The sequence below is a fragment of the Nerophis ophidion genome, linkage group LG10, assembly GCF_033978795.1.
Source record: "Nerophis ophidion isolate RoL-2023_Sa linkage group LG10, RoL_Noph_v1.0, whole genome shotgun sequence".
Classification (NCBI taxonomy): Eukaryota; Metazoa; Chordata; class Actinopteri; order Syngnathiformes; family Syngnathidae; genus Nerophis; species Nerophis ophidion.
The window spans coordinates 26071170-26189004 of record NC_084620.1 but is presented as its reverse complement, the minus strand read 5'-3'; the positions used below and the strand labels follow the sequence as shown (position 1 = coordinate 26189004).

General features: G+C 40.2%; 5 protein-coding genes and 2 long non-coding RNA genes across 15 annotated transcripts; 5 read left to right on the top strand and 2 right to left on the bottom strand.

Moving 5' to 3' along the window:
- The first annotated feature begins 9184 nt into the window (after positions 1-9184).
- LOC133560560 (beta-2-microglobulin-like) lies at positions 9185-16920 on the top strand. The gene is made up of 3 exons (XM_061913203.1): positions 9185-9350; positions 9640-9915; positions 16183-16920. The coding sequence occupies exons 1-3, from the start codon at positions 9287-9289 to the stop codon at positions 16194-16196; spliced, it is 354 nt and encodes a 117-aa protein (XP_061769187.1). The 5' UTR covers positions 9185-9286; the 3' UTR covers positions 16197-16920.
- Positions 16921-34811: 17891 nt separating this feature from the next.
- LOC133560571 (beta-2-microglobulin-like) lies at positions 34812-40786 on the top strand. Of its 2 annotated transcripts, none has more exons than XM_061913227.1 (3): positions 34812-34943; positions 35591-35866; positions 39758-40786. In XM_061913227.1, exons 1-3 carry the CDS (start codon positions 34934-34936, stop codon positions 39769-39771), a joined length of 300 nt encoding a protein of 99 aa, XP_061769211.1. In that variant the 5' UTR covers positions 34812-34933; the 3' UTR covers positions 39772-40786. The 2 variants fall into 2 exon arrangements, with proteins under 2 accessions (XP_061769211.1, XP_061769210.1); XM_061913226.1 differs by lacking the exon at positions 34812-34943 and adding an exon at positions 35132-35294.
- A 666-nt stretch (positions 40787-41452) lies between these two features.
- On the top strand, positions 41453-60450 carry LOC133560568 (uncharacterized). 2 transcript variants are annotated; one of them, XM_061913220.1, is made up of 5 exons: positions 41453-41552; positions 41663-41692; positions 49866-49903; positions 51809-51916; positions 52828-60450. In XM_061913220.1, exon 5 carries the CDS (start codon positions 57521-57523, stop codon positions 58205-58207), a length of 687 nt encoding a protein of 228 aa, XP_061769204.1. In that variant the 5' UTR covers positions 41453-41552; positions 41663-41692; positions 49866-49903; positions 51809-51916; positions 52828-57520; the 3' UTR covers positions 58208-60450. The 2 variants fall into 2 exon arrangements, with proteins under 2 accessions (XP_061769204.1, XP_061769205.1); XM_061913221.1 differs by lacking the exon at positions 51809-51916.
- A 149-nt stretch (positions 60451-60599) lies between these two features.
- irak3 (interleukin-1 receptor-associated kinase 3) lies at positions 60600-98922 on the top strand. 6 transcript variants are annotated; one of them, XM_061913216.1, is made up of 13 exons: positions 60606-61199; positions 64193-64288; positions 67486-67683; positions 71593-71642; positions 75070-75118; positions 75197-75345; positions 76453-76517; positions 76604-76718; positions 79448-79566; positions 79637-79835; positions 90554-90601; positions 94497-94661; positions 97449-98922. In XM_061913216.1, the coding sequence occupies exons 3-13, from the start codon at positions 67533-67535 to the stop codon at positions 97800-97802; spliced, it is 1464 nt and encodes a 487-aa protein (XP_061769200.1). In that variant the 5' UTR covers positions 60606-61199; positions 64193-64288; positions 67486-67532; the 3' UTR covers positions 97803-98922. The 6 variants fall into 6 exon arrangements, 5 of the variants coding, with proteins under 5 accessions (XP_061769201.1, XP_061769199.1, XP_061769200.1 ...); XR_009808487.1 differs by lacking the exon at positions 64193-64288 and having other exon boundaries at positions 60600-61199; positions 94519-94661; positions 97449-97590; XM_061913214.1 differs by lacking the exon at positions 64193-64288.
- Positions 88989-90023, bottom strand: LOC133560572 (uncharacterized). The gene is made up of 2 exons (XR_009808488.1): positions 89399-90023; positions 88989-89299 (listed from the first exon to the last, which is right to left on the bottom strand). It is a non-coding gene; the product is annotated as an uncharacterized LOC133560572 (long non-coding RNA).
- A 5342-nt stretch (positions 98923-104264) lies between the features above and the next one.
- ccdc107 (coiled-coil domain containing 107) lies at positions 104265-113927 on the top strand. 2 transcript variants are annotated; one of them, XM_061913202.1, is made up of 6 exons: positions 104265-104649; positions 110560-110771; positions 110830-110899; positions 110997-111087; positions 111281-111384; positions 112885-113927. In XM_061913202.1, the coding sequence occupies exons 1-6, from the start codon at positions 104556-104558 to the stop codon at positions 113262-113264; spliced, it is 951 nt and encodes a 316-aa protein (XP_061769186.1). In that variant the 5' UTR covers positions 104265-104555; the 3' UTR covers positions 113265-113927. The 2 variants fall into 2 exon arrangements, with proteins under 2 accessions (XP_061769186.1, XP_061769185.1); XM_061913201.1 differs by having other exon boundaries at positions 104291-104697.
- On the bottom strand, positions 110805-116819 carry LOC133560559 (uncharacterized). The gene is made up of 2 exons (XR_009808485.1): positions 116764-116819; positions 110805-111443 (listed from the first exon to the last, which is right to left on the bottom strand). It is a non-coding gene; the product is annotated as an uncharacterized LOC133560559 (long non-coding RNA).
- Between the last annotated feature and the right edge of the window lie 1016 nt (positions 116820-117835).

Genomic DNA, 117835 nt, shown 5'->3' with positions numbered 1-117835 from the left:
CTACAAAACCACGCTGATGTAACACGTGGCTTGGCATTGTCTTGCTGAAATAAGCAGGGGCGTCCATGATAACGTTGCTTGGATGACAACATATGTTGCTCCAAAACCTGTATGGACCATTCAGCATTAATGATGCCTTCATAGATGTGTAAGTTACCCATGCCTTGGCCACTAATGCACCCCCATACCATCACAGATGCTGGCTTTTGAACTTTGCGCCTATAAAAATCCGGATGTTTATTTTCCTCTTTGTTCCGGGGGACACCATGTCCACAGTTTCCAAATATAATTTGAAATGTGGACTCGTCAGACCACAGAACACTTTTCCACTTTGCATCAGTCCATCTTAGATGAGCTCGGGCCCAGCGAAGCCGGCGGCGTTGCTTGGTGTTGTTGATAAATGGGTTTTGCTTTGCATAGTAGAGTTTTAACTTGCACTTACAGATGTAGCGACCAACTGTAGTCACTGACAGTGGTTTTATGAAGTGTTCCTGAGCCCATGTGGTGGGATCCTGTACACACTGATGTCAGTTTTTTGTGCAATACCGCCTGAGGGATCAAAGGTCCGTAATATCATCGCTTAAATGCAGTGATTACTCCAGATTCTCTGAACCTTTTGATGATTTTACAGACCATAGATGGTAAAATCCCTAAATTACTTGCAATAGCTTGGTGAGAAATGATGTTCTAAAACTGTTTGACAATTTGCTTACAAATGGTGACCCTCGCGTCATCCTTGTTTGCTAATTAATTAGCATTTCATGGAAGCGGTGCCTGGGGAACCTGTAGTGGACTCTCCTATTTCTGGGGCTGAGGTCGCTGAGGTAGTTAAAAAGCTCCTCGGCGGCAAGGCCCCGGGGGTGGATGAGATCCGCCCGGAGTTCCTTAAGGCTCTGGATGCTGTGGGGCTGTCTTGGTTGACAAGACTCTGCAGCATCGCGTGGACATCGGGGGCGGTACCTCTGGATTGGCAGACCGGGGTGGTGGTCCCTCTCTTTAAGAAGGGGGACCGGAGGGTGTGTTCCAACTATCGTGGGATCACACTCCTCAGCCTTCCCGGTAAGGTTTATTCAGGTGTACTGGAGAGGAGGCTTCGCCGGATAGTCGAACCTCGGATTCAGGAGGAACAGTGTGGTTTTCGTCCTGGTCGTGGAACTGTGGACCAGCTCTATACTCTCGGCAGGGTTCTTGAGGGTGCATGGGAGTTTGCCCAACCAGTCTACATGTGCTTTGTGGACTTGGAGAAGGCATTCGACCGTGTCCCTCGGGAAGTCCTGTGGGGAGTGCTCAGAGAGTATGGGGTATCGGAATGTCTTATTGTGGCAGTCCGCTCCCTGTATGATCAGTGTCAGAGCTTGGTCCGCATTGCTGGCAGTAAGTCGGACACGTTTCCAGTGAAGGTTGGACTCCGCCAAGGCTGTCCTTTGTCACCGATTCTGTTCATAACTTTTATGGACAGAATTTCTAGGCGCAGCCAAGGCGTTGAGGGGTTCCGGTTTGGTGGCCACGGGATTAGGTCTCTGCTTTTTGCAGATGATGTAGTCCTGATGGCTTCATCTGGCCGGGATCTTCAGCTCTCACTGGATCGGTTCGCAGCCGAGTGTGAAGCGACCGGAATGAGAATCAGCACCTCCAAGTCCGAGTCCATGGTTCTCGCCCGGAAAAGGGTGGAGTGCCATCTCCGGGTTGGGGAGGAGACCCTGCCCCAAGTGGAGGAGTTCAAGTACCTAGGAGTCTTGTTCACGAGTGGGGGAAGAGTGGATCGTGAGATCGACAGGCGGATCGGTGCGGCGTCTTCAGTAATGCGGACGTTGTATCGATCCGTTGTGGTGAAGAAGGAGCTGAGCCGGAAGGCAAAGCTCTCAATTTACCGGTCGATCTACGTTCCCATCCTCACCTATGGTCATGAGCTTTGGGTCATGACCGAAAGGATAAGATCACGGGTACAAGCGGCCGAAATGAGTTTCCTCCGCCGGGTGGCGGGGCTCTCCCTTAGAGATAGGGTGAGAAGCTCTGCCGTCCGGGAGGAGCTCAACGTAAAGCCGCTGCTCCTCCACATCGAGAGGAGCCAGATGAGGTGGTTCGGGCATCTGGTCAGGATGCCACCCGAACGCCTCCCTAGGGATGTGTTTAGGGCACGTCCAGCTGGTAGGAGGCCACGGGGAAGACCCAGGACACGTTGGAAAGACTATGTCTCCCGGCTGGCCTGGGAACGCCTCGGGATCCCCCGGGAAGAGCTAGACGAAGTGGCTGGAGATAGGGAAGTCTGGGCTTCCCTGCTTAGGCTGCTGCCCCCGCGACCCGACCTCGGATAAGCGGAAGATGATGGATGGATGGATGGATGGAAGCTCCTTTTATACCCAATCATGGCACCAACCTGTTCCCGATTATCCTGCTCACATGTGGGATGTTCCAAATAAGTGTTTGATGAGCATTTCTCAACTTTATCAGTATTTATTGCCACCTTTTCCAACTTCTTTGTCACGTGTTGCTGGCATCAAATTCTAAAGTTAATGATTATTTGCAACAACAAAAAAATATTTATCAGTTTGAACATCAAATATGTTGTCTTTGTAGCATATTCAACTGAATATGGGTTGAAAATGATTTGCAAATCATTGTATTCCGTTTATATTTACATCTAACACTATATATATATATATATATATATATATATATATATATATATATATATATATATATATATATTTGTATATATATGTGTGTGTGTATATATATATGTATATATATATATACACACATATATATATATACACACATATATATATATATATATATATATATATATATATATATATGTATATAATAGAATAGAAAAGAATAGTGTTTTACTGTCATTATTGCAGTGATATATATATATATATATATACAAAAATAAAATAGAGTTATATATTGCATTCTACTTTAGTTGCTTTATTGAATTTAAAACCCTCAGGTGCTGTATTGTACTGTTTTTTTTTTACTGTTTGTGTACATATTTTGATTATTATAGTTCATATTCTTGTTGGTAAATATTTATGAATAAAAACAAAAAACAACAAAAAAAACACTCAACTATTATTTTGAAATTCCTTGCATTAAATTTTTCGGGACATATATTTCGTTCTGATAATCTTAAGGAAAATAATTACAATATTGTATGATTTTTTTTTCCACTAAGACAATTATGTCCACACACCACTGTAGCATTTAAAAATATATAGATATAGTATAACCATCAGTGATCACAAATTATGTATTTGATTTTTGTGACAAGCAAATAGATGCATTTTAACCGTGACGTCATTTTCAAGGGACGCAGGGGATCTCCTCACTTGTAACAACAAAAAGCGTCGGGCGAGCGGTCGGTGGAAGCTTCCGGAAGGAGAGACGCGGAACTACCAAACATTTGGAGTGAATTTGGCGGCGGCGAGAGTGTCTAAATCTGTTTTGTGACTGGATCGAGATGGAAGGGGATAGTGACGGGATGTATGAGGATAGTATGGAAATGGATAGGACTAGAGGGGAGAGAGGAAAGAAGGGGAGAGGAGGGAGTGAAGGAAAGTCGAGTGCTAAAAGAGTGCATGAAGACGATGAAGAGGTTGATAAGAGGAAAAGGGTTATGGTGGATGAATATAAGATAATTTATACATTTAAATCAAACCAAGATATGAATGACATTAGTTTGATGACACTGGTTAAGGGATTAAAGAAGGACATTGGAGAGGTGGAGATAGCGAAGGTGCTCAGGGACGGACGGCTGTTGATTAAATGCACAAATGGAGAGCAAAAGAACAAAGCAATGCGATTGCAAAAACTGTGCAACAAAATAATAAAGGAAAAAATCGAAGTGGGAGAACGAAAGGGGGCAAGAGGAGTCGTGACAGGAATCCCAAGAGGAGAAAATTTAGATGATCTGAAAAGAGAAATAAAAGGAGGAACTGTCACTATGATGAAAAGAATGATGGAGTTTAGGAACGGTGAAAAGACTGAGAGCGAATCCATGCTAGTGCAATTTGCAGAGGAGGTCCTACCAGAGAGAATCATGATTGGATATTTAAGCTTCTATGTTAGAGCTTACGTGCCACCCCCAGTACGTTGTTTCAAGTGCCAACGCTATGGGCACATAGCTAGTGTGTGTCATGCTAAGATGAGATGTGGAAGGTGTGGAGGGGAGCATGAATATGGACAATGTGGGGAAAATGAACAGGTCAAGTGCTGTAATTGTGGCGGGAATCACACAGCAGCGTATGGGGGCTGCATCATAAGAAAACAGGCAACAGAAGTACAGCAAATCAGAGTTGAAAGAAATATTACATACGCAGAGGCAGTTAAAACAAGAAATCAAGAAAGTGCAGAACAGGACAGAAGTGAAAATAGTTCAAGAAATAAAAAACAAGAGGCAGCAAATATAGGAATTTCCATGGACAAACTAGTTGTATTCCTGGCTTACGTAATAAATTGTACAGAACAGGCTAGAAACAAGACTGAGAAAATCAAAATAATTGTCAAAGCAGCAGCAAAGTTTTTAAATTTCAAAGAACTATCCTGGGAACAGGTGCAAGGTGAACTACAGAGAGTAGACGAGACCGAGTCATGTTGCCACAATCCAACGCCATGTTGATTGTTCAGTGGAATGCCAGAAGTTTGATAGCAAATGGACAGGAATTAAAGGGATATATTTATAATATGAAAAATAAACCACATATAATATGTATTCAAGAAACATGGCTGAATCCAAAATTAAACTTTATAATAAAAGGATATATAACGATAAGTAAAGATAGAAATGATGGGCAAGGAGGAGGATGTGCCATATTTATTAAGGAAGATATGCATTATTCAATATTAAAAGTAAAACAAGAACTAGAGATAGTAGGAGTAGAAGTATGGAATAATAAAGAAAGATACAAAGTACTAAACTTCTATAATCCATGCAAGAAATTAGAAATTTACCAACTAGAAACAATAATCGAGCACTGGAGTGGCAATATTATTTGGTGTGGTGACTTTAATGCACATAGCACAATGTGGGGTGAAAGGGATGACTGGAATGGGGATACATTGGAAGCACTTTTGGAGGAAAAAGAACTGGTGTGTGTGAATGATGGGTCGGGAACAAGGTTAGATGTCGTCACGGGTAAAGAAACCAATAGATTTAACACTAGTGTCACAAGGGTTAGCAGGAAAGGTGGAGTGGGAAGTAAATAAATACAGCACAATGGGAAGTGATCACTATCCAATCTTCATTCACATAAACATAAATCATAGGACAGAAAGCTCTAGGATAGAAGGAACATGGAAGTATAATCATGGTGACTGGGGGAAATTTAGGGAAATTACCGACATAACTTTAAAGGAAGTAGATATAAAACAAGATATTAAACAATTAAATACAGATATTACAAAGTGCATAATAGAAGCAGCCGAACAGAGCATACCAAGGAATAGTATAGGGAGAAGAAGGAAGATAGTGCCGTGGTGGACGCAAGAGTGCACAGATGCAATACAAGAACGGAATAGAGCATTTAGAATATTGAGAAGAACACATAATTTCCAAGACATGATCCAATATAAAAGGAATCAAGCTAGAGTAAGGTATGTTATTAAAAAAACAAGAAAACACCATTGGAGAACTTTTTGTGAAACACTAAATAGAACTACTCCTTTAAGCCAAGTGTGGGGAATGATCAAGAGAATGTCAGGGGTCAGAAAAGAACATAAAACTCATGTGATGAAAGATGGAACGCGGAGTGTGGTAGGAAATAAAGAAAAAGCAGAACTTTTAGCAAAAACCTTTGTTAAAGTGCACAGTAATGATAATTTGAGAAATGTAGAAAAACAAAAGAGAGAAGAAACAATTAGTTTAAATATTAAGGAAATGAAGGAAGACAACGATAATAGTTTTACCAACACTATGGATATGACATTTTCTTGGGATGAAATGGTTCGAATTTTAAAAAAAGTTAAAAATACGACGCCAGGGAAAGACCTGGTGAGTTATCAAATGATCAAAAATTTAGGTAACATCGGCAAAGAAGTGGTCTTGAAATTATATAATAGGATATATGAAGAAGGAAAATGACCAGATGAGTGGAAAACAGCTGTAATAATTCCAATATGCAAGCCAGGGAAAGATCCGGAAGAGGCAGGAAATTATGGGCCGATAGCATTGACCTCAAATTTGGGCAAAGTAATGGAAAAAATGATTAATGAAAGATTAATATATTATTTAGAGTCAAAAGAAATTATAAAAAACTACCAAAGTGGTTTTTGCAAAGCAAGAAGCACAAATGACCCAGCAGTGCAGCTGGAAGAGGAAATTAGAAAGGGACAAATAAATAAAGAAAGTATAATTGCGGTATTTTTTGACATAGAGAAAGCGTATGATATGTTGTGGAAACGGGGGTTGCTGATGAAACTAAATAAGATTGGGATTAGAGGAAGAATGTACAGATGGATAAAAGACTTTTTAACAAGTAGAACATTATTAGTAAAAATAGAGAATGAATATAGCAGAGAATACGAAGTGGAAAATGGGACCCCACAATGGAGTATAATAAGTCCAGTACTATTTTCCATCATGATAAATGAAGTTTTTAGTGAAGTGGAAGGGTTAGTGGAGGTGGCATTGTTTGCTGATGATGGAGTGATGTGGAAGAGAGGTAGAAATACAAATCATATAGAAAAGAAGATTCAAAAAGCGGTAAATAATGTTCAAGACTGGGGGACGGCTTGGGGTTTAAGATTCTCTGTTGGAAAGACAAAAGTCATAAATTTTACGAAGAGGAAAGTACAAAACAAGCTCCAAATAAAACTCTATGGCGAAAACATAGAAGAGGTACAAGTATTTAAATATTTAGGAATATGGTTTGATAAAAATATTAACTGGTCAACCCACAGTGGAGAAAAGTAAAAAGGTGTTAAATATAATGAGGGCTTTGAGGGGTAAAGATTGGGGGGCTGATAGGTTGACATTGAAAACAATATATATCACTTTAATTCGATCTGTTATCGACTACGGATGCATTATTTATCAATCTGCTTCAAAAACTCTACTTGAAAAAATAGACCGGATCCAGTCGCAGGCTTTAAGATTATGTTGTGGAGCTACTAAATCTACTCCAGTGGCAGCATTACAAGTAGAAATGAATGAAAAACCTTTGGACATGAGGAGAGATCAACTCTCAGCAGTTTATTGGGCAAACTTAAAAGGATCCAAGCAAGGACATCCAACCCGTCAAGTGCTAATAAACTGCCAAGAAAAAGGGAAGAAAAAAATTAATAGTTTTGGGTGGATAATAGGAGATATATGTAAAAAAACACAAATTGGCAATATTAAAGTTAGCCCTACAGTACCAATTCCTGCAATACCACCGTGGATGTATGAAAACCCAAAGGTAGACATGCAGTTCCTGAAGAATAGACATTTAAGTAGTTACCAAATAGAACAATGGATTGAGGAAATGTTTTTTGATAACATTATGATATTCACAGATGCATCAAAAACTATAAATAGTAAAGTAGGAGCTGCTGCAGTTATCCCACAGAGAAATATAGTGTTAAATAAAAGAATTAGTGATAAACTATCTGTTTTTACGGGGGAATTGGTAGCAATTTATATGGCAGTTAACTGGATAGAGGAAAACAAAGCAAGGAAAGTAGTTGTGTGCTCGGACTCCAGCAGTGCATTGACGAGCATAAAAACATAACATCAGAAACAAGACAAGATATAGTTTATGAAATAATTCAGGCAATCTACAGGGTAAATAAAGCGGGAGGTGTGGTAACATTTCTCTGGGTTCCTGCTCATGTAGGAGTTGAGGGAAATGAGTTAGCTGATAGGTACGCAAAACAAGCAACCACTAAAACAGAAGTAAACATGGAGATTAAGCACAGTAAAGAAGAAGTGAAGAGCATAATTAAGATAGAACACAATAAAAAGTGGCAGGATAATTGGAATAAGGAAACAAAAGGTAGAGAGTTTTACAAAGTCCAGAGGAAAGTAGGTGTAATGAGAGGAGGGGGTAGAAATAGGAAAGAAGAAGACATTATTACTAGAATGAGATTAGGACATACATATCTAAATAGTTCAGTAAAATTGATAGGCAAACATACTACAGGGCTGTGTGATTTTTGCCACCAGATAGAAAAAATGTTGACCATGTCTTAATACAATGTAGGAAATATAATAGAGAAAGAGAAATACTGGAAAATAAGTTAGCAAAAGAAAATATTAGGTTAGAAGTGGGAAGTATATTAGGATTGCATTCAGAAAACATAGGGTATAAAGCAATATACACATATTTAAAAAACCCTGGCTTAAGTAAAAGAATATAGAGCAGGGATCCACCTCGGTCCACACTCCATTACAGTAGGTGGCGGTAATGCACACCAGAAGGTTGCTTGCCAACTGCCATAAAAACAACAAAAGAAGAAGAAGAAGAAGGGACGCAGGGCGCTCTGGATTTTGTATTTTAACTCGTTGGTTGTTGTATGGGCAGCACGGTGATAGAGGGGTTATTGAGTCTGCCTCACAATACGAAGGTCCTGAGTAGTCAGGGTTCAATCCCGGGTTCGGGATCTTTGTGGAGTTTGCATGTCCTCCCCGTTCCCTCCGTCTTCCTTCCACTTCCAAAGACATGCACCTGGAGATAGGTTGATTGGCAACACTAAATTGGCCCTAGTGTGAGAATGTGAGTGTGAATGTTGTGTCTATCTGCGTTGCCCCTGCGACTAGGTGACGACTTGTCCAGGATGTACGCCGCCCTCCGCCCGATTGTAGCTGAGATAGGCACCAGCGACCCCAAGAGGGAATAAGCGGTAGTAAATGGATGGATGGATTGATTGATTGATTGATTGATTGATACTTTTATCAGTAGATTGCACAGTACAGTACATATTCCGTACAATTGACCACTAAATGGTAACACCCGAATAAGTTTTTCAACTTGTTTAAGTCGGGGTCCACGTTAATCAATTCATGGTAGATGGATGGTTGTAGTAAGCAGTAAAACACCATTTACGTGTGTTTTAAAAGACGATACGCAAAGAATGTGAGTTTTTGAAAATATCCGCGTTAGTGTGGATACATGTTGTCTTTGTTATGTGGCGTGAATCTCTAAGTTAAACTAAGCAAACTCCTTTACCCAGCAACAACAAAAGCTAATAAATGATTGGCCCTTACAGGGTCAGTGGGCGGTCAATTGCGCATATCTGTTTCTCAACTGCTCCGAAATACTTTCGTTTTAGTTTAGCGCGTTAAGCTAAGTCGAGCGGCGTAAACATGAGGCTTCTCGCATTTTTGCTAACCCTGGCTGCTGTTTGCTTGGAAGTGGGCTCCAAGTTCAGTAAGTATTCGTATAACATTGTGCTTTGTAAGAAACGAACATGAAATTGCTGTCGAGTTAGTTAGGTTTCGATTTCCTGGAAAAACTCCACCCTGCAAAACCTCGTAAACTGCACACTGAATACCAATGTATAACTAAATAATGTTTTTTATTCTAATAATAAGCAATATGATGTATATTGTATATAACCAAAGGTCACTTGGCAGCATTCTTCTCTTTGTTTATCATGATGTGTCCTCCATTTTGAGCCCATGTTATGTTTGTAACACCACTTCCTTCTCTTTGTTAGGTCAGCCAAAAGTTCAGGTCTACACCTACAACCCAGCAAAGTTTGGGGAGCAAAACACAGTGATCTGTCACGTGAGCGAATTCCACCCCCCTGACATCCACATTAAGTTGTTCAAGAATGGAGAGGAGATCGACGAGGCCGTTCTGACAGATCTGAGCTTCAAGAAGAACTGGCACTTCCACCTGACCAAGCACGTTGAGACTACGCTTGTGCGAGGAGACAAGTTCATGTGTAAAGTTCTTCACGCCACATATTCTGGAAAAGACTTTGACTGGGGTGAGTTACAATAATAAAGTCAGTTAGAATTTCTGAGTGGGATTTCTGGGAAATAAAAAAATACCTGTAGACCTACTATACATTTAAACCAAAAGGAATACAATTCAACTAATAGAAGGCCTTCCGTATCAGGAATTTCCTGCTTTTTAGAAGTGCATAGCTGTCGTATAAGTGTATAAATAACTAACATCTGTACTCAAAATGTAAGTGTGGATTTGTGCAAATTAAAGTACAGAATAGAAAGCATTGTCTAAACAGCAGTGTAAGTATGAAAGTCAATCAATGTTTATTTATATAACCCTTAATCACAAGTGTCTCAAAGGGCTACACAAACCACAACAACATCCTTGGTACAGTGCTCACATAAGGGCAAGGAAAAACTCACACCCAGTGGGACGTCAGTGACAGTGACAATGATGTAGGCAACCCAGGGGACCGAAAGCAATGGATGTCAAGCGGGCCTAACATGATATTATGAATGTCCAATCCATAGTGGATCCAACATAACGGTGAGAGTCCAGTCCAAAGTGGATCCAATATAGTAGCGAGAGTCCCGTCCATAGTGGAGCCAGCAGGAAACCATCACAAGCGGAGGCGGATCACCAGTGCAGAGATGTCCCCAACCGATACACAGGCGAGCGGTCCATCCTGGGTCCCGACTCTGGACAGCCAGTACTTCATCCATGGCCACCGGACCTGTGTCCCCCCGCCCCCCCTTCCACAAGGGAGAGGGGGGCAAAGGAGAAAAAGAAAAGAAACGGCAGATCAACTGGTCTAAAAAGGGGGTCTATTTAAAGGCTAGAGTATACAAATGAGTTTTTAGGTGAGACTTAAATGCTTCTATTGAGGTAGCATCTCGAACTGTTACCGGGAGGGCTTTCCAGAGTACTGGAGCCCGAATGGAAAACGCTCTATAGCCCGCAGACTTTTTTTGGGCTCTGGGAATCACTAAGAAGCCGGAGTCCTTTGAACGCAGATTTCTTGCCGGTACATATGGTACAATACAATAGGCAAGATAGGCTGGAGCTAGACCGTGTAGTATTTTATACGTAAGTAGTAAAACCTTAAAGTCACATCTTAAGTGCACAGGAAGCCAGTGCAGGTGAGCCAGTACAGGCGTAATATGATCAAACTTTCTTGTTCTTGTCAAAAGTCTAGCAGCCGCATTTTGTACCAACTGTAATCATTTAATGCTAGACATGGGGAGACCCGAAAATAATATGTTACACTAATCGAGACGAGACGTAACAAACGCATGGATAATGATCTCAGCGTCGCTAGTGGACAAAATGGAACGAACTTTAGCGATATTACGGAGATGAAAGAAGGCCATTTTGGTTACGCTCTTAATGTGTGACTCAAACAAGAGAGTCGGGTCGAAGATAATACCCAGATTCTTTACCGAGTCCCCTTGTTTAATTGTTTGGTTGTCAAATGTTAAAGTTGTATTATTAAATAGAGGTCGTGTCTAGCAGGAAGAATAATCAGCATTTTAGTTTTCTTGGCGTTGAGTTGCAAAAAGTTAGCGGACATCCATTGTTTAATTTCATTAAGACACGCCTCCAGCTCACTACAATCCGGCGTGTTGGTCAGCTTCAGGGGCATGTAGAGTTGGGTGTCATCAGCATAACAGTGAAAGCTAACACCGTACTTGTGTATGATATCACCTAGCGGCAGCATGTAGATGCTGAAGAGTGCAGGGCCAAGAACCGAAACCTGGGGAACTCCACACGTTAGTCCGAGGTCACATTGTTATGGGAGACTCACTGCATCCTGTCAGTAAGATAAGAGTTCAACCAAGACAGGACTAAGTCTGACATACCAATTCGTGTTTTGATACGCTCTAATTAAATATTATGATCGACGGTATAGAAAGCAGCGCTAAAATCGAGGAGCATCAACATAGATGACGCATCAGAATCCATCGTTAGCAATAGATCATTAGTCATTTTTGCGAGGGCTGTCTCAGTAGAGTGATTTGCCCTGAAACCGGATTGAAAGGTTTCACATAGATTGTTAGACGCTAAGTGTTCATTTAACTGCTCTGCAACAATTTTTTCGAGGATTTTCGAAATGAAGGGAAGGTGTGACACCGGTCGGTAAATTACCATGAGGTCAGGATCGAGGTTAAGTCTTTTAAGGAGAGAATGAATAACCACTTTTTTTTAATGCTAGGGAAACAGTGCCAGAGGAAAGTGATAAGTTTATAATATTTAACACTGATGGACCTAATAATACAAACCCGTTTCCATAAGAGTTGGGAAGTTGTGTTCGATGTAAATATAAACGGAATACAATGATTTGCAAATCATTTTAAACCCATATTCAATTGAATGCACTACTAGAGAATTGATGTTCAAACTCATAAACTTTTAGTTTTTTTTGCAAATAATTAACTTAGAATTTCATGGCTGCAACACGTGCCAAAGTAGTTGGGAAAGGGCATGTTCACCACTGTGTTACATCACATTTTCTTATAACACCACTCAATAAACGTTTGGGAACCGAGGAAACTATTTTTTGAAGCTTTGAAAGTGGAACTCTTTACCATTCTTGCTTGATATACAGCTTAAGTTGTAAAACAGTCTGGGGTCCTGTTGTCGTATTTTACGCTCATAATGCGCCACTCATTTTCGATGGGAGACATGTCTCTACTGCAGGCGGGCCAGAAAAGTACCCACACTCTTTTACTACGAAGCCACGCTGTTGTAACACGTGGCTTGGCATTGTTTTGCTGAAATAAGCAGGGGCGTCCATGATAACGTTGCTTGGATGACAACATATTTTGCTCCAAAACCTGTATGGACCATTCAGCATTAATGGTGCCTTCACAGATGTGTCAGTTACCCATGCCTTGGGCACTAATACACCCCCATACCATCACAGATGCTGGCTTTTGAAATTTGCGCCTATAGCAATCCGGATGGTTATTTTCCTCTCTGTTCCGGAGGACACCATGTCCACAGTTTCCAAATATAATTTGAAATGTGGACTCGTCAGACCACAGAACACTTTTCCACTTTGCATCAGTCCGTCTTAGATGAGCTCGGGCCCAGCGAAGCCGGCGGCGTTCCTTTGTGTTGTTGATAAATGGCTTTCGCTTTGCATAGTAGATTTTTAATTTGCATTTACAGATGTAGCGACCAACTGTAGTTACTGACAGTGGTTTTATGAAGTGTACCTGAGCCCCTATGGTGATATCCTTTACACACTGATGTCGGTTTTTGATGCAGTAACACTGAAGGATCAAAGGTCCATACTATCATTGCTCACATGCAGTGATTTCTCCAGACTCTCTGAACCTTTTGATGATTTTACGGACCATAGATGGTAAAATCCCTAAATTCCTAGCAATAGCTCGTTGAGAAATGATGTTTCTAAAACTGTTCGACAATTTGCTTAAAAAGTGGTGACCCTGTGAATGACTTAGCATTTCATGGAAGCTTTTTTTATACCCAATCATGGCACCCACCTGTTCCGAATTAGCCTGCACACCTGTGGGATGTTCCAATTAAGTGTTTGATGAGCATTCCTAAACTTTATCAGAATTTATTGCCACCTTTCCCAACTTCTTTGTCACGTGTTGCTGGCATCAAATTCTAAAGTTAATGATTATTTGCAAAAAATTTTTTTTATCAGTTTTAACATCAAATAGGTTGTCTTTGTAGCATATTCAACTGAATATGGGTTGAAAATGATTTGCAAATCATTGTATTCCGTTTATATTTACATCTAACACAATTTCTCAACTCATATGGAAACAGGGTTTGTACAAAGAACTCCTTGATAAGTTTCCCAGGAAGTGGGTCAAGTAAACATGTTTGTTTTATTCCATTTACACATTGTAACAATTCTTCTATTGTTATTTCATCATAAAGAGAGAAATTATTTTGGAGGGCAGTATCCGCCGTATATACAGTCGTATCTGTGTTAATAGAACCCAGTTGTTGAAAGTGTGTCTCAAAATGCGTAATTTGCTGTATCTCAGTTTCAGTACTTTAATACATTACACTTAGAATTTTGATGGTGTAAGTGTGTTTACTCATGCATTGTAATCAATGTAGCTTTCAAAGACAACTTCAATACCCTCCAACGTTTTATATGCAGTATAAGCTGCACATGTATGCATATATATATATATATATATATATATGTATATATATATATAATGTGTGTGTGTATGTATATATGTGTGTGTGTATATATATGTGTGTGTATGTATATATATATATATATATATATATATATATATATATATATATATATATATGTGTATGTGTATGTATGTGTATATATATATATATATATGTATGTGTATATATATGTATGTGTATGTATGTGTATATATATATATATATATGTATGTGTATATATATATATATATATATGTATGTGTATATATATATATATATGTATGTGTATATATATATATATATGTATGTGTATATATATATATATGTATGTGTATATATATATATATATGTATGTGTATATATATATATATATATGTATGTGTATATATATATATATATATATATATATGTGTATATATATATATATATATATATATATGTGTATATATATGTGTGTGTATATATATATATGTGTGTATATACATATATATATTTATGTGTGTGTGTGTATATGTGTGTACATATGTGTGTGTATAAACTCCAATAAGGCCAAGACCAAAGAGCTGTCAAAGGACACCAGGAAAAGAATTGTAGACCTGCACCAGACTGGGAAGAGTGAATCTACAATAGGCAACCAGCTTGATGTGAAAAAATCAACTGTGGGAGCAATTATCAGAAAATGGAAGACATACAAGACCACTGATAATCTCCCTCCATCTGGGGCTCCACGCTAGATCTCATCCCGTGGGGTCAAAATGATGATGAGACAGTGAGCAAAAATCCCAGAACCACACGGGGGGACCTGATGAATGACCTGCAGAGAGCTGGGACCAAAGTAACAAAGCTTACCATCAGTAACACACTACGGAGACAGGAAATCAAATCCCGCAGTGCCAGACGTGTCCCCCTGCTTAAGCCAGGACATGTCCAGGCCCGTCTGAAGTTTGCCAGAGAGCACATGGATGATACAGCAGAGGATTGGGAGAATTTCATGTGGTCAGATGAACCCAAAATAGAACTTTTTGGTATAAACTCAACTCGTCGTGTTTTTAGGAAGAAGAATATTGAGTAGCATCCCAAAAACACAAACCTAGTGTGAAGCATGGAGGTGTAAACATCATGCTTTTGGGCTGTTTTTCTGCTAAGGGGACAGGACGATTGATCCGTGTCAAGGAAAGAATGAATGGGGCCATGTATCGTGAGGTTTTGAGCCAAAACCTCCTTCCATCAGTGAGAGCTTTGAATGGTTGACCAAATACTTATTTTCCACCATAATTTACCATTAAATTCTTTAAAATTCCTACAATGTGAATTTCTGGATTTTTTTTTGCATTCCATCTTTCACAGTTAAAGTGTACCTATGACTAAAATTACAGACCTCTGCCATCATTTTAAGTGAGAGAACTTGCACAATCGGGGACTGACTAAATACTTTTTTGCCCCACATATATATGTATATATACATATATACACACATTTATATGTAAATACATACATATATATATATATATATATATATATATATATATATATATATATATATAAATATACACACACACACACATTTATACACACATATATATATATACATATGTGTATGTATGTATATATATATATGTATATATATATATATATACATATGCGTGCATATATATATATATATATATATATATATATATATATATATATATATTTATAAATATGCATTCTCATAGTACAGAGTTCACGCACTTTTAGTAGATCACACGCCCTAGTACACCCTATTTTATTGTTTGGACACGCTGTTTAGCGAGATATATTCAGATCTGAGTTAATCAAGTCCTTAGTGTAGGTATTGAAGCCTGTCTCAATATGCACTTCCATACATACACTTAGCATTTGTTAATGCACACAGCTTTGTAAATGGAAGTATGGAACTGCGCCAATTCAGACACATCTCCATACTATAATTCCATACTTCGATATAGTATTTTAAGTGAGGTTAATGCGCTTAAAATATAAAATTACAGAAGTGTGCAAATAAGGTGGTCAAATAAAATTGCGGGATGTTTTTTTTTCTGAAAATGTTAGTAAAAATCCCAAGTGTATGGTTTTAAAACATCGTGTTTAATTGGAATGTTGTGTTTTTTTTCAGAGGCTAACATGTAAGAGGATGTCCAGTGATCAGAGAAGGAAGAGAGATGCATCATCCAGATGAAATAACACAGGGATTTTACCTTTTAGTTGTACACATATTCTATGACTCGGTGACTGTAGTAGGACCTATAATGGTCTTTACTTGTTTGTCTTCCACTATTTAAATCACACCTTTGATTATTTTTAGGTAACTATCACTTTTTCTCTGTAAAAAAAGTTCTGGGTCTAATAGTACGTTCCATTAGCCTTTAAAGTTGGAGGTCGGAGCTCGGAATGACGGCACAACCAAGTTAGAAACGTTCCACTGCAACCACGAGTGATGTGCCGTTGATACTGAAATATCAATACCAATATCGATCCTAAAATGTAAATATCAATACTTTAAAAGTTTGACAGCATGTATTTAATTTACAGAAAAAAAATGTAAGGAAACTAAATCATTGAAATGTTCACTAAATGAAACGCAATTGGTGGGAAATACTTTTTTTCCCGCCAGCTGCACACTGTACTGTATGAGTTTGAGTTTATTTCGAACATGCAAGCATACAACATGATACATCACATTTTCCAGTTTCTCTTTTCAACATGTTCGAAAAGGAGTAAGAAGAAGCAGAGCTTATTTAATCCTACCCCTTTTCTTTTACATAACAGTTGCTAAAGCTTTTGTTCACTTCCTGTTCTCAATGTATTCACTCCATAAGTAATAAGTAATCACAATAAAAATAAATAAATAATTGGTGAAGTAAGTTTTATTTCATACGATGAGTTAAGTAAGATTATTTTGAGAATGAATGGGTGAATAAAATCAGAATGTTTATCATGGTTCTTCTTTTTTGTACTTTATTAACACTTCCAGTTTGAAGAGTTTCTTGAAGTGGATCATATTAGTACATTGTTTGATTGCTTTTCTTAATCAATTCCATAATTTAATTCCACATACTGATATACTGAAGGTCTTAAGTGTTGTACGTGCATACAAATGTTTTAAATGACATTTTTCTCTAAGATTATATTTCTCTTCTTTTGTTGAGAAGAATTGTTGTATATTCTTGGGAAGCAGGTTATAGTTTGCTTTGTGTATAATTTTAGCTGTTTGCAATTTCACTATGTTGTGGAATTTCAGTATCTTTGATTTAATAAATAAAGGGTTTGTATGTTCTCTATATCCAACATTATGTATTATTCTAACTGATCTTTTTTGTAACACCGTTAGTGAATGAAGTGTACTTTTGTAATTATGTCCCCATATTTCTACACAGTAACTCAGATATGGTAACACTAGTGAGCAGTAGAGAATATAAAGTGATTTTTGGTCGAGACCATATTTGGCTTTATTCATTATTGACGTATTTTTTGATACTTTATGTTGTATATTTTTTACATGAGATTTCCAGTTCAATTTATCATCAATCATTATATCTAGAAATTTGGTTTCATTTACTCTTTCAATTTCTATTCGTATTTGTGTTTGACTTTCTTTTCTACTGTTACCAAATAGCATTATTTTAGTTTTACTGAGATTCAATGATAATCTGTTTTTGTCAAACCATCCATCCATCCATCCATTTTCTACCGCTTATTCCCTTTCGGGGTCGCGGGGGGCGCTGGTGCCTATCTCAGCTACAATCGGGCGGAAGGCGGGGTACACCCTGGACAAGTTGCCACCTCATCGCAGGGCCAACACAGATAGACAGACAACATTCACACTCACATTCACACACTAGGGCCAATTTAGTGTTGCCAATCAACCTATCCCCAGGTGCATGTCTTTGGAAGTGGGAGGAAGCCGGAGTACCCGGAGGGAACCCACGCATTCACGGGGAGAACATGCAAACTCCACACAGAAAGATCCCAAGCCTGGATTTGAACCCAGGACTGCAGGAACTTCTTATTGTGAGGCAGACGCACTAACCCCTCTGCCACCATTCTTTTAATTTGTTCATTTCTTCTGTTATTATTTGTATTATCTTCTGTGTGTTCTCTCCTGAATAAAACACTGTTGTATCATCCGCAAATAATACTAACTTTAAATCTCTTGTAACTTTACAAATGTCATTTATATAGGGATTGAATAATTTAGGTCCTAGTATTGATCCCTGAAGTACACCACAGGATATATTTAGCATTGTAGAAGTGTGTTCGCCTAGCTTCACGTATTGTTTCCTGTTCGTTAGATAAATGATAAATAAATGATAAATGGGTTGTACTTGTATAGCGCTTTTCTACCTTCAAGGTACTCAAAGCGCTTTGACATTACTTCCACATTTACCCATTCACACACACATTCACACACTGATGGAGGGAGCTGCCATGCAAGGCGCCAACCAGCACCCATCAGGAGCAAGGGTGAAGTGTCTTGCTCAGGACACAACGGACGTGACGAGGTTGGTACTAGGTGGGATTTGAACCAGCGACCCTCGGGTTGCGCACGGCCACTCTCCCACTGCGCCATGCATTGGATAACTTCTTATCCAATTTAAGACTAACCCTCTGATGCCATATCGTTCTAGTTTTTTTTATAAAATATTGTGATTAATTGTGTCAAATGCTTTAGTTAGATCCATAAACACTGCTGCCGCACATTTTTTACTATCTATTGCATTGGTAATTTCTTCTGTGATTTCAAATAAAGCCATTGAAGTTAAAACATTAGCTCTGTATCCTATCCATATTGGTTCTCTTCGAGTAGTCTATATTTATTTATGACATTTTCTAATCTGTTGTTGAACAGTTTTTCAATGATTTTAGAAAATTGTGGAAGTAAAGAAACAGGTCCATAATTAGTAAATAGATGTTTATCTCCAGTCTTATAAATTGGTGCAACTTTAGCTATTTTCATTGTGTCTGGAAATGTGCCTGTTTGAAATGATAGGTTACTAATATACATTAATGGTCCTGAGATCTTATCAATAACCTTTTTTATCGTATCCATATGAATTCCGTTACAATCAGTTGAAGTCTTTGATTTTCATTTTTTCACAATTTTAACTATTTCAATGCTGAAAGGTGAAAAAAGGAAACATTGGATAATTCAAGTACATTATTTAAATGTTGAGTTTATTTTACAAATCAAGATATTTAGAACAGCGCAAAAGTGCAAAAACAAACTGACAATGTGTGTTACTTGTTTTCCAAACTGATTATGTTGGCTAACATTTAACTCTTTCCATATGGTTCGTCATTGTTTCCTTATGTGCGCAGTCATTCAGTCCGTCATTTTTTTATTTAGGAAAATTGATTACAATTAAAATTAGTTACTATGTATTATAAAACAGCAGAGATATGTATCCTTTTTCGTGGAAGGCTATTTGGTGACAAAACATACAGAGTTCAATAGAAATAAGTTATCCATCATTTGTTTTTTGCATGTGATTTTATGTCGTTTGATGATGACTCCCGAGGAGCAGCATACTTCTTGTAAAATTTTACCAGACGTAGTAGTAGGTATATTCACGCAAAGTATCGGTATTGAATCAGTATCGCAAATACCAGCCTGAATTTTACTTGGTATCGGATTGGAAAGAAAATCACTGGTATTGAACATCACTAGCAACCACATAATTTCCCCATTTTGGGATGAATAAAAGTCTATCCTATCCCAGAAACAATTTACGGAAAAATATGCACGCCTTTAGCAATCGTCAAACATGGCGGATGAAGAGGAAACACGGACACCATTGATAGCAATTTAGAACGTGTAAAACACATGGAAAAAATGTAATTTACACTACAGTAATATTACCATATATACTGTACATGTCCAATAATAAATTGGACATGTACTGATTTACTGTAACAAAAAATACTCAGAAGTACTAATAATGGATATTACAGAAGCTTTCAATTGTTTGGAATCGGAGCAACCATCTTTAAAGCCAACACGGTTGGCGAGGACTCTCCGACTTTCTGAGTAGAATATTAGGACCTCAAAATTCAGACTTTCCAGTACAAATGGAACGAACCATAAGGAAACAGTTAAATGTTAGCCAACATAATCAGTTTGGAAAACAAGTAACACACATTGTCAGTTTGTTTTTGCACTTTTGCGCTGTTCTAAATATCTTGATTTGTAAAATAAACTCAACATTTAAATAATGTACTTGAATTTTCCAATTTTTCCTTTTTTCACCTTTCAGCATTGTTCAATATACATATACAGTGTATACAAATATATATATATATATATATATGTATATATACATATATATATATATATATATATATATATGTATATATACATATATATATATATATATATACGTATATATATACATATATATGTATATACATATATATGTATATATATACACATATATATGTATACACATACATATTATTGTAAGTGCAAGTTAAAACTCTACTATGCAAAACAAAACCCATTTATCAAAAACACCCAGAAACGCCGCCGGCTTCGCTGGGCCCAAGCTCATCTAAGATGGACTGATGCAAAGTGGGAAAGTGTTCTGTGGTCTGACATTTCAAATTATATTTTGAAACTGTGGACGTGGTGTCCTCCGGAACAAAGAGGAAAGTAACCATCCAGATTGTTATAGGCGCAAAGTTCAAAAGCCAGCATCTGTGATGGTAGGGGGTGTATCTTCCGGCTGGCCTGGGAACGCCTCGGGATCCCACTGGAAGAGCTAGACGAAGTGGCTGGGGAGAGGGAAGTCTGGGCTTCCCTGGTTAGGCTGCTGCCCCCGCGACCCGACCTCGGATAAGCCAAAGAAGATGGATGGATGGATGGATGGAAGGGACTGATTTAAATCCTCAACCTAAGTTTGTCCCTAATTTTAAGGGGTCCTACGAGCTGTTTGAAATTTGCACAACTGACATGTTTCCAACTTGTGACGTCAGCGGATAACTCCCTATATGGTAAAGTTTTACCCCAAAAGCTTTGAGCAAGTTTGGCATTGTAGTCCGACGCTCTATTCAATAAGTTCCTTTTTTTCTCCTCTTGATGTGAGGCAGACTGGCTCGTACATGCACATGCATGGGTGTAGGAACGGGTTCAACATGGGGGCGACACACACACACTCACAAATGTATTGTAAATCTACAGTTTTCCCCAGACAGTGCATATTGTCTGCTTGTTGACTTGCCAAAGCACTGGACAACTGTGCATATATACTGTAGGGTGACTTTCGTGTGCAGTCACAGGGGCACCATGTCAATGTGTATGACTTTTTTCATCTGCATTCAATTTTTCAATACATTTTTTCTCATTTCTAAATCCAGAAATGATAAAGGTAGACTCTGATTTTACAGAAAAAAGTGTTTGTCCTGATTAATGGTCTTGCAATAAAACACAAAGCTCTCTACTGTCATGCTGTAAGAAGTGCTGTAATGAAGCCAAGGAAAGTCACCGTACCACTTTTTTGTAAACTTTGTTTCGTTTCACAGAACTTGAGTCTGAATAAAATTTGGGTGTGGCTGGTATGGCTCTGTCTATTTGCTTCAGACTTTCGCTGCTGTCTGGCCCTACACTCAACGTCCTAAAATGAGCAGTCACAATGTCACACACTGGGCGAGGGACTATAATGAGATGACTTTACTGATGACTTTACTGAAAATACATGGTTTGTAAATATGAATGTAAACAAACGGCAAGACGTTTTAAACAAGTAATATTCATGGACATTGTTCTCAACAGACAGCCTGCGAGTGTTACAATCGGACTTCGGCCTGATCTCTCTTCCCCGCCCCCACACTCAGAGCTGTTTAAATAAAATCACGTGAGGCTGTGTTGCGTTTTTTTCGAGAAAAAACCTGTATTCTTCCGCAGTGTATCTTTTTAAAGGGATAAATGCATCTTTCTCCAGTATTGGGAGCGACATGTACCCGAGAGGGACAAGCGGTAGAAAATGGATGGATGACCCTGTGCACATGCATCATCCGCTGTTGCCATTTCTAATACAAAGTAGCATAGTCCTAACATATCTGTCAGTAGTGTTACAGTTTTAGGACAGGAGCTAATGTTACAAGATGACCCTGGAAGCACTAAAAAGTACAACATGACTGACGGGGAGAATACGCCGTTTACGTGCCATCCATCCATCTTCCGCTTATCTGAGTTTGGGTTGCAGGGTCAGCAGCCTAAGCAGAGAAGCCCAGACTTCCCCAGCCACTTTGTGCCGCCTTGGACTGATGCCCAACTCACTTGCTGTCGAAGTGGAGGCGCGTAAATAAGACCGGTCACAAACACGACTCTACCTGAAGAGGCGTTCAGAAAGCGTCTTGACCACGGTCTGTAAAACATAATCTATGCAAAATGTTGACCAAAGAACCACTATTAGGTGCTATGTGGACCACAAGGAAGTGTTTGTTGAAAACAAAATCCTAACTTGACCCCTTTGAGTGGCTGCAATTCGCCACTAAAAAGGAAAAAAACTAAATAAATTGGGCCAAAATAGTCTAAGTTAGGGATTAATCCAAGTGGACTTTCCACTCGGTTTCCATTTCGGCGATGTTTTTTGATTGATTGATTGATTGAGAAGTTTATAGACATCTTAAAGAATTGAATCCATGTAATAATGCTTTAAAAAGGCAAATGGATGGCATAAAAAGCCAAAAGGCTTGATTCCATTGTGGTCCATTAAATATTTGTCACATTTCATACATTCAATAATAAAAGATATATAACCTGTAAAATTAATATAAACAATTCCGTTAAAAAAATTTATGTATTATGTACATATACACAGTATACATGTCAGGTGATTTGAAAAACAATAAACACAAAAAAGGGGGCTTTTAGTAAGTGTCCAGTACTGCACACTTACTTGTTCCGTTGTTTTTTAAGTGTAATTTATGTACTCCAAAAGGCTGTAGTGTAAATATGGAAGAGAGCGAAAAGCTTGTTGACATCAGAGAGCCATTGTTCAAACAAAACCAGAATTTCAAGGTGTGAATCACACCCACATTAATTGTTGGACAGAGTTTACATAACAAAATACACCCAAGCAGCACAACAAGTGTGCACATAGTAATACTATTTTTTTTTTTTTTTAAATCATACAAAATACATATTGGTTAATGTATACATTCAATATTTATACATTCAACACACATTTATGTTTGGAATGTTCTCTATTATGGCCAATGTTTTATTTATCCTAGTATGATTAAATCGTAATATTGTTAATGCTACCTCTTCCCTTCTATTTGTGTCCTTTTTTTAAACATTTTGTTTATTGGATTTTTGACATACACACACCAGAAATATAATTAAACATGTGTCAAGTGTTCTTGTTTCCCTTTATATTTGTTCTCTTAATCTTCTGTGTATTGATAGATTACCATTTCTGTATATTACAATTATTTTTTTCCCACTGTTTATATTATCCCACTTAAGTTGCCATTTCTTCATCATTTCTTTTTTTATGTTATAATTATATTTTATATTTAGCCCAGAGAGTATCAATTATTTTCTGTCATGCCACCCTCCCCCTTTGGGTACATATTTTTTCCCCCCAGCTCTCAAAGTGGATTTTGGAAAGGAAAAAAAACAACTGACCCATCTGTGTATTTGGAAGGGGAAAGTAATTTTTAGATTATTAATTTTTATTAATTAAAAAAAAATCAGAATTGCAGTATGTTCTATATAGAATACGCTTATCAGATGTTATGGAAACAATGATTGCAGATTAAATTAAATCAAATTGGGATTAAAGGAAGAATATATACATGGATAAAAGACTTCTTAACAAGTCAAAATTGTTTTGTAAAACTAGAGAATGAATACAGTGGAAAATATGAAGTGGAAAATGGAACCCACAGGGGAGTAGTTATTTTTAATCATGATGAATGAATCGTTTAGTGAAGTGGAAGGTTTAGTGGGTGTGGCGCTTTTTGCTGATGATAGAGTGATGCGAAAGAAAGGTAGAAATACAAATTATTAAAAAAAAAAAGAAGATTCATAAAGCTGTAGAATACAAGAATGTGGAACATCTTGGGGTTTAAGATTTGCAGTTGGGAAAACTAAAGTCATTCATTTTATAAAAAAGAATGTTCAAAACAAGCTTCACATTAAAATATAAGGTGAAAATATAGAAGAGGTACAAGTTTTGAAATATTTAGGAATATGCTTTAAAATAATAAACCAATTGCCTGATCAATCTGTATGAATAAATCTGTGGAGATAGCTAAAAATGTGTTTAATATTATGAGAGCTTTGAGGGGCAAAGATTGGGGGACTGATAGACCGGCACTGAAAGCAATATATATCAGTTTAGTTAGATCTGCAATTGATACAACATTTATCCATCCATCCATCCATCCATCTTCCTCCGCTTATCAGAGGTCGGGTCGCGGGGGCAGCAGCCTAAGCAGGGAAGCCCAGACTTCCCTCTAACCCAGCTACTTTGTCTAGCTCTTCCCGGGGGATCCCGAGGCGTTCCCAGGCCAGGAGGGGAAAGATATAGTCTTCCCAACGTGTCCTGGGTCTTCCCTGTGGCCTCCTACCGGTTGGACGTGCCCTAAACACCTCCCTAGGGAGGCGTTCAGGTGGCATCCTGACCAGATGCCCGAGCCACCTCATCTGGCTCCCCTCAATGTGGAGGAGCAGCGACTTTACTTTGAGTTCCTCCCGGGTGGTCGAGCTTCTCACCCTATCTCTAAGGGAGAGACCCGCCACCCAGCAGAGAAAACTCATTTCGGCCGCTTGTACCCGTGATCTTATCCTTTCGGTCATGACCCAAAGCTCATGACCATAGGTGAGGATGGGAAGGTAGATCGACCGGTAAATTAAGAGCTTTGCCTTCCGGCTCAGCTCCTTCTTCACCACAACGGATCGGTACAACGTCCGCATTACTGAAGACGCCGCACCGATCCATCTGCATCAAAAAACATTACTTAGGAATTGATTGATTGATTGATTGAGACTTGTATTAGTAGATTGCACAGTACATATTCTGTACAATTGACCACTAAATTGTAACACCCGAATAAGTTTTTCAACTTGTCTAGGTCAGGGTCCACGTTAATCAATTCATGGTACATAGATAGAATCTAATCACAGGCATTCAAGTTATGTTGTGGAGCAACAAAATCCACCCCAAATCCAGCAAGTACAATACATTAAAAAACAAACAAACATTGAGAACTTGTTAAATTAGGTCCTGACGTTGAGCAACTCAAACCTAACGTTGAAACACAATGGTTTTTGATTACGTTTAATCAAGGTTGGGTTCTGATGTTGATTTGACCATTGAATTTTGATCCAATCCAACCAATATTCCACAACACAAATACAAGGTTGAAACAACATGCTTTTTGACTTTAATTTAATGTTAGGTTGTGACGTTGATTTGACCATTGAAATTTGGTCATTTCCCTACCAACGACTTGGATCCAACGTTAGATATCAATGCTGTCTCAATTTACAAATACAACTATTTTGAAATTTTCTTTCAAAGTCAGTTTTAAAGGACTTGTATGTATCATCAACGTTGTATGGATGTCTTGTGCCTGCTGGGGTGGCAGCGTTAGAAATAGAAAATAATGAAAAACCTTTACAAATGAGGAGAACTCAACTGTCAGCAGTTTATTGGGCAACTTAAAAGGGTCAAGGTAGGGTTGTATGGTATACAAGTACTTATAAAGTACCGCGGTATAACTGATGTAAAATGTACGATACCGCCTTTAAAAATTCAGGTACTTTTTTTTTTTCATGTGCCGGGTTACGTACTGTGTTGACACTGCTGGTAATATAAGCCGATGCGTATGTGAGTGAAAACATGCTCAGAGCACTTACAAGCAGAAACAGTGTGTACACAGAAGAGGGAGGATGGACATATATTTTTAAACGAACGATAATGCCCCCTCTACAGTGTTTTAGCTGCTTCTGAATCACTACCGGCATGGCTCGGTTGGTAGAGTGGCCGTGCCAGCAACTTGAGGGTTGCAGGTTCGATTCCCGCTCGTGCCATCCTAGTCACTGCCGTTGTGTCCTTGGGCAAGACACTTTTCCCACCTGCTCCCAGTGCCACCCACACTGGTTTAAATGTAACTTAGATATTGGGTGTCACTATGTAAAGCGCTTTGAGTCACTTGAGAAAAGCGCTATATAAATATAATTCACTTCACTTCACTAATCCTCCCCGCCATGGCCACAAATGAACTATGTCAAGTATCACCCCTGCATGATGAATAGCTAATCTTGTTTTTCCCTGCACACTGTAGGAAGATACAATAGCTAACCGCTGACAGTAAGCTAGCACTCCTAAATGTAAATAAATGGGTGAAACTCTCGAAATATCGATTGGAACAATACCAAGTACAACGGCTGTATATAGTCGGTACTACAATGATTACATCAATATTTTTTATCATTACAAAATCTTTTGTCATTTTTGTTATTGTTCATAAATGTGTTATTGTTCATAAAGAAGGACCTTAAGTATGATCAACCCTGTAACTACTTGGTATTGGATCGATACCCAAATATATAGTATCACCCAAAATGTGTATAACATCCAAACAACAGAAAAATAAGTGCTTATTACACTTTAACAGATTGTGTAGATAGAACTTATTGAAACAGAAAGTAACTAAATATTAACAATAAATGAACAAGTAGATTAAAATTCCATCCATTCATTTTCTACCGCTTGTCCCCCATAATTTTGACAGAATAATAGAATGGGTGTCTATCTGTGTTGGGCCTGCGATGGGGTGGCGACTTGTCCAGGGTGTAGGCCACCTTCCGCCCAATTGCAGCTGAGATAGGCACCAGCGCCCCCCGCGACCCCAAAGGGAATAAGTGGTAGAAAAATGGATGGATGGATGGAAATTACGCAACATGTTACTGCATATGTCAGAAGCCAAATTGGGAGCCTTTGTCACATACTATGTTATTTAATATCATGCTATTTCACTGTTCTAAATTTGTTTTTTAAGTGCTTTAAAAAATGTATGTTTAATGTGTCATGAGATTTTAATGATGACATGTTTTGGGCTCCCCTTTATTTTGAAAATAATCGAACATATTCAACATACATTTTAGTACCGATAGACAACACTCGGCAAGGACTTCCAACTCACCAACAAAGAACAGGTAAAGATATAGTGGTTCGGATGGATATTAGAAGATAAATGTAATAAAGTTCCATTTATCCATTCACCCATTTTCTACCCCTTGTCCCTTTCAGGGTCATGGGGGGTGCCGGAGCTTATCTCAGCTGCTTTTGGGCAAAAAGGCGGGGTACACCCCAGACAAGTCACCACCTCATCGCAGGGCCAACACAGTTCCAATTGATAATATTATAGTTAGTCCAACAATTGCAAATCCTGACATACCGCAGTGGATGTATGACATTCCAAATGTGGATATGCAGTTATTAAACAATATAGGTTTTAATCATTATCAGATAGGAAAGGTTATTAAAGAAAAAATATTCACATTTTGTCATAACATATACAGATCCACTCAATACTATAAATAATTAAGCCAGAAAACATAACTTTAAATAAATTTAAAAATTGTGACAAATTATTGTTTTTTTACGGGGGAATTAATAGCAATTTACATGGCATTTAATTGGACGGAGCAGTGTTGTATTCATTGGAATAAAAAAAACATAGCTTCAGAAACAAAACAGGATTCACTAAATGAAATACCGTATTTTTCGGAGTATAAGTCGCTCCGGAGTATAAGTCGCACCTGCGAAAATGCATAATTAAAGAAGGAAAAAAAACATATATAAGTCGCACTGGAGTGAGTATAAGTCGCATTTTTGGGGGAAATTTATTTGATAAAACCCAACACCAAGAATAGACATTTGAAAGGCAATTTAAAAGAATTGAAGAATAGTGAACAACAGGCTGAATAAGTGTACGTTATATGACGCATGAATAACCAACTGAGAAGGTGCCTGGTATGTTAACATAACATATTACGGTAAGAGTCATTCAAATAACTATAACATATAGAACATGCTATACGTTTACCAAACAATCTGTCACTCCTAATCGATAAATCCCATGAAATCTTATACGTCTAGTCTCTTACGTGAATGAGCTAAATATAATATTATTTGATTTTTTTACGGTAATGTGTTAAAAATTTCACACATAAGTCGCTCCTGAGTATAAGTCGCACCCCCGGCAAAACTATGAAAAAAACTGCGACTTATAGTCAATAAATGGGTTGTACTTGTATAGCGCTTTTCTACCTTCAAGGTACTCAAAGCGCTTTGACACTACTTCCACATTTACCCATTCACACACACATTCACACACTGATGGAGGGAGCTGCCATGCAAGGCGCCAACCAGCACACATCAGGAGCAAGGGTGAAGTGTCTTGCTCAGGACACAACGGACGTGACGAGGTTGGTACTAGGTGGGAATTGAACCAGGGACGCTCGGGTTGCGCACGGCCACTCTCCCCACTGCGCCACGCCGTCCCAAAAAATAGTCCAAAAAATACGGTAGTTAAGAAAAAAACTAAACCAGAAATAAACATGGAAATGAATCACAGTAAAGCAGAAGAAGTTAACATAGAAGAATAATGGCGAGATAGATGGAATGAAGATTAAAAAATGGAGGCAATATTTACAATGTCCAGAGAAGTACAGTATGGGCTAGTTTTTGCCTCATCCCTCACTAGTAAAAAATGTGTAAAGAATGCACTTCCCACCTAACAAGACCCGATAAATCCGATATAGAAAGAGATGATGTAGTATTTTATGCTCACAGATGCAACCTGGTGGTTGTTTGAGCACATTGAATCTAGTCCTGGATAGTCCCACTCTTTAATGCTTCAGTCATGTGCAGGATTCTCACAGGAATAAGGCAATCATACGGCCTTACCTACTCTATATGTGTACCAGAGAGGAGGACATAAAACTAGCCATGAATTGATTTGGGTGGATCCCGACTTAAACAAGTTGAAAAACCTATTCGGCTATTACCATTTAGCGGTCAATTGTACGGGGAGGAAAAAAAAAAAAAAAAAACTATTCGGCTATTACCATTTAGTGGTCAATTGTACGGAATACTCCTCTCTGAGCTGCTACCTTACCGTGGTGGAGGAGTTTGCGTGTCCCAATGATCCTAGGAGCTATGTTGTCTGGGGGCTTTCATGCCCCCTGGTAGGGTCTCCCAAGACAAACAGGTCCTAGGTGAGTGATCAGACAAAGAGCAGCTCAAAGACTTCTATGGAATTACAACAAAATTGACTCAGATTTCCCTTGCCTGGACGCGGGTCACCGGGGCCCCGCTCTGGAGCCAGGCCCGGATTTGGGGCACGATGGCGAGCGCCTGTTGGCCGGGCCTGTCCCCATGGGGCCCGGCCGGGCACAGCCCGAAGAGGAAACGTGGGTCATCCCTCCAATGGGCTCACCACTCATAGGAGGGGCCATAGAGGTCGGGTGCATTGTGAGCTGGGCGCCAGCCGAAGGCAGGGCACTTGGCGATCCGATCCTCGGCTACAGAAGCTAGCTCTTGGGACGTGAAACGTCACCTCACTGGGGGGGAAGGAGCCTGAGCTAGTGCACGAGGTAAAGAAGTTCCGGCTGGATATAGTCGGACTCACCTCGACGCACAGCAAGGGCTCTGGAACCAGTTTTCTCGAGAGGGACTGGACTCTCTTCCACTCCGGCGTTGTCGGCAGTGAGAGGCGACGGGCTGGGGTGGCAATTCTCGTTGCCCCCTGGCTCAAAGCCTGCACGTTGGAGTTCAACCCAGTGGATGAGAGGGTAGCTTCCCTCCGCCTTCGGGTGGGGGGACGGGTCCTGACTGTTGTTTGTGCTTACGCACCAAACAGCAGTTCAGAGTACCCACCCTTTTTGGGTACACTGGAGGGAGTACTGGAAAGTGCTCCCCCGGGTGATTCCCTTGTCCTACTGGGGGACTTCAACGCTCATGTTGGCAACGACAGTGAAACCTGGAGAGGCGTGATTGGGAAGAATGGCCGCCCGGATCTAAACCCGAGTGGTGTTTTATTATTGGACTTTTGTGCTCGTCACGGATTGTCCATAACAAACACCATGTTCAAACATAAGGGTGTCCATATGTGCACTTGGCACTAGGACACCCTAGGCCGCAGTTCCATGATCGACTTTATAGTTGTGTCATCGGATTTGCGACCTCATGTTTTAGACACTCGGGTGGAGAGAGGGGCGGAGCTTTCTTCTGATCACCACCTGGTGGTGAGTTGGCTGCGATGGTGGGGGACGATGCCGGACAGACCTGGCAGGCCCAAGTGCATTGTGAGGGTCTGCTGGGAACGTCTGGCAGAGTCTCCTGTTAGAGAGAGTTTCAATTCCCACCTCCGGAAGAACTTTGAACATGTCACGAGGTAGGTGCGGGACTTGAGTCCGAGTGGACCATGTTCCGAACCTCTATTGTCGAGGCGGCTGATTGGAGCTGTGGCCGCAAGGTTGTTGGTGCCTGTCGTGGCGGTAATCCCAGAACCCGTTGGTGGACACCAGTAGTGAGGGATGCCGTCAAGCTGAAGAAGGAGTCCTATCGGGTTGTTTTGGCTCATAGGACTCCGGAGGCAGTGGACCGTTATCGACGGGCCAAGCGGTGTGCAGCTTTAGCGGTCGCGGAGGCAAAAACTCGGACATGGGAAAAGTTCGGGGAAGCCATGGAAAACGACTTCCGGACGGCTTCGAAGCGATTCTGGACCACCATACGCCGCCTCAGGAAGGGGAAGCAGTGCACTATCAACACCGTGTATGGTGCGGATGGTGTTCTGCTGACTTCGACTGCGGATGTTGTGGATCGGTGGAGGGAATACTTCGAAGACCTCCTCAATCCCACCAAAACGTCTTCCTTTGAGGAAGCGGTGCCTGGGGAATCTGTGTTGGGCTCTCCTATTTCTGGGGCTGAGGTTGCTGAGGTAGTTAAAAAACTCCTCGGCGGCAAGGCCCCAGGGGTAGATGAGACCCGCCCGGAGTTCCTTAAGGCTCTGGATGCTGTGGGGCTGTCTTGGTTGACAAGACTCTGCATCATCGCGTGGACATCGGGGGCGGTACCTCTGGATTGGCAGACCGGGGTGGTGGTCCCTCTCTTTAAGAAGGGGGACCGGAGGGTGTGTTTCAACTACTGTGGGATCACATTCCTCAGCCTTCCCGGAAAGGTTTATTCAGGTGTACTGGAGAGGAAGCTACGCCGGATAGTCGAACCTCGGATTCAGGAGGAACAGTGTGGTTTTCGTCCTGGTCGTGGAACTGTGGACCAGCTCTATACTCTCGGCAGGGTTCTTGAGGGTGCATGGGAGTTTGCCCAACCAGTCTACATGTGCTTTGTGGACTTGGAGAAGGTATTCGACCGTGTCCCTCGGGAAGTCCTGTGGGGAGTGCTCAGAGAGTATGGGGTAACCGACTGTCTTATTGTGGCGGTCCGTTTCCTGTATGATCAGTGTCAGAGCTTGGTCCGCATTGCCGGCAGTAAGTCGGACACGTTTCCAGTGAGGGTTGGACTCCGCCAAGGCTGTCCTTTGTCACCGATTCTGTTCATAACTTTTATGGACAGAATTTCTAGGCGCAGTCAAGGCGTTGAGGGGTTCCGGTTTGGTGGCCGCGGGATTAGGTCTCTGCTTTTTGCAGAAGATGTGGTCCTGATGGCTTCATCTGGCCGGGATCTTCAGCTCTCACTGGATCGGTTCGCAGCCGAGTGTGAAGCGACCGGAATGAGAATCAGCGCCTCCAAGTCCGAGTCCATGGTTCCCGCCCGGAAAAGGGTGGAGTGCCATCTCCGGGTTGGGGAGGAGACCCTGCCCCAAGTGGAGGAGTTCAAGTACCTAGGAGTCTTGTTCACGAGTGGGGGAAAAGTGGATTGTGAGATTGACAGGCGGATCAGTGCGGCGTCTTCAGTAATGCGGACGTTGTATCGATCCGTTGTGAGCCGAAAGGCAAAGCTCTCAATTTACCGGTCGATCTACGTTCCCATCCTCACCTATGGTCATGAGCTTTGGGTCATGACCGAAAGGATAAGATCACGGGTACAAGCGGCCGAAATGAGTTTCCTCCGCTGGGTGGCGGGGCTCTTTTTTAGAGATAGGGTGAGAAGCTCTGTCATCCGGGAGGAACTCAAAGTAAAGCCGCTGCTCCTCCACATCGAGAGGAACAGATGAGGTGGTTCGGGCATCTGGTCAGGATGCCACCCGAACGCCTCCCGAGGGAGGTGTTTAGGGCACGTCCAACCGGTAGGAGGCCACGGGGAAGACCCAGGACACGTTGGGAAGACTATGTCTCCCGACTGGCCTGGGAACGCCTCGGGATCCCCCGGGAAGAGCTAGACGAAGTGGCTGGGGAGAGGGAAGTCTGGGCTTCCCTGCTTAGGCTGATACCCCCGTGACCCGACCTCGGATAAGCGGAAGAAGATGGATGGATGGATGGATTGTACGGAATATATACTGAACTGTGCAATCTACTAATAAAAGTTTCAATCAATCAATCAATCAAGAAGATATCATTACTGGAATGAGGTTAAGTCATACATATAATATATATCACTGAAATTAATAGGACAACATAAACCAGAGCTTTGTGATTACTGTAATAGAATATAACATGTCAAGCATGTATTAATACAGTTCAAAAAGAAGTAAGTGAAAGAGAAGATTAGTATAATAATTGAGGATATTTTAAGTTTGGGTTCGGAAACCAAACATTTTTTTTTAACATACATTTGCAGCTGAGATAGGTGACCCCGAGAGGGACACGCAGTAGGAAATGGATTGACGTTTAAATAAATCAATTTAGAGTAAGAAATTCTCTAGATTTGTTATATATTTTATACTGTATATTATAAAAAATATAACATAATAATATATCAGTATATCCATCCAGTATATATTATATACAGTATATCCATCCATCCATTTTCTACCGCTTGTCCCTCCGGCGCTGGAGCCTATCTCAGCTGCATTCGGGGGGAAGGCAGGTTACACCCCGGACAAGTCGCCACCTCATCGCAGGGCCAACACAGATAGACAGAAAACATTCACACTCAGTGGCCTAGTGGTTAGAGCAGGGGTCGGGAACCTTTTTGGCTGAGAGAGCCATGAAAGCCAAATATTTCAAAATGTATTTCCGTGAGAGCCATATAATATTTTTTAACACTGAATACAACTAAATGCGTGCATTTTTAAGTAAGACCAACATTTTTAGAGTATAGTAAGTTTGTTATTCTTTTTAATAAAATTGTTATTCTAAAAGTTAACCAATAATAAGTATAATACTTCTTACCATTAATGCGACATCTTGAAAAGGTGCGATAGAAAACGGATGGTTGGATTAAAATGCATGAGAATGTTTTATAATTTGAATGTTATTTGTAACACTGTGATTGCCAGCTGAATTATTAATTACTTATCGTGTTAAGCAATGTCAGCTAAGATTTATCTGAGAGCCAGATGCAGTCATAAAAAGAGCCGCATCTGGCTCTCGAGCCATAGGTTCCCTACCCCTGGGTTAGAGTGTCCGCCCTGAGATCGGTAGGTTTTGAGTTCAAACCCCGGCCGAGTCATACCAAAGACTATAAAAAAATGGAACCCATTGCCTCTCGGGTTGGCACTCAGCATCAAGGGTTGGAATTAGGGGTTAAATCACCATAAATGATTCCCGGGCACGGCACCGCTGCTGCCCACTGCTCCCCTCACTTCCCAGGGGGTGATCAAGGGGATGGGTCAAATGCAGAGGACAAATTTCACCACACCTAGTGCGTGTGTGACAATCATTGGTACTTTAACTTTAACTTCACACACTAGGGCCATTTAGTGTTGCCATTCAACCTATCTCCAGGTGCATGTCTTTGGAGATGGGAGGAAGCCGGAGTACCCGGAGGGAACCCACGCAGTCACGGGTAGAAAATGCAAACTCTACACAGAAAGATCCCGAGCCTGGGATTGAACCAAACACTGCTCAGGACCTTCGTATTGTGAGGCAGATGCACTAACCCCTCTCCCACCGTGCTGCCTATATACAGTACCTGTATATGTAATATTGTAAAAATTACATGTTATATTGCTACTTTGGTACATTTTTAAAATGATACTAATGGATTAGATTTTATATCGCACATATCTATTATTAGATACTCAAAGCGCTCACAGAGAAGTGGGAACCCATCATTCATTCACACATGGTGGTGGTAAGCTACATTTGTAGCCACAGCTGCCCTGGGGTAGACTGACGGAAGCGAGGCTACCAGTTTGCGCCTACGGCCCCCCCGACCGCCACCTTTCATTCATTCATCATTCATTCACCAGTGTGAGCGGCACCGGGGAAAAGGGTGAAAGTGTCCTGCCCAAGGACACAACGGCAGCGATTGATTGATTTACTGAAACTTTTATGCGTCGATTGCACAGTTCAGTACACATTCCGTACAATTGACCACTAAATGGTAACACCCGAATACGTTTTTCAACGTAAATCAATTCATGGTATTTGGATGTCAAGAGGCAGGGAGCGAACCTGCAACCCTGAAAATTTTTAGTCTACTTTATGCTTGAGTTATCCTTTCCATCCTTACCCTTTCCATTCTTTGTAACTGAGCTTCTGTGTGGAACGATTTCCCTTGTGGATCATTAAAGTTTGTCTAAGATTCACACCCCATTCAGAAGATGGCGGTAGTGCACACCACTAGGTTGCTTGCCAACCGTCACTAAACAAACTAAGAGGAAAGCTTTTATTTGGGAGGTGATGGAGATGGCGACATGTCTAGGGTGTACCACACCTACCTCCTTTAACACAGCTGAGACCCCGAAAGGAACAAGCGGTAGAAAATGGATGGAAGGGGATGGGTTGTAGTAAGTACAGTAAAACACCATTTATTTGTTTAAAATGCCAATACGCAAATGATGCTACTTTTTAAAAAATGGCCCCGTTTGTGTGGATACATGTTGTCTTCGTTATCTGGCGTGAATCTTTAATGTGAGCCAACACCTTTACCCGCCCTCTAACAGCAAATCAAATAAATGGTCGGTCTTGATTATGTCAGTGGGCGGACAATAACGTTGGTACTTGTTTATCCAGGTCGACATAATACTTTCGTTTTAGTTTAGTGCGCTAAACAAGGCGAGCGGTCGTCATAAACATGAAGGTTCCAGCATTTTTGCTTGTCCTGGCTGCCGTTTACTGGGTAGTGGACTCCAAATTCAGTAAGTATTTGTATAACTTTGATGTGCTTTTTAAAAAAAAAACCATGAAATTGCCGTAGTGTTAGTTAGGTTTCGATTTCCTGGAACTGTTGCGACTGCACCCGGCAGTACCTGGTGCATAGTGCAAATATATTACAACATAATGTGTTTTTCTTCTAATACGGAGCGATAAGAGGTCTATTCTACATAACTGTAGGTACTACGGAAGAATAATCTCATTATTGATCATGACCTGTGCTTTATTTTGAACCCATGTTACAATATGTTTTGTAACACAACTTCCTTCTTGGCGTCAGGTCCACCAAAAGTTCATGTTTACAGCGCCAACCCAGCAATGTTTGGGGAGCAAAACATGGTGATCTGTCACGTGAGCGAATTCCATCCCCCTGACATCCACATCAAGCTGTTCAAGAATGGAAAGGAGATCAAGGAGGCCGTCCTGACCGATCTGAGCTTCAAGAAGAACTGGCACTTCCATCTGACCAAGCACGTTGAGACTACACTTGTGCAAGGAGACAAGTTCATGTGTGAAGTCATTCATGGAACAAGTGCCTCAAAATACTTTGACTGGGGTGAGTTATGATAATAAAGTCCTTTAAAATCTCTGGGGTTGATTCCTGGAATTAAAAAAAAAATCATGTATTACCTGTAGACCTACTACACATTTAAAACACGGAATAAAACTAAACTATTTGAAGGACATCCGGTATAGGGAATGTCCTGCTTTTTAGAATGCATAGCTGTCATATAAGTTCAAATATAACTAACTTCTGCATTCAAAGTGTAAGTGTGCAAATTAAGGCACGGATAAAAGTGTCTGAACAATGCCTTGTGTGTGTTGAGGTGCTCAAAATGCTCAGTGTAAGTATGAAAGTGTGTCTCAATTTGCGTACTTCGCTGTATCTCTCTCAGTCCAAGTACTTTGATACGTCACACTTACCATATTGACCGTGTAAGTGCGTTTACTCATGCATTTTAGTGCAGAAATGTGGTCACTTATGCAGCCACTACCTCCCTTCCACATTTACACTTAGCATTTTTAGTGAATGCACTAAAAAGACGAAGGACCTGATTTACTAAAGGTTTGCGTGTACTAAAACATGTGTGAGCTTGATAGCGCATGCAAAGCTGATCTACTAATTATGTGCAAAGTGGATTGCGTCTGTTAAGTGAGCAGAATATGGCCTACAATACATTTTGCGTCTGTCTTCATTAATATGCAATATATATGCTGATCATCAAAACACCCACAATACTAGGAGGAGAAAATGCACATGTAATTATTTAGCACACGCAATGTTTATCAACACTCATCATTTGCGAGCACTATTTTGTGTTTTATTTAACGCGTGTCACGGAAGACGGGCAAACTGACAGTTTCACAGCTGCAGGGTCAGTGCTTGCGCTGCACAGACAGATGATGTACGGATGAGAATCCTCTGTCCTTAAAAGATATTGGACATATCGTCTATTCGGAAATTACCTTTTATAATTTCATTGCTGCTAGATGACTTAAAGAGAAACTGCACTTTTTTTTGGAATTGTTTCTATCGTTCACAATTATTATGAGAGAAGAGAACACACATGTCATTTTTGGGGGGGATGTTGTCTGTCTATCTGTGTTGGCCCTGCAGTGAGGTGGCGACTTGTCCAGGGTGTACCCCGCCTTCCGCCCGATTGTAGCTGAGATAGGCACCAGCGCCCCCCTCGACCCCAAAGGGAATAAGCGGTAGAAAATGAATGGATGGATGGATTTTAAAGATGATAAAAAAACGCTTGGAAAATGCGGCATATGGGAGTCACTGTTGTAGCCTTCAAAGCCCTCTAAAACAACTTCAAAACCCTCCATCAACATTTTGTATACATACTGCAAGTCTGTATATAATGTAGTAACAGACACGTGCATAACAGTATGTAATATGAGCAATATTTACATTATTTTGATCATTTTAATCAAGGTTTCCATGGCAGCACACGTCCGATGATGTGTGTTCCTACTTCCGGATACGATGCGCTTGTGTGTGTTCTAATCATGGCAGACTTGGTAACAAACAACAAAGACGAATATTTTTTGACAAATAAAAATGCGCAAGCTTATCTTTTTGAATCTGAATTTATAAAGAAGGAACTACTGCTTTGAGAAGCGAGCACGAAGGAAGAGTGAGACGTTGGAGCAGACGTAAGCCGAGAGAGTGAGGTGAAAGTGAATCGAACCTGCAAAATGTGTAATTTGAAGCCAAGCTATTTCGACATAAATGGCGTGCTTAGGCATAATTAACCATTTAAAAAACGTCCCTGGTCAGCTGAAACAACCAGACAAATTGAGTCACTGTAATATCGATCATTAAACACGCAGCACGTCATGCGTGTTACTACGACTACAGTACATATGCTGTCTGGTTAGCTGTGTACAAACAAAACATGACGTGGGCTAATGCTTTAAAGATAATGTAATATGATTGTTCATGTTTTTCAGTCACTACAGATTGTTGTCTTATCGCATTGTGTTGTGCATTACAAACTCAAACACGTTTCGTGTTGATGTAGAAGCCAGCTTATCTCTTTCCGTAGTTAGCTTCTATGGCTAATACACGCGTAGCACGCCAATGTGTTACTACGCTAGAAAAAGAGTTCTTCAGGGTTTGTTCTTACAATAACAAAGTTGCGACAGTTTGGTTTTTATACAGATCACGGAAAGTAAATGAAGTATTGCTCCCATTAGCTGCACAGCTAGCCACCTGGAACAAGACATTTTTTATATGTTAGAAAGCGGAAAAAAACCCCACTTATCTTCTTGTCTTTCATAATGATTGTGAACAATGGGCAAGATTCCCTAAAAAGTGCAGTTCCCCTTTAAGCGGCTAACTAAAACAAATTCAATTGTTTCGTTTGGGTGTTTGATGGCTTATTTTTCGGGGGGATGTCATACCTTTTTTTTATTTAGGAAATATATTACAATAATATAGGCTCGAGCACCCCCGCGATCCCGAACGGGACAAGCGGGAGAAAATGGATGGATGGATGGATTACAATAATATAAGCTCCAGCACCCCCACAACCCCGAAAGGGATAAGCGGTAGAAAATGGATGGATGGATCTCCCACATGAAAATATATCTTTCATTGTGCATATTTTTTTGCGTTTCAGTCATTCCAGACGCACAAATTCGCTGGTGATACAATCCACAACCTCACGCACAGAATGTGTCAGTGCGACTATTTTTCTGTTGTTTGGATTGCTACTCAAGAAAGATGTTACAGATTATAGGCGTGTGCTGCTGGTTCAACACATCGCACACATGTGGTAACATGAATTTACAGAAAATGATCGTTTATGTCAGGCCTGGGCAATTATTTTGACTCGGGGGCCACATTTAGAGAAACAAATGTGTCTGGGCGGTTGGTATATCTATTTTTATGAACACTAATACAATACCTCACAATAATGTCTGATTGAATGCTAAAAACGTTATGACAGACCGCCTAAAAAACATAATGGAATTTTTATTTTTTCTATGAAGGATAAAACACTGAATATTGACAAAATATGAACATCACACCCCATTTCGAGCGAGACATTTTACAATCAAGTGAAACTCAACAAAAATGCTGCAAACAGTGAAACATGAACGCGAAGGGTACAAAATAAACCCACCTACATTCTGATATATCTGATATATCACTAAGCTTTAGATCTTTGTTGCGAAAATCTCTTTCCGCGTCTGTGGAAATGCTTACCGCCCACACTGCTTGGTGCTTCGTCTGAGCTGCTGTGACATAGATGACCATAGCAACTTAGTAGATGAGCATAGTAACTAATTAGATGACCATAGTAACTGGTATATCATCCATAAGCGCATATTCCAACCATTGAAGACTTAGTATAGTTGAAGACTTACGGTCATTAGAAAACATGAGTGCAAACCATAATGGCAGCTACACTTTCATCTTAAAGATCTAAAAAAAATAATTGGGAATGTCCGGCGGGCCAGATTGAAAATCTTAACGGGCCGCATGTGGCCCCCAGGGCTTAATTTGCCCAGGTCTCGTCTATGTAGACAAAACCCTACACCCTCATTTAAATAAGGCGGACTACTGTTTTTCAATTGCACACGCCGTGTAAGTAGATCACACGCAACACGTCCACTGGCAGTACACGCAATTTTATTTTTTGGACACACTGTCTACTGTGTTGTTTTTAGATCTTACCAAATCAGGCCCTATGGAAGTCTGTCTCAATGTTTACTTGGATACATATACTTCGCATTTGGTGTTTGTTTATGCACACAGAATGAATGCTAAGTGAAAGTAAGGAACTGCGAAAATTGAGACACACTTCCCGCTTAAATATAGTATTCTGACTGAGTGAAATTAACGCATTTTAAAATGCTAAATTACTAAAAATCCTCATTGTATGGCTTTACAAAAAATGTTTTTATAATAATGTTTTTTTTTTTTTTCCAGAGGTCAACATGTAAGAAGAGGTCCAGTGATCTGTGACACCTAAGAAATGCACTAGCCAGCAAAAATAACGCAAGAATTTCACCTTTCATTCCGTCACATCCTCCATTGATCTGTGACTGTAAAGCAATGGTTCTCAAACTTTTTTCAGTGATGTACCCCTTGTGAACATTGTTTTGATTCAAGTACCCCCTAATCAGAGCAAAACATTTTTGGTTGAAAAAAGAGATGAAGAAGTAAAATACAGCACTATGTCATCAGTTTCTGATTTCTTAAATTGTATTACAGTGCAAAATATTGCTCATTTGTAGTGGTCTTTCTTGAACTATTTGGAAAAAAAAGATATAAGAAAAAAACAAAAAACTTGTTGAAAAATAAACAAGTGATTCAATTATAAATAAAGATTTCTACACATAGAAGTAATCATCAACTTAAAGTGCCCTCTTTGGGGATTGTAATAAAGATCCATCTGGATTCATGAACAATTAGGGTTAGGGTTAGGGTTCTAAAAATTTTTTCACAAAAAAATAAATCTTTAACATCAATATTTATGGAACATGTCCACAAAAAACATATCTGTCAACAATAAATATTGCATTGTTGTATTTTTTTCACAGTTTATGAACTTACATTTATATTTTGTTGAAGTAATATTCAATAAAAATATTTATAAAGGATTTTTGAAATGTTGCTATTTTTAGAATATTCCAAAAAATTCTCAAGTACCCCTTAGCATACCTTCAAGTACTCCCAGGGGTACGCGTACCCCCATTTGAGAACCACTGCTGTAGAGGGACATCGGGATTGGGGGGTTTTTTATTTGCTGTCTTCAATCAATCATATCACACTTTTAATTATTTTAAGGCACTATCAAGTTTTTGCTCATGGCAACTTTTTTGCAATGAAATAGGGTCAAAGGAAATGTTTGATTAAATGTTAGCCAATATAATCAGTTTGGAAAATAAATCTTGGAAAAATGGAAAAATGGAAAAAAAATGTCACAAACTTTCCTAATAAAAAATGTTCCATCTCTCTGCGCTGTCCAAATTTGTTCATATGTTCATATTTGTGTTCACAAAAAATGCTGAAACCAGCCCAATGTTGGTCAAGATATACAGTCCTAAGCAAGTATTGTTGACTATTTTCAGAGCTGACTACATTTTTATTAATACAGTTCCTAATTACAAAAATATAACAAGTCATACTTTTCCCCCCTGCTACTGTTTTTTGGCATAGTCAATTATAACATTGATGGATTACTTTTTTTTGTCATTACAATAAATTTTTTTTAACATGCCACTAGTCAATAAAACAAGCTGGAAAAAAGATTCTAGTCGCACTTTAGATATATTTATTAGAGATTTAGGCCTCATCATATAAGCAAGTTAAAATATACTTCATAAAGTTTAATGTGTTGAAAGTGGGTCGGATAAAACTTGTCGTAGGTCAACTGTCTAGTGACAAAACAAAACGGGTGAACATGATATCAAACAAAGCTTTGATTACATTGCATATAGTAAAATAGTTAAAGTAAACAATAATTGAACTGCGTAATATAAAATGGCGCCGTTTTTACTTCCGCGTAGGTCAAGTGGTGAGCTCTGTTGTCATGACCCAGACACGCCCAAATGGGCGGAGTCGTTGTCACGTGTCACGGACCATGCCTTTGACTTTCGTTTAACATAAGTTCTATCTTACCTGTGTGTCGGTTTCAGTCCATTTAAAATCATGAATACACCTCTCCGTATTGTTTGCTTCGTCTTTTTAGGTCTCCCGAGCTCCTCAGCGACTAAAGAAAGTAAGTAAACATTCAGTAAATGTATTAATGGTGTACAGGTGTAGTAATATGTTTCAGTCCATTTAAAATCATGAATACACCTCTCCGCATTGTTTGCTTCGTCTTTTTAGGTCTCCTGAGCTCTTCAGCGACTAAAGAAAGTAAGTAAATATTCAGTAAATGTATTATGGTGTACAGGTGTAGTAATATGTGAACAGGCGTTTTGTCCTAAAACACGGAAGTATAAGACAAGTTCATTTGGTAAACACAACTCGGTTGTTCAAACGCAAACGTGGTATAGAAATGTTTAGGTTAAAGTTATGCCCTTACACGGATTTAACGTGGCTGTAATTTCAACCATTCGTTTGTTGAATTGATTAACGTGGACCCCGACTTAAACAAGTTGAACAACTTATTCGGGTGTTACCATTTAGTGGTCAATTGTACGTAATATGTACTGTACTGAGCGACTTGTCCAGGGTGTACACCGCCTTCCGCCCGATTGTAGCTGAGATAGACACCAGTGCCCCCCGCAACCTCAAAGGGAATAAGCGGTAGGAAAGGATGGACGGATCTACTGTACTGTGCAACCTACTAATAAAAGTTTCAACCAATCAATCAATCAATGTTGACTTTGGTATTTCTGGTGCGTGTAAATATTAAGTCGAAGTCGACTACCGGCCGTCTTACGACAATCAAAGACTGTTTAAAAGACATGTATTCGGAGAATTATGTAAATGGTGCTGTTATATTTGCCATTTATTTAACTATATGTGCGAGTTATTTTCTTTGCTACACCACTGTTTTGGTGTTCAAAAATTGAGTGCATACATGTGATTTATGTTGAAGTGTGTTTATTATCTTATCATTATGTATATTTGTTATATAATTTTTAGGGCATTCAAATGCATGTTTTTGTACTCATGAATAATCCCATTAATCACTTGCATAAAGTTAATGTACCCTCTGCATTTGACCCATCCCTATGTTCACCCCATGGGAGGTGAGGGGAGCAGTGAGCAGCAGCGGGGGCCGCGCCCGGGAATAATTCTGGTGTTTAACCTCCAATTCCAACCCTAGAATAGAACAGAATAGAAAGTGCTTTATTGATCCTTGGGGGAAATCAGCACCACAGTTCGCTCCCAATAGACAATAAACACTTAGGTATTTTTTACATACGAATAATATAAATACAGTCTATTGTACAGCATTATTCACAAGTGAATGATATAAATAGTCTATTATACAGCATTATTCACATGTGAATATTATAAATATAGTCATTATACAGCCTTATTCACATGTGACTAATATCAATGCAGTCTATTACACAGCATTATTCACATGTGAATAATATAAATACATTCTATTATACATTTAAGTTCAGTCAAAAGGAACATATGCATTATACAGTCTGATGGCTGTCTGTATGAAGGACTTCCTGTGTCGTTCCGTGTTGCATTTTGGGAGTCTGAGCCTTGATGCTGAGTGCCAAGCAGGTAGGTAATTGGTCCCATTTTTATAGTCTTTGGTTTGACCCAGTGTTTGAAATCATGACCTACCGATCTCAGGGCGGACACTCTAACCACAAGGCCACTGAGCAGGCTTATGATTCAAATTAATCACATTTTGGAACCTTGATTTAACGTGATTAATCACAGCTGATTACTGGCTTGTACAATGGAAATGATCTTAAGGAAATACCTTAACATTTGTACACTAATGCAATTTTACTGTCAGAATGTCATGTAGGAACATTTTTAAACTTTTTACTTAAATGCATTTATTCTGCACACAACTTTTAGGGTGTATTTTGGTGTGAAATTTACCAGCATACACACTAGTCAGGAGTCTACATATACATTTTTTTACTGACATACAGTATGCATTGATCTGATTACAGACCGTATAGCGGTTAAAGTAAACGAGTTTGTCTGGTCAAAATAAATTGCATGGCTAATCTTAGGGGTGTAACGATTAATCGATATATTGGCTAGATTCAACTACTTCAATCTGTGCTCGGCAAGTTGGCCTTCCGGAATATATGTATCGATCCAAAATCGATTTAAAGGCAATATATCGATACTAAAAAAACAACTACGTGTATATGAAGTTCAACACTTTTAATGGTAAGGACGTTAAAGGCTACTCAAGTCTGAAGGAGATGGAATAGGGGCTTGCTCTGTCCACTCCACGCATCGACCTGGTATTGCAGTACCTCCAGGAAAGAGTCATACGAAAGACTATCAAAATAGGACCCATTTCCTCACTGCTTGGCACTCAGCAGCAAGGGTTGGAATTGGGGGATAAACCACCAAAATTATTCCAGAGTATGGCCACCGCTGCTGCTCACTGCTCCCCTCCACCTCCCAGGGGGTGGAACAGGGGGGTGGGTCAAATGCAGAGGTTAATTTCACCAGACCTAGGGTGTGTGTGACTATCAGTGGTACTTTAACTTAACTGTCTGCCAGACTTTATCAGTCATCAAAACAAATGGTGGATACTTACGGTGGCCGAGAGATGTCACAACAAATGCAAATGCTACAAGACAATCATAAAGCAACAACACAACAATTTCAGCTACAGCACAATTGCAAGAGCCACAATAAATACAAATGCAACAAAACAATAATACAAAGCCGAAACACGACTTTAAAACACAAAGTAAGTGACAGACACAACGGATGTGACAGCAGAGCAAGTTTTGCAAGTGAACCAAACTGAGGTGGAAGGTTAAAACCAGTACAATTAACATAGTATAGTAGTATTATTGAGAAAGTTAAAAAAGTTATTCATGATTGGAAAAAGTGGTCACTCCTCACTTACTTTTCTGACTTTTTTTCATTACACCCTTTTCAAATTTCCACCTCGGCCATCATGGTCTTTTGCCAAAACGTGTCCACTGTTTATGTTGTCGTGTTTTGGCTTATCATTTTTATGTTGTGCCGTTTGTATTTGTTGTGACTTTTGCAATCGTGCTATAGCTGAAAGTTGTTGTGCTGGAGCTTCATGATGTTGCGACTGTTCTCTGCTTCAGCTGTTTATTAAAGTGATAGTAGCATTTTGAACCATTGCTCATTTAATATAAAAAGATGTGCATGTACTTATTTCTCAGGTAAACCTAGTGTTCATTCAACCTGTCGAGATGTTGGTAGCATTTTATTTTTTATATTAATATTGCATTATTTTTATGCTGAAGAAAAACAGCAAAAGTAGCAGGTAACTCTACTGCTAAAATGTTGGTTCCTGTAGTTTTATTAAAACTGTTTTGAATGTGAAAAATGAGAGGAGAAAAATGCCTACTGAAACCCACTACTACCCACCACGCAGTCTGATAGTTTACACATCAATGATGAAATATTAATATTGCAACACATGCCAATACGGCTTTTTTAGTTTACTAAATTACAATATTAAATTTCCCGGGAGTTTTGTCTTGAAAACATCGTGTAATGATGACGTGTACGCGTGACGTCACAGGGTTTTAGGAAGTGTGAGCGCTACGCACACACACAGGTAAAAGTCGTCCGCTTTACCGGCATAATTACACAGTATTTTGGACATCTGTGTTGCTGAATCTTTTGCAATTTGTTCAATTAATATTGGAGAAGTCACAGTAAAAAGATGTAGTTGGGAAGCTTTAGCCTTTAGCCACACAAACACACGGTGATTACTTGTTTAAAATTCCTGGATTACTATAGATCACAGCGCGGTCAAGCGAACATGGATCCAGACCAAATGTCAACCTGCACGTTTCGGTGAGAAAATTGTGGTTAAAAAGTCAGTTCTTACTGGATAAAAGCTGAGCTTGTGCCGTCCATAGCTACCGTCGACTCCCCTGAGACACTGCGCGTCAACACCCGGCAGTGTAGACACCCCTTCTGACTATCAGGTAATATTAAACTCACTAAAACACTAGCAACACAATAGAAAGATAAGGGATTTCCCAGAATTATCCTAGTAAATGTGTTTAAAAACATCGGAATACGTCCCAATGCTATGGCGTTTTGTTTTTTTTAACTCGTTTTTATGTTTGTTTTTTTTCCTAGTCCGTCACTATCAATATCCTCAAACAGGAATCTTTCATCCTCGCTCAAATTAATGGGGAAATTGTTGTTTTCTCGGTCCGAATAACTGTTTTTGTTGGAGACTCCCATTAAAATCAATGTGAATATATGAGGAGCCATCAACATGTGACGTCATCGTCTGCGACTTCCGGTAAAGGCAAGGCTTTTTCAGGAAGTACCAAAAGTGGCGAACTTTATCGTCGATTTTCTCTACTAAATCCTTTCAGCAAAAATATGGCAATATCGCGAAATGATCAAGTATGACACATGGAATGGACCTGCTATTCCCGTTTGAATATGAAAATCTCATTTCAGTAGGCCTTTAAGTGAACATAAAGTGTTCAAATATGATATGAATGCATTGGCCATTAATTGTTGTTTACTTGCTTGTTTGTAATAATCATTCATTTATACATAATTCTCTTACAAGAAATAACAGGAATACAGGAAACTTCACCTGCAGTGTGGAGTATCCACTATTTATTTCACAGCCGCACTCGTTAATTCATTTTTTGGGGCAAAAAAGTTACTGAATCAATTTCAACTCACTGAATCATTTCAGGTCGTATCGTTCTAAATCAGGGGTCGGCAACCTTTACCACTCAAAGAGCCCCTTTGACCCGTTTCACAAAATAAAGAAAAAAATGGAAGCCACAAAACTCTTGAAATTCAAATCGGAATAACACTGCGTACAAAGTTTTTTTTTTCTTTGTGCTATGTATAAACCAGGGGTCTCAGACACTCGTCCCTCAACTTAATATGAAAATTTAATGTTAGTGCTGCCCGCGAGTTTTATGTGAATGCCGCTTGACAACATCACATTTGCCAACCCTCCCAATTTTCCCGGAAGGCACCTGAAATTCGATGCAACTATTCTCTCGAATGTTTATTAATATTCAATCAAACAACAATAATAAGGGCATGCTTTGATGGTACCGCATTAAGTGCCCTCTACAACCCTGACATACAGCTTTCCAGCACAGTCACATGTTGTATGTGGCTACTGCAAACATAAGTACGTGACTGCAAGGCATACTTCGTCAACAGCCATACATGTCACACTGAGGGTGCCCGTTTAAACAACTTTAACACTCTTACTAATATGCGCCACACTGTGAACCCACACCAAACAAGAATGACAAATACATTTTGTGAGAACATCCGCACTGTAACACAACATAAACACAACAGAACGAATACCCAGAATTCCATGCATCCCTAACCCTTCCGGGCTACATTATACACCCCGGCTACCACCAAACCCGGCCCCCCCAACCCCGCCCACCTCAACCAACGCACAGAGGGGGGGAGGGGGTGTATAATGTAGACTAGAAGAGTTAGGGATGCATGGGATTCTGGGTATTTGTTCTGTTGTCTTTATGTTGTGTTACAGTGCGGGTGTTCTCCCGTAATGTGTTTGTCTATCTTGTTTGGTGTGGGTTCACAGTGTGGCACATATTAGTAAAAGGGTTAAAGTTGTTTATATCACAATCATTTCTTGACCTAATTATCTTACAATGTATTTATACATTATATTTTTATCATTTAGTGTACACATTTATTTTTATTATTATTAAGTATTACACGGAAATCCACCTGCTTTAGATAAGTGGAAATAAAACAACCCACTATGATTTGACATGCAGTGTACTGCAATTACATACATATCAATCAATCAATCAATGTTTACTTATATAGCCCTAAATCACTAGTGTCTCAAAGGGCTGCACAAACCACTACGACATCCTCGGTAGGCCCACATAAGGGCAAGGAAAACTCACACCCAGTGGGACGTCGGTGACAATGATGACTATGATAACTATGATGAACAACAGTGGCGTGAAATCCTATATTAAGTAAAATAAAAAACAACAACAAAAAGACACACACACACAAAAATAAATATATATATGCAATCTTGTAATTCCGTAAAAACTAAGCTTGTTCATTAAACTGTTGTTTTCTATAAGTCACGTGGATAAAGCTAATTTAATGTTCAGTTATTGATATCAATATTGTATATCATCTTCAATTACTACATTAAACCTTTTACATGGGCGGTTCATCTATTTCAAAAGATTTATGTATCAATTTATTTAGTGATGTGATGCATTTTATCTCATATTTGTTGCAGCACATTTAATTAGGCCAACGTCCTAACTCAGTGTTTTCCAACATTTATTGAGTCAAGACATGCAATTTACATGAGAAAACATTCACAGTACAGGGCCTTACTGTTGTAAAAAATAGTAACAGGTGGATACACAAGGTAATTATGTTCCTCTTTCTGTAAATGTCGTTATCTGACGCTGGCACTGATTAATAATAATAACACAAATAATACTACAATTAATTTCATAGTTCCTTTCAGAAAACTCAAGGTTGCTTTACAACAAAATTAAATACCGTAAAACCAAGGCAAATACTGTAAATAAACAACACAATAGAATAAAAATAGGACAAGAGTATTTGGTGAGTTAGACAGATTAGGCGGACCGGAACAGGTATGTTTTGAGTTTAGATTCGAAGGTGGGCAGAGAGTCGCAGTTACAGAGGTCAGGTGGCAGATCGTTCCAGAGCTGGGGAGTAGAGCGAATGAAGGCTCTGCACCCCATAGTGATGAGGTGGGCAGGGGGCACAGAGACGTGGATGGAGGAGGAGGATCTGATGGAACTAGTGGCGATGGTGACGTGCAGGAGATCAGACAAGTATAGAGGGGCGAGGTAGTGGGAGGCCATGAAGGTGTACAGAATAGTTTTTAATGAACCAAGCCAAATCAATAATAATTATCAGACCAATTCAATGAAATGTTAACATTTTTCACTGCACACCTTTTGATCTTGTTCGCCAGTTGAGTTGTGTGTAAAATATTTTTCTTTTCAGTCCCGCCACTAGTTCAGGTGTATAGTCGGACACAAGGAGACTTGGGAAAACCAAACATCCTCCTCTGCCATGCGAGCAACTTCTACCCACCGGTGATCAAACTCGACCTGCTGAAGGATACCGAGGTGATGCTGGAGGCTAATCAGACGGAGATGGCCTTTGAGGACAACTGGGACTACTACGTGACCAAACATGCACTCTTCACTCCGCTAAAAGGAGAGGAGTATGCCTGCCGTGTGACTCACATGGGAATGTCCAGAGTGTTTGCTTGGGGTACATTTACTTTTGAAGTTATTAGAAAATCATATCATGCAAGGCCAAGCCAAAGAGAAATAAATGATAGACATCATATCCATGAATAATAATATATTAATATACTGTAAGATAATAGCATAATTAACCACACTTTGTAATGATAAACAATAGAATCTGCTTTATTTGGTCCCGTTTATGTTCACAACTCGTGTACGTTTAGCCACTTATGAAGTCTTGGTCAACCATGTTCCTTTTACTAAAAAGTGTCCTACTTCAAATTATACATACATTGTCTACCGCTTTTGTCGACATAAAATTTTAAATCCAAAGGGATAATTTGGTTCCGTTTATGTCAACATGCTTTGTATTATTGTTAACTTCATCATGATTGCCAAGCAGTGACGTCTAGTCATTTTAAATGTTTTATTATAACACTTTATTAACACTAGCTTAATAATGAATGATGTGATGGTGACAGTGCAATACTAAATCACAAAAACAAACGTAATAAATTAATCCCTGATAGTGTAATTAGACTTTTTTTGTTTTTGTACAGGCAGAATTATATGTTATTGTAGTTCTCTGGACTGTGGTTGGTCAAATGAAGACACAAAAGATCCATCCATCCATTTTCTACCGCTTGTCCTTTTTGGGGTCGCGGGGGGTCGCTTGAGCCTATCTCAGCTGCATTCGGTGGTAGGCGGGGTACACCCTGGACAAGTCGCCGCCTCATTGCAGGGCCAACACAGATAGACAACATTCACAGTCACATTTACACACAATGGACAATTTAGTGTTGCCAATCAAACTATCCCCAGGTGCATGTCTTAAGAAAATGTTTAATTTGGTTTTAATCATTTAATTAAAACATTTTTTTAAATTATTTTGTTTCAATATTCGCCACAGCAAGTCAATTGCATAAATGATTTTGGTTTATTTTTTATGCCGGATGCAAATTGTGGTTAGATATTATTACCTTATATTGTACAACAGTTTGTGTTACTGTTATGTAGATATAATGCATTGACTTAAGTAAAACAGGCAATCAGATGTTAATGAAATACTAATGTACAAATCAAGTGAAATATTTCACATTGAAACCTCTTTTTGTTTTTGTCTCTGTCTGCAGAAGCTGATACCTAATTTCTTCGCCCTCCCTTGTTTCGGGTATGTACTGGTTTCATTATCCCTGCTTATTTAAGTAAGTAAATATACGTTTGTGCTATATCAGTATTAGTTATCGTTATATTTTCCTTAATAACATTACGTCTGCTTTGTCTCAAGAAGATTCAGGCCGAAGCCCAAATCTGCCCCTTACCCCTTGTCTTAGTCCTTGGCCCCTCGGTCGTGCATGTTCATGTCAAACAAGTGGTGTCCCTATTATCCAGAAGAGCGAAAATCATGAACACGTCGGATACTTTAAAAAAACGCCTTTTCAGTGTTAAAACGATATCCATCCACAAAAGTGGAGTTTCAAAACAGTCTTTTATCTACACGATAATGCATTCACCAGCTGTCGCGCGCAGTGTTATGAGAAGAACACTGGGCAGAAAACACATAAGTCAGTGTAAGTAATTATAAAGGTTATTGGTTTTCATAGTAATGACACGTTTTATCAGGTGTTGTAGCTAGTAAACTACAATGTCTGCCTAGAAGCTAACGGACTTCACTACAATTTATTACATTTCACAAGTGATTAGACTGCTAATCTACCTCTAAAATTCATATTATATATGTTTATAATGTTGTTGTTTTTTATTTCAAAATCGCTTGACATGATGACCATCTAACACAACACATTTACATATCGTAACTTCTGAATGCTGTGGCAATCCTTTTTTACAGCTTATTAACAGTCTCCTAATTTAAATGTAATGTAGTGCATGGTAGTGTAGAATGTTTACTAACTATGTCACAGCCATCAAGCAGCTTGAGGCGAGGATGTAGCAGCAAACTAAAACAACTAATCAAAGTAAAGTATAGCAATGACAAACCAAGAATACAAAAGTGGTCTTTGAAATCTAGGTCACATGACCAAAAAACTATTGAAAGGAAAAACCAAAACATGAGCCGAGAATAATAACAATAAACAAACAATATTAAAGTTGTTTTGACGTTACAAGTAGAATGACCAAAACACCTATTGAAAATTAAAATTGTCAAAATAAAAAAATAAAAAATCCATCAATTCTTCCATATACAACCGCATGTACCATTTGGGGTCGCGGGGGGTGCCACAGCCTATCACAGCTGCATTCAGGCGAAAGGCGGTGTACACCCTGGACAATTCGCCACTTCCTCGCAGAGCTACACCGATAGACAGACATTATTTACACTCACATTTACACACTAGGGCCAAATTTAGTGCTGTAACGATGAACAAGCAATATGAAAGTGGTTGGGGATTATAAGTAAAATGACTAAAAACCTATTGATGTTGAAAATTAATTAAAAAAAGTTAAATGAAAGATAAAAACGGAAAAAACAACTTGTGATAATATATAATAGTAATATAATAATAATGAATTAGATTTATATTCATTTCTTTCTAGTGACTGAAAGTGTGTGACACAGAGAACCCATCATTTATTCAAGCCACATTCACACAGTCTTTTATCTACACGATGTAGTGGTAGGCTAGATTTGTAGCCCACATTTGTGGCCCACAACTTGTTAGGGGGAGACTGATGGAAACATAACTGCGAATTTGCGCCAAGGGCCTCTCTAACCAGCATCAAACATTCATTCACATTCATCAGTGTGGACTGCACTGGAGACAAGTGTCCTGTCCGAGGTGATGGTAGCAGGATTTGTACTGAGCTGAGTTACAAATGTTTTGTTTTGTAGCAAACCATCAGATTAAAGTTTGACGTCATGCCAGGCCCACATCCTACGGTGTAGGCAAAATTCCCTTGCAGTAATATTATCGCTCATCCGTCTAGTGTCTGTCATTTTGATTGTGGTTCGTTTGGTTAAAGTCCCTAGGAAGATTTTGTTCGAGTATGACCCCTGTTTTTGGCCTAATAATTGCCGACCAAAACCAAGATTTTGACTTCCTGTTTATTTTCACAGGACGTGAATCTGGTGGCAGGGGCGCTAGAGTCTCAATTTTGACATTTTGTATTTGGGACCCCAAACATATCAAATTTTTCACCGGACCTTACGCGCCTGCAAAATTTAGTAAGTTTTCATGCATCTGAAGTGCCTTTAAAATGCGGTTGAATTGGACTAATAATAACAAATGAAGAAATTTCAATTGGGCCTTCGCAGCTTTTTGCTGCGAAGGCCCTGATGATTGTGTTGGCATTAGTGAGAAAAAAACACTTCCTTCTAAAAGGAGACATGAACCGGTGGAGTAGCATTATGTCTCAACCGGTTGGTTTAAGGAGCCAAAACAAAAACAAAGTGGAATGTGGTGACAAAGTGACACAGCTGACAAATGCCTACCTAAACACACCAGATTATTAGGGCTGTGAATCTTTCGGCACCACACAGATCTATTCAATTTTTGGGGGTAACGATTCAATTCAGAATTGATTCTCGATTCAAAACGATTCTTGACTCAAAATCATCCATTCATACATCAATACCTTTTAATGACATTGGGTGCCAGCTCTACAACAGACTACATTCCTCCATACAAAAACAATCTTATATTACTTAAAAGAAAACTGGTTTTGTTTAGTAAAATTCTGCCCCAAAATTTAGTAAAGTCAAATACAAATAAGGCAACAAGAGAAGTATCTCAGTCACACTCGTCTTTTCGTCAGTAAATCTTTACAGCAGAAATGGGCATCTACATCAACAATATGAGTTGCCTGAGTAGCTGGACAAGACAGATTTCAACAACACAACATTTTTTTTTTGTTTTTAATAGATTTTTGGAACCGATTAAGAATCGTTACAAATAAGAATCTCGATTCATTTTAAAATTTATTTTTTTCGACACCCCTCGATATTACATTCTGACAGGCTACATGGAGCACAACTGAAGTGCTAACCATGACACCTATACATTTACCAAAAGTACACTGTTCAGTTGTGATCTGGTCAGGAAATGGAGGTAAATAATTGCATCTTTTGTCTTGCAGTTGAAGGCACGTCATCGTTGGCAGAGTTGTGTGGCATCCACTCGCTCTGGTGGTTTTCATCATCGCCAGGAAAGGGTTGTCAATGTGCCTGTACCTGAGGCTTGGGCGTTGCCAGACCAACAAACTCCATTTATGAATTTAAAAGAACACAAAACCAAAAACAGTGGTTTATGTTCACAAAATCCACTGCCAAAACTTTAAAAGACTTAGTTTTCACTCCCTGACCATCTTTACAATCAGAAATAATATAAAATGCATTCATTTCTAGCTCAGACTGTCATACAAGTTTAATATACTGTACAGTAGTGATGCCGGTAACTCGTTACTTTAGTCTTAATATGACCACGCTTTGTGGTAACGAGTAATCTGTTTACATCTGTTTACAAACAAGTAATCAGATTAAAGTCACTGTGCATTATTATTTTTGTCATTTTAGGTTGATTGGCAACACTAAATTGGCCCTAGTGTGTGAATGTGAGTGTGAGTGTTGTCTGTCTATCTGTGTTGGCCCTGCGATGAGGTGGCGACTTGTCCAGGGTGTACCCCGCCTTCCGCCCGATTGTAGCTGAGATAGGCGCCAGCGCCCCCCGCGACCCCGAAAGGGAATAAGCGGTAGAAAATGGATGAATGGATGGATGGATGGATACTTCGCAAAATGCGACATGCGACAAGTCACGTTCTTAGCACGAGGACAACTCACGTGTAAAGCGCTGATCAGACCCAGGGTCCAACTTACGTTTAGGCAAACAGGAAGTTGCGATTGTAAGGGACCCTAATGTTATCATGACAACGATAAATAAATTTTTTTGTATTTGAAACAATTATTTTAGGGTGGTGCCGCTTAGGCGATTTTTGTGAATAAGTACATGATCGGCCATTGCAGATTAACGTCTTTTTATGCCGATCACAAACGATGATTCTCTCTGGTTGACAAGCTAGCAACTCATTGTATATCTCCATACACAGTGGGGAGCTGCTGCCCTATAAAAATCACCTCCATTACGGCACATAAACTGCATTTTTTTGTATGTTACACGTTGAGAGAAGCTATCTTGAAACAACACCAATAAAAAGTGCTTAGTAAAGCTAAAGAAGTATAGATGGAACTGCGTTACAGCAGAAAGTAAACCGTTGTTAACTGGAAACTAATAAGTATATTAATAAGAGTCTAGGTAGATTATAATTTTACAACAACTGCTGGTGCGTCAGTATTGTCTCAGTCAGAACACTATACTGTAAATTGGTGGCATCCTCACCCAAGATAGTATCAGTATGTGATCGCTACTACAGTGATCCGATTGTTCTTTTTTTCTCATAATTTTTTTGTTGCTTTGGTTAATGTTAATAATCTCAGGGAATAATTCCCTGGACACAGAAGTACTTTGAGGTTAATACCCAATGGTTGAGTGAGTAGCAGATGGTAGTTTTTGCTTTTCTTTAGTTATCGTGTACTATTGACTTTGTTTTGCTTAAACACTTTTGTGCAATAGAAGAGAATAGGAAACTCTTTTGAATATTGTGTTGACATTATTAAACTGTCAATAGAAGTTACCATAAACAGATGGAAAAATGTACAGTTAATACATGTGATCGGCATTGGTAGTGGCTGATCTCACTCATGGATGATTGGAATCGGCAGCATAAAACCTTAATGATCCTTAAATTATTCATATATTTTTTCATAATTTGTATGGTTAAAATACACCAATAATAAACCAGTCATGATGGTTTTGAAATACCCCCCTCTCTGCTCACACAATGGACCATTTCATACTATTGTTGGTGCAGTTTTGAGATTAAAAAAAAAATTGCATTATTGGAAATGAAGCGGATTTACTTAATCAGAGTGAAGAATCAGGGAAGGCAAAAAGAAAAGCATCAGTTTTCATTTAAACTACTGAAGATATCAACCTTTTCCTCAGTGACAGTGAACATATGTGAAGCAGAAGTGACGTGTTTCATCACAAATATGGTAACCCATATTTAAAACTGATTATTATTTTTGACTTGACTAATAAAGTGGGGATAGGTTGATTGGCAACACTAAATTGGCCCTGGTGTGTGATTGTTACTTTTTAAAGGAGTAATTCATTATCAAATTACTTTTTCAAAGTAACTGGCAACATTGCTGTACAGTACTACGGTATAAAGAGAAGTACATATTAAAACAAATTGAAACTATTACCCTTGCAATTAAACTTTTGGTTACTTTGTACCCAATAAAGTTTTAGTATCAACTATCAACTTAATATGACATGCTGGGTGTTTGTAAATGTTTGAAAACAACTACATGCTAAAAAAAAATGAACTGATTAGTGTCAAAGCGCTTTGAGTACTTTGAAGTAGGGCTGGGCGATCTATCGAATGTACTCGATATATCGTGGTTTTGTCTCTAAAATGACTATATTGTGATATTCGAGTATACGTTCTCACGCAGTTGCTTTTAGCTGCGGGCATTACACTACAGGCGTTTCTCACTCTATCTTGACTCTTCACAGAGACATAAAAGAAGTGCACCTTCTTACATACGTCACATACTTGTCATACGCCCTCACGGAGCAGAGACGTAGCGGAATGGGTAACATTAGCTGTGATGCTAGTGGAGCGGTGCAGGTGGTAATACGAGAAAGAAGGTGCGAATCTGGTCAAAAATGGAGGAAGAATTCACGAGAAAAAAAAGCACAGGATACATCGTCTGGCGGTGGTTTGGCTTCAAGCAGGAATATGTTGAACAGACAACCGTAATATGTTAAGTAAAAGCGTTGTTTCATAAAGTAGCATTACTGCTAATTTGTAGCATCATTTAAAATGTCACCCGCTAGAGAATGAAGAGTGCTTGAAACTCTGCATTTCAACATCTCCGGCCGGTGCCACACCCACAAAATGCCCAAGCAACCTGCACATCAACACCATTTCCACATCAACACCGTGTGAAAAAAATAGTCAACAACAGGAGGAGATGACGTCCGCAGTAACCTACCACATAGCGAAGGACATATACTATTTGATTTCCTATTATGCAGCTCATTTTTGTTTGATAGTTGTTGAAATATCATGTGGGACATCATGCACAAAAGTGCACGTTATTTGTTTTAAAATATTGTAGTGGCGTTCTGTAAAAATAGTGCACTTTATTTTAGTGTTGTTTTGATATGTCATTTAGTGACATCATGCACAAAAGTGCACTAATAGCTTGTTTTAAAATGTCTGACGATCTTGCACTTTCTGTTTTGGAAATGACAACTGTTTAATAAATACAGTTTTGGTAAATTGATTTAGTTGTGATTTCTCTCTCTGCATGAAAGGTTAAAAGTAGCATATATTAACGTAGTATCAACAAAAATGTTTTAATGTAGACACATAGAATCATCATACTGGTGTGATTATATGCATCAAGTTTTAATTCAAGGTTATGGCAAAATATTGAGATATATATCGTGTATCGTGACATGGCCTAAAAATATCGAGATATTAGAAGGCCATACCGCCCAGCCCTACTTTAAAGGTAGAAAAGCGCTATACCAGTATAACGCATTTACCATTTACTTAGACGGCCCCCAAAAAATATCTGTTTCTCAGCTCTGGTTCGTATGGGCCGCAGCGGTACACCGTTGTAATACACTTCCACCACTTGTGGCAGTAATGACAACGTGAAACAAACAAGAAATCTGGAGCTACTGTCTTAGAGAAGTTTCTTAAGCGTAACAAATTATGACTAAAGTGGTGAAACTGTATTTTCATTCGCACTTAAATTTTATTGACAGTTTAGTTAAGAAACATATTCATTTTGAAATTTGTATATTTATTTTAGCACAACATAATTGTGTGTAAATGTGTTTTTGTCAGTTGAGTCCCCTACTATGTTTATGTTTTTAATCAGCCTGACCTAGGCCTAGAGTATATGTGTTAAATAAATACCGTATTTCCTTGAATTGCCGCAGGGCATATAGTATGCGCCTGCCTTAAATTACTGCCGGGTCAAACTCGCTTCGCAAAATAATTAGCGCATGCTTAGTATTACCGCCTGGTCAAACTCGTGACGTGACGATTGACACTTCCCCTGTCATCATTTTCAAAATGGAGGAGGCTGATTTCAATACCGGTAATTTGAAATCGCATAAATGGAAGAAGATTAAGAGCTATTCAGTAGGATTTAAGGTCCAAGCTTACATCACACTCAAATTTTTACTGCATGCCTTTGGTAAGTGCCAGAGTGAGAAGAGGTTTTAAAATACTTAGCGCGTGCTTACTTTTACCACATGCCTTTGGTAAGCGCAGGAGTGAGGAGAGGTTTTAAATTAATTAGTGCCCCGGCGGTGTGACGCTTTGCTGGCATCGTGGTGTGGTTCTTGTTCGCTCGTGGAGGCAATTTAAGTAGGACACAGCGTGAAGGTAAGAATGATGATTTATTTAACTATAAAAACGAGTTAAGAACCAAAACACTTGCACGAAGGCACTTCAAACAAAACCAACAGAAAGCGTTAGCATGAACTAGGGACAAACAACAGAATAGTGTGGAAGCTAAAGTACACAAAAGTAATTACCACAATGCGGGGAGAGTGACGTCACCTGTTGAATGGAAGCAAATGAGAATCCGAGACCGAATGGCAAACAAAGGCAGGCTTAAATAAGGAGATAATCACAGAGCATGTGCGTGAGAAAAACAAACGGCAGGTGACACAAATACGTAACTATGGCAAGGGAGGAGGAAGCGCCCTGCAAGGAGGACGACCTGGGCACGGCCACATCCGTGACCGACGTGAAGGCGGATGCGCCCGGCAAGGAGGACGACCAGTACATGGCCACATCCGTGGCCGACGTGGAGTTGGATGCACCCGGCGAGGAGGACGGCCAGGGCACGGCCACGTCCGTGGCCGACGTGGAGGTGGGCGCATCGGCCGCATCGTCATGGCGGGCTTGGAAGCTGCAGACAAAGAAGGTGTGGGTACTGCACCCAATGCAGACCCGAGTGCAGCAGGCGAAGACGGTGCGGGTGCTACAGCCAAAGCAGGTGGCGTCGTCGTGGAGACAGGCGGCGTCATCGTGGAAACAGGCGCTGGAACAGCAGACGAAGCCAGCGCTGGAGCTTGGAGCGTCAGCCGAGGAGCAGGAACTGGTGCTGACGCCAGCCGAGGTGCAGGCACTGGTGCCAGCCGAGGAGCAGGGACTGGTGTCAGCCGGGGAGCAGGCACTGGTGTTAGCCGGGGTGCAGGCACTGGTACCAGCCGGGGTGCAGGTATTGGTACCAGCCGGGGTGCAGGTACTGGAGTGGAATCCAGCATTGTGTCAGGTGCTGGAGTGTGATCCAGCACAGAGTCCGGTGCTGGAGTGGAATCCAGCAAAAAGTCAGGTGCTGGAGTGGGATCCAGACCTGGACTAGGACTCTGACTAAGACTAGGACTAAGACTAAGACTTGGACTAAGACTGTGACTAAGACTGTGACTAAGACTGTGACTAAGACTATTACTAAGACTCAGACTAAGACTGTGACTAGGACTGTGACTCGGAGTCAGACTAGGAGTTAAACTGGCACTGTGACTAGGACTAGGACCAGGACTCGGACTGTGACGTGGGCCAGGACTCGGGCTAGGACTCGGGCTAGGACTCGGGCTAGGACTCGGGCTAGGACTTGGGCTTGGACTAGGGCTAGCTACAGGTGCTGCTAGCCGTGGTGCCAGTGGAGGCGGCCTAGGAGGTGGTAGAGGTTTAGCAGGCCGAAATATCGGTGGAAGAGGAAGCGCAGGAGGTTGCGGTCTGGCGGGACGAAAGACAGGTGGAGGAGGTTTTGTTGGAGGTTGAGGCTTGGCTGAGCGCAGCTGTGCTACATCCGTAGCACCGCTACCAGCACTAGCCCCCCCCTCAAAAAGCGGATGCCAGGCACGCTCCCCGCAGTCTGAAACTACCTCTAGGGGTGGGTGGAGGCAGGTACAGAAAGAGGTAGACAGGGTGGGAACAAAATTAACTGGGGGCGGGGCCAAAGTCACAGGTGGTGGGGTTTCAGAAAACAAAGACTTATATTGGAACTGAAAACAAATGTCTTTAAGAAGCGTGATGGCTTCATTTAAGTCCACTGTGGACGACTGAGGGAGTGCATGTTTTAAAAAAAAATTCCTCATCTCCACTCTCCTCGGGAGACGTCGGAGGAGTGACGTCACGACTGGAGTACCCGTGACTAACAGGCCAGTCGGAGGAGTGAAAAGAGGGACCAAAAAAAAGCATTACCAGATGTGTAGGGTGAGTTCTGGACGGGTTGGAGGTGGCTGTGTACTGGAGAGAGTGATGGCGGGGTTAGCGTGTCTTGATCACGAGGCAAAGCCTTCCTCTGCAACTTCCGCCCTCGCTGACGAGTGCGCGCAGGGCGAGAGGGTACATTGTCGTGCCAAGAGGAGTCGAGTGGAGCTTGGAGACGTCCAGGCTCCCAGATCATCTCTGGCGTGTAGCGAAATGTCCCTGCTTCCACTGCTTGGGCTATCCTCCCCGTAAGCACATCAAAGTCCTCTATCTTTGATGCGAAAGAACGTCCGTTTGCTCGGATTCTCCTGTGATGCTTGGTGGGCATCGCGGTGCGTGTTTGCGTTCTCTCGTGGATGCAAGCGGAATGGAACACAGCGTGAAGGTAAGAATGATGATTTATTTAACTATAAAAACGAGCTAAGAACCAAAACACTTGCACGAAGGCACTTCAAACAAAACCAACAGAAAGCGCTAGCATGAGTTAGGGACAAACAACAGAATAGCGTGGAAGCTAAAGTACACAAAAGTAATTACCACAATGCGAGAAGAGCGACGTCACCTGTTGCATGGAAGCAAATGAGAATCCGAGACCGAATGGCAAACAAAGGCAGGCTTAAATAAGGAGATAATCACAGAGCAGGTGCATGACAAAAACAAACGGCAGGTGACACAAATACGTAACTATGGCAACGGAAACAAAACAGGAAGTGCCACCAGGAACTAAGGAAGTCGAATACTAAACAGATGTGATACAAAATAGAACAAAAACCAGAATATGCCATGATCCGAGTGGCGGATCATGACAGGCGGCAATTCAAGGAAATACGGTAATAATCATGGTTACATATCATTTGACAGTGTTGTAAACTGTAAGAAGGTTGGTTATAATTCCATCTATCCATCCATTTTTTACCACTTGTCCCTTTTGGGGTCGCGGGGGTGCGGGAGCCTATCCCAGCTGCACTTGTAATTTTATATAAATCAAATTCAAGGGTAAGATGACTAATTCAATGTTAATATTTGAGTGTGTCCAGGCACCAGCTGTGTAGTGTAAAAGTTGGGCCTCGTGGACAAAAAGATTAAGAACCCCTTCCCTGCACTAATGAACATTAATAAAAAACACCAAGAGTTGTAGCAAATATTATGTTCCCCTTTGTAAATAATATAATAATGTCTACAGAAAAAATACCATGATATCTAATCCACAACTGAATTTTATTTATGTAAACACATTTGAAGCATACGTTCTTCTGGAGTGAACTATTTGACTGTTTTTTTCATGCTGCTGGCATAATTGTGATATGTTGGGCGACGTGACTCTACAAGACCCAGGGTCTTCCAAACCTTTCCCGCACGTTTGTATTGCTGTACAATAAACATTATTTTTTTTGTGTGTGTTTGTGATCGGGTGCAAATCCATAGATACAAATTCACATGTAAAAAAAATTCTCACGAGAGCAGAAAAATTTCGATCATATCAGTTTAGTATCGATCTGATGCTGATATCACCATCGGTTTGGTATTGTTATTAGGATTGAGGCCCACCAAGTCCCGCCCCCTTACAGCTATGACTTCCCTACAAAGGCAATGTATCCGGTATAATGTTTTTTTATAAAGTTTAACGCGTATTTTTCGCCATTTAAAAGCCAGTTAACACATGGGTCAATGAGATGATGTCAAATATTACAATACAACTGCTTTTGCTAAATCGCTAGTTATGAAAATCTTGCTTTTCAGCCTCAAGTTGCTTTTTTAAAAGCGTGACGTCATGTGTAATTACATACATTGTATATGCAGCCATAAAACGTTTCTTTTTAGCTTAAATATTTGTTTTTGAGCGTCAAAACTTTGTTTTCAGTGGTTGAAGTGGTTAAATAGATGTTTGACGTAGATATGAGTCAAACCTTTTTCGTCGTTTCATCATCAAGTCAGTCGTCTAGACGCGAGCTGTGTGGAGTTTCCGCACTTTCGCCACACTCACATGTATGCCACTATATGGGTCAGCGTGCGTGTATTTGTCAGAGCAGTCGTGTGAATGGAGCCACATACATTTCTTTACGATGTTCCCCCTTTGGTCATTGAACAATTCTGCCAAATAATGGACATTGGATGTCGCCGCTATGGATGGCGCGCACTCGGTGAGTTTTGTTTTTTTCAAGTAAGAATAGTACTTTTTGTTATTGTTTTCATTATTCGTAATAATATACACATACCGTATTTCCTTGAATTGCCGCCTGGGCGCTAATTAATTTAAACCTCTTCTCACTCTTGCGCTTACCTAAGGCATGCGGTAAAAGTAAGCATGCGCTAATTATTCTAAAACCTCTTCTCACTCCGGCACTTACCAAAGGCATGCAGTAAAAATTTAAGTGTGATGTAAGTTTGGACCTTAAATCCTATCAAATAGCTCTTAATCTTCTTCCCTTTATGCAATTTCAAATTACCAGTATTGAAATCAGCCTCCTCCATTTTGAAAAATTATGACAGGAAGTGTCACTCGTGACGTCACGAGTTTGACCAGGTGGTAATACTAAGCATGCGCTAATTATTTTGCGAAGCGAGTTTGACCCGGCAGTAATTCAAGGCAGGAGCATACGATATGCCCTGCGGCAATTCAAGGAAATACGGTATATTGTTAGTGCTTATAGTAGTATCAAAACGGGAATACTATACTGAGTGGTTTTCAAACTTTTGTCACCGAGTACCACCTAAGGAAAAATTACCACTATAATGACCAAAATCAAAATACAGTAACGTATAGTTAACCTAAGTATTCATTAAAAACAAGGCAGTTTTTAATGAAAACAAGAAGTATATTTAATATTTTTTGCCACTGTAACTTAATACACATTTTGAACAGCAACATAGTGTGTCAATATATCAGTGGTGATCATACTATGGCCTGCGGGCCACGTCCGGCCCGATGGTCCCATTAACTCGGCCCCCGAAATATTAAAACAGAATAGAAAATCTGTTGGGCTTCACGGTGGCAGAGGGGTTAGTGCGTCTGCCTCACAATACGAAGTTCCTGCAGTCCTGGGTTCAAATCCAGGCTCGGGATCTTTTTGTGTGGAGTTTGCATGTTCTCCCCGTGAATGCGTGGGTTCCCTCCGGGTACTCCGGCTTCCTCCCACTTCCAAAGACATGCACCTGGGGATAGGTTGATTGGCCACACTAAATTGGCCCTAGTGTTTGAATGTGAGTTTGAATGTTGTCTGTCTATCTGTGTTGGCCCTGCGATGAGGTGGCGACTTGTCCAGGGTGTACCCTGCCTTCCGCCCGATTGTAGCTGAGATAGGCGCCAGCGCCCCCCGCAACCCCGAAAGGGAATAAGCGGTAGTAAATGGATGGATGGATGAAAATCTGTTTTGAGAATTACCACAACAAAACTGATTCTAGACTTCGAGGTACTGGCAAAAATGGGTGATTAAAAACATTGCTTCCATTAAAAAAAATTGTAAGTGTTAACCCTAAATATAATTTTTACGTTTTTTTGATGATATTATATTGTTAGAAATAGATGTACCCTGCCTTCCGCCCAAATGCAGCTGAGATAGGCTCCAGCACCCCTGGAGGGTAAAAGAAAGTGCCTCTCTACCCACCTTCCAACCGCACTAAAAGAACACCTCCAGGCAACTTCAACCCTAGAATAAAGTCCCGAGGATGTCGTAGTGGTGTGTGTTGTGGTTCGTGCAGCCCTTTGAGACACTAGTGATTTAGGACTATATAAATAATCATTGATTGATTGATTGACTAACACCCTCCACCCACCACATCCCACCTCTCCAGATTGTAACTAATCAAATGTAAATACTTGTTCTTATGCTTTCTGAGCTCACTATGTTCACTGTTCGCTGTACATATCCTATGAAGTCAGACCTACACTGTTACAATGTCCATTTCTCAGATGATATTATTGTTGATGACTAAAGTGCTGATATCAACCAAACCTAACCCTCCCGCCCCAACCCCCTCCACATTCCACCCCCCGGATTGTAAATAATGTAAATAATTCAATGTATATACTCTGATGATTAACTTGTTTAATAACTGTGTTGTCCATGAATTGATTAACGTGGACCCTGACTTAAACAAGTTGAAAAACTTATTTGGGTGTTACCATTTAGTGGTCAATTGTACGGAATATGTACTGTACTCTGCAATCTACTGATAAAAGTCTCAATCAATCAAAAAAAAAAACCAAACCCGAAAAGGACAAGTTGTAGAAAATGGATGGATGGATAGATGTATTATGATTAAAATAGCCCATGTGTGAGAAGCCTACTCCAAGCTCCAATATATTTGCAATGCTTTGAAATGCATCATGTGCTCGCCAGGCCCATCTGTCAAATTTCAAAAGCTAATGTGGCCCCTGAACCCAAAAGTTTGCCCACCCCTGCAATATAGGAAAATAAAAAACTGCATTTTTATAAAGTCATTCTTTGGCGACCCACTCGATGGAGGCCATTCCACAGTTTGAAATAATTTACTGCTATATTCTATTAGTGATGCTAATTTAATCGATTCTTATGACTCGGCTATATGGGATGAGCTGTTTCTTTCAAAGAGTCGTTCAAAACATTCATTATATTGAAAAAAAATGTTCTACTTTCATACTATAGTGAATTCTCAAACAGTTAAAATTATTTCCAAATGGTAAATAAATGGGTTATACTTGTATAGCGCTTTTCTACCTTTTTCAGGAACTCAAAGAACTTTGACGCTATTTCCACATTCACCCATTCACACACACATTCACACACTGATGGCAGGAGCTGCCATGCAACGCGCTAGCCAAGACCCATCAGGAGCAAGGATGAAGTGTCTTGCTCAAGGACACAACAGACGTGACTAGGATGGTAGAAGGTGGGGATTAAACCAGGAACCCTCGGGTTGCTGGCACAGCCACTCTCCCAACCGCGCCACGCCATCCCCAAAGCACACTATAGCTTACTACTCAAGAACGTACAACAATTATTCTCAACAAAAGAGGAGTAATACAACCTCAAATTTTTTTTAAATTAAAACATTTGGATGCACGTACAACACTAAAATGGGTTATACTTGTATAGCGCTTTTCTACCATTTAAGCCAGGTACTCAAAGCGCTTTGACACTATTTCCACATTCAGACACTGATGGGGAGAGCTGTCATGCAAGGTGCTAGCCACGACCCATCAGGAGCAAGGGTGAAGTGTCTTGCTCAAGGACACAACGGACCTGACTAGGTTAGTAGAAACTGGGGATCGAACCTGGAACCGTCAGGTTACTCTGCCAACTGCGCCACGCTGTCCCCAAATAACCAGGGGAAACAATCACTAATAGAAAGTTATTAAATCGGGTTTAGATTGGGATAATTCTAATTTACACATCCAATATATGCCAGTGATTCTCAAACTGTGGTACACCAAAGAAATCTGTAAATATGTTCCGTGTATGTATGGAGTATCATTGGCGATGATGTTTGTGCATTGTGTGTAATGTTACAGTGGCCAACAACATTAAATATACTTGTTATATACATTCACGGCTCTTCTCCTGGGAAATTAAGCGGCGGGAATCGCTGCAACCATCGGCCGCTGAGCCAGGCTGCTCCAGGCTGTTACAGAGACTGGGACAAAGTGTGCACTTGTGAATGCGAGGTCAGTCACGAATAAAACTTTTACCCTTCAAGATTTCTTCAAATCGCATTCTTTGGATATATTATTCGTCACTAAATCCTGGATAAATGCTGGTGAGTCCGCTGCCTTTTCGGAGCTGTTGCACATTCATCAACACACCAAGAAGTATAGCATCGATCTTGAAAGTGTCTTTTTACCGCAAACTGCTGTTGGTGATGTATTTCCCCTCATTTGAAATGAGTTGTTTTGAACTGCATCAGACTAAGCTGGTGTTTTGTCATTTATCGACCTCCTATGCACAACAAAGGTTTTGTTTTTCCGATTTTATTGCTTCTATACCTATGAAGTATGACAGAATTTTAATTCATATAATTAAGTTTAATATTCATATGTGTTGTCCCTCCAAGCCAATGGCAAAACACTTTTTTAGAATTATTTGATGCTTTTAATTTGATACATGTCACTGGACCTACACAAATACACGGACGCACTTTAGACCAGGGGTGTTAAACGTACAGGTTTTATCCGGCCCTCGGGATGAGTTTTCTAAGTATAAAAATGAGACGAAATTTTTGAATGAAACAAATTGCTGTTCTAAATGTGTCCACTAGATGTTGCAATAGCAATTATTTGTATCTTTGGAGATGATGCTACATATGTTAAAAAAGATAAACCACATGTTAGCACACCAGTCGAGGAAAATGAGCAAACTACATAAATAACATCCTGTAATTTGATTTTGCTATTATTTTTTATTTTGATTAATTGAAAATTACCACCAATTAGTTGACTGATGAACATTGTCACATAATTTTTTCGGAAAGTATAAATAACGACAAATAAAGATGGAATACTATCAACCACAACGTGTAAGTGTAAAAACAACAACAACATTATGATTTGCACATTTTCAGAATGTGCTTGTTCTATTTTTAAACAAAGAAAACAATCTGAAATTGTCTTTATTTTTAAGGTATCGTGCCGTGATTTCACAAGTCTGGCCCACTTGGGAGTAGATTTAAGATGAGTTTGATACCCCTGCTTTAAACCTTTTATTAACTTATGGTTGTACTGTTGATAATGTAATTGTGGGCAATGCAGTATTTTCAGACCACAGTCTGGTCATGTTTGACTCTTATTTAAATAACAATGTGACATTTCCTGTTCCTGGGTGCCTTGGCCGTTTTATCAAGCCTGACACTTCTGCTAGCGTCTCCCCTCAGTTTACTTCTGCAATGCAGACTCAAATGAACACTGTCACCTCTTCTGAGACAGAGCAGCTTATGGGCTCATCTGTTTCTGTTAGTACCAATGTGCTGGATAAGTAAGCTCGTCTGTAAGTTACACGCCGGTGATCCAAACATGAGGCGTTGCTCAATGACGTCACGCGCAGTGGGGCATGATCAGGCTCTGATCAGGCTCACTAGGATAGCTTTGTCTGGACTTTGCATGATCTGATTGCTAAGACTCGTCATACCACAGAACACTTTTCCACTTTGCATCAATCCATCTTAGATGAGCTCGGGCCCAGCCAAGCCGTCGATGTCCTGTGTGTTGTTGATAAATGGCTTTCGCTTTGCATAGTACAGTTTTAACTTGCACTTACAGATATACTGACCAACTGTAGTTACTGACAGTGGATTTATGAAGTGTTCCTGAGCCCATGTGGTGATATCCTTTGCACACTGATGTCGGTTTTTGATGCAGTACCGCCTGAGGAATCAAAGGTCCGTAATATCATCGCTTACGTGCAGTGATTTCTCCAGATTCTCTGAACATTTTGATGATTTTACGGACTGTAGATGGTAAAATCCCTAAATTCCTTGCAATAGCTCGTTGAGAAATGTTGTTCTAAAACTGTTCGACAAGTTTCTTACAAATTGGTGACCCTCGCCCAATCCTTGTTTGTGAATTACTTTGCATTTCATGGAAGCTGCTTTTATACCCAATCATGGCACCCACCTTTTCCCAATTAGCCTGCACACCTGTGGGATGTTCCAAATAAGTGTTTGATGAGCATTCCTCAACTTTATCAGTATTTATTGCCACCTTTCCCAACTTCTTTGTCACGTGTTGCTGGCATCAAATTCTAAAGCTAATGATTATTTGCAAAAAAAAAAAAATGTTTATCAGTTTTAACATTAAATATGTTGTCTTTGTATCGTATTCAACTGAATATGGGTTGAAAATGATTTGCAAATCATTGTATTCCGTTTATATTTACATCTAACACAATTTCCCAACTCATATGGAAACAGGGTTTGTAGATGTTTTTCAGTATACTGTATGTTATCACCAGATGGATAGACTGGTCTTAAATGATAACACACACAAGCTGTGGGTTTTCGCCATTTTTAAAATCAGGTCTTATTTTTCGCGCCACTTAATGAAGGTGTTAATCTTATTGTGGTTTGCAAAAGTGTTAATGTCCTTACGCAGAAGACTCACTGTCGTTAAAATGAAATTACCTTGCTCTTCATATGGTGTGGGTTTAGTGTGCTTCACATGTTTTCATAACATGGTCACTACTGCCTACTTTGTCTTGTTATATTCTTATTTTACTGTTATATTGTTATTCCCATTGTTTTTATTCTTTTTGTAATATTTCTCTATTTTGTTTCCTTTTAAACCCCCATTATTTACTTTTTACTTTTTTCTTTAAATTGATCTCAACTCTGTACACTGCTGCTGGAATTTTAATTTTCCTGAAAGAACTCTCCTGAAGGAATCAATAAAGTACTATCTATCTATCTATCTATCTATAATGGTAGACATAATTATTTTTATTTGTGCTTTTGAAATAGCGGCCCGAATCTGCCCGAGCTTCTCGGAAGTTCGTGTGTTTGAGCGTATGGAGGCAGGGGGTCGCAGTCCCACCAAGGAGCTGCTGTGGTCCTGGGCCCAGCAGAACTCGCGAGTGCAGGACCTGCTTGGGGTACTGCAGGACATGGGCCACCATCGGGCCTTGCAGATCTTCCTGGGTCACTTTCATGCAGTCAGAGGTACTGTAAGTACTTTACAAACAAGAATGACCACAAACATAGACTTTACCCTTACGCTGCCATTATAAAACATAAATCAACTGGCAATGTATTTCATGTAACATTCCTAACTGTTATATAAATGTATCTATAACTATTATAGTAAAATAGATAAATGGGTTGTACTTGTATAGCGCTTTTCTACCTTCAAGGTACTCAAAGCGCTTTTACACTACTTCCATATTTACCCATTCACACACACATTCACACACTGATGGAGGGAGCTGCCATGCAAGGCGCCAACCAGCACCCATCAGGAGCAAGGGTGAATGTCTTGCTCAGGACACAACGGACGTGACGAGGTTGGTTCTAGGTGGGATTTGAACCAGTGACCCTCGGGGACGGCGTGGCGCAGTAGTACCTCAACTTATGAGTTAAAGGGAAACTGCACTTTTTGGGGGATTTTTGCTTATCATTTACAATCCCTATGTAAGACAATAACACATATGTCTTTCCTTTATTATGCATTCTAATATGTAACATACGGCAAGTACGAGGTGGTTATATTTAAGCTAATGGGCGTCATTACATCAGTGCGCCCATGAAGCCCTGTAAAAACATCTCAAAACCCCCAACAATACTGTATTTAGATCTCCGGACCTGAGTTCTAGCAAAGTATTAGGGATATTGTTATTATAAGCGCTAAAGCCAAGGAACTACTTTTAGCGGCGTCATAATCACAGACCACTAAGTAGCTTATGCAGCTGCAGTGTTGACATACTGAGCTGCTGCATCGCCTCTAAATTGGTCAATGTTAATTCCAGATTATAAATCATGCCTTTCACTTGGATAATAGACACATTTAGCCATAAACAAGAAGTTGGTCAACTTTGTCATTCACCTTATACTCAGAGATGGCGAGAAAGACACATCCATCCATCCATCCATTTTCTACCGCTTATTCCCTTTCGGGGTCGCGGGGGGCGCTGGCGCCTATCTCAGCTACAATTGGGCGGAAGGCATGGTACACCCTGGACAAGTCGCCACCTCATCGCAAGGCCAACACAGATAGACAACATTCACACTCACATTCAAACACTAGGGCCAATTTAGTGTTGCCAATCAACCTATCCCCAGGTGCATGTCTTTGGAAGTGGGAGGAAGCCGGAGTACCCGGAGGGAACCCACGCATTCACGGGGAGAACATGCAAACTCCACACAGAAAGATCCCGAGCCTGGATTTGAACCCAGGACTGCAGGAACCTCGTATTGTGAGGCAGACGCACTAACCCCTCTGCCACCGTGAAGCCCACAATAAAACGTTTAGTTTGTTATTATAATTTTTTTTTTTTTTTACCAGCGTGAGGATAATTATTAATTCTTCATCTAAACATAACAATGTATACATCCCATAAGTCAGCATCACAGTGAGAGCAGACATTGTATAGTAAGTGATTGGTTTATTATGTGTGTAGTCTGTATTTCTTGTTCAGCACTTACCAACAGTGTTACTTGCTGGATCTGCTTCGCTAGCAACTTCTAAAAAATCTAGCTCATCTTCTGTATATTCAATTTCAAAAATACAAGATTCTGCATTATCATTTGTCCCAAAATAGTTGTTGTCTCTTATGAAGGCTGCCAAGATTAGTTGTTGTTTTTGAAGGAAAAAGTGAAGATTATGATGCGTCTGTGAAATCAGTATATCGCTGTATGCTTAAAATGACCAAAATATGTAAATATTACATGTTATGAATGTGCCTGTTACTACATTACATATATACTTACAGCGTGTGTATGAACTATGGTGAAGGTTTCTGGATGTTTTTTTAGATCGTTTGTCGGGCGAAATGGACACAATGACATAATGATTTCCGTTATCTCCATTGTTAGCTGACTTTTGCAAGTGTTCATTATATAAATTACAATGCATTAAAAAAAAGAAAAAAATACAGTATGTGTTATTGTCTTACATAACCATCGTGAATGATGGGCAAAATTTGCAAAAAGTGCAGTTCACCTTTAATTGGTTCCATGACCAAGCTTGTAACTAAAAACCAGGGATGTAACGATAAACGGTAACAATGATAACCGCGATAAAACTCCCGACGGTAAGTATTACCTTTTTAAATTAAAATAATCAAAAAATTCTCTTCAACGGCTATGCGAAATTGCTGAATATTGGCAGGAACTGGAACACACTGATCCACAGCACCCACAACATGCTCAATGGGTGACATCTCTGGTGAGTGTGCGAGCCATGCAAGAACTGATGTTTTCAGGTTCCTTTAGTTGTGTACAGAGCCTTGCAACATGGGGCCATGCATTGTCATGCTGCAACATGAAGTGGTCTCGGGTGAATGGCACAACAATGGGCCTCAGGATCTCGTCATGGTATTGCTGTGCATTTAGAATGCCATCAAAAAATGCACTTGTGTTTGTCCATAACATACGCCTGCCCATACCATAACCCCACCCCCACAGTGGGCCACTCAATTCACAACTTTGACATCAACAAGCCAAAACAACACGATGCCACAAGCTGTTTGCCATTTGCCCTGAACAGTGAAAACCAGGATTCATCCATGAAGAGAACACCTCTCCAACATGCCAGACGCTATCGAATGTGAGCATTTGCCCACTCAAGTCGGTTTATTCAACAAACTGCAGACAGACCCAGATAAGGACGACGAGCATGCAGATGAGCTTCCCTGAGACGGTTTCTCAAGCAAACCAATTGTTGCAGCAGCTGTCCGGGTGGCTCGTCTCAGACAATCATGGACGTGCACCTGCTTAATGTGCAGGTCCTGGGCTGGTATGGTTACTTGTGGTCTGCGGTTGTGAGGTCAGCTGAATGTACTGCCAAATTCTCTGAAACGCCTTTGAAGACGGCTTATGGTAGAGAAATGAACACTCAATTCATGGGCAACAGCTCTGGTGGACATTCCTGCAGTCAGCATGCCGACTGCATGCTCCCTCAAAACTTGCGATATCTGTGGAATTGTGCTGTGTGATAAAACTGCACATTTCAGAGTGCCCTTTTATTGTGGGCAGTGTAAATCTCACCTGTGCAATAATCCTACTGTTTAATCAGCATATGGATATGCCAGACCCAGGAGGTAGAATGGAGTATGTTGGCAAAGAAGAAGTGCTCACTCACACAGATTTAGACATATTTGTGAACAATATTCGAGAGGAATAGGTATTTTGTGTATATAGTAAAAGTTTTAGATCTTTGAGTTCAACTCATCAAAAATGGGAGCAAAAACCAAAGTGTTGCGTTTATATTTTTGTTCAGTATAATTTTCATATCGTTACATCCCTACTCACAGCAACCGTACCGCAAATCAACTTTTACTAGGGCAGGGGTAGGGAACCTATGGCTCTAGAGCCAGATGCGGCTCTTTTAATGACTGCATCTGGCTCTCAGATAAATCTTAGCTGCCAGTGCTTAACACGATAAGTCATTAATAATTCCGCTGGTAATCACAGTGTTAAAAATAAAGTTCAAATTGTAAAACATTATCATGCATTTTAATCCAACCATCCGTTTTTTATCACACCTGTCCAAGATGTCGCATTAATGGTAAGAAGTATGATATTTATTATTGGTTAACTTTAGAATAACAATGTTATTAAAAAGAATAAGAGACCTATTATACTTAAAATTACTTAAAAATGCACGCATTTAGTTGTATTCAGTGTTAAAAAAATATTATATGGCTCTCACGGAAATACATTTTGAAATATTTGGCTTTCATGGCTCTCTCAGCAAAAAAGGTTCCCGACCCCTGTACTAGGGCATGGATGTTTTGCCCAGAGAACAGCTATTGACCTGCATTGGATTGATATTAGCATTGTTATTGTGCAACATTTCTGGTTGTTCCTGTTGATGTTTAACTTGATGTTAAAACTATCTATTTATCATTTCAGAAAGGCCTTTGCCTCTTACCAATATATGTAAGTCAGCAGCTGAAACGAAGGTAATGATTATTGTGTGAATGCTGAAGAAAATCCATGCATATTTTGTGTACAAAAATGTTTCTATTTATTATTTTTAATCTGCCACCTACATTTCTCAATATATTCAGCTGGCCTTATAATGACACCTTAAAACAATAATAAAAATCACACATTTTCCTTTAAGCAGCAACTAAGTAACTTTTCAACTTTCCAAAAATATTTTCAGATCTTTTGGGATGATACATAAAATTACAACTAGTTGAATGACACCTCAGTAATGTTTTCACTGGCCCTTAGCAACTTTGAGGAGTTTTTGATTGATTGATTGATTGATACTTTTATTAGTAGATTGCACAGTTCAGTACATATTCCATACAATTGACCACTAAATGGTAACACCCGAATAAGTTTTTCAACTTGTTTAAGTCAGGGTCCACGTTAATCAATTCACGGGCGGCAGGAACCCTGCCACACAAAAAACTACAAATGTGCTGACTTGCTTAATTGCACACGTCACTCCCCCTTTCTACATTCTACATGCCGCCAGAAAAATTACTGTACCATGGCCGAAGCAGCAAAACAACCAAAGAAACGAAAAGTTTTGTCTGAGGAAACAAAAAAAAGAAAAAGGGAGTTTACCCGAAAATAGGACAGTCAAGGATTAACATTGGCCTGGCTTACACTCGCTGGCGTGAACTGAAAGATGAGTAGGGATTTTTGGTCGATGCTGCCTTGGTTCTGTTCCTGCTAAACTCGTAAGTGACTTTCAATGCTCAAATCAAAATTATAATGATAATGTTGCCTATCTGAAATTTTAACGGTAGCAATAAATAGCCACCAGCTTGATAGTTCGCAGTCCCACAGTACTTCTTTCGAAAAAAATTCTCCCACCTGTCTTTCTTTACTTTGGATCTGCATCTGCCCCAATACATTCAAGTTTATAGCGCAAGCCAAGATCATTTCTTGATGGTGTCTATTTAACACAAGCATAGCCATTAGAGACGTAATATTTGTAATCTGTGCCAATATTACACCGTATGCGTTAGTCTTCATGGGAAATGCAGGCTTCCTTCTGCCAAAAGACTACCACTTTGGTCCACTGTTGCCCCCAAAATCAATCAAAACTGAAAGTTCGTTGTGGTGCTTTAATAAAATGTTTTGCTGGTTGTTCAGGGGAGTGTGTAGGTCACATTTATTTGTGCATCTGGTTTGTGGGAAGAATGTCTCATCGACACAAAAGCAAAAAAGCGATCCACATATGCAAATTCAATATAAATACAAATGTAAAATCAAACATATTTATATTCAAATCTCAAAAATATATTTACAAATATACGTTTATTTATACAAACTCTTGATTTATTTGTATGTCACATTTTTATATTTATAAATGTTATTTGTAAATATTTCCAAATCTCAAAAATATATTTACAAATACGCGTTTATTTATACAAATTATTTATTTGTATATCACATTTGTTTTTGTATATTTATTAATACATGCATATGTATTAATATTATATTGATGTATATAAGTTGATGTGAGACAATTTTACTTCCATAGAGAACTCCGAGGATTTGGCATATAATGCATTAAAAGCGGGCAGCACGGTGGAGGGAGGGGTTAGTGCGTCTGCCTCACAATACAATAGTCCTGAGTAGTCCTGGGTTCAATCTCGGGCTCGGGATCTTTTTGTGTGGAGTTTGCATGTCCTCCCCGTGACCGCGTAGGTTCCCTCCGGGTACTCTGGCTTCCTCCCACCTCCAAAGACATGCACCTGGGGATAGGTTGATTGGCAACACTAAATTGACCCTAGTGTGTGAATGTTGTCTGTCTATCTGTGTTGGCCCTGCGATGAGTTGGTGATTTGTCCATGGTGTACTCCGCCTTCCGCCCGATTGTAGCTGAGATAGGCACCAGCGACCCCAAAAGGGAATAAGTGTTAGAAAATGGATGGATAGATGCATTAAAAGCTCTGTGAACCAGACCGCTCTGGCTGCAGTGCCCTCTGCTGGTTGTTCAGGGGAGTGTGTAGGTCACACTTATTTGTGCATCTGGTTTGTAGTAGAAATGTCTCAACATCCATCCATCCATCCATTTTCTACCGCTTATTCCCTTTCGGGGTCGCGGGGGCGCTGGCGCCTATCTCAGCTACAATCGGGCGGAAGGCAGGGTACACCCTGGACAAGTCGCCACCTCATCGCAGGGCCAACACAGATAGACAGACAACATTCACACTCACATTCACACACTAGGGCCAATTTAGTGTTGCCAACACTGAAGCAAAAAAGCGATTCACACATGCGAATTCAATACAAATACAAATACAAAATCTAGTATATTTATATTCAAATCAAAAAAATATATTTACAAATACATGTTTATTTACACAAATTCTTGATTGATTTGTACGTCACAATTTTATATTTATACATTTTATTTGTATATATTTTCAAATCTCAAAAATATATTTACAAATACTTGTTTATTTATACAAATTATTTATTTATTTGTATATCACATTTGTATTTGTATATTTATTCATATCAGCATATGTATTAATATCATATTGATATATATAAGATGATGTGAGACAATTCTACTTCCATAGTTATAGGTGACAAAGCATATTAATATTACTCATTAGTTACACAATTTCAGCTTTTCTCATCTTTTTGCTCTTTTTTTCTTGAATTTTTTTTTTTTTTTTTTTTAATGTCTTGTACAGCCACATAGGCAAATACTATTGTTAATCCAAATGCTCCTACCTGCTTTACAGGCTTGCTTTCAAAAAGAAAAGTCTGGGATATTTCTTTTGTCGCATCATTTATGTTCAACTTTATGAAATGTTTGAATATATTTAGTGTTTGGCGCAACCAGACCAGATTAGGCAGGGATAGAAAGAAGAAGAACAGAGGGGAATTGTAGGGACAAGATAGAGACAGACAACAGAACTACATAAGCATTTACAGTATATACAAATATGATACCAGTACTGTAGGTAAATAAACAGTGATAATACAGTATTTACAATGATCATTATTACACTCCAATCAAAACATAAATCCTAATATTTGTAATAATAATAAATAATAATAATTACTTTTATTATCAACATTTATGTCAACTGAAATGTAACAATACAAAAACATGAATAAGTAGCTTATAAGAGAGAGGAGAGAAAAAAATCCTAAATTTTTACTTATTTTTTGTTTTTTTAAACAATATTCTGCGGGCCAACAAAACTCAAGATGTGGGCTGCAAATGAACCCCTGGCCACACTTTGGATATGTCTGATTAAAACCACCCCAACATCTAGAGATTCAATTCATTCAAAACATTCAGGCTATATATTTTTTAGTTCCCCCCATGCCCCACCCTCCCAAAAAAACGTTCTTTCTTTCTTGTAAAATGAAGGCCTTTTGTTATTTATTTTCTATTCATAGGGGCCAGTCAAGTTCGAGATAAGTCATTCCAATGAAACATGCAGTAAAAGTGAGTGAATCTAACTTTATTCAAAGGGGATTCATTGTGTGGACTTTCTCTGAGTGAAGCGGTGTGTGTTTTCCACAGGGGAACACCAGCCACCCGTCACTTTGCAAGACATCCTTAAAGGAACCAGAGATTTTCATTCTGAAGCAAAAATTTCAGAAGGCAGCTTCTCTGACATCTACCAGGCACAGGTGGAAGGCAAAACATTTGCAGTAAAGCTTTTCAAACAGGTTAGTGGGTATTGTTAGAACTGCTTTAACCCTCACTTTACACCTTGGCTGTGACTGAAATGGAATACTTCCGTCAGTACAATGTGTGTGCACTGTACACTGTGTACTTAGTTCCTGAGGGCGCAAATACTTCCTTTTTTAATGGTGAATTGCAACCACTCAGGTTAGTTTGTCAGCTTCTGCTCTGTAGCCAAGATGGCGACTGTGCAAGGTGGAATATCTACATTTTGTTGTACTTTTCGATGTGAACGTATTTTGCACTCAAATGACTTAAAGGAAGATGATTGGAAAAATGCAAAACACTTCTCCATTAATCCATGTTTCATACATTTTAGCTGCTTGATATTTCTGATTGATTACAAAACTTTAAGGCAGTTGTTGTGTAAGTGAACAAGGTATAAATCGAACTTTCACACACTCTTAATATCCAATTATGTTATGTACAATCTACTATATTGATATAATGCGTGTGTGTATATATATATTTATATATATGTGTATTTATATATATATATCTATATATATGTGTATATATACATATATATATATATATATTTATATAAATGTGTATATATTTATATATGAGTATATATATATATATATGTATACATATATATGTATATATATATATATATATATATATATATATATATTTGTATGTATATGTATAATTATATATATTTGTATGTATATATATATATATGTGTGTGTGTGTGTGTGTGTGTGTGTGTGTGTATGTATTTATGTATACAGTATATATATGGATGGATGGATGTTACTTTACATGCTTTTGGGCATTGGCCAAATTTTTTTTAGCCCAATGCAGCTCCCAGGTCAAAATGTTTGGACACCCCTAATGTAGATTCAAATCTTCATAGGTCCCCTTTAAGTGTAAGTCAGGAAATGCGCAGCCATTGATCATAAGCAGTGTCATTGAGAAATGCAGCGTATCCAAAGTGTGAATTCAGTTAGATTACATTTGTTTTTGTGCACAAACTCTTGAAACTGCTTGTCTCACTGAACAAACATCAATTGGTTAGCAGAAGTAAAAGTCAGCATGACTTCATGAAATAAATTTGCACTGACGATCTGTGTCATTCTCTACAGGTGAACAATACATCCTGGAAGAAGCTGTGGGATATTTTCAGCAAACAGATGGAAGTCCTTCGATTGTATGCACCCTCTGTCATTCTCAGATCTAGTGTCTTCACTGGTGAGGATGTTGTTTGGATTCTGTAATCTGCTGATGTTTTTTTAGGTGCCGACATCCAAACATTTTAGAATTGTTGGGCTGTTTTTCTGATGAGAGTTGCTACTGTCTGGTGTATCCATACATGCACAATGGTTCACTCTTCCACGCCCTCCATCGTCAGGTATGTTTTGTTTTATGCAGATATGTGCCGATCAATCGGCCACCCATATATTGGACGATTTGTGTGAAAAATTGTGTGATAGCCATTGCCGATTAATGCATTTTAATGCTGATCACAAACGCCAATCCCCCCTGGCTGATATTGTAAGACAAGCAGCTAGCAGCTAATTGTGTCTCTCCATACACAGTTTGGAGCACTCCTTTTAGGCGCTCCAAACTCCATTTGGCAAATAAGCTGGATTTCTTTGTTTTGTAAGCATCATCAAGTACCATTGTCACTGGGCGACGAGGCTGAACATGTTGCACACCAAGAAAGAGAATAAGGATCTACAAACCCCGTTTCCATATGAGTTGGGAAATTGTGTAAAATGTAAATATAAACGGAATACAATGACTTGCAAATCATTTTCAACCCATATTCAGTTTAATATGCAATAAAGACAACATATTTGATGTTAAAACTGATAAACATTCTTTTTTTTTGCAAATAATCATTAACTTTAGTATTTGATGCCAGCATCATGTGACAAAGAAGTTGAGATAGGTGGCAATAAATACTGATAAAGTTGAGGAATGCTCATCAAACACTTATTTGGAACATCCCACAGGTGTGCAGGCTAATTGAGAACAGGTGGGTGCCATGATTGGGTATAAAAACAGCTTCCATGAAATGTTAAGTAATTCACAAACAAGGATGGGGCGAGGGTCACCAATTTGTAAGCAAATTGTCGAACAGTTTTAGAACAACATTTCTCAGCGAGCTACTGCAAGGAATTTAGGGATTTTACCATCTGCGGTCCGTAAAATCATCAAAAGGTTCAGAGAATCCGGTGAAATCACTACACATAAGCGATGATATCACGGATCTTTGATTCCTCAGGCGGTACTGCATCAAAAACCGACATCAGTGTGTAAATGATATCACCACATGGGCTCAGGAACACTTCATAAAACCACTGTCAGTAACTACAGTCTGTCAGTATATCTGTAAGTGCAAGTTAAAACTGTACTATGCAAAGCGGAAGCCATATATCAACAACACACAGGAACGCCGCCGGCTTCTCTGGGCCCGAGCTCATCTAAAATGGACTGATGCAAAGTGGAAAAGTGTTCTGTGGTCTGACGAGTCCACATTTCACATTATATTTGGAAACTGTGGACGTGGTGTCCTCCGGAACAAAGAGGAAAAAAAAAATACGGATTGTTCTAGGTGCAAAGTTAAAGAGCCAGCATCTGGGATGGTATCGGGGTTCATTAGTGCCCAAGCCATGGGTAACTTACACATCTGTGAAGGCACCATTAATGCTGAATGGTCCATACAGGTTTTGGAGCAACATACGTTGTCATCCAAGCAACGTTATCATGGACGTCACTGCTTATTTCAGCAAAACAATGCCAAGCCATGTGTTACAACAGCGTGGCTTGGTAGTAAAAGAGTGTGGGTACTTTCCTGGCCCGCCTGCAGTCCAGACATAACTCCCATCGAAAAGGTGTGGCGCATTATGAAGCGTAAAATACGACAACAAGACCCTGGACTGTTGTACATCAAGGAAGAATGGTAAAGAATTCCACTTTCAAAGCTTCAACAATTAGTTTCCTCAGTTCCCTAACGTTTGAGTGTTGTTAAAAGAAAAGGTGATGTAACACAGTGGTGAACATGCCCTTTCCCAACTACTTTGGCACGTGTTGCAGCCATGAAGTTCTAAGTTAATTATTATTTGCCAAAAAAAAAAAAAAAGTTTATGAGTTTGAACATCAAATATCTTGTCTTTGTAGAGCATTCAATTGAATATGGGTTGAAAATGATTTGCAAATCATTGTATTCTGTTTATATTTACATCTAACACAATTTCCCAACTCATATGGAAACTGGGTTTGTATATCCATACACAGTGTGGAGGCACTCCTCTAGGCTAATAATAATCACGGGGTTTGTAGTTTAAATGGTGTGTTAAACTGTCAATAGCCCAAAACTACACCAAATAATTTCAATAATGTACAGTTAACAAATGTTTGTTATCGGTATTGGTATCGGTAGACCTCACTAATAGATAATTGATATCGGAACTGCCACCTTGTTGTCGATGTATTTGTAGCGTTCTTGCTAGCAGCTGCCTCAAAAACATTTTGCTTTTAGATGCTGTTCAAAAATTGTCATGCTTTGGTGATAAGAGAATTCATCGCTGCAATACATTATACGCATACAAGCTAAAGTAGGGATATACTGTGAAATTAAACAGTCAGTCTCCTCACTCATCTTTGTACTGACATATGCATTGACCTGATAACTGACCATGTTACAGCCCATGCTGCCTTTCAGGTAACCATCCGTGGTTAAAGTTAAAGAGAATGTGTGCTCGAAATAAATTGCCTGATTAATCTGCGTTTAAGCATAATTAATGGGATCTTTTTCTTTCATTCATGCGTTAATGTGTTAACTTTGACAGCCATAATTTCAATAAAACAATTCAAATTAGATTTTTTTAAATACACTCAAAATAATTAAACGCACCCCCCGCGACCCTGAAAGGGAATAAGCGGTAGAAAATGGATGGATGGACACCCATCTTTTGTATTACTAGAGCTGGACAAATAAGAAAATATTCTATTGTACATTTCTTACCTCTAGTGAATAATAATTGAGCATTTAGCTAAGAAGCAAAGCAGTGGAAGTAGTGCCTGAGAATTAAGATGAGCGCCAAATGAGTTTATTTGACAATCTATGTCCAGGATGGCAGGCCCCCTCTTTCTTGGCAGGAACGTCTCGCCATCATAAAGGGGGTCGCAGAGGCCCTGCATCATCTCCACAAATCTCAACCATGTGCGGTCATCTGCGGGAATCTCTCCAGGTACACAAATGCACACTGATTTGGTAAAACATTCACAGGTTGATCTGACTCAAATGGCTTCTTTGCACAGTTCCAACATACTCTTGGATAGCGTCATGCAACCCAAGCTGTCCGATTTCGGCTTGGCTGGACTCCGCCCTCATCCGGTCAGCCGTTGTCATACTGGCACCCTGTGTACGAGTTCCCTCGCCAACCTGGGTTACCTCCCCGAGGAGTACATACGACATGGCAGACTCTCCTGCAGCCTGGATGTTTACAGCTTTGGAATGGTGACCACACAATATCAAAACGTGCTCGCTGGCTAACACAGATTGATTAATTTAGTTATATTTTGAGCAAACAAACATTTGTGTATGTGATTTATAATTCATTTGTTTTGCTCCTGCTGTAACAGGCAGTTGACATACAACTACTATGAGTACTCATACTGGTAAGCTCTTAAATCATGATAATATATTTTTTGGTGGAAACTACCTGTTTTCCTTTTTTTTCAGCATGCACAATACGATAGTAATAATTCTCTATGCTAACCCACTTTGATATTTCACTTCTGCTCTATTTTCACTGCGGCAGGAAGTGATACTGGTGACAGTTTTATGTTTTTGCGATCCTGTTATGATCAGCGTTAAAGTATGCAGTTAGTGAGAACTTTTGTGGTGTGGTCAGGTGGGGGATTTTACATACATGCATACATACATAATGGTTTGAACATTTGTTTCGGCTGGTTAAAAACGTGTATATGTATGTACATATACTGTATATATACATGTACATATATATGTACATGTATAAATGTACATATATATGTATATATATATATATATATATATATATATATATATATATATATATATATATATATATATATATATATATATATATATATATCAGTTTTTTCTGCTTTGAGTGTTTCAGAGTTGGACATGTGTTTTACTGAGGTGGCTAACTATGATGCGTGCAGTTTATCAAAGCAACAAACAAACAATCGGAAAATCCCCGTTACTGAGATGGCTAACCATGATGTGTGCAGTTTATCAAAGCAACAAACAAACAATCGGAAAATCCCCGTTACTGAGGTGGCTAACCATGATGCGTGCAGTTTATCAAAGCAACAATCAAACAATCGGAAAATTCCTGTCGTATCAATTCCTAGATATGGTCGTAACTATACTAAATGCACTGGGCATAATAAACACAACATTATTAATATTGCCACTACGGATAATTTGATCAAAAACTCCCTAAAACAGCCCACTACCTATAATATAGGTTTTTTAAACATAAGATCATTGTCTCCTAAAACGTTGTTAGTTAATGATATTATCAGAGACAACAATCTTAACGTCATCGGTCTCAGCGAAACCTGGCTTAAACCAAACGACTTTTTTGCGCTAAATGAGGCATGTCCTCCTAACTTTACACATGCGCATATTGCCCGTCCGCTCAAAAGGAGTGGGGGGGTCGCACTAATATACAACGAAAACTTTAACCTTAGTCCTAACATAAATAATAAATATAAATCGTTTGAGGTGCTTACTATGAGGTCTGTCACACCGCTGCCTCTACACCTGGCTGTTATCTACCGCCCCCCAGGGCCCTATTCGGACTTTATTAATGAATTCTCAGAGTTCGTTGCTGATCTAGTGACACACGCCGATAATATAATCATAATGGGGGACTTTAATATCCATATGAATACCCCATCGGACCCACCGTGCGTAGCGCTCCAGACTATAATTGATAGCTGTGGTCTCACACAAATAATAAATGAACCCACGCATCGCAACGGTAATACGATAGACCTAGTGCTTGTCAGGGGCATCACCGTTTCCAAAGTTACGATACTCCCGTGTACTAAAGTATTGTCCGATCATTACCTTATAAAATTTGAGGTTCAGACGCATGTTCGTCAAACTAATAATAATAATACCTGCTATAGCAGCCGCAACATTAATACAGCCACAACGACAACTCTTGCGGACCTACTGCCCTCGGTAATGGCACCATTCCCAAAGTATGTGGGCTCTATTGATAACCTCACTAACAACTTTAACGACGCCCTGCGCGAAACCATTGATAACATAGCACCGCTAAAGTTAAAAAAGGCTCCAAAAAAGCGCACCCCGTGGTTTACAGAAGAAACTAGAGCTCAGAAATTATTATGTAGAAAGCTGGAACGCAAATGGCGCACGACTAAACTTGAGGTGCACCATCAAGCATGGAGTGATGGTTTAATAACTTATAAACGCATGCTTACCTTAGCTAAAGCTAAATATTACTCAAATCTCATCCACCGTAATAAAAACGATCCTAAATTTTTGTTTAGCACGGTAGCATCGCTAACCCAACAAGGGATTCCTTCCAGTAGCTCAACCCACTCAGCTGATGACTTTATGCAATTCTTTAGTAAGAAAATTGAAGTCATTAGAAAGGAGATTAAAGACAATGCGTCCCAGCTACAACGGGGTTCTATTAACACTGACACGATTGTATATACGGCGGATACTGCCCTCCAAAATAGTTTCTCTCGTTTTGAGGAAATAACATTAGAGGAATTGTTACAACGTGTAAATGGAATAAAACAGACAACATGTTTACTTGACCCTCTTCCTGGGAAACTGATCAAGGAGCTCTTTGAATTATTAGGGCCATCAGTGCTAAATATTATAAACTTATCACTCTCCTCGGGCAGTGTTCCCCTAGCATTCAAAAAAGCGGTTATTCATCCTCTTCTTAAAAGACCTAACCTCGATCCTGACCTCATGGTAAACTACCGACCGGTGCCTCACCTTCCCTTTATTTCAAAAATCCTTGAAAAAATTGTTGCGCAGCAGTTAAATGAACACTTAGCGTCTAACAATCTATGTGAAACCTTTCAATCCGGTTTCAGGGCAAATCACTCCACGGAGACAGCCCTCGCAAAAATGACTAATGATCTATTGCTAACGATGGATTCTGATACGTCATCTATGTTGCTGCTCCTCGATCTTAGCGCTGCTTTCGATACCGTCGATCATAATATTTTATTAGAACGTATCAAAACACGAATTGGTATGTCAGACTTAGCCCTGTCTTGGTTTAACTCTTATCTTACTGATAGGATGCAGTGTGTCTCCCATAACAATGTGACCTCGGACTACGTTAAGGTAACGTGTGGAGTTCCCCAGGGTTCGGTCCTTGGCCCTGCACTCTTCAGCATCTACATGCTGCCGCTAGGTGACATCATACGCAAATACGGTATTAGCTTTCACTGTTATGCTGATGACACCCAACTCTACATGCCCCTAAAGCTGACCAACACGCCGGATTGTAGTCAGCTGGAGGCGTGTCTTAATGAAATTAAACAATGGATGTCCGCTAACTTTTTGCAACTCAACGCCAAAAAAACGGAAATGCTGATTATCGGTCCTGCTAGACACCGAACTCTATTTAATAATACAACTCTAACATTTGACAACCAAACAATTAAACAAGGCGACACGGTAAAGAATCTGGGTATTATCTTCGACCCAACTCTCTCCTTTGAGGCACACATTAAAAGCGTTACTAAAACGGCCTTCTTTCATCTCCGTAACATCGCTAAAATTCGCTCCATTCTGTCCACTAAAGACGCTGAGATCATTATCCATGCGTTTGTTACGTCTCGCCTCGACTACTGTAACGTATTATTTTCGGGTCTCCCCATGTCTAGCATTAAAAGATTACAGTTGGTACAAAATGCGGCTGCTAGACTTTTGACAAGAACAAGAAAGTTTGATCACATTACGCCTGTACTGGCTTCCTGTGCACTTAAGATGTGACTTTAAGGTTTTACTACTTACGTATAAAATACTACACGGTCTAGCTCCATCTTATCTTGCCGATTGTATTGTACCATATGTCCCGGCAAGAAATCTGCGTTCAAAGGACTCCGGCTTATTAGTGATTCCCAAAGCCCAAAAAAAGTCTGCGGGCTATAGAGCATTTTCCGTTCGGGCTCCAGTACTCTGGAATACCCTCCCGGTAACAGTTCGCGATGCCACCTCAGTAGAAACATTTAAGTCTCACCTTAAAACTCATTTGTATACTCTAGCCTTTAAATAGACTCCCTTTTTAGACCAGTTGATCTGCCGTTTCTTTTCTTTTTCTTCTATGTCCCACTCTCCCGTGTGGAGGGGGTCCGGTCCGATCCGGTGGCCATGTACTGCTCGCCTGTGTATCGGCTGGGGACATCTCTGCGCTGCTGGTCCGCCTACGCTTGGGATGGTTTCCTGCTGGCTCCGCTGTGAACGGGACTCTCGCTGCTGTGTCTTGGATCCTCTTTGGACTGGACTCTCGCGACTGTGTTGTATCCATTGTGGATTGAACTTTCACAGTATTATGTTAGACCCGCTCGACATCCATTGCTTTCCTCCTCTCTAAGGTTCTCATAGTCATCATTGTCACTGACGTCCCACTGGGTCATTATTGTCACCAATGTCCCACTGGGTGTGAGTTTTCCTTGCCCTTATGTGGGCCTACCGAGGATGTCGTGGTGGTTTGTGCAGCCCTTTGAGACACTAGTGATTTAGGGCTATATAAGTAAACATTGATTGATTGATTGATATATATATACATATATATATATATATATATATATATATATATACATTTTCTAACTCTTGTCCCTTTTGGAGTCGCGGGGGGGGGGGTTGCTGGAGCCTATCTCAGCTGTATATATGTATACGTATATATGTGTACACATGGTTATATGTGGGACGGCGTGGCGCTGCTCCGGATGGGTCATGGTTAGCGCCTTGGATGGCAACTCCTGCCATCAGTGTGTGAATGTGGAAATAGTGTCAAAGCGCTTTGAAAAAGGTAGAAAAGCGCCATACAAGTACAACCCATATATATATATATATATATATGTATAGGTATACATACCTATATATATATATATTTATATATATATGTATACATACATATATACATATACAGTATATGAGTTGGGAAATTGTGTTAGATTTAAATATAAACGGAATACAATGATTTGCAAATAATTTTCAACCCATATTCAGTTGAATATGCTACAAAGACAACATATTTGATGTTAAAACTGATAAACATTTTTTTTTTGCAAATAATCATTAACTTTAGAGTTGGGAAACGTGGCAATAAATATTGATGAGTTGAGAAATGCTCATCAAACACTTATTTGGAACATCCCACAGGTGTGCAGGCTAATTGGGAACAGGTGGGTGCCATGATTGGGTATAAAAACAGCTTCCATGAAATGCTAAGTAATTCACAAACAAGGATGAGGCGAGGGTAACCAATTTGTAAGCAAATTGTCAAACAGTTTTAGAACAACATTTCTCAACGAGCTATTGCAAGGAATTTAGGGATTTAACCATCTACGGTCCGTAAAATCATCAAAAGGTTCAGAAATTCTGGAGAAATCACTACACATAAGCGATGATATCACGGACCTTTGACCCCTCAGGCGGTACTGCATCAAAAACCGACATCAGTGTGTAAAGGATATCCCCACATGGGCTCAAGAACACTTCATAAAACCACTGTCATTAACTACAGTTGGTCGCTATAGCTGTAAGTGCAAGTTAAAACTCTACTATGCAAATCGAAAGCTATTTATCAACAACACCCAGGAACGCCGCTGGCTTTGCTGGGCCCGAGCTCATCTAAGATGGACTGATGCAAAGTGGAAAAGTGTTCTGTGGTCTGACGAGTCCACATTTCAAATTATATTTGGAAACGGTCCTCCGGAACAAAGAGGAAAATAACCATCCGGATTGTTATAGGCGCAAAGTTCAAAAGCCAGCATCTGTGATGGTATGGGGGTGCATTAGTGCCCAAGGCATGGGTAACTTACACATCTGTGAAGGCACCATTAATGCTGAATGGTCCATACAGGTTTTGGAGCAACATATGTTGTCATCCAAGCAACGTTATCATGGACGCCCCTGCTTATTTCAGCAAAACAATGCCAAGCCACGTGTTACAACAGCGTTGCTTCGTAGTAAAAGAGTGCAAAAACTTTCCTGGCCCGCCTGCAGTCCAGACATGTGTCCCATCGAAAATGTGTGGCGCATTATGAAGCGTAAAATATGTCAACAAGACCACGGACTGTTGAAAAACTTAAGCTGTACATCAAGCAAGAATGGTAAAGAATTCCACTTTCAAAGCTTCAACAATTAGTTTCTTCAGTTCCCAAACATGTATTGAGTGTTGTTAAAGAAAATTGTAATGTAACACAGTGGTGAACATGCCCTTTCTCAACTACTTTGGCACGTGTTGCAGCCATGAAATTGTAAGTTAATTATTATTTGCAAAAAAAAAAAAATAAGTTTGAGAGTTTCAACATCAAATATCTTGTCTTTGTAGTGCATTCAATTGAATATGGGTTGAAAAGGATTTGCAAATCATTCCAAAGACATGCACCTGGGGATAGGTTGATTGGCAACATTAAATTGGCCCTAGTGTGTGAATGTGAGTGTGAATGTTGTCTGTCTATCTGTGTTGGCCCTGCGATGAGGTGGTGACTTGTCCAGGGTGTACCCCGCCTTCCGCCCGATTGTTGCTGAGATAGGCGCCAGCGCCCCTCGCGACCCCAAAAGGGAAGCAGCGGTAGAAAATGGATGGATGGATGTATTCCGTTTATATTTACATCCAACACGATTTCCCAACTCATACGGAAATGGGGTTTGTAGTAGTCCATGTTGATATCCTGCTCAGCTGGACATCACACATTGATAACTGCAGTTGAGACTATACTTTTTGAGACGAATGATCTTAGCAATCAGATCGGGGTTTGTATGTATATGTGTTAAAGTACCAGTGATTGTCACACACACACTAGGTGTGGTGAAATTATTCTCTTCATTTTACCCATCACCCTTGATCACCCCCTTGGAGGTGAGAGGAGCAGTGGGCAGCAGCGGTGGCCACGCCCGGGAATCATTTTTGGTGATTTAACCCCAAATTCCAACCCTTGATGCTGAGTGCCAAGCAAGGAGGTAATGGGTTGCACTTTTATAGTCCTTGGTATGACTCGGCCGGGGTTTGAACTCACAACCTACCGATATATATATATATATATATATATATATATATATATATGATAGACCTGTGATAGGCTCCAGCACCCTTTGCGAGCGGGACAAGCGGTATATATATATATATATATATATATATATATGTATGTGTGTATGTATGTGTAGAAGCATTTAAGTCTCACCTTAAAACTCATTTGTATACTGTAGCCTTTAAATAGACTCCCTTTTTAGACCAGTTGATCTGCCGTTTCTTTTCTTTTTTCTCCTATGTCCCACTCTCCCTTGTGGAGGGGGTCCGGTCCGATCCGGTGGCCATGTACTGCTTGCCTGTGTATCGGCTGGGGACATCTCTGCACTGCTAATCTGCCTCCGCTTGGGATGTTTTCCTGCTAGCTCCGCTGTGAACGGGACTCTCGCTGCTGTGTCGGATCCGCTTTGGACTGGACTCTCGCGACTGTGTTGGATCCATTATGGATTGAACTTTCACAGTATCATGTTAGACCCGCTCGACATCCATTGCTTTCCTCCTCTCCAAGGTTCTCATAGTCATCATTATCACCGACGTCCCACTGGGTCATCATTGTCACCGACGTCCCACTGGGTGTGAGTTTTCCTTGCCCTTATGTGGGCCTACCGAGGATGTCATAGTGGTTTGTGTTGTGGTTTGTGCAGCCCTTTGAGACACTAGTGATTTAGGGCTATATAAGTAAACATTGATTGATTGATAGCGCAATCATTCGGTCTATGCGGCGGGAGAGATTTAGCACGTTCTTTGCTGAATACTTTGGTGAGGTCATGGTAGCACTCAGGAATGGTAGAGAGGTCGATCTTGTGGTTAGTGGATAGTGTTGCCTTGCGGGGGCCCGAGGCAAACTTCAAGCAATTAGCGTGACAGGGGGTGCTCCAGGCCATTATCTCTCCGGAGGTGGTCCATGAAATGTGAGGATCATGTTGCTTCAACCAAGCTCTACCTAGGACCACAGGAGTGAAAGGGGCCTCCAAAACCCAGAAACAGATGGTCTCCGAATGGTTTCCGGACAAGGTGAGAAGCAGCGGTTCTGAACGGTTTTTGATAGGACCCAATGGACGTCCATCCAGAGCTTGAGCAAGAAGGTCCTTATCCAAGGATACCAGAGGAATCTTGTTTTGTTGGGCAAAACCATAGTCCATCAGACTATCATCCGCCCCGGAGTCCAAAAAAACCTTAACTGCCACTCTTTTGTCGTTCCAAGTTAAGGATGCGGAAAACAGGATGCCCGGGTTGTCTTGTCCCTGGGGAAGAGTTGAATGGCTCACCAGGATCCCCCTTGCTGGTGAGCCTGGTCTTTTAATAGGGACGGACAGTAGCGGACAATGTGTCCCGTTCCCCCACAGTAAAGACAGAGATGTTGCCTCATCCTTCTCTCCCTCTCCTCCGTCCCCAAACGGGTTCTTCCCACTTGCATGGGTTCGGTGGTTGGAACCGCAACTGGTAATGGGGTCGGTTGTCCTCCAATTGGCTGGAAGACGGGAGAAGAAGTCGTAGCCAGGGTTCTCCTGGCGACGCTCCGGGATCTCTCGGTTGCTCTCTCAACTAGTCTTTGGTCGTACTGAAGTGCCAAATCAATGAGGGCTCTGCAAGAGGTTGGTCTTTCCCTCAGCAGACCTTCCTTAATTTCTTCAGCGAGTCTTTGACGAAAAGCACTTTGGAGCGCCTTGTTGTTCCAGCCGCTGTCTGCCGCAATGGTCCGGAACTCAAGGGTGTAAGCTGCCACCAAGCGAGTTCTTTGCTGGATGGTGTGCAGACGTCCTGCGGCATCTTCCCCATCCTTGGGGTGGTCAAATATGGCCAAAAATTCGGACCAAAATGCTGAGTAGTCGGTGCCAAGGCCTAGTGACTTGTCCAAAGCTGCAGTAACCCACTTGAGAGCAGGTCTGGTAAGCAGCGAAAAAATAAATGCAATTTTTGCCCCATCAGTAGTGTAGCGTGAGGGTTGGTGCAAAAAAATAAACTCACATTGCACCAAAAAACCCCTACAGAGCTCAAAATTACCCTCAAAAGGCCTAGGACTAGCAATCTTGGGCTACCGGCTAAGAGAAATGCTACCGGAGCTAGTGGCTGGTGTAGCATGCTGTCCTGATACCAAGTCTTGCACTGGACTGGGGCCTAACTGGTCCAACTTCATATATAACTTGGTGAAAACCTTTTCTAAATTGTCCTCTAATGCCTCAAAGCGAGTCTGGTGTTTCTTAAGGATTGAGCACATTACCTCCAAGTCCGGACTTCGTGGGATCCGAGCCTGGGGAGCGAGTCTTGGCTGCGGGGTGTCGTCTGGTTCCGACATGGTTGGCCGGAACAAACTGTTATGTACGTGAGGGTTGGAAGGAGACGACACCACGAAGGACTTAAGGTTGCCAGGTTTATTGTAACCTTTGATAATTGTGTGGGATGTGTATGCTCAGTGCTGGTTGCAGGATTAAGTGTAAAGTTAACCATGTATAGAATTCAAGAGGATGTTGTACGTGCGTGATGGATGAAATCTTCGTCCGACCAAGGGGGTAGGCACAAGGGAGATCCGGAGACAGGCAGGAGGTCGGGGGCAAGTGGCAAGCAACAATGTCCGAGTCTAGGCGAGTGATCGAGGATCGAAGGAGGCAGTCCAATTTCCGGGAGGACATCGAGATCCAGCGCTCGAGCACACGGAACAAGGTGGGCACTGCAAGGAGGACAAGGGACATAAGTCAACGAGACAAAAAGGGCAAAAGACAAAAGAGGCGAGGACAACGAGAGGGAAGCCAGAGACGTGAATGCTTACTACGAGAGTTTACGACGTTCCGGCGCAGGATCCAAGGAGTGACTGGATCTTATGCTGTCCCTTTGATTGCTGCCGGGTGCTCTGATGACAGGCAGCCTGCAGCTGCGGCGAAGCGTGGGCGTGGTGCGTGTACTGGCATGCTGCCAGAAAGAGTGTGGGAACCTGCTGCGGGAGAATCTTGGGTTCGCATCCACGCCGTGACATATGGGGAATAACGGTTCGATGAAAAATTGATTATCGATTCAAAATATATACTTTTTTAATAACATTGGGTGTGAGTTCTATGAGTAACTACATTCCTAAAAAAGATAAACAGCTCTGATCCATTTCGATATTACGTATAATAAAACTGGTTGTTTAATAAAATGCTTTTGGTGTAGCAGTTTAGAGTAGATACAGTCGCTATATTGCACATTTTAGTTAATAAAATTGGAAAACTTAAAATAAACGTTTTCCCATTTCCTGACAATTTTAGCAGTTAAATAATTGTTACAGTATGAGGTATTTTAAATTGCAATAATTGGTTAATTACATACTTGTTATGATATACTCCACATATATTATACTTATTATTGATGATAAAATAAGTATTACTATTAGAGGTGCTCAAAATAAAATCAATTCACATCTGAATCGTGTGTCTTTTTTTAAATCCATTCATAATTTTCAAACATGTAATTTTAAAAAAGAAACAAAGGACAATTTTTTATTATTTTTTTTAAAGAATATATTTTTTAAGAATACGTTTTTAGGCCTTTATCAAGCTTACGTCATACAGCAACCAAAAGGATGTTTTGTAACCTGTAGCCTGTTTTGAAAAAGTTTTATGATAATTATAATACCAAATAATACATTGCCAGAATCGGTTTGAATCTAGAATCGTGTTGAATCAAAATTCGATTCTGAATTGAATGGCCATCCCAAGAATCAAATCCAATTGTGAAGTGCCCTAAGATTCCCACCTCCATTAGTTATGTATTATTATTGGTATATTTTATTATTATATATTTAACTATCATGACACTTGGTGTATGAAACGTTTTAAATCTAGTTTTAAATTCCCTTACAGGGGATACAATTGCTTTCAATTTCATAATACGTCTGGTTAATGACAACAGTATTCTGATTATTTAACATTTAATTTTCCCCCCTCAGGTGGCAATGGAAACATTAACAGGACGTGAAGTCAAACATACACAGCTGGTGAGTTAGAGAAACACCTTAAGAAACAGGAACGTTGTGGCTTGAACTTTCTGCTCTCCTCTATTGCAATCACAGTTAGGATGCCTGACAATTGTCTGTTGTCAGATTGTGTGCCAAAGACAACAGTAACATCCTTTTAATGGAGTGCTGGGAGTGTGAGTCTGCCTCCGCCTGTTTCAATAACTTAACCCTACAAATTATTGACCTTTGTCTTGGTACAAAATCAGCATGAGATCAAATACTTATTTTACCTACTGTATTTTTTAGTATTCATTATTATTAATAAATGGCAAGAGGAGCCATTCAGTTGATTGAACAGTTTGATTATTTTTCATGTATTTGTGCATGTACAATCATGCTGTGACACACTTGAGCACAGATCAGAGCAACAGACACAAAATGTATGTGTTTTTTCAGCGACATTAACTGTTTTTTTTTTGTTTTTTTCAATCAATGATTACTTTATCTCCTCTCTGAGCTGCAACCTTATCGTGGTAGAGGAGTTTGCGTGTCCCAATGATCCTAGGAGCTATGTTGTCCGGGGGCATAAAGCCCCCTGGTAGAGTCTCCCAAGGCAAACAGGTTCCAGGTGAGGGATCAGACAAAGAGCAGCTCGAAGACCTTTATGAAGAAAAAAAAAGCATGGACCCAGATTTCCCTCGCCCGGACGCGGGTCACCGGGGCCCCCCTCTGGAGCCAGGCCCGGAGGTGGGGCACGATGGCGAGCGCCTGGTGGCCGGGGCTGTTCCCATGGGGCCCGGCCGGGCACAGCCCGAAGAGGCAACGTGGGTCACCCCTCCAATGGGCTCACCATCCATAGCAGGGGCCATAGAGGTCGGGTGCAATGTGAGCTGGGCGGCAGCCGAAGGCAGGGCACTTGGCGGTCCGATCCTCGGCTACAGAAGCTAGCTCTTGGGACGTGGAACGTCACGTCACTGGGGGGGAAGGAGCCTGAGCTAGTGCGCGAAGTCGAGAAATTCCGGCTGGACATAGTCGGACTCACTTCGACGCACAGCAAGGGCTCTGGAACCACTTCTCTCGAGAGGGATTGGACCCTCTTCCACTCTGGCGTTGCCGGCAGTGAGAGGCGACGGGCTGGGGTTGCAATTCTTGTTTCTCCCCGCCTCAAAGCCTGTACGTTAAAGTTCAACCCGGTGGACGAAAGGGTAGCCTCCCTCCGCCTTCGGGTGGGGGGACGGGTCCTGACTGTTGTTTGTGCTTACGCATCAAACACCAGTTCAGAGTACCCACCCTTTTTGGGAACACTCGAGGCAGTACTGGAAAGTGCTCCCTCGGGTGATTCCCTTGTCCTACTGGGAGACTTCAACGCTTACGTTGGCAACGACAATGAAACCTGGAGAGGCGTGATTGGGAAGAATGGCCGCCCGGATCTGAACCCGAGTGGTGTTTTGTTATTGGACTTTTGTGCTCGTCACAGTTTGTCCATAACAAACACCATGTTCAAACATATGGGTGTCCATATGTGCACTTGGCACCAGGACACCCTAGGCCGCAGTTCCATGATCGACTTTGTAGTTGTGTCATCGGATTTGCGGCCTTATGTTTTGGACACTCGGGTGAAGAGAGGGGCGGAGCTTTCTACCGATCACCACCTGGTGGGGAGTTGGCTGCGATGGTGGGGGAGGATGCCGGACAGACCTGGCAGGCCCAAACGCATTGTGAGGGTCTGCTGGGAGTCTTCTGTCAGACAAAGTTTCAATTCCCACCTCCAGAAGAACTTTGAACATGTCACGAGGGAGGTGCTGGACATTGAGTCCGAGTGGACCATGTTCCGCACCTCTATTGTCGAGGCGGCAGATCGGAGCTGTGGCCGCAAGATAGTTGGTGCCTGTCGGGGCGGCAATCCTAAAACCCCTTGGTGGACACCAGCGGTGAGGGATGCCGTCAAGCTGAAGAAGGAGTCCTATCGGGTCCTTTTGGCTCATAGGACTCCGGAGGCAGTGGACAGGTATCGGCAGGCCAAGCGGTGTGCAGCTTCAGCGGTCGCGGAGGCAAAAACTCGGACATGGGAGGAGTTCGGGGAAGCCATGGAAAACGACTTCCGGACGGCTTCGAAGCGATTCTGGACCACCGTGCGCCGCCTCAGGAAGGGGAAGCAGTGCACTATCAACACCGTGTATGGTGCGGATGGTGTTCTGCTGACCTCAACTGCGGATGTTGTGGATAGGTGGAAGGAATACTTCGAAGACCTCCTCAATCCCACCAACACGTCTTCCTATGAGGAAGCAGTGCCTTGGGAATCTGTGGTGGACTCTCCTATTTCTGGGGCTGAGGTCGCTGAGGTAGTTAAAAAGCTCCTCGGTGGCAAGGCCCCAGGGGTGGACGAGATCCGCCCGGAGTTCCTTAAGGCTCTGGATGCTGTGGGGCTGTCTTGGTTGACAAGACTTTGCAGCATCGCGTGGACATCGGGGGCGGTACCTCTGGATTGGCAGACCGGGGTGGTGGTTCCTCTCTTTAAGAAGGGGGACCGGAGGGTGTGTTCCAACTATCGTGGGATCACACTCCTCAGCCTTCCCGGTAAGGTTTATTCAGGTGTACTGGAGAGGAGACTACGCCGGATAGTCGAACCTCGGATTCAGGAGGAACAGTGTGGTTTTCGTCCTGGTCGTGGAACTGTGGACCAGCTCTATACTCTCGGCAGGGTTCTTGAGGGTGCATGGGAGTTTGCACAACCAGTCTACATGTGCTTTGTGGACTTGGAGAAGGCATTCGACCGTGTCCCTCGGGAAGTCCTGTGGGGAGTGCTCAGATAATATGGGGTATGGGACTGTCTTATTGTGGCGGTCCGTTCCCTGTAGGATCAGTGCCAGAGCTTGGTCCGCATTGCCGGCAGTAAGTCAAACACATTTCCTGTGAGGGTTGGACTCCGCCAAGGCTGTCCTTCGTCACCGATTCTGTTCATAACTTTTATGGACAGAATTTCTAGGCGCAGTCAAGGCGTTGAGGGGTTCAGGTTTGGTAACCGCAGGATTAGGTCTCTGCTTTTTGCAGATGATGTGGTCCTGATGGCTTCATCTGACCGGGATCTTCAGCTCTCGCTGGATCGGTTCGCAGCCGAGTGTGAAGCGACCGGAATGAGAATCAGCACCTCCAAGTCCGAGTCCATGGTTCTCGCCCGGAAAAGGGTGGAATGCCATCTCCGGTTTGGGGAGGAGACCCTGCCCCAAGTGGAGGAGTTCAAGTACCTAGGAGTCTTGTTCACGAGTGAGGGAAGAGTGGATCGTGAGATCGACAGGCGGATCGGTGCGGCGTCTTCAGTAATGCGGACGTTGTACCGATCCGTTGTGGTGAAGAAGGAGCTGAGCCGGAAGGCAAAGCTCTCAATTTACCGGTCGATCTACGTTCCCATCCTCACCTATGGTCATGAGCTTTGGGTCATGACCGAAAGGATAAGATCACGGGTACAAGCGGCCGAAATGAGTTTCCTCCGCCAGGTGGCGGGGCTCTCCCTTAGAGATAGGGTGAGAAGCTCTGCCATCCGGGAGGAACTCAAAGTAAAGCCGCTGCTCCTTCACATCGAGAGGAGCCAGATGAGGTGGTTCGGGCATCTGGTCAGGATGCCACCCGAACGCCTCCCTAGGGAGGTGTTTAGGGCACGTCCAAGCGGTAGGAGGCCACGGGGAAGACCCAGGACACGTTGGGAAGACTATGACTCCCGGCTGGCCTGGGAACGCCTCGGGATCCCCCGGGAAGAGCTAGACGAAGTGGCTGGGGAGAGGGAAGTCTGGGTTTCCCTGCTTAGGCTGTTGCCCCCGCGACCCGACCTCGGATAAGCGGAAGATGATGGATGGATGGATGGATGGATGGATGGATTACTTTATGATGTACTACGGATAAATAACGACTGACAACGATTAATGGTTTCCCGGTACAGAAATATGTGCTGGTCTCTGCAGCGGAGGACAGTGGTGTAGACGCTTGTCTGCAGTTTTTGGATGCGGCAGCTGGACTGTGGCCAACTTCTATGACGCGTAGTCTTCTGGATCTTTCCTTGCAGTGCACTGCGAGTCACCACCGCGACCGACCCAGCATGAACAAAGTAAGCGCTCAAGTTCAATGCTGATCTTTCCAAACAAGAAATAGTAAGTTTTGTGTACATTGAACATATTTCTGAACAGTTATATTCAATACTTAAAATAGCTTTAAAATGATTTATATTTGCATATTGATGTACTTGTTTTGTTTCCGAGGGCTGTGTCTCAAGCCAAGTACTTCCATCAATACTCTTTACTAAGTGTATTGTGTAGGGCTGCAGCTATCGATTATTTTACTATTTCATTGATTTATGTTGCGGTTGTGTGGGGCGTTGAACCCAGAATGCAAAATTGGCAGCCGTCGTGCAGGTAAAAAATATATTTAATGTCAAAACACAGAGGACAGGGCTGACATATATACCATCCTGATTGGCAACCAGGATACACATGTTCCTGGTTGCCAATTAGGGACAGGTTAGGAGGCTAACGTCCAGACCGGAGAAATATTGGCAAAAGGAGGCAGAACAGGAATTGGAACCAAAATAAGACTGCCCGGGCAGGAATTAAAAGAAATATAGGAACATAAGAAAACAAAGTTCAAACCTGTGATGACAATCCATTGATTGTTTTGTTCGATTAATCAGATAAAACAAACTTCATAACCTTAAAGGCCTACTGAAACCCACTACTACCCACCACGCAGTCTGATAGTTTATGTATCAATGATGAAATATTAACATTGCAACACACGCCAATACAGCCGGTTTGGTTTTCTAAATTACAATTTTAAATTTCCCGGGAGTTTCGTCTTGAAAACGTTGTGTAATGATGACGTGTACGCAAGACGTCACGCGTTTTTAGGAAGTATGAGCGCTGCACACACACAGCTAAATGTCGTCTGCTTTAACGGCATAATTACACAGTATTTTGGAGATCTGTGTTGCTGAATATTTTGCAATTTGTTCAATTAATATTGGAGAAGTCACAGTAGAAAGATGGAATTGGGAAGCTTTAGCCTTTAGCCACACAAACACACGGTGATTCCTTGTTTAAAATTCCCGGAGGTGAAAATTTACTATGGATCAAAGCGCGGTCAAGCGAACATGAATCCAGACCAAATGTCAACCAGCAGGTTTCGGTGAGAAAATTGTGGTTAAAAAGTCGCTTCTTACCGGAGAAAAGCTGAGCTTGGGCCATCCATGAAGCTGCCGTCGACTCCCCTGAGACATTGGCGTCAACACACCCGTGGACGTACACCTCCGACTATCAAGTATTATTAAACTCACTAAAACACTAGCAACACAATAGAAAGATAAGGGATTTCCCAGAATTATCCTAGTAAATGTGTTTAAAAACATCGGAATCAGTCTCAATTTTTTTTTTTAACTTTTGTTTTTTTTTTTCTTCCCTAGTCCGTCGCTATCAATATCCTCAAACACAAATCTTTCATCCTCGCTCAAATTAATGGGGAAATTGTCGTTTTCTCGGCCCGAATAGCACTTTTTGTCGGAGGCTCCCATTAAAATAAATGTGAATATGTGAGGAGCCCCCACACTTGCGACGTCATCGTCTGCGACTTCCGGTAGAGGCAGGGCTATTCTCTTAACACAGACAGTTGCAAACTTTATCGTGGATGTTCTCTACTAAATCCTTTCAGCAAAAATATGGCAATATCGCGAAATGATCAAGTATGATAAATAGAATGGACCTGCTATCCCCGTTTAAATAAGAAAATCTCATTTCAGTAGGCCTTTAATGTGTATTATAGGGAATTTTGTTTTGCTTGTCATTAACTTTATTATTTTTTCTAAAAAAATGCACATCAATATAAAAATGGCACTTTTAACTTGTGGACATTAATCAGATTTGGAAAAAAAACTCTCCGCTGTCGCCACCACAAAGATTAAAGTACCTACACTTTATCACTCTCATATGCACAGTTCATGCGGTCTGGATTTTATACATTTCATTAGTTACAGCCGTTAAACAATTAAACGAAGCAACGAAATATGAATACAAGTTTATTTTATAATAAATTTCATGGATGGATCTTGATTGCTTGCATGTGTGCCTGCGTGTGCCTTGCGTATGTGCGTGTGTGTGTGTGTGTCCGTGTGTCTTCGTGTGTCTTCGTGTGTCTTCGTGTGTGTCTGTCCGTCCTTTACACGGGGTGGGCTGTCCACAGTGTGGTTGGGAGAATACAAATAAGAGAAATGTGCGTAACTTAAAGCGTGTAGAAAAGACTTCAGTGCAAACAGGAGGATAGGGCCCTTCATTTCTGAGTGTGTATATTTCGTCCTGAATCCATAACTGCTGTTGCACACTTACTGGAAATGACGAATGTAATACTGTTTTAACCCGTTTCTTTTTTTCTCCTTTTTAATGGTGAATTGCAACCACTTGTCTGGGTATTATTGCAAACATCAAACCCCCTCCCCCCACTTCAGCTGCACTGTTTTGACTGCAACATCCAGTTGCTGACCTTAAATTTGTTAGTGTGACCCCACTTGTGCAATGAAAAAACTAAAAGTACAAAAGTGCATAAATTCATAAATTTAGGCCCCTGCATCAAACTCCTATTTTGTTTCATTCCTCACTTTGCAGCAAACTAAGTTTGTGGTCTCCTCTGCTGGATGCTTCTGAGAAGCTAAAGAAATTAGTGGCTGTGTCTAAATTCATGCAATTACGTACTTTATTTACACTTGGATTTTTTCATTGTATACTTAGTGTGCTAATGGAACTACTACATGTGAGACCACCATGTTAGAGCAACCACTATGTGATGTTATCATTATGGATACAATGATAAATATATACTTGATGTTAATCAGTATTATTGTTTCACTCTTTAGGTTCTCCATGCATTAATCGAGCTGCTTCCCCCATCAAGTTGCTCCTCTTTGGACCCACCTCACAGTCTGCAGGACGGAGCCCCTGTTCATGTCGAGCACACAACCAGCTTACCTGTGGAGAACGACGAGCAACACAGCCTCCACACCTCCGCAGCGTGGACAGGACCGTGCGAATGCAGCCAGTCGGAGGTGACATATCTAAGTGTCGCCGAGGCGGATCATGTCGACACAACAGACGAGGATCCGCACAAAAGCTGGCCGGTGCAGTGCAGCTGCCAAACTGCTACAGGCGATCTCTGCGAGGACTGCATGGCCAACATTTTTACTAACACTTCCAAACCGTTCTCAGAGTAATGGCCTGTTGTTTCAAGCACTGAGACTTGCTGTTGAGGCCACAGAATAGGTGATCTTGTGTTAAAGAGGAACTGCACTAGTTTTTGGAATATTGTCTATTGTTTACAATCCTTATTTTTTGGTTATTTTTGCATTCTGATTTGTAAAACTCGGCTCGTTCTTGGCTGCCTGCAATGCAGTTAATGGCAGCAATCCATTCAGCCTCTAAATCACTTAAAAAATGCATTCAGAAACTGTCAAAAATTCTATATTTATGTTCCGTAACCTGTTTAATAACCAAACTGTAGCGACATTGTTTTTGTAAGAGCGAACACCAAATAACATTTTTTCTAGCATAGTAATGCATCACCATTCGACGGTATGCAGCTGAATGGCTTTTGAGTTTGTAATGCACAACACAATGCAGTAAGACACCAATCTGTACTGACTGAAAAACATGAACAAATATGTTTACAGTATCTGTAGAGAATTAACCCACATTTCATGTTGTCTTTGTACACAGCTAGCTTGACAGCGTATGTACTGTGGTTGTAATAACAAGCATGTATCATGATCAATATTATAGTGACTCACTCAATGGACAGTTGGGCGTTCGGTCCAGCTGGCGGGGGATGTTTCCAATTGATTTTGGGTAAGCACGCCATTTATGTCAGCATAGCATGGCTCAAAGTTCCACGTGTATACCTGCAAGTCACGCCGACCTTACTCTCTCAGCTTCCATCTGCTCCAACGTTTCACCCTCTATTTTGTGCTTGCTTCTATCAGCAGAAGTTCATCCTCTGTATTTTCATCTTCAAAAAGATGAGGTTCTGAATCCTCATTTGTCCAAAAGTAGTCATCTTTGTTGTCTGTTACCAAGTCTGCCATGATTAGAACACGCTCACATTTTTTTCAAGAAGTAGGAACACACGTTTGTTGCCGGTAGTTTGCTGCCAGTTTAAACGGAAATATATGCGCTGAGGAAATAAGTTCTGGTATTACTTAAAATGACCAAAATACGGTAAATAATGTACATATTACATATTGTTATGAAAGGGTTGAAATGGTTTTAAAGGGCTTTGAAGGCTACACTGGTACAACTTCCAAGCGTTTTTTTTTTATCATCTTTAAATTCTCATAATGATTGTGAACAATAGGAAGAATTCCAAAATAAAAGTGCAGTTCTCTTTTCTATACATAAGATAGTATATATATATATATATAATACATGATAGTAGGGGTGCTAAAAAATATAGATTAACACCTAAATCGTGATTCTTATTTATTCGGGTTTTTCAAGTCTCTTAAAAAAATGATGTATGTATACATCTTTATATATACCATATTATATATATATATATATATATATATATATATATATATATATATATGTATATATGTATGTATGTATGTGTGTGTGTATATATATATATATATATATATATATATATATATATATATATATATATATATATATATATATATATGTATGTACATGTACAGTGGGGCAAAAAAGTATTTAGTCAGCCACCGATTGTGCAAGTTCTCCCACTTAAAATGATGACAGAGGTCTGTAATTTTCATCATAGGTACACTTCAACTGTGAGAGACAGATTGTGGATAAAAAAAAATCCAGGAATTCACATTGTAGGAATTTTAAAGAATGTATTTGTAAATTAAGGTGAAAAATAAGTATTTGGTCAACCATTCAAAGCTCTCACTGATGGAAGGAGGTTCGGGCTCAAAATCTCACGATAAATGGCCCCATTCATTCTTTCCTTAACACGGATCAATCGTCCTGTCCCCTTAGGAGAAAAACAGCCCCAAAGCATGATGTTTCCACCCCCATGCTTCCCAGTAGTTATGGTGTTCTTGGGATGCAACTCAGTATTCTTCTTCCTCCAAACACGACGAGTTGAGTTTATACCAAAAAGTTCTATTTTGGTTTCATTTGACCACATGACATTCTCCCAATCCTCTGCTGTAACATCCATGTATCCATTTTGGTATAAACTCAACTCGTCGTGTTTGGAGGAAGAAGAATACTGAGTTGCATCCCAAGAACACCAATCCTACTGTGAAGCATGGGGGGTGGAAACTGTCTTTCACAGTTGAAGTGTACCTATGATGAAAATTACAGACCTCTGTCATTATTTTAAGTGGGAGAACTTGCACAATCGGTGGCTGACTAAATACTTTTTTGCCCCACTGTATGTATGCATGTGTGTATGTATATATGTATGTATTTGTGTATATATATATTTATGTATTTGTTTGTGTGTGTATAAATATATTTGTATATGTGTATATATATATATATATATATATATATGTGTGTGTATACATCAGAGGTGGGTAGAGTAGCCAGAAATTGTACTCAAGTAAGAGTACTGTTACTTTAGAGATGTATTACTCAAGTAAAAGTAATGAGTAGTCACCCAAATATTTACTTGAGTAAAAGTAAAAAGTATGTTGTGAAAAAACTACTCAAGTACTGAGTAACTGATGAGTAACCTGTTTGTTTAATGATGACGACAACAAGTAATGCACAACAACATAAAAATAGCATTGAACAAATTCAGAGCCAGGAATATCTCTTAAGCAACTAAAACAATAATGTTAAATAATATGTATTTGATTTTACACTGTATTGAAAAAAAAATTGAAAACTAATTTTACCTTTGCAAGCTCATGATACTATTGGCTAAGTTTTATATTCATAAATGTAAGTTTCTCAATACCTGACCTGTTATTTGTGCCTTTAAAAAGATTTAGAAATGTACATTAAAACCCTCTACCTCTTACAACCAAAAAGCTGCGAAAACCATGATGCTATGTTCCAAATTTAAGTTATTTACTGAGATTGAGTGGGCCTATGACTTTGCACCTTGTTTATTTTATATATATATTTTTTGCATTCTATTTTAATTACTTTGAATTTACAACCACCTGGCGTTATGTACAGTTTTTATATTGTTTTGTACTGTTTTTGTACTTACTTTGATTATTATTTTTAACTGTTTGTAAATGTTGAAATTTATAAATAAAGGTTTATAAAAAAATTTAAAAAGTGTGCAGTTAATCATACCATCCAGGACAAGCTGGACAGAATGCCAGTGGACCCCTGCCTGGTTACCTGGATTTCGAACTACCTCACCGACAGGCCACAGTACGTCAGACTGAAGGACATCACGTCTGACACTGTGATCTGCAGCACCGGAGCACCGCAAGGAACGGTGCTGGCCCCTCTTCTCTTCACCCTGTACACGGTGGACTTCTGCTACAACTCGGAGTTGTGTGATATCCAGAAGTACGCGGATGACACAGCCATCGTCGCGTGCATCAGGGACGGCAGAGAGGAGGAGTTTCGGAGCCTGGGGAGGGACTTTGCTGTCTGGTGCCACACGAACCTCTTGCAACTCATCCCGTCAAAGACCAAGGAGCTGGTCATTGACTTTGGGTGGTCGAGTCCAGGGTCACAACTTATTGTGATCGAGGGAGTTGAGGTATAGACCGTGGACTCATTCAAGTACCTCGGGGTTTGGGTGGACAATAAGCTGGACAGGACTGTTCACACGGACCACCTGTACAAGAAAGGACAGATCAGGCTGTACTTCCTCAGGAGGCTGCGCTCCTTCAACATTTGTAGAAAACTCCTGTGGATGTACTACCAGTCTGTGGTTGCCAGTTTTCTGTTCTACATGGTAGTGTGCTGGGGGGGCAGTACATCTAAGAAGGACAGCTCCAGACTGGAGAAACTGATCAGGCGGGCCGCATCTACAATCGGAATGAAACTGTACTCACTGGTGACGGTGGCAGAGAAGAGGACTGTTGACAAACTAGTAAGCATCCTGGATGATCCCAGTCACCCTCTGCATAGCGTTATCAGTAGCCAGAGGAGCCTGTTCAGTGCTAGACTGCTTCATCCCAAGTGCAGGACTAATAGACTCAAAAACTCCTTTGTCCCACACGCCATTAGACTGTACAACTCCTCTCTGGGGAGGGGTGTGGGGGGTACTAGGTTGACGGGGGATGTAAAACTATAACAGTGCAATACTTTGTCATAACATGGTCACTACTGCAATGTTTCTCTTGTTATATTCTTATTTTACTGTTATATTTTTATTCCCATTGTTGCTTTTTATTTTTATTCTTATTGTAATATTTTTATATTTTGTTTCCATTTAAACCCCCATTATTTACTTTTTACTTTTTAAATTGATCTCAACTCCGTACACTGCTGCTGGAATTTTAATTTTCCTGAAGGAATCAATAAAGTACTGTCTATCTATCTATCTATCTATCTATCTATCTATCCATCTATCTATCTATCTATCTATCTGTCTATCTATGTGACCGCCTGGCTCTGTTTGATTAGTGAAACGGAGTCAAACGTCACCAGTGACTGCATTTGATTGGTGAAACGCATGCATGTGATAGATCCTACTTTGAAGGTCTGTCTGACAAACCAAAACAAAGCGTGCATTAACAGATCGATAAAAATCAGTAGCAAGTAGCGAGCTGAATGTAGATAAATGGAGTGGAGTAAAAGTAGCGTTTCTTCTCTATAAATATACTCAAGTAAAAGTAAAAGTATGTTGCATTAAAATTACTCTTAGAAGTACAATTTATCCCAAAAGTTACTCAAGTAGATATAACGGAGTAAATGTAGCGTGTTACTACCCACCTCTGTATATATATATATATATATATATATATATATATATATATATATGTATATATATATATATTAGAAATACTTAAATTTCTGTGTTCATTTATTTATACATATACACACACATTGCACTCCTCTACTCATTGTTGTATTTGAAGTGCAATACTTTGCGGCCAGTAGAAAAGCCTTTGAAGGAGCATAGGTATGGGCAGCATCTATGACATTTTATCTGCAGGAAAGAAGTGAGTTTAGGGTTGAATTGTCCATCCTCGTTCTATTCTCTGTCACTATCTTTCTAACCATGCTGAACACCCTCTCTGATGATGCATTGCTGTGTGGCATGTACAAAAGTGCCTTCATCAAATGCACCAGAGTCTGGAATCGTCCATCTCTCCCGAGCATACCGCTTCCCCTTCGAACTGTCTAGGATGAACTGAAATTATTTTTTCCAATCATTTTGGAACTTGCAAGCGTACTTCTTCTTCTTACTTGTTGTCACCATGACTGTCTCTTCTTCGTTCTTCTGTTTCGTCTCTGTTATGTTTTTGGACATTACTACTTGCCGTAGTTTTGAAGCAATGCATAATGGGAATCCAGATGTTATGTGTCAGTGTATTAACATGCTGGCTGGAATAAACACACGCTGACAAATAGCTCCGCGCCTGCCTACTTTATGGGCTATAAATAAACCTATGGATAACGGAGACATATAAAATAGTCTCCTTGTTGTGTGTGCAGTTGCGCACTGAGCTCCAAAAGCTGTAGATGTTATAATGTAACTGGGCCGGCATGCTGTTTATATGGAGGTAAATCGGATGTGACGACAGGCTGTGCTCACTCAGGTCTGGCTGGAAATCGTGAGAAGTCCGGGAGAATGGTTGTTCGGGAGTCTCCCGGAAAAATTGGGAGGGTTGGCAACTATTATATATATATATATATATATATATATATATATATATATATATATATATATATATATATATATTTATTTACACACACAGTCTATACATATATTTATATATATATGTATATATACATTTATATATATATATATATATATATATATGTATATGTATGTAAATATATGTCTATATATATGTGTATAGTGTATATACACATATATACACATAGGTGTGAATGAATGATGGGTTCCCACTTCTCTGTGAGCGCTTTAAGTACCTAATGATAGAAAAGCGCGATATTAAATCTAATCCCTTATTATTATCATTATTATTATTATTATTATTATATGTGTATACATATATGTATATATAAATGTATATATATGTATATGTATATGTATATACACACACATATATACATACATGTATATATGTGTGTATATATATATTATACTATATAAGTGTATAATGTATATAATGTGTGTATATATTTGAATCAAGAATGGTGTTTAATCGCAAACCGTCGACCCAAGAATATTATCGAATCCTGAGTTGTTGTAAGATTAATTGCTCTACCTAATATAATGATTGATTAGATGTTTTTGTGACCTCAAATTGTTCATATAGTCACCGATTTCATTGCGTAAAAGTACCATGTTTACTGTTTGTTTGTATTTAAGGTAGATATAAATGAACGTTGGATAAAGACGTTTGAACTGCAATATTGTTATGTACTAAATTCCTAAAAGTCCCATTTTCAGGTTTACCCTAAAGGCAGCATGCACTGACGCAGGAAACTGGTTAGGAGGCTTTCAAAATAAAACCCTTGTTGGTGCTATACACATCCGTCATACATTTTATTTTCATTGTTTTTTTATGTATCGTGTAGTTAGTTAAAATACAATATTTCCACTTCACGTTGTCTCGTGCAGGTGCTATTGTGCCAACCACACGTTCAGTTTAATCTTTCAGTCTGAAAATTCCCTCGGCGGAAGTTATATTGTTGCTTTGCTCGCCTAGCCTTGCACGGCTCATCCATCCATCCATTTCCGACCCCTTGTCCCTCCATTTGGGCTAAACAAGCTGGTTGGAGTTCGACACATTTGGGTCGTCTCTTGTTACTTTCCATGTATTCCGGTTGTTTTGGCAGCCTACCTTTTTGATTTTGTTGGAACCTCCGTGAGTTTGAGGCGAGCTATGGTCTTATCAACATCTCAGCAAGTCGCCTTGGCGTTTACGGCGGTGATGTTGACGTTTGTGGTTTTCCCCAAGATGTTCAGCATTGGCGGAGGTAATGATGTGAAGGAAACCGGGCGCGACTCCCGATACGTCAGAAAAGGTGACGTATTTTTAATGCGTGTACATTTTTATGTGTATTTCGTTGTACAGGTGTTATATTGAGTTTATTTAGTGAGTGTGAATGTTGTCTGTCTATCTTTGTTGGCCCTGTGATGTGGTGGCGACTTGACCAGGGTGTATCCCGCCTTCCGCCCGATTGTAGCTGAGATAGGCACCAGCGCCCCCCGCAACCCCAAAGGGAATAAGCGGTAAAAAAAATGGATGGATGGATGAAGGTGTTTATTTGTTTCTCTAAGTAGGAACAGCTGTGCTTAAGAAGCCTAATATATTGCCTAACGACCAATCAGTCATCAATCAATCAAACTTTATTTATACAACCCTTAATCATGAGTGTCTCAAAGGGCTGCACAAGCCACAACGACATCCTCGTTTCAGATCCCACATCACGGCAAGAAAAAACTTAACCCAATGGGATACAATGAAAAACCTTTGAGAAGACCGCAGATGTGGGGACCCCCCCGTCCTTGGGCGACCGTGCAATGGATGTGGAGTGAATCTACTTAATAGTGTGAGAGTCCAGTCCATAGTGGGGCCAGCAGAGGATCATCTTGAATAGAGACAACTCAGTAGCGTAGAGACGTCATCAACTGATGCACAGATGAGTGGTCCACCCCGGGTCCCGACTTTGAACAGCTAGCAACACATCTCTGGTCACCTAATATGTACCCCCCCTCTCCACGCAGAGCAGAAAAAAGATGGCAGATCAACTGGTCTGAAAGGGGGGGGGTCATTTTAAAGGCTAGAGTATACAAATGAGTTTTTAAGATGGGCCTTAAATGCTTCTACTGAGGTAGTATCTCTAACTGTTACCCAAAGGGCATTCCAGAATACTGGAGCCCGAATAGAAAATGCTCGATAGCCCACAGACTTTTTTTGGACTCTGGGAATCACTAATAAGTAGATTTCTTGCATGGACATATGGTACAATACAATCAGCAAGATAGAATGGACTTGGACCGTTTAGTATTTTATACATAAGTAGCAAAACCTTAAAGTCGCATTTTAACCTATCGACCTATATTGATTGTGGCGCGTGACCCCTTAAATCAACCTCTATATGTATATATCATGTTTAGAATGCTTAACTAATCTATGTATATAATATATTTAGTAAAGTTTGTGATAATACAGAGTGACTCATAGTGCCAAAGAGATAACATCCTTTCAGCTTCACAGATACGGTGCATTTGTTGTGGCGCTTCATATGCGTGTCTTAGAGATGCGCGGATAGGCAATTATATCATCCGCAACCGCATCACCAAAGTTGTCATCCACCCGCCGTTCACCCGAACCAACATTTAATCAGAGCCGCAACCACCCGCCCGCCACCCGCCCGCTGAAATACATCAGAGGTCGGCCACCTTTACCACTCAAAAAGCAATTTAAACCTGTTTCACAGAGTAAAGAAGACAATGGGAGCCGCTGACGTTCTTGCGAACATCCAATAGTGTTCATCCTGATGACAAGAATAAAGGTGTGCTGTGAAGCCATTGCTTTTGACATCTTCAACAACATGTACAAACCGATTGTTAGTCCAGCAACATGTTGAATGCGGCCTTCGCAATCACACGTACAAGATTGAAAGGCATACTGGGTGATACAGAGTACACTGATGGTTGTGATATAAACAATTTTAACACTCTTACTAATATGCGCCACGCTGTGAAGCCACACCAAACAAGAATGACAAACACATTTCGGGAGAACGTCCTCCCAGTAACACAACATAAACACAACACAACAAATACCCAGAATCCTTTGCATCCGTGACAATTCCTGAATATATTTTACACCCCTGCGCCTCCAACCCCGCCCACCTTACCGACGCACGGTTGGGCGGGGTTTGCTGCTAGCGGGGTGTATAAAATAGTCAGGAATAATCATGGATGCAAAGGATTCTGGGTATTTGTTGTGTTGCGTTTATGTTGTGTTACTGTGAGGATGTTCTCCCGAAATGTGTTTGTCATTCTTGTTTGGTGTGGCTTCACAGCATGGCGCATATTACTAAGAGTGTTACATTTTTTTTATATCACAACCATTAGTGTACTCTGTGTCACTCAGTATGCCTTGCAGTCGTGTGCGTGTGTCTACGGAAGCCACACGCAACATGCTGGACTGGCAAGCAGATCGCACATATTGTAGAAGGTGACAAAGCCAATGGCTTCATAGCACGCCCTAATACTTATTAACTGGGTGACTGCCGGCAATCATTCTAGAGAATGTTTGCGTTTCCTATTGTCTTCTTCGCTTTGTGACACGGGTCCTAAATGGCTCTATGAATGGTAAAGGACACCGATCCCAGAACCATGTATAAATATTTCCGAATGGTTCAACCGCCACCCGCCCGAATCTAATTAAAATCTATTTTTTGTCATGTCACCCGCCCGACCCGCGGTTTATCCGCGAACTCCGCGGATGAGACCGCAAACCGCCCATCTCTAGTGTGTCTAATACATTTAAGTTAAAGTACCAATGATTGTCACACACACACATTAGGTGTGACGAAATTATTCTCTGCATTAGACCCATCACCTTTGATCACCCCCTGGGAGGTGAGGGGAGTACTGGGCAGCAGCGTTGGCCGCGTCCGGGAATAATTTTTGGTGATTTAACCCCCAATTCCAACCCTTGATGCTGAGTGCCAAGCGGGGAAGTAATGGGTCCCATTTTTATCGTCTTTGGTACGACTCGGCCGGGGTTTGAACTCACAACCTACCGATCTCAGGGCGGACATTCTAACATTATTTAGCATTAATGATGGGTGTAGTAATCATTCCGTAGTCAATTTGTTGATTAACTTCAACTTGGCTGCAGCCGACAGGTGTTGATTTAGCCTTGAAACACAAATAATACTGCGTTTTACCATAAAGGTTAAGTGTAAATACTAACGTGCACCAGTCAGTATTTTTTTTCTGGGCCGATACTGATTATTAGTAGTCAAGGAGGCCTATAACCGTTATTTGGAGACGATATTCATTTGCAGTAAAAGTAATTTAAACATGAATAGTATACGTCAGTAAACAAGTAGTTTTTTTTTAACATTATTTATGAGGAAGCGTCAAACCAGTAGCGACAATGTTTTATGCGGTGCTAATGTTATAGTTCATTTAGCACAGGGGTCCCCAAACTTTTTGACCCGGGGGCCGCATTGGGTTAAAATAATTTATACATATATATATATATATATATATTAGGGGTGTGGGAAAAAATCGATTTGAATACGAATCGAATACGTTGTGCGATTCAGAATCGATTCTCATTTTTTAAAAATCGAAAAAAAAAAATTTAATCAATCCAACAAATCACTACACAGCAATACCATAACAATGCAATCCAATTCCAAACCCAAACCTGACCCAGCAATACTCAGAACTGCAATAAACAGAGCAATTGAGAGGAGAAACAAACACGACACAGAACAAACCAAAAGTAGTAAAACAAAAATGAATATTATCAACCACAGTATCAATAATAGTTATAATTTCAGCATAGCAGTGATTAAAAATCCCTCATTGACATTATCATTAGACATTCATAAAAAAAAAAAAAAAGAACAATAGTGTCACGGTGGCTTACACTTGCATCGCATCTCATAAGCTTGACAACACACTGTGTCCAATGTTTTCACAAAGATAAAATAAGTCATATTTTTGATTCGTTTAATAGTTAAATCAAATTGTCATTATTGCAATCAGTTGATAATACATTGTCCTTTACAATTATAAAAGCTTTTTTTTTTTTTAAATCTACTACTCTGCTAGCATGTCAGCAGACTGGGGTAGATCCTGCTGAAATCCTATGTATTGAATGAATAGAGAATCGTTTTGAATCAGAAAAATATCGTTTTTGGATATTGAATCGAATCGTGGGACACCCAAAGATTCGCAGCCCTAATATATATATATATATATATATATATATATATATATATATATATATATATATATATATATATATATATATATATATATATATATATATGTATATATATGTATATATGTATGATGTCATCGATTGGAAAATGCATTTTTAAACAATATGATTTGCCTGAGCGGCTAGGAGAGTCTGAGAGTATAAGGCAAAAAGCGGTAGAAAATGGATTGGAAAGGACAGATTTAAAATAAAATAAAAAATAAAATAAAATAAATTTTCTTTAAACTACGCGGACCGTAGTTTGGGGACCACTGATTTAGCATTACATTAGGGGATTACCACATCTTTATCACACGTGTCTAAGAGTAGCATCAATATCTGTGTTTGTAAATATAGGAAATGACCTGAAAATAAATACAAATATGATTTTTTTTTTTACATCACAATAACTTGCAAGCTAATCGATGTTATAGCAGTTAATGGATTTATTACATTGTAAAGTTTCTTCATGAGCAACTCTGAAATACTAGATGGTTGGTACATTGAAGTTTATTTCCAATATGTGTATATTTTCAATATGATACATCAAATATTTTACATATTTCCATTACTCTTTACAACATGTCCGAAAAGGAGTAGGAAAAAGCAAAGCTCATTTAATCTTAGCCCTTTTCCACTTCATTGTGATTACTAACACATATGATCTCTTCCTTTTCTTAATTTGTAACACAATTTACATCATTTTTTTCTAAATGGTATGATTGATGTGGAAAAATATCATTTCTAAACTATTGCAAAAATTTTTTTATACAAATAATTCTCAGATCATTCATGTAGCTTATAGGTGAGACATTTTTTCAAGCTGGCTGACAATTTCTTCCACAATATTACAGAAATGTGCTGCTGCCTGCTCTTTTTTCTGACTGTATAAGTCTCCATCCATCCATCCATCCATTTTCTACCGCTTATTCCCTTTGGGGTCGCGGGGGGCGCTGGTGCCTATCTCAGCTACAATCCGACGGAAGGTGGGGTACACCCTAGACAAGTTGCCACCTCATCGCAGGGCCAACATAGATAGACAACATTCACACTCACATTCACACACTAGGGCCAATTTAGTGTTGCCAATCAACCTATCCCCAGGTGCATGTCTTTGGAAGTGGGAGGAAGCCGGAGTATCCGGAGGGAACTGTATAAGTCTCATTTTTGTCAATTTACATAGAGAGTGGATTATTGGCAGCTATATCTTTTCTGCCATTTTCATGTTGGGTTATAATTTGCTTGAATCACGGAGCATAAAATCTTTGCTAGTGCTGCAAATGGAGACGTGTCGAGTGATCGTCGCAGTAGCGAAAACACACAAAACAAGTTGAAGAAAGAGGGAAGGAATGCCTGGAAAGAAGGACAAAAACTGGAATTTCCAGCAAAACTTGGAAATGCAAAGGAAGTGGGAAGTGAAGTGAATTATATTTATATAACGCTTTTCTCTAGTGACTCAAAGCGCTTTACATAGTGAAACCCAATATCTAAGTTACATTTAAACCAGTGTGGGTGGCACTGGGAGCGGGTGGGTAAAGTGTCTGGTCCAAGGACACAATGGCAGTAACTAGGATGGCGGAAGCGGGAATCGAACCGGCAACCCTCAAGTTGCTGGCACGGCCACTCTACCAACCGAGCTATGCCGCACAGGAGTACTGGTTATTACTACTAATTTACTTTATCACACTTTTTTAAATGTTTTAATACTAATACTGGTGTCATATGTGTAAATATTGTATATGCTGATGTATTTCTACTATACTTGTTAAAATAAATGAATAAATAAAATCAGGCGATACTGATAAAAGAAGGCCAATATCGATATACGTCAAATGCCAAAAATCTGGGCCGATAATCGGCCCGGCCGACAACCGGTCAATCCTTTATCAGTACATCTTCTGTGTTCTGATATGTGCCATGTTTGTGGCAGGTGGTCCTGGTCTGAGGGGTCCAGCTGCCAGCGTAAGCGCCCCAAGTTCCCATCAGTCTCCTGAAAGCGTCCTACAGATGAAGAAGCTGATGGAGCAGGAGATGAAGAGTAACAAGTACAAATCCAACAACAACAACAAGGGCTATGTGTTCACGCTCATGCCGCTCTACGCCATAGGGGTCGGAGTTTTTGCGGCTTACAAGTTTCTGAAGGTAATCTAAAAAGACAGAAAAGTGCATGCGAAACATGTTGAAATATTTTTAATTGCAGATCAAGTCTTCAGATGACCAGGCACAAAAGGACAAATTTGCAAAAGGGGCCAAAAAGTCTGTAGAAGCAGGTGTGTTTTGCATGCACTTGGATTTCTATTTCAATACTTGTTTCAATCACACATTTGTTTGCTTGGAGTAAATGAATGTCTGTTTACTTTCCTGCAGAAAACCAGTTGAATGAACTGGAACAAAGGCTTGCCCAAACAGAGCGAATGCTCAATTCCATTCTCACCCAGTTGGACCCGCTCACCAACTGGTGAGTGACTTGTCATCCATGTTTGTGCACTGACACAATCCCGTGTTGACACGAGTTGGACTTCTTTGAGGAGGCATGGGGGGCACAAACATGCACATACGCAGATATGATGTTGATACAAGTAAATGAGGCTGCAATAATTGACTTCAGTACAGGTGTTGTATTTGATAAATACATGGCCGTTGTCTTTCAGTGCAAAGAATGTGGCCCAGGAGCAAAAGAACGAGATCATGTCCCAACTGCAGACCATCCGCCGCTTGATGAAAAAGAGAGGAATGGACTGTCCGCCATTAAACGGTGAGCAGACGTTGGGAATAGTCCCACAGCAATTTTTCCGAAGCTGTGTGACACCTTGCCTGAAAACAGAAAGAAAGATTTGCGTGTGATTTGACTCGTTGATGTAGTCGGCGATCTAAAGGGCACACAAGATGCAAAGCAGTTGTGGTTTCTATTCACATTTGTTATGTTCACCCTGCAGGTCACTGCTGATTTGTAGGCCCATGTGACATGTTTCTGATGTTAAGTTAAGAATCTTTATTGTCCTTGTGCAAGCTAACACAATACACCAGTTCAATGAAATGTGGGCGCAGTTTCTCTCCTGAGTGCAGAACAAGTGAATCATATTAATTTAAAACTAATATAAAGTATAAAAATATATAGAAAAAAATGCACGAGAAAAATATAAAAACTGGAATCCTATACACTACACAACATTTGCATTGCCAGCAGATTGTTGCACTGGTTATTACACAAAACATTTATTAATTGCACTTGGTTGCTGATCGCACTTGTCCGACATTGCACTGTCCCAGTCATTGCACATGTTTTTATTTAACAGGATCATGGCCCTGCTATAAAAAACTGTCCCTCAGTCTATTAGTCCATGTTTCAGTAACCTGAATCTTTTGCCTGAGGGCAGCAACTAAAATATATCTGGCTTCCTGGATGTGGCCTGTCTCTCAAAATGCTGCGTGCCCTCTTGAGACAACGGGTGCTGTAGAGGTCCTGTTAAGGGGAGAGTATGGCCAACTCGGTTTCAGGCGATCTCCTCATCCATCCATCAATTTTCTTCTGCTTATTCGCTTTTTGGGGATGCGGTGGGCGCTGGTGGCTATCTCAGCTACAATTGGACGGAAGGTGGTGTACAACCTGGATAAGTCGCCACCTCATCGCAGGGCGATCTCCTCCATGATTGGTCAAAAGCCACTCACATGACTACAGGGCGCCATGACTACGACCAACTTTAAGAGGATCCAATGTGTTTGCGGTGCTTCTTTGTTAGTTTTTCAATGTGTAAAAATGCCCTGTTGTGCACCATGGTGCTGCTCCACCCGTGAGATTTGTCAAGTTTTACATCACTTTCCCAACAAGCTGGAAAGAAGACAAGTATAGGAAACATAGGTTTGCCATCAACACTGGGTAGCCAAAATTATTGCCCAGGCCTAGTATAAGGCAGTTTAGTATACGTATTTGCATTTTTTAGTTAATTTAGTTTCCAATTATTTCCACTTATATCAATATTATTATTATAATGTATTATAATATGATATGGTCTATTTAATAAGTAATTTTATATCCCCAAATGGCAGTATAAATGATATAAAAATACAAATGTGTGTTTGAGGACCAACATATTTTTATATATATTTACAAGTTTTTTTCATTATTTTATTTATATGTTTGTATCATTATTGAATGTCGTTTTTTTTTTCAATTTATTAATGATGAACTAAATTAACGTTTTAAAATACAATATTGGTACTTAACCTGTACATTGAAATATTACTTACCTTTCAGAGCCCTGCTTTGAGCAAAATCTGGACAACCTGATTGAAACGCTGGGTGCCAGCGACACCTCGGCCACTGATGTTTCCAGTGTGGACACGCAGATGTCCACAGCAGTGGACACAGCTGTTGGAGGCTGTCCAACACCTCAACAAGGAGTTTTAGCAGAAGGTGAGGCTCAACAAGGAGGACTGAAAGGCGATGTGGTGGAAGAAAAAGGAGATGATGAGGCAGAGGAAGTAGAAGACACTGATCAAGAGGAAAAAGATGGTGAGGAAGAGCAGGAATATGAGGAGATAGATTTTGTGAGTTCACTGGAGGACACAAACTCTGAGGAGACTGGAGGAGTACAACAGGTGTGCGGCCTTAGGCAACGTTCTAGAATGAGCTAACTTCACCACTCCTGGGCTCTGTCTCAATTGGACAACTTCAATTAGTATACCTTGTACAGTATACTTAGTTCTTGAGTGTGCACATTTTGACAGTGTCGTGCTGTCTTCAGTCCATTACACTTATTACACACTTACAGGAATAATAATTGCTATATTTACTTCCACTGGAGTTGGTCCCTCCCCTTCTGCTAGGTAGCTAAGATGGCGACTTTTGAGGGTGTATAGACTGTTTTTAAGTGCATCATTCGGGCACTGATAGTGCAGTGCTTTTTGCTGTACTTCTCATTGGGAATGTACAGTACTTATCCACTCAAAAGTCCAAGTATGTAAATGCACCAGTTGAGACACAGCCCCACCCCCTCGATAAATTATATTAATAATTTTAATATTATTCCAAAATGTGGATTTTTTATGAGTTGGTCTTCCGCAAAACAGTGCATTTTATGACTTTATAGGGCTGTAGTAGTAGCTGGGTGTATGCATACTATTTGTGTTTTACCACAGTGTCTTAAAAGGGAATTATTCTTTGACAACACTAGGAGGAGCCCTTGTGTAATTCCTGTTTCATAAAGTACTGAGCCTGAGCTGCTGATAACAGAAGTGTCTGAATATGTTGTGTGTTGTATGTAATAAAACATAGGTTTTAGTGATTTGTCCACTGCATATGTATTTATTTTTATTTCCTTACCAGCATAATATTTGTTGCATGATAAAATAATTTTCAAACCCCAAGAATTAATTTCTATTTCCCAGCGCTTTTATTGTTTGATAGTTACTAATCCTTATCAACGAAAGTTAATTACATCAGAAATACTTGACACTAAATTGTCCTACTGCTGGACAGCAATTACAACTTAAAAATATAATTATTATTCAACCCATCGTTGCCCTAATTATAACTAATTTATTTGCAAGGATCTATTTCCCCCATATAATTAACTTCCATCCATCCATTTTCTACCACTTATTCACTTTGGCGTTGCAGGGGGTGCTGGTGCCTATCTCAACTACAATCGGGCGAAAGAAATAATTAACTTGCACTACAAAATATTTGATTATCCTCAATTTTTTGCTCAATGCACATTCATGTGTTTTTTTAAAAAGGAATAAATGGATGAAGAAGGCCGCTTTGACATCAAGCTCTGAATGTTTTGTTGTTGTGTAATTTATGTCGCTATGTACTACATGCAGAATCAAATTGATATTCAAAATAGAATAAGTACAATAATACATCTACTGTATGGTTAGTATTGTATAATAAAAAGTAAAATCAATATTTTTATAAAGCATTGTTCCATGTAATCAAAGATGCCCTTTTGACCCTGTGACAGATAATGCAGGGGTCGCCAACCCTAAATGTTGAAAGAGCCGTATTGGACCACAATTACAAAATAGTGGGGGGTGTATATATTTCCAAGTATTTGTTGGATATATATATATATATATATTAGGGCTGCGAATCTTTGGGTGTCCCACGATTCGATTCAATATCGATTTTTTTAGATTATAAATCGATTTTTTCGATTCAAGGCGATTCTTGATTCAAAAACGATATTTTTCCGATTCAAAACAATTCTGTATTCATTCGATACATAGGATTTCAGCAGGATCTACCCCAGTCTGCTGACATGCTAGTAGAGTAGTAGATTTTTTTTTAAAAGCTTTTATAATTGTAAAGGACAATGTTTTATCAACTGATTGCAATAATGTAAATTTGTTTTAACTATTAAACGAACCAAAAATATGACTTATTTTATCTTTGTGAAAACATTGGACACAGTGTGTTGTCAAGCTTATGAGATGCGATGCAAGTGTAAGCCACTGTGACACTATTTATTGTTCTTTTTATTTTTATAAATGTCTAATGATAATGTCAATGAGGGATTTTTAATCACTGCTATGTTAAAATTATAACTAATATTGATACTGTTTTTGATAATATTAATTTTTGTTTCACTACTTTTGGTTTGTTCTGTGTCGTGTTTGTGTCTCCTTAATTGCTCTGTTTATTGCATTTCTGAGTGTTGCTGGGTCAGGTCTGGTTTTGGAATTGGATTTCCTTTTTATCCTATTATTGTGTATTGTTTTGTTGGATTGATTAGAAAAAAATAAATAAAACAATTAAAAATCAATTTAAAAAAAAGAGAGAATTGATTCTGAATCGCACAACGTGAGAATGGCGATTCAAATTTGAATGGATGTTTCCCACACCGTTAATATATATATATATATATATGTGTGTGTATATATAAATGTGTGTATATATATATATATATATATATATATATATATATATATATATATAAAAGTTTGTGTGTGTATGTATGTATGTCCCCCACCTGTAACATCGATAATGACATCCAGGTCCGTGTTGGGTTAGCGTCTGCTGCCTTCGGTAGGCTCAAAACCAGGGTCTTCCTGAACAGAAACCTGACAGTTTCCACCAAAGCAGCTGTTTATAGGGCAGTTTGTCTCTCCACACTGCTATATGGCTCGGAAGCCTGGACCCCTTACCAAAGGCACGTCAGAATCCTGGAGAGATACCACATCCGCTGCCTGCGACGGATTCTGGGTCTGACCTGGGAGGACAGGGTCCCTCATGTGGATATTTTTGACCGGACCCAAACACCCAGCATTCAAGTGTTCCTTGCGCAAAGACATCTGCGCTGGGTGGGGCATGTAATCCGCATGCCCACCCAGAGACTCCCCCGACAGATCCTCTACGGCCAACTCCAGGAAGGCTGTAGGTCTCCTGGGGGTCAGCGGAAACGCTACAAGGACCACATAAAAACCCTCCTGAAGCGCTGTGCTATCCAGCCTTCCGCACTGGAAGTCTTGGCTGCTGGTCGCCACACCTTGCGCAACTGCAGTCACGCCGGCATTGCTCATCTCCAGGAGCAGACCGCTGAGAGGAGAAAACGACAACGTATACAGCGGCATCAGCGCGCTGCAGGGGCCCCCTCTCAAACGTGGACTACATCTGCCCCACATGTGGCTAACCATGCGGGTCACGCATTGGCCTGCACAGCCACATGCAATGGCATATTCGAACCCCCCCCTCAATAACCCATTACATATGTGTATATATATATATATATATATATATATATACACACATATATATATATATATATATATATATATATATATATATATATATATATATATATATATCCATCCATCCCATCCATCCATTTCTACCGCTTATTCCCTTTCGGGGTCGCGGGGGGCGCTGGCGCCTATCTCAGCTACAAATACGGTATATATATATATATATATATATATATATATATATATATATATATATATATATATATATATATATATACACACACACACACACATATATATATAATCCATTCATGACTGAGTATATCCGTTCGGCCACCGTGTTCAATGGAGAAGTCTGATCTACAAAAGTCGCAGGCAGCATACCACTTCCCCTTCGAGCTGTCCTGGATGAAGTGAAATTAATTTTTCCAATCATTTTGGAACTTACAAGCGTACTTCTTCTTACCCGTCGTCGCCATGTCTCTTCTTCGTTCTTCTGCTTTGTCTCTATGTTTTTGGACATTACTACTTGCCGTAGTTTTGAAGCAATGCATGATGGGATTCCGGATGTTGTGTGTCAGTGTATTAACGTGCTGGCTGGAATAAACACATGCTGAGAAATAGCTCTGTGCCTGCCTACTTTATGGGTTATAGATAAGCCTATGGATAATGGAGACATCTATAATAGTCTCCTTTTCAGGATGCTAAAGGCAGTGCCTTTAAGGCACGCCCCCAATATTGTTGTCCGGGTGGAAATTGTGAGAAATTCGGGAGAATGATTGCTCCGGGAGATTTTCGAAGAAGTTTTGTCCAGCCCGTGGGATGAGTTTGGCAAGTATAAAAATGAGCCAAAATTTGTGAATGAAAGAAACTGGTGTTCTAAATGTGTCTGCTGGATGTTGCAATAGCAATTCTTTATATATTTGTAGCTGATGCTACTTATGTAAAAAAAAATAAAAAAAATCACATGATGTTTTTCCGCCAGTCCAGGAAAATTAGCAAAATACATAACATCCTGTAATTTTATTTAGATATTATTTTTTTTATCTTGATAGATTGAAAATCAACACCAATGAGTTGACTGATGAACTTTCACATCATTTTTTCAGAAAGTATAAATAACGACAAATAAAGATAGAATACTATCAACCGCAACATGTACGTGTAAAAAACCCCAAACAACAACATTATGATTTGTACATTTTCAGAATGTGCTTGTTCTATTTTTAAACCAAGAAAACAAACTGAAGTTGTCTTTACTTTTCAGTTATCGTGCCGTGATTTTACCAGTCCGGCCCACTTGGGAGTAGATTTTTCTCCATGTGGCCCCCGAACTACAATAAATATGACACCCCTGTCATTGAGTATATGAATAATATTAAAAGCTACCAAAGCACTTGTACCAGGACATATTTCAAAATCTGCCCATTACTTGTGTTGCTTTATAGCATTTCTTTTATGAAGCACCACATTTTCTTCAGAACACCGGCAAGTACTAAAGTTTTTCAATGGCGCCAAAA

Excerpts from the sequence above, each read along its gene's own strand:
- irak3 (XM_061913214.1), top strand. The coding sequence starts at position 61,097 with ATGGAGCCACATACATTTCTTTACGATGTTCCCCCTTTGGTCATTGAA. Across the intron at positions 75,346-76,452 it reads CAGTAAAGCTTTTCAAACAG|GTGAACAATACATCCTGGAA; the intron begins GTTAGTGGGTAT and ends CATTCTCTACAG. Across the intron at positions 79,567-79,636 it reads ATCTGCGGGAATCTCTCCAG|TTCCAACATACTCTTGGATA; the intron begins GTACACAAATGC and ends TTCTTTGCACAG.
- LOC133560560 (XM_061913203.1), top strand. The coding sequence starts at position 9,287 with ATGAGGCTTCTCGCATTTTTGCTAACCCTGGCTGCTGTTTGCTTGGAA. Across the intron at positions 9,351-9,639 it reads GGAAGTGGGCTCCAAGTTCA|GTCAGCCAAAAGTTCAGGTC; the intron begins GTAAGTATTCGT and ends TCTCTTTGTTAG.
- ccdc107 (XM_061913201.1), top strand. The coding sequence starts at position 104,556 with ATGGTCTTATCAACATCTCAGCAAGTCGCCTTGGCGTTTACGGCGGTG. Across the intron at positions 110,772-110,829 it reads CGGCTTACAAGTTTCTGAAG|ATCAAGTCTTCAGATGACCA; the intron begins GTAATCTAAAAA and ends TTTTAATTGCAG. Across the intron at positions 111,088-111,280 it reads TTGGACCCGCTCACCAACTG|TGCAAAGAATGTGGCCCAGG; the intron begins GTGAGTGACTTG and ends GTTGTCTTTCAG.
- LOC133560568 (XM_061913221.1), top strand. The coding sequence starts at position 57,521 with ATGGCAAGGGAGGAGGAAGCGCCCTGCAAGGAGGACGACCTGGGCACG.
- LOC133560571 (XM_061913226.1), top strand. The coding sequence starts at position 35,231 with ATGAAGGTTCCAGCATTTTTGCTTGTCCTGGCTGCCGTTTACTGGGTA. Across the intron at positions 35,295-35,590 it reads GGTAGTGGACTCCAAATTCA|GTCCACCAAAAGTTCATGTT; the intron begins GTAAGTATTTGT and ends TCTTGGCGTCAG.